Here is a 124,058-nt window from a genome sequence, read left to right on the forward strand (position 1 = left end):
AATGATGTCTAGCTATAAAGTAAAATAATGATGACTAACTAGATAAATAATTACAAGTCTATTGTCTATACCAATAATGTCTAGCAGCTATTGTTGACACTCCTCCTCAAGTTGGTGCATAGATGTCATGAATGCCTAACTTGCTTAGTGAGTTGTGAAATACTGAACTTGTGACTGCTTTGGTGAGCATGTCTGCTAATTGATCTTCAGATTTAACGAATGGAACTTCAATAAGTCTTGCCTCAATTTTTTCTTTAATAAAATGTCTATCCACCTCCACATGTTTGGTTCGATCATGTTGAACCAGATTGTGAGCAATGTCAATTGCAGCCTTGTTGTCACAATGTAGATGCATAGCATGCTTGGGCATAAATCCCAAATCTCTCAGTAAATTCTTCACCCAAAGCAGTTCACATACTCCATGTGCCATGCTCCGATATTCTACTTCAGCACTTGATCTAGCAACAACCTTTTGTTTCTTACTACGCCAAGAGACTAGATTTCCTCCAACAATAACAAAGTATCCTGATGTTGATCATCTGTTAGTTATATCACCAGCCCAATCAACATCAGTGTAGCCTTTAACGTCTAGATGATCATGTTTTGAAAACATTAATCCTTTCCTAGGAGTTGACTTTAAATACCCTAAAATACGGTTTACAGCATCCATGTGTGTTTCACTTGGTGCATGCATAAACTGGCTTACCATACTGACTGCATATGCTATATCTAGTCTAGTATGTGCAAGATATATTAGCTTACCAACAATTCTTTGATATCTCTCTTTGTTGGTAGGTATCTGATCAGGATATTCACCAAGTTTGTGATTCAGCTCAATTGGGGTATTTGCTGGTATACATGCTAGCATCCCAGTTTCCGTCAAAATATCAAGAACATATTTCCGTTGTGATAGAAATATTCCTTGTTGTGAGCGGGCCACCTTAATGCCCAAGAAATACTTTAAAGCACCGAGATCTTTCATCTCAAATTCACTTGCTAAATACTTTTGCAGTGCTACCTTATCTTCTAGATCATTTCCTGTAACCACCATGTCATCCACATATACAATAAGAGCAGTGATTTTACCTTTCTTATTCTTTAAGAAAAGAGTATGATCCGAGTTGCTTTTCTTGTATCTGAAAAATTTCATCGATTTGGTAAATCTCCCAAACCAAGCTCTCAGTGATTGCTTTAAACCATACAACGACTTTTTTAGTTTACAAACGTTGTTGGTCTGATTGGGATCCAACTTGCATCTTGGGGGAAGCTCCATATAAACTTTTTCTTCTAAATCTCCATGCAGGAAAGCATTTTTGACATCGAATTGTTGCAAAGGCCAGTCAAGGTTTGCTGCTAGGGATAAGAGTACACAAATAGTGCTTATCTTAGCTACAGGGGCAAAAGTCTCTCCGTAGTCAATGCCATATGTCTGCGTGTAGCCTTTTGGCATTAATCTTGCTTTGTATCGCTCAATAGTGCCATCTGCATTGAATTTTACTGTGTATATCTACCTGCAACCAACTGATTTCTTCCCTTTGGGTAGATTAGTTAACTCCCAAGTGGAATTTTTCTGGAGTGCCTCCATTTCTTCATTCATTGCACGAGTCCACCTAGGATCTTTCATAGCATCCTCTACACTACAAGGAATAGATACAGTGGATAATTGATTTACAAATGCCTCACATGATGTAGATAGCCTATGGAGGGACACATGGTTAGCAATTGGGTATTTAACCTTGGCTCTAGGATTAGGATCATATAACTGTTTAGGAATCCCTCAAGATTTTCGAGGGGGAAGTTGATAATTAGTGGACTTAATTTGACTTGACTCAGGTACAATCACAATAGAATTAGATTGATCGGTTACCTATTGATTGTGTTAAGGGGCTAATTGATAATGTGGTACTGTCGAAGAAGGCAATCCCAAGCCATCTTGACTTAACGTTGCTGGATGTACTTCTGTATCTGATGTTGAAGTGGATGATTCTGTTTCTGCATGTATTGTTTGATTACAGTCGTCTACCGACTTATCAACATTTATCTCAGTTTCTGAAATTTCTGCAACAATTTTAATGTTGCTAATGTCTTGGGTATCCTCTTCAAACATACTATTCTCCTCCTGAAGGGGATACTCAATGTCTCCCTTTGAAAAATATGTTTCTCTTTCTTGAAACTGGACATCTGCAGTGATGTATAGAGTTTGGGTAGGAGGATGAAAACATTTGTATCCCTTTTTTGTATCAGAATAACCCAAGAATACACACCGGAGGGCACATAAATCAAACTTCCCCCGTTGATGTGGATAAACCTGTACATAAGCCACACACCCAAAGACACGTGGTTCTAAGTTTAGGATAGATGGAATGGTGAGAAGGTGGTTAAATGTTTGGAATGGTGTTTGATATTGGAGAGTACTGGATGGTGTTCGATTTATGAGATCTGTTGCAGAACACAGTGCCTCCCCCGAAAACTTATGATGCATGTTGGCACCATATAAAGATGCACGAACCACTTCTAAGAGATGTCGATTCTTCCTCTCTGCTACACCGTTTTGTTGAGGTGTATAGGCACATGTGGTTTGATGAACAATACCATGCTCTTGCAAATAGTTATGCAGAGCATGATTGACATATTCTCCTCCATTATCAGACTTGAGTGTCTGAATTTTCTTGTCAAACTGAGTTGCAACATATTGATAAAAAAATATTGAACTTGGTAGGAATTTCACTCTTGTGCTTCATTGGAAACACCCAGGTCATTCTAGTACATCCATCTATAAATGTCACAAACCATCTAAATCCAGAAGTTGTAAGAATTCTGGCAGGACCCCAAACGTCAAAATGAACGACCATGAATGGCACAAAACTTTTATTTAATCTTAATGGATAGGAAACACGATGACTTTTGGCCAAAATACAAATTTCACAATGGAAATCAGATTCTTGGAATTGGGGAAAAAGTTTAGGGAATAAAAGTTTAAGATAACCAAATGAGGGATTTCCTAATCGCTTGTGCCATAACCAAATCTTCTTCATTCGGGTTGATTCGTCTTTGCTTACATGATGGACTTGACTCAATCTATTGCTACATTCTTCCGTTAAGTCCAAATAATATAGTTTGCCCCTTTTAGTACCACAGCCAATCACGGCCCTGGTAAGCAGATCCTGGAAAAGACAATATAGTGGCAAAAAAGAAACATAACAATTAAGGAAGTCAATAATTTGAGAAACAGATAAAAGATAGTAATCTAGGGATGGTACAACTAGGACATGATCAAGATTGAGTGAGGAAGTTAGTGAAAGAGAGCCTTCTCCAGTAACCGGAGAGATTGAACCATTGGCACTGGTAATGAATGTCTGGTTGGCTGTTTTTAGTGAGTGAAGAATGTTAGCATCAGATGTCATGTGATCTGTGGCACTTGTATCAATAATCCATGATCTATTACAAGTATTAGCAGATGTAGAATTAGATATACCTGAGGTGTTCAAGGCTTTTGGGACATGGTCAGATGAGCTAACATCTTGAGAAGACTCAGAGGTGGTGAATGATGCTCTGCTGGATTCCTTCTTTTGTTCTTTGTGAATCCATCCTTCTGGATAGCCAATAATCTCATAACCACCTTGAATAGTATGATTTTTCAATCCACATTTGGTGCACTACATAGGTGGTCGATTACGAAATCGATCAACTATTAAGGAGTTTATGTTTTGAAGTCGAGGTCCTTGTGGATATCGAGAATTTATGGTAAATAGCATAGTAGCTTTAGGCATGGTGGCAATTTCTGACATGGTTCCTTGTCGATTGCTTTCACGTTTGACATGAGAGTATGCTCCTTCAAGACTAGGTTTAGGCTCCATCCTCAAAATCTCACCACGAATTTGATCAAACTTGTTGTCTAATCCTGCAAGAAATATATAGACTCGAAGTCACTCAATTTCTTGCTGCCTTGATAAGATATCATCTGGGTCCTTCATGTTAGTAGGACTAAGTTGATCAAGTTCTTGAAAAATCTCGGTGAGATTGCTGTAATAGTTAGCAATAGGAGCTCCATTTTGCTTCATGGTAAATGACCTTTTATGAAGATCATAAATTTTGGCTTCATCAAAGCCATCTGAGTAAGTCTTTTTTATGGCATCTCATACCTGCATGGCTGTGTCGTGACGGATGAACCGCTTCATCAGATTAGGTGTTATAGCATCAAATAACCAACTTTTGACTTGGCAATTTTCAGCTCGCTATTTGTTATACAGTGGGTCTATGATTGCAAGCTGCTTGGTATCACCGGAAAAATGCCCATGTTTTTCTCGACCAGCAATTTTCATCTCTATGACTTGATGCCATAGAGAATAGTTGTTCTCATCAAGTTTAATTCCTGCAGAGAAATTGGAATTATCATTTTGAATGGTGACCACTTGTGTGGTGGAGTTTGATTCACCTGGTGTGAAGGACTGAATTGGTGAGTCTGATACTTCATCATCACTAGCCATTGTATAGGCTTAAGATCAATGAAGTTGAATAAAAATAAAACTAATATGATGATTGAGATATGATATGGCGGAAGCTTTTTTCTATTTTTGAGGTTCAAGAGTCAGTCATGATCGATTGCTCTGATACCATCTAAAAAATTGTAATATTCTTCATTATCATTTGTTTACAAGAGGGAAGTCCTCTCTTATAGAGGGCCAAAACCTACACAACTAGTCCTAACAAGTGGACAAGCCAAATGATGATTACATGAGGAAAACACCGAAGAGGAAAATAAGGAGAAAAGGAAAGCAAAGCAAAGTAATGATGATTAGCTATAAAGTAAATTAATGATGGCTAGCTATACAGTAAAGTAATGATGGCGAGCTAAAGGAATAATTACAAGTCTATTGTCTATACCAATAATGTCTAGCAACTATTGTTGACATTATCAGTATAATGGCCATGGATGATGAGTCTCTTCTAGAAGTTCAGTTTGAGTTGTCCGGGTAATGCAGTCTTGTTATAGGCGAGTTTTGTGGTCTCTTTCTGTACTCTCGTTAGAGATTTTTCGTGTTTTATCAAGTTGCAGCTCATCTATTTGGTGACCTTTGTCGTATTGGTGCATGAATCGTGAGTGTTTGTCATATTTAGCTCATGCTTGCATGAGTCTTGTTTATTGTTTCATTTCGATAATTTTATATCATTTCTTCTCATACAAAAAAGCCAGAGAAATCTCATTTCGTAATCACTAGGGTTAGAAACATTTTTTTCCCCAAATAGCTAAGGTATCAAACATTAAGGAAACCAGTTTTGAAAAGTATTCCTAATCCTTTCAATTTCAAACCACGTACGAAGTAAAGAAAAAAAACCATGCTATTGTGTCTATGCATGTTTTAGAATTGGATTAGTGGATTAATTTTGATAACGACATACAAGTCAGGATGTCCCAATCAACGGTTCTTGCAATTTGGGAAGTCTTACTAAATATGTATACCCTAGTACATATATGGCATGAAAGAATACTTGTGAAACTGAAACGAGTATGCCCTAATTAATTTGGAGTTTGGGTGGATACTTTTGAGAAACAAAAATACGACTTCATTTAATTATCTTAGAGGCTTAGAAGTTTCACCGATAACTTTTTTGTTCTCAAATATACAATAAGAGTTTGATTCTCATCATTTCTCTGAATTTAAACAGTAAATATTTGTACAAATATAATCTCTTTCTATGATGAGTGAAGAAATGTGCATAACTTTCGTATGTATATCATCAGTAATTAACTTTTTTGCGGAAAAAGATGTAAAATTTACAGATATAATATCGTCTGCAGCAAAATCCACAAAGAGTGACTCTCCTTTTATCCTTTAATAACACTTAAAATATGCCACTAAGATTGAGAAATGGGCAAACCAGCGAGAGCATAATGGATCCACGTACAGTTCAGATGCAACTGGAATTTGTATCACCACCAATAACTGAATTACTGCAGATCGATGGAGCTAACACGGTCGACTGAAATAACTTTTACATAGCTACTCCACTCTCTTCATTTCAAAAAATTAGTTTTAATCAAAGGTCCCTACTCCATAGCCGTTGCAATATCTATATATGTATATATGTTTGTGTGTGTGTGTGTGTGTATATATCACCAGCTTGGACACACATGCAGAGAAGAACTCTAGCTCTTTTGTGGCCACCACCATTGACAGCAGAAAAAACTTTCTTCGGGAAAGAATATTGAAAATCTAATCTAAATCTTTTATGCGTATACCAGTTATCTTAATTTCTGACACATGGGTACGGTTAGTTGTCTACCAGCCAATTGTTGATGTAGGCAGGGTGGGATACTAATGTCAGTCATTTACGAGTAATGTTATTCTTCCCATGTTATTATACCATAATTTTTATACCATTTTAAGTAACAGCTTAATTGAACATGCCACATCTTTAGTTTTAGTTTTATTGTTTATTACTATAATTAACACACTTATTCTTTAAAAATTAATAATTAAAACACCCTAATTGGAATTGATTAGGTCTAACGCTTCGTTGTCCACTCCATCTCATCTCTCCCTCTCACCCCAATCTCCTCCCTCCTTACTCTTCAGCCTTCTGCAGTCTCTATTTTGTTGTCAAATTTTATTTGGTTTCTAACTGATCGTATTTGTTTTCCTTTTCATTGTCATAAAATAAGGGTTAGCTTTCGTTTCATTGAACAATGACTTTATATGTATCCTTAAAAATTTGATGGAGGAGTCAAAAGGAACAAGTTTTCTATAAGATTGAAGGTTATGGGGTCACTATTCTTGTTGAAAAATCCTCATATTTATGTTCTTAATTTTTATTTGTTTTGGAAAAGAGGAGGAAGGAGGATGAAGAAGCACAAGACAATTAGAGTAACTTTAAGGAAGGAGGAGGAGATTGGGATGACACAAAGATATTTGAGGACAACTAGACGAGGGATGCAAGAATATGAAAATTGAAGTGTTTTAATTCAATCTAGTATCTATTTCATAACAAAAACTATTAAAATTAATAAAATTTATATGGAAATCCAAATATACTGCAATTAAGTGATGTGGCAAGATTGTAGTATAATAAAAAGTTACGTCAAACTTTTTTAATGCTTCTAAACGATTTGAATCCAACTTTTTTAATGCTTCTAAACTTTTCTAACTGTATACAAGGTACGTCAAAGGAAGAAATAAAAAGTTATGTTCAACTTGAAAGCTGAAGATGGATAACTCATTAAAGAAAAATTATAAGTATAAACTCATTGTGGACTTTAAAATCTCTTTGTGCACTCTTTATAACCGTACACTTTTCTCTTTCTAAATATAAAAATTTGGAGTGCACAATGAGATATTTGGAGTGCCAATAACACCCTAAAAATGATTTTATTTTTTCAATTGGGAATTGTTATTAGCTGTCACATCCTAGCCTGGGTGGGACCACTTCCCAGGCTCGACTCTGCCGTAACACGATATTGTCCGCTTTAGGCCCCGACCACGCCCTCACGGTTTTGTTTCTGGGAACTCACAAGAGAACTTCTCAGTGGGTCATCCATCCTGGGATTGCTCTCGTACGCTACTCGCTTAACTTCGGAGTTCCGATGGAACCCGAATCCAATGAGCTCCCAAAATGCCTCGTGCTAGGTAAAGATGGGAATATACATATAAGGCTTACATAATCCACTCCCCTGGGCGATGTGGGATGTTACAATCCACCCCCCTTAGGGCCTAACGTCCTCGTCGGCACACTTCCGGCCATGGATTGGCTCTGATACCAATTTGTCACATCCCGGCCCAGGTGGGACCACTTCCTGGGCTCGACTCTGCCGTTGCACGATATTGTCCACTTTGGGCCCTGACCACGCCCTCACGGTTTTGTTTTTAGAAACTTACATGAGAACTTCCCAGTGGGTCACCCATCTTGGGATTGCTCTCGCACGCTACTTACTTAACTTCGGAGTTCCGATGGAACCCGAAGCCAGTGAGCTTCCAAAAAGACTCATGCTAGGTAGAGATGAGAATATACATATAAGGCTTACAGGATCCACTTCACTGGGCGATGTGGGATGTTACATTAGCACTTCAAAAATCTCATTCTACACTCCAAACTTTCTATATAAGGAAAACAAAAACACTTTTAAGGAGTGTAGAATGAGATTTTTGAAGTGCCAATAACACTTCCCTTTCAATTTTATTATATAATAATACTATAGATTTAAGTGAAACTTTAAAGCTTGAGTTTTTAAAGCTTTTTTCTCGTTTGGTTGTTTAAGATTGAATTGCTTTTGATTATTTAGTGACGTTATATTTGTAGCTCTTTTTACTTTGTTTAATAACATTTGTAAACTTCTACAGTTAATCCTCAAGTTTGTTTTGATTTAAGTTATTGTTTTCTAGCATCAATACATTGGCCTATTGTGTTTTTTTTTTTTTTTAACAATCTTAAGGATTGGTCTTTTTATAAATTTTGCAACAATATCTCGAAATTTTAGAGACGACCCTAATTATACAGGCAGATTAATTTTGCCACTAAACTTAAACAACTTAAACAGCTCTCTTCGGCCAAATTGTGCTTTCATTAAAATCCTATCCCCCTTTTTGCATTATTAGCCGAAGTTCCTGGTGTGATGACCGATAAACAATACGAGAAAGAAAGCAATGGACTTATTAGGAGAAAGAGAATTACGCATCGAAAAAGTTATGGTAGCACTATTAACTTATACGGAAAGAGATTGAAAAATATACGTTAAAAATGACATTTAATTATAAGGAAAAGTAATGAAAAGAGTTTGAAAACTTTGAGTTTTAATGATAAGGACAAAATAAAGGGTAAAGTGAATAGTACCATAATTGACTTTTTAGCGTAAAAATGTGGTCTTTCGTTAAAGTAAACAGTACCGGATGCTTTTCGTTAAAGTTCTCTTAATTATATTATAACAAGTAATGTACTAATTTATATTCTAAGTACATAAGAATTTGGGACTATTTTGTATTGTCCATGTCTCGATGCAGATATAGGCTAGCTGGTAGGACTTTTGAATCCAATCCCATCCATAGTTCCGTATAGTCAATTTTGCTTCATTTGTCATAGTAGATTGGAATATTACTTTAGGTTGGACGACACTTAGATTAAATTCTTATTGTTCACATTAAATTCTTATTGTTCACATTAAATTCTTATTGTTCACCTTTCATGTAGTGTCAATATTAAGGTTAGAGTGCGTAAATTATCGTAAATTGGTACAACATTAATGTGGAACATACATAACAATATTAAACCAATGTTTTTATATATAATTAAAGAAGGGAAAGCATACAACTACACAAAGATTTGGATTACATTCCAAAACTCAAGAGAGGAGTGTTGCATCAACAATTAACATCAATCTAATATCCTCCCTAGTTGTATGAACATTGAGCAAATAAGAGCTTGTTTAAAAGTATTTTTAATATGATTGAAAATATTTTGGTAAAAATATTTTTAAAATCAATATTTAGTAATAACGTAAGTTAATCTTAAAAAAGTAATAGTTCTTCTTTCAGGAATCGCTTCAAATGTTTTTTAAACCTAAAAATATTTTCTCTAAAGCGTTTTATATCATTTTAAAAGCATTTTCAAACGAATCCAAAAAAAATTTCTCTAAAGCGCATTATATCATTTTAAAAGCACTTTCAAACGAATCCAAAAATATTTTCTCTAAAGAACTTTCAATCATTTTGAAAACACTTTCAAACGAAGTTTAAATCTACAATTAATTAAAACTCATTCACTAAATGGCAACAAGAGAAAAGTTGATTTTGAACCTTGGAATTGTCAATGTCAAATAGGGAATCTAAACGAAATTCATTAATAAGGGGGCTAAGTCGCAAGGGTCAATGACATGACAGCATATACGGACTTCACCACTCTACATCCGTGCCAACCCTAAATTCTAGACACCATTAAATCAAGACTGGTCCACACAACCATGGTCTAAAATATCCATAATATCCCGATATTTCTATCGAAATTTCTATGTTTTTGGACCACCGATATTTCCGATATCATCGATATTTTAGACCTTGCTAAGTCACTCATGTATCTTACCACGCAATGTATAAAGTGTAAAATATTGTACTAATTCATTATATATAAATGATTATGGTGTGTTTAAACTTCTTTCATTAATTACTCATATTTTCTACACTCACAATGTTTGTCAGCTCGCTATATAATCAACTTAAATTAGTTATATTTATCATGCAATGCATTTCCTTCCAATTTTTTGTGATAAACTAATAGATAATTGACTAAATAAACATCCTGCAAAGTTTCAATAAAAATTTCCAAGTTTTTCTTACAATTTCCGTGGTTTTTATTCAATTTTTATCGATATCAATAATATCTCGATATTTCCATCGAAATTTCCGTGTTTTTGGACTACCGATATTTCCGATATTATCGATATTTAATACCTTGCACACAGCTTATCGACGTTTCATTCTCATCCATCAGATACAGATTAGATTTGTCACCTCAAGCCTACCACAATCAACCCCTAAATAGGGGTCAACACTAGATGAATCTAAGAAGATTCAAGTTTCAACTCGAATAACTGGATAAAGCCCAAGAAGACTTGAGGCCATCTCCAACTGAATGAAGACCAGATGACTCATTTTAATCCTATAGTTCTCAAAGAAATTAATATTTTAATAAACAATGCAGGGCCATATTTCTTACTATCTCTAACCGAGGGGCCAGAGGGTTATAGGCCAAATATAGCCATGTGACAAAAAATCATCTCCAACTAAGGGCCAAACATAATTTATTATTTAAATTTAAAAACTACAACAACTTAAATTTATAGGAAAAAAGTACCTACAACAGGATCTTGTTACACATCTTTGGGCCAAAAGAAGCATGGAGTAGGCGTTTAAATTTTATGTTATTAAATGTTTTTAAAAATGTTGTTTAAGTTTCATGTTGTTAAATGTTTTTTATGTTTTATAATTTTTATGTTGTTTAATGTTATTTAATATTGTTTCATGTTGTTTCATGTTACTTAATGTTATTTAATGTTGTTTAATGGTTTAGGAAGTTATAGAAAGAAAGAAAAAAATAGAACTTTTAAAGTTTTTTAATAAAATTTTGTAAAAAAAAAAACTATATTCAAATATAACGACTAACTGACGTCAGCATGTTACCGTTGCATTCAAATCCCAGCCTCGCCCAGGGCTGGTTGGGTTGGGCCAACCGGTTAGCCTTTTTCTCCTTTTTTGGCCCATTGGGGCCCACAAGCCCTTTGGCCTAACCCTCGGTTGGAGATGGTTTTCGTGTCATTTCAAGCTATTTTCGACCCTCTGGCCGGATATGTTGGAGGATGGCCTGAGGTGAGGCAAAGTCTAGCACCGTACGACTAGGAAAGAAAGGTCTCCACGTTTAATGAAAGGAGTGGCTAGGTTTATTTTCTTGGATGAATTGGTTCGGGGAATTTAGATAACTAGCCATATTTTGTACCACAAAATGATTTTTAGCCTACTTTTTATTATTCCTACAAATTTAACCAAAAATGCATGCAAAAGTTCTACATTGCCCCTCCCTTCTCCCTTGTATCTTGACTCTCTTCCCCTTCTCTTCGACTCCCACCAGTTCGCCACAACCCCACCACCACACCGTTTCTTCTCCCAAATCTAGTTAGCCTCTCAAAACTGATGCAAGGTAATATGTGTGTCGGAATGAAAAAATATATAGAAAAACAAAAGGAGTAGCGAGAAGATTGCCCCATTATTGTCTAGTGATAGCAATGTAAGCATATGTTTCCTTTTTAGCATAAATCGACCTTACAACATAGAAGGCTTTCCCAGGCTTATCAAGATGCTGCAAATTCGATTTTAAATAATCGAATACGGGCTTTCGGAAAATAAGGTTTTTGTGATATCCATGAATGTTAAAGAGTAGTCGTAAAGCCGTATAAGGAAGATGGGAGGATGAAAGAGTTTGCAGTCCATAATTCAATACCTGAGACTGGCATCAGTCGTAGTGGGTGCGGCAGTGGTGGTGGATTTGGGAGAAGAGACGGGTTGTGTGGGAGGTAGGAAAGAGGGGGAAGAGACAAAGGAGAAGAGAAGGGGCAATTTAGAACTTTTGTATGGATTTTTGCTTAAATTTGTAAGAAAAATAAAAAGTAGGCTAAAAATCATTTTGTGGTACAAAATATGGCAAGTTATCCAAATTTCCCAATTGGTTTCCAGAGAGTGGGAAAACAATGAAGTAGTGCAAATTGTTATTTAACTCCAAAATAGTTATAATATCCCTCTTTTCTTTTTTTTTTCAGAGTGAATGATGCCTATTTTAGAGTGGTATTAAAATAAGAGAATTGGGTACACATATAATTCGGTAGATCGAAGACATACAAGGAAGAAATTGATGACAACTTTCACAAAAATAATTGAAAGGTATAAGATGGATAACTAATGAAGGAAATTAAGTTATCCATTTGAATCCCCAAAAAAGTACATCATCCTTGCAATGGTGAGGGGGCGGCTTGTAAAGCAACATATTATGTTGCAGCAATGTAGAATAACAATGAAGGTTTTAGAGAGAGAGAATTAGAGAGAGAAGGGAATGAATTCTTGTATATTTTATTAGTAGTATTACAATCCATACAATTTGTTATATAACCTTCTTACTAACAAAGCTTACACATCAAGTTACTACAATCTCAACAACCTTGACTACCTTATAACAAACATACAAATCTATTGACACATGGCAATACATCTAACCATTCATCTTATACTCTTATCATCATCCCTCAAGCTCAGGAGATGGATTACCAAGCTTGAGATTGCAGCAATGAGTGTGAAATAGTGGTGCGACAACCTTTTAGTCAGAATATCAGTAAATTGTTCATTGGAAGACAAATTGCATTTGAATTAGTTGTTTGGCTACCCTCTCACACACAAAATGCACATCAATCTCTATGTGCTTTGTTCTTTGATGCATTACTAGATTACATGTGAGTGCAATAGCTGACAAATTATCACATAACATTGTAAAGGGAATTGGACCTAGAATTTGCAAAAACACAAGTAGCGGTTTTATCCAATCAATTTTAGCAGATATTGATGCAATTGCTCAATACTCAGCTTCAGTAGATGAACGAGATACTGTATTTTGTTTCTTAAAAGACCAAGAAATAGGATTAAACCCCAAGAAAACAACCAATCTAGTTGTAGATCTTCTATCATTGGGATCTCCAACCCAGTCAACATCACTGAATGCATTTAGATCTAATCCTCCTTTGACATACTGAATCCCATAACTCTTTGTACCTTTAAGATATCGAAGTATCATTTTGACAGCCAAATAATGTGACTCCATTAGACAATGCATGAATTAACAAACTTGATGCACATAAAATGCAATGTATGGTCTAGTAAAAGTGAGATATTGTAGAGCTCCCACAATGCTTCTATATAGTTTTGGGTTGTCAAAAGGTCTTCCACCATCTTTAAGTAGCCTGTTACAAGGCAAGCAAGGTGTAGCACAGAGTTTAGCCTGATGCATTTCTATTTTTGTTAACAGATCATTGACATACTTACTTTGAGAAAGAAATAATCTTGTTGCAATTTTTGTAATTTGAATACCAAGGATATAGTGTAGAGTTCCCAAGTCCTTGATATCAAATTCTTGGGCCAATTTAGTAATAATCTCACTAATTGCATCAACTGCACTACCTAGTATGATTATATAATCTATATAGAGCAAGAGAATCACCACATCAGAACCAACATGTTTCACAAATAAAGATGTGTCTGCATAAGTAGACTGAAATTCCAAGGACGGCAAGAAATTGGTAAATCTATCATTTCATGCCCTCAGGACTTGTTTTAAGCCATATAGGGACTCGTAAAGTTTATACACTAAGGTGGAATGCAATGAATCCACAAAACCAGGAGGTTGTGCCATATAAACCTCCCCTTGTAAAATTCCATGTAGAAATGCATTTTGCTTACATCTAGTTGCCTTAGAGACCAACTAAAATGTGCAGCTAGTGCAAGAACTAAGCTCATTGTAGTTGGCTTAACCATAGGACTGAATGTCCTTTCATAATCTATGCCTGCATCTTGATTGAAGCCTTAGCCATAAGCCTATCCTTGTATCTTGAAATTGTTTCATCTGCATGTCTTTTAATCTTAAAACCCCATTTACATCCCACAAGGTTCCTATTTGAAGGTAGGGTGACCAAAGACTAGTGTTCTGAGAGTTCAGTACTTGTATTTCCTCTTCCATAGCTTTAAACCACACTAGAGATTTAAGAGTAGACTTATATGACACTAGTTCAATCTGAGATAAATCAACTTCTGCATTATCATATGACATAACCAGAAAAACATTCTTCTTTGAAATACCACTTTTAGATCTTGTTTGCATAGGATGCAAATTCAGTGGAAGAATAGGGAAACCACTTGCAAGCTTTCTGGTTGGAATTTAGGAACCACAGGGATTGTAGAAGATAGTGACTGAGGTGAAGTGCCAGTAATAAGTTGATTTGAGACTTCAACTTCACCATTTGATGGAGTCTAAGATAAGTCACTGGCACTAGTAAGTCTAATTTTAGGATTGGGATGTAGTGGTGGTGGTATGACAACAATGTTTTCACATGTGAGAGACGCTGGTTGTGAAGGTGTTCTTAATGAGAAATTGGTTGGAACTGCATATTATTTTTGTGACAATGAAGGGTATGGAAACTCACACTCATCAAATATGACATGCCTGGAAATGTAAACCTTCTTTGAACTAACTTTAAAACATATGTATCCCATATTCTTAGATGCATATCCTAGAAACAGACACTTTGTGGTTTTTTGTTACAGTTTTGTACTGTTATAGGGTTTCCACAATGAAAAACATGAACAACCACTACTACAATATTAGCTTTAGGTGTCAGATGATGGTGGCTGATATGAATTTAAACTAACCTAATAAATAGATTAATTCAAACCAAATTTACTCGCAAGTGCACGAATCAGTTGTAGTGGAAATATGTAAATACGAGATCGAATCCACCGAAGTTGATTTAACAATTTAATCCCATAACTATTACTTAACAAATTGAATTAAAGATTGGGTTTGTATTGAAGACTAATTAAAATTAACAATGTAAGAAAACACTAAGGCTTTGATTCCATCACTAATTGTCATACCCTAGTATTCAATTGTCAACTCATGAATTATCAAATTAATGAAAACAACTTCCGTACATATGTTCGTCGTCATGTACACGTGCCAATAATTTCCCAAAGAGATGTGAATTTTACTGTGGTCAGGCTTAAACTCAACTATTCTTACAGTCTCTATATCCATGGTCCTGTATACACAAACATGTGGAAATCCAATTAAGCAAAGTCAGAAACAAATTAACCACTTATCAACTTGGTCACGTCAAACAAATAGCTAATTTTCTAAGAAGCCACACAAACCAATATTCGTCTACGCTCAGATCAAAATATAAGTTCATGATTCTCATTCACAAAGCATCGATAGAATCCAATTCATGGTCAGAAATAAATGCATATGCAAATAATTTCAATATCAAAATCCTAGGCTATGGTCAAGCACAAAGAACCAAATATCAAAATTGCAATTCTACTAGTGAAGGAAAACTAATCATCAATCTGAAATCCACGAATTAAACAATTAAATAACTAGAGTAATCATAATTAGGGCTTCATCTTAGCCTTAGCTAAGAGTTTAGAACCCCATGAACAAAGAATTCATAGTAGTTCTACAAAAAATATGCATAAAATAAAACTAAATAAGAGAAACCAAATTGGTGCTACTCTCCCACTACCTTGTTCCACGCCAGAAGAAGTCGTCCGAGTCCCTCTTTACTGCTCGTATCTTCCTTTTAATATCTTTGCCTCCAGTCCAAGTTTGCTAAAAAATAGGAGTTCCAATCAATTTGAGATTATTTCCTAAGATATCTCCACCGCTTCATGTAATCATCTTGTCCATCTTTCTTTAATTCTTTTCATCCTTCTCGATTAAGTCGAAAAACCATCCCTTGAAAGTATTGGCTCTTGGTCCAAATAAGTAAAAATCACCCCGCCTATTGGTTTTCAACCTAAGAATAAAATAACATTTAATTAGATGGATGAAGCCAATGTATTTAGGAAGACTAAAACATATAGGATGTGTCAAAACCTTGTTAAATTCCACTTTTATCAATAAGCATCATAATCCTTATAAATTACAAAATAAAGTAATTTACTAAAAATAGTCTAAATGAGGCACTAACAAATATAAATAATAAGGTAACAATTGTAATAAATATGTGTCTATCAATGGCGGTTTAATAAGCCATTATGTCGGACAAAAGATATCCGACACAAAATTAAGTTAGTGTCGGATAACAATGAAATCTTGTCGATTATATCTGACATAAATTCCTGGTGGATATTTAGTGTCGGATGCAACCGTCATAAAATTATTATAACCGCCATTATTTTTGAATTTTTAAAAAAAATATTTTTAACAAATTCTAGCGGATCTTCTCAATTCAAAGATCCCCTATATGGATAATACACATTCCAGTTGACCGACTGATTCGAATTGTTTTGTTCCGAAGCAAAGGGTTATAACTAGGGGTGGAAAAATTCTTGAAAATCCCGAACCGAACCGAAAAAATCCCGATCCCAAACCAAAAATTTCCCAAACCGAAATTCTTGAAATTTTCGGGATGCTATCTCAAACCAATCCTGAAATTTCGGTACGGGATTCGGGATTGGCTTCTCTATATTTCGGGAATCCCATACCAAACCGAAAATATATAATATTAATTATTATATATATATATATAATATTATTCTTTTATAATTGATGCTAGTAGTTTCTAATTCATGCTCTGCAACATGGAATGCCCTACAACTTGCATATTTTTCATGTTCTGTTTGATATTTATTTGGATTTTATTATTGCTACTATCATGGTTGATGATTTCAGAAGACTTGATTCTTTTGTCTCTCAACAGATTGCAAAAAGGATTTAATTAATTTGAATTTTGACTCTGATAAAAACAGTCACGCATGCCAGTGTTCAATTAAATGGTAGTGTGAATGAAATGACATTCCTAGTTCATGAATGTGTTCTTGAATTATATATTTTAACAAAAATTCATAATTTCATATTTCAATTTGGGATTCCCGATTTGTCCCGAAATCCCGAAAATATTTCAGGATTCCCGAAAATTTGGTTTGGGATTGGTCTTCAAATTCCCATCCCGAAAAATTTCGGTTTGGGATTCGAGATACTAATTTCGGTATGGTATCCCATGTCGAACCACCCCTAGTTATAACCGACAGAAATTGATTATTTTATTATTTTTACGCCAAAAGTTTTTCAATTTGTTGTTCACTCAGATTTCTTCTTCTTGCTCATCTTCATTTTACTCATTTCTTTCTCTTCATTAAAAGAATTTTTTTTTATGGAGATTGTTTGCATGAATTTTGTTATAAGGCAAAAAAACTTATAAATGACTTGGGCTGAAGTATGTGAAGATTAATGCGTGTCCCAATAATTGCATGATCTATTGGAAAGACACTGCGGAGTTGACCGCATGCTCAGTTTATGGTGAATCAAGATATAAAAATGTCAATGAAGATGATGGCTCTAGAAAAAAAATCGCAGCTAAGGTTATGTGATATTTTCCTTTAAAATCACAGTTGCAGCGATTGTATATGTTGATGCATATGGTTTATGAGACATTCTTCATATTCTTCAGCATGGAAGCATTTCGATAATTTATGTCCGGAGTTTGGGTAAGAAATTTGAAATGTCTGATTAGGGTTGGCCAGTAATGGATTTAATCCTTTTGGAAAAATGAGGCACCATAGCACATGGCCTATGGTGCTTTCAGTTTACAATTTGCCGCCCTAGATGTGTATAAAGCAACCGAATTTGTTGTTGTCTCTGTTAATACCAGGACTGCGCAGTCCCGGTAAAGAGATAGATGTGTACATGCATCCATTGATTGACGAATTGAATGAGTTGTGGAAGGTGGGCACTCCCACTTATGATGCGTATTCCAACCAAAATTTTACAATGAAGGCTGTCGTCTTATGGACTATAAGTGATTTTTGGACTCATGGAATGTTATCAGGATGGAGTACACATGGATATAAAACATGTCCACATTGCATGCATGATAAAGAATTTATTTACTTGCCGGCGAGTCGTAAGATTTACCATTTGGGGCATTGACGCTTTCTTGCTGATGATCATAGGTTTCGAAGGCAAACCACATCTTTTAATGGTCGGCGAGAGCATCATAGTGCACCAAGGCAGTGGACTGGTTTACAATGTCTTGAAGAACTTTCTACTTTGAGATTTACTTTGGGACAACCAAAGAAAGATGCTTCGGTTGGGCAACTCAAAAAATAAACTGAGAGCAGTACAAGTAGTAAGAGTCAGTGGAAGAAGAAATCTATTTTTTTATGAACTACCTTATTGGAGGCATTTGTTGATTAGACACAATCTTGATGTTATGCATACAAGGGTTGGCGTGGAAGAGACTCATTTTCACAAAGTATTATTGTTGCCTACCAAGTTCACTAATTTTGTCAATGACAACCATGACCAAACAAAAGATGAAATATAATAGTTTTATTATTTACTTTACGCTTTTAAAGTATTAATTAGACTATTTTTCAATTTGTGTGGTGACTATTTAAATTATTTTAGTTTGTATGGTAAAATTTAAAATGTTTTATTGGTTATAAAAAAAACACACACACATGTATGTCAGATATAACCGACACGAACAGAAATTTCTCGCGACTTTGATTCAAAAAAATTAATAGCACACAAAATTCAACGAAGGAAAATTTTGTGGCAGTTTTTGGTTAATTTTGTCGGTTATAACCGACACTAACCTGACATACATATTAAAAAGGCTAGAGGTTTTTATTCAAGTTGTCGGTTATAACCGACAACATTTATTACCCTAAGCTAAAATAATTCAACTTCCCATTTTTACTTCAGCCGTTCCTCTTCTCTTTCCCATTTTCACTTCCAACCATTCTTCTTCTCCTTCCCATTTTTACTCATTCCTTTCTTAGCCATTTTTACTCCTCCTTCCTTTCTCAACCATTTCTATGGAGGAACAAAATGAAGGTCATGAATTCCAGGAACAAACTGAAAATTGTACGTTTTAAAGTAATTATATTGTGAGTTTTTTCTTTGTTGTTTTTTAAATACATGACAAATGTTTGTTTTTCATTAATAAGGAGCAACTCAACGTAGAAATCGTGGAGCTGCTATTCCAAAGTGGAAAGAGAGACAACTTTGTTCGTTTGATTCAACAAGAAAATGTGTTAGTGCAAATGCTACTGAATTTTCAGAATTAATAACCTTTAAGGTTAAGGATCCAAGAAATCTTCCATTGAAAAGGGATTGGCGCTTGATTCGGGAAAATGATAAGGAAGTTCTGTGCGAAAGAATTGAAGTGTATATTTTCATTTTTTACTTCTATATTTCAGATTTGTACTAACATGTATGTTTTTATGAATATAGGGGAATATTATTTTTCTTTATGAAGACTATGACAAAATGCCACTAATTCGTAACATGACTCTCCACGTTGCGGATAATTCATACAAGGAATACCAGAATGGTTTAAAAGCGGAGTATTATACCAAAAGACAAGAGCATGAGCGCTCAGAACCTCCCCCTGGAGTGGATGTTGGTCAATGGATCGAGATGGTAACTAATTGGGATGATCCTAAAACAAAGATGAAAAATTAATGATTTGATATTTCGTATTGAAAGATGTTTGTCTTATAAGGTTTTTTTTTTTTTTTTTTTTTACTTTTCAGAAGGTGGCGGAGAAAAACAAATTTAATGGGGAGTTAAAAACTATGAACCATACAATTGGTTCAAAAACTTTTGCTCGGGTGCACAAGGAATATGTATGTGTTGCTAATTTGTAATATATGTAGTGTTTTTCATTTTTTTTTTATTTTCAATCTAGTTAATATGTATTTGTTGTTCTCTTTTAACATATTTAAAGAAGAATAAGCATGGAAAGGAGTCGAATCCCATCCTTTTTTTTTTTTGAGCTACCCATACCTGGAAAGATGACTCTTGGATTGATGAATCGTCACAACAAAGGGGGTAAATGTTGACTCTTAGATTATGACTACTTTATGTGTCTAGTTATGTATTATGGTGGATTCAGAAGACAATATTGTAGGTTAATTTATATTTAATGTCTACTTTATGTGTTATGGCTGATTCGGACGACATTATTGTAAATTAATTTATATTTGAATGCATATTATGCTTGTTATGAGCTTTGTTTATTTTATTCACTCATTAAATAATTTTTATTTTATTTTTATTCGTTCATTAAAAAAACAAACAGAAAGATTTTTTTTTTAATATTAATATTTTTCTGTTGGTTGTGGACGATGGAAAATAGTTGTTTATAATAGATTTTATTTTTTTTTAAATGGTTTATGTCGATTAAAACCAACAGGAACATGATGTCAATCCGACGGTATTTTTAATTTCCTGGCGGTTACGAACGACTTTAATTGATAATACTTGACAGTAGTTAAGTATTTATTGTCGCATATATCCGACACAAGTTCTGTCAATTTTAGAGCCTTAACCGACAGAAAATTCATTTCTTGACGCTGGCAATTCTATTGCTTATTATATCCGCCACTGCATCTATTTTCTGTCGAATTTTGCTTAATATCCGACAGTAATATACGTTTCTTGTCGGTTATCATAGCGACACTAATAAATGGTTTCGTAGTAGTTAACCAAATATCATGAGATATTGTATTTTTGGAATGGAATGAAAACAAAGTCTCAAAGGGTGATCGATTGTTTAAAGTTGGAGATGACATCCTATTTATAAGATATATTGTAGTTTGACAGGCAAAGCCAAAAAAATAGCTGGTAAAGTAGTTGTTTGTAACAATGTGATAGAGGTTTCAACAATGTGTTTATGTTTTCTTTCTACCAACCCATTCTATTCTAGAGTATGAAGATATGATATTTGATTATTGGTTCATTTGCCCAACAAGAAGGATTGAAAGGTTTTACTTATGTACTCACCCCCTCCATCACTTTGTAAAGTTTTAATTGAAACTGCAAAGTGATTAAATATAAACTTATATAATCTAATGAACACATAACACACTTAACTTTTATTATGTAATGGAAATAACCAACAATATTTAGTGCATTCCTCAATGAATGTCACATAGTATCTATATCCATCAATGGAATTACAAGGAGTAAGGCCCCACACATCACTTTGAACTTCTTCAAATGGAATTACAGACTTAGACACAAATGAAAGGTAGGGTAGTTTGCTAAATTTTCCTTGTAAACATGAATGACAGTGAAGGTGATACATCAGAAGGTACTGAAATATGAGATTTCTAAGTATAGTAGAGACAATTGAATTAGAAGGGTAACCTAGTATGCTATGCTAGAAACTTAAATTTACTTGATGTCCAAGAAATACAGCTTTGAATGCTTGATGATGAACAACAATAGGTCTTGAGATTGGAAATGGATACAACCCTTTACTGCACTGCCTCTTATACAAAATCCTCCATGTGACTTTGTCCTAAATCAAGAAATTAAATATTAGCCCGCAATTATTGTCCAAGCATATCTTATGTACTGAAAGTAAGTTCTAAGTAATTTTTGGCACATATAAAACTGAATTAAGCTTCAGAGAATGTATAGGAGTATGAATGATAGATGATCCAATATGTGATATTGGTAAACCTACACCATTTGCAGTTGTATTGTCTCTGTAGATGGGAATATAGTAGCCAAGGATAAATTCTGCAAATTAGCATTTAAGTGATTTGTTGCTCCCAAATCTGTAAGCCAGATTTGTTGAGATGAAGCATTGGATGTTGAAAGAAAAAAAAAAGGATTATTGTAGTTGTTTCTTGAATTTCCATTTCAAAAATTAGAGTTGTAGTTAAATTTACCTTTGCCCTTGTTTTTATTGTAGTTGTTCTGGAAATAAGTGGCATGATCCCCCCCCCACCACACTAGAGAACCCTTGATTGCCAAAATACCCTTGGTTGCTAGAACACCCTTAGTTTTGATTGCCAGAAAAATCTTGTGTTGGAAATGTTGAGTTCTTGGAGCTTGACTCAATGTTCTTGGCAACCATTGCAGAGAAGAATAAAGTGACTGCAGTATTTTCCACCATTGTTTTTTTAGCAAGCAATTGAGATCTCAAGTCTTTGATGGAAATTATACTTTCCCTTCCTCGAATAATTTGATCTTATAGTGTTGTACTTTACTGGCAAGCCATTGAAGGTTAAGATAACAATGTCATCATCTTCAAAGTGAACTCTTGCAGCTGTCAAATAGTCTCGAGCCTCCTTAATTCTCTGTAGATACTAAGATATCGAATTAGTGCCTTTCTTGATATTTTATAGCTCAAATTTCATTTGGAATATTGTAGCTCGAATAACAATGAAAAACTGTTCTTTGAGACAAACCCATAATTCTTGAGCACTTGTGCTTCCAATAGCATATGACACAGCTGATGGAGAAAAGGGTAGTGGTAATGAGTTGCATCAAAACCCTATCATGCATTTCCAAACCTTGAATGCATCAGTTTCAATTCTTGATGAAGAATCGCTAGAGTTGACCTCATAATTTCCTGAACTAGTAGTAGTAAATCTTTAAGGATATGAATTAGAACCATCCAAGAACCTCATGATTCCATGTCTTTCGAGTAATAGTTGCATCTGAAATTTCCAAGTAAGGTAATTAGAATCATCAAGCTTTACTGTAACAGATGTAGAAACTGTAGAGATAAGAGATGTGATGAGTGATTGCAAGATCTACAGTTGATTGGTAGTCACCATTGTAGCCTTTTCTTGAAAAAAATTGACGAGAAGTAAGATCAAACACCTAGAGTGCACGATCGAGAAGAAGAAATCTCAGAAACTTTTAGAGCTTCGAGAACCAATAGTCTTGAATAAGATGATCTTAAGCGGCAGAAGCAAGAAATCCAAGATCGAATCAACCTTAAGCAATAGTTGCTTGTCAGGTGAATGATACCATGCAAAGCAACAAATTATGTTGCAACAGTGTAGAACAAGAATGGAGGTTTAAGAGAGAGAGAGAGAGGAATAAATTCTTGTATATTTCATTAGTAGTATTACAAACCATACAATTTGTTATACAACCTTCTAACTAACAAAGCTTACACATCAAGTCACTACAATCTTAACTACCTTATAGCAAACATACTAATCTTTTGACACATAACAATCATCTAACCATTCATCTTATACTCTTATCAGGGCTCTATGAAAACATCTCCAATAGATATGTCAAAAGACAAAGTTCAAATGTTAATTTGATGGCTTATAAGGTAAGTCAAACTTTCTCCTTCGGCTCCAACCCACATGCATTTTATTAATTTAAGGGTTATAATACAAAATGGTCCCTGAGATTGTCCACCATCCATGATTTTGGTCATTCCGTTAAAAACTCTTTGGGCAATTTTCAAAACTTTGTAACTCAATCGTTTCTTAACCAAATTCGACCCATAATATATCAAAATGAAGATAGGAAAGTGTAGAATAAGATTATACCTATTTGGAAGCCCAATGGTTGCCAGAGATGGCCGGAAAATAGCCTGAAAGGTGACTGGTCCGAGGGAAAACTGGAAAACTCGCCGGAAACTGGGTAAACTTTAAACGTTCATAAATTCTTCAATACTCAACCAAATCGAGTGATTCAAAAACAAAAATCATACTTCTTGACGAGGCGAAGAGAATGGTACCTTTTTCGAAGGCTAACTTGCCGATACCATTCTCTTCATCTCGTCGAGAAGTATGATTTTTGTTTTTGAATCACTTGATTTCGTTGAGTATTGAAGAAGTTTAAAGTTTACCTAGTTTTCGGCGAGTTTTTCAGTTTTCCCACGGACCAGTCACCTTTCAGGCTATTTTCTAGCCATCTCTGGCAACCATTGGGCTTCCAAATGGGTATAATCTTATTCTACACTTTCCTATCTTCATTTTGATATATTTTGGGTTGAATTTGGTTAAGAAACGATTGAGTTACAAAGCTTTGAAAATTGCCCAAAGAGTTTTTAACGGAATAACCAAAATCATAGATGGTGGACAATTTCAGGAACCACTTCTATTGATCATGCAAATTTCAGGGATCATTTTGTATAATAACCCTTAATTTAATGAGGAAAATTTATTATCCAGTCTGTAGTTACTAATGTTCATTGACTGGATATCAGTTTTCATATTTTTATCGAAGTCCCTAACATAATGTTAACAAATTTATACGTCAGTTATCTGAAACATGAAAATTTTGCAACCTGGTTTTGTAGCTGCATAGTTTAATTTCATCATTTGCCTATGTATTGTGCTATCATTGTTTTGGGTTCATTCAATGCGTGCTTCAAAGTCTCTGGATAATTTCAAACGTCTTTTTAAGCTTTAGGTAACGTTAAGAAGCTTTTCCAGTTCCTTATCCTTTTGCAGGGCATATAAGGACCTCTAATACCGTAATATTTGATGATAATAGCCCGAATAAGTTGGAATCGTATCCCATCATCGGGAGGACGTGAGTGACTCCAAACTTATTAACAACAAAGTTTCTCAGGGGATGTTTGACAGCATTGTTCATGAGGTTGTTGAAGAAATTGGAGTACCTTCATCTTCCCTTGTACGTACATCTGTATGCTTATTTCCTAGTTGCCCATGATACATGTTATGTAGCTCTCCTGCTTACAATGAATTGATAATGTACTGTATATATTGCCCACGATACATGTTGATCATTTGGTTATGCTACAGTCCGAGCAAGTTTTTATCAGTATATCTCGCAGGGAGTTGAATGTGAGGCCAGCTGCTTTTTTCTTCATGAAATGCAATCACAGCTCAAGGGAAATTCAAGAACTGTACTCTAGTGCCCAAGACAGCTTTGAGTCAACTCAGCTCTTTACAGTTCCAGTGGTAAGTTCAAAGTTTTATTCGACAGAGATGCATTGACGTTTGGTTTCTGTAAGCTTAGCAGTTATCTGCATTTGAATGTTTTCATTTACTTGTTAGTTATCAATTGCAATCAATGACGGTGAATGGCAATTCTGCGGTAACGTTGCTTACAATCCCTTGCTTTTTGTTAATACATTAGACGACCAATGAATCTCAGCTTTTTGTTTAAGTTTCAAATGCAAATTCTCATGAAACTTCCTTATACCAGATTGATCAGAGAACACGGCATCTAAAATGCCCGGCTGCCACGAAGGCGGATTCGCCTTCTATAAGATGATGGTTGGACCCGTGAAGAATGCTTGGTGAAAGGTCTGCTCAAATTTGTCAGTTGTTACTTGCTAGTGTCTCGGCAGGTTTTAGTAACAATTGTAAGGCTCGGGCTCCCTTTCTTCGTTATTCTTGCAGTTTGGTACAAAAAGGGATAACCTTGCTTGTTATATTCCTCAGATTCACACATAAGCTTGTAAAACGTAATTTAGTCACAATTAATTTGTATTATGTACCAGTAATTTGAAATTTTTTTTTCCTTGGCTATAGTAGTTGATCTGTTCTTTAAGAACGGCTAAATATTCAATGGGAAAAAAATGGTTGCAATCAACGCAAAACATATGACGTAAGCATTTTGTCTATACGTGTTAACAATACTAGACGTTGCATGACTTCATTGCCAACTAGACAAAACTGCAACATTAACTCGTTTAATAACCAATTCGTTTTTAGTTTTCACTTTTTAAAAAACTGAAAACTAAAATCTTATTTGATAAAACTCAAGTCTATTTGTTAAAATAAAAAATAAAAAATAAAAACTCAAGTCTCAATTTTGTAAACTCAAGAAAGTAGTTTTTAGTTTTTGGTTTTCAAGTTTTATGTTTTTTGACAAGTAACAAGATTTCAGTTTTCAAATTTCAAAAAACTGAAAACGAGATGGTTATTAAATAGCTCATAACACTGCCAAAAGTGAAACCTTTTTTTTTTTTTTTTTGCACAAACGATATATCTACACTAAGGGAGAGGGGGTGAGTTTACCTCACAATAAGCTAGCAATAATGTTGTTCAAATTCGTCTTTGGTGAAAATCGAATCCAATATCTCTCACTTACAAGTGAAGAGGAATATTATTAGGCCGTAGTATTAAATGGCAAAAGTGAAACGTATTAAAATAAGTAAGTTGAATGACATGGACTTTTCACCGACATATCCTATTTACCAGGAATGAGGATCCCGGGAATCATCCAATCACATCCATTCATCGTACTCAGCATACTCAGCACTGTGTGCAGTTAAGGAAAAACGATTCAGATTTAGTGTGCTTTCTCTCTTTCCTTTGTTTCTTTTTCTTCGATACTTTTTCTTAGTCTCTTCTTCTTCTTCTTGATACTATTGAAACTCTTCTTGGTACTGTTATCATGGTATCATCGCCGAGGTTCGATCCATGGTGAATCTTTCACTGTATCTGTGGCTTTTCGAGGTGCGTTCTGAAAGTTCTACAGTGATCAAGGAGAGTTCTTTGGCTATGTTCTGCAAGATTCAATGGTGGAAATTTTCAGGCGATCTCAGGTGTATAGTTTCTTATCTTAAAAACTCGTAGATAAACTGTTTGATAGAATGCCTCTGTAAGAAAATTTGCTGTTTATCGATGAAGTTTTAGTTTCTAAATTCGATTGTTGTCAAGAAGGTTGATGTTTATTGCATTTGCTTAATCAAGATTGTGAGTTTGAAATGCTGATGTTATTCATTTCTGTTGTAGTTAGTTGAATTTTGACGATTATAGTGTGTGATTCTTGTGAAAGATTTGAACATTTAGTTTCTTGTTGAAGATTGATATCATGGTTTCGTCTACTGTGAAGATTGAAGGTTTGTTGGGTATGTTAACCATAAAACTTAGTGATAACAATTATACTAAGTGGGTTTTTCAGTTTCAGTCAGTTTTGAAAGGCTACAAATTGTTTGGTCATTTCGATGGATCTGTGAATTGTCCACCCAAATTTACTGTCAGTATTGAAAATGGAGTGAGTAAGGATGTGTCAGAAGATTATCAAGAATAGGAATCACTAGATTTGGCTTTGTTGAGTCTGTTAATTACTACATTGTCTGATAATACGATTGAACATGTTATTGGGTGTAGAACTGCTAAAGATGCTTGGTTGAGTCTTGAGGAAAGATTTGCTTCTGTGTCAAAAACTGGTGTTAATCATTTGAAGACTGAATTACATACCATTCAAAAAGGTGGAGACTTGGTGGATAAGTATATGTTTCGACTTAAATCTATTAGGGATCAATTAAATGCAGCAGGAGAGGCTGTTTCAGATAATGATGTCATTATTGCTACTTTAGATGGACTGCCAAAGGAGTATGCAACTATAAGAACTGTCATTTTGGCTTGGGATACTACTATCTCAATGAAAGAATTCAGAGCTTTATTGCTTGGTGCTGAGAGGGAAAATGAAACAGTGATTAATTCATTGTCTAATAGCATGTCAGCTTTGTATATGAATAGTGCATCATCTAATGTGTCTGGTACGTCACAACTTCACAGTGGTGCTTCGAGTTCTAATTCGTCTAATGTTGAGTCAACTACTGGAGGAAGAATCACTCAGGTTCCTTATAGTTCTGTGCCACCAGGGTTTCCTCCTCAGTTACCTAGAGGTGCTTCTTATTTTCCTGGTCAAACCTTTGATTATGGAACTGGTTTTGTTGGTAGTAATCATCCTGATTCAGGTTCTGGGCAATGGTCTGGTGCATCTCAATATCATGGTGGGCAACAACAACAACAACTAAGGCCATACAATGGTAGTCAATAGAGGAATAATGGAGGATATAGGTCAAATTACAAAGGAAAAGGGTCTAATGGGTACAGACACAACAATACATGGTCTGGAAATACTGAGTCACGAACAATTTTGCATCTTGAGTGTCAAATATGTCAAAGAAGAGGTCACACTGCTCTGAACTGTTTCTTCAGGGGTTCTCAATCACTTACTACTGGTTATTCAATTGAGTGCCAGATTTGTGGAAGGCGTGGCCACACTGCACTTGAGTTTTACCACAAGGGAAATTATGCATATCAACCTTCTAGGCCACCTATTTCTCAGACACCAACATTCATTACTTCTTCTTCCGTGCTGCCAATTCCATTTGGTTCATTATTTTCTCAGCAACAAGGCACTTCTAGTCCATCAGCTCTTTTCATGGCTCATTATTCCTATCAAACTCCAGGGTTTTATCCAAATGTCCTTGATCAGAATCAAACATCATATCAAGGCCATGCCTTGGCTGCTCAGAATATTGTACCTGAGACTTCTACACAGAATTCAACATGGATTCTTGATACTAGAACATCCCATCATATGACATCTGACATTGCTAGTTTGAACAATATAACTCCCTTTGAAGGTGCAAAAACAATAAAAATGAGGAACGGTCAGGGATTATCAATTCGTAATATTGGAAGTACTATGATTAAAACACCCTTCAGTTATCTAAAACTGAATAAAGTGTTACATGTTCCTTCAATAGCAGTTAATCTTTTATATGTGACTCAACTATGCAAAGATAATAAATGCTGGTTTATTTGTGATGACACAGTGTTCTTTGTGCAGGACAATGCAACAAAGCAAATCTTGTACCAAGGAAGGATTAAGCCTAGAGAATTGTTTCAGATCCCTGCCTCAACGTTTTCATCTTCAACAGCGTTTATTGGACAATTGGTGAAGTCTTCAGTGTGGCATAAGAGATTGGGACATCCAACAAATGAAGTATTCCTTGTCATGTTAGCCAAGTCTCAAATATCTCATGCTATAGATGATGTGCATAGGATGTGTACTGGTTGTATTCATGGAAAGATAGCTAAGAAACCTTTTGCTTTTGAATCTGTGAGATGTCTTTTTTCCTTATGAAAGAATTCATATGGATGTTTGGGGGCCATCATCTGTCAAGTCAATTGAAGGCTATAGATTTTATGCTACCTTTGTGGATGATTGTACTAGACATGTGGGAATTTTTCCATTATTCAATAAATCTGAAGTCTTCTTATTTTTTTGTTCAATTCTACAATTTTGTTGAAGTTCAGTTTGGAATAAAGATCAAAAGTATGCAATCTGATGGAGTGGATGAGTTTGTCAATAAAGCTTTTAAGGATTTTGTTGCCTCTAAGGGGATGATTCACAGAATTTCTTACCCTTACACACATCAACAAAATGGTTAGTTGAGAGGAAACATAGACATATAATTGAAACTGATATCACATTGATGAATGTTGTTGGATTATCTCAAGAATTTTGGTATCATGCTTGTGCTCATGCAGTGTATTTGATCAATAGAATGCCAAGTAGAACCTTACAGATGGCATCTCCTTATTACACTCTGTTTAATAAATCACCACAGTTACATGATTTGAAGATATTTGGATCAGCTGTGTATCCATATTTGAGACATTATAATGATTCAAAACTTCAACCTAGGACATCTGTAAGTATATTTCTAGGGTATGCTCTTGGGTATAAAGATGTTATCTGCTACAATTTAGAGTCAAGGAGGTTAATCCTATCCAGGCATGTTTTATATGATGAGTTAATTTTTCCATCCAAGGTTGAGAGACCTAAAATCACAGAAGTGGTCAGACATATGTCAATAGTTTCTAAGTGTCCAATTATAGTCAATATTGATTCTTCCAGAACACATTCACAGATGCCAATTGAAACACAATCTGTAAATATCAATCACATGTCAATGCAAGGATCACAAAATGATTCAGAGAATGATAGTATTCCTACAACAACTGATACCATGCAAGAATCTTCACATGGATCTGAAACTTCAAATTCACATGCTCCTTCTCACAGTCAAGGTCAACTTCAACCTTTGTTACCTGTCCTCAATCCGGCACAGTTACAGGTAGTTCTCTCATTTCCTCCTAATGTGTCTCCAAGTTCTGCTCCAATTCAAGAATCAGTATCACACAACTCACACTCTATGCAAACAGGGATAAAAACAGGAGCTATTGAAAGGAAAAACTATGCTGCTTATCTTGCTTCAGTTCCAGAACTTAAGTCATTACAAATTGATGATACTTGTGATACCATATTTGGTGGATATTCATTTATTGTTGATGTTACTGATGGTGATGAACCAAAAATGTTTCGAGCTGCTTCATCCAATCCTAAATGGCAGCAAGCAATGCAGGAAGAGTTTGATGCACTGAAAACTCAAGGGACTTGGAATCTTGTTCCCAAACCATCCAATCGATCAATCATTGGCAGCAAATGGGTTTATAAGATCAAAAGAAATCCTGATGGAAGTGTAGCACAATATAAGGCACGGTTGGTAGCTCAGGGGTTCACTCAAGAGCAATGTGTTGATTACTCAGAAACGTTTAGTCCAGTGGTTCATCATACCACAGTAAGACTGATATTAGCCTTGGCTACTTGTCACAAATGGGAACTAAGGCAACTGGATATAAAGAATGCCTTTCTACATAGAAAGCTTCAAGAAGAAATCTATATGAAGCAGCCACAGGGGTTTCTTGATCTAAAATATCCCAACCATGTATGCAAGTTAGTTAAATCCTTGTATGGGCTTAAACAAGCTCCAAGAGCCTGGAATGCAAAGTTCACTAGAGTCCTGCCATCTCTTGGGTTTACTGTGTCTCAATCTAATACAAGTCTATTCATTAAACATGATGGTACATATATTATCATCTTACTACTTTATGTAGATGATATTATTCTAACTAGTTCAAATCAGGCAAAGGTGCAATCTGTCATTACTCATCTTGCAGAATTATTTGATTTAAAAGATATGGGAAGACTGACATACTTTCTGGGCCAACATATACAATATAAACCAAATGGCAGCTTGTTCATAAACCAGTCCAAATATGTAAAGGAGCTGCTCAATAGGGCAGGGATGACTTCATGTAACCTACTCCAACACCTTCAAAGCCACATACATAGTTGCTTGTCTCAGAAGGTACACCTATAGAAGATCCAACATTGTACAGGAGTGTAGTAGGAACATTGCAATACTTGACATTCACCAGGCCAGATATATCTCATGCTGTGAATGTAGTGTGTCAATACATGACTCAACCAACTGAAGCATATTTTTTCCTGGTGAAACGAATCCTAAGATATCTGCAAGGTACATTAGCCTGTGGAATTACTTATATACCATCCAAAGACATTAATATCTCAGCATTCTCTGATGCTAATTGGGCTGCAGATGTTAACACAAGGAGGTCGATTTCAGGATATGTAGTGTATGTTGGTGATAATCCTATTTCATGGCAGTCGAAGAAACAAGCATCAGTTTCAAGAAGTTCAACTGAAGCTGAGTATAAGGCCTTAGCTAACTGTACTGCTGATGTATGTTGGATCAGATCAGTACTAAGAAACCTGCATCAGGTTCTGAGTTGTCCTCCAGCTCTACATTGTGATAATCTGTCAACTTTGGCACTTTCCTCCAATCCTGTGTTTCACTCCCGCATAAAACACCTTGACACTGATTATCATTTTGTCGGAGAACGAGTTCAAAATCGAGATATAATAGTGCATTATGTACCAACAGAGTCTCAAGTTACCGATATACTTACAAAGGGATTGCATAGTCCTTTATTCATCAAGCACTATCATAACCTCAGGATAGGAAATCTCGGCTGAGGTTAAAGGGGAGTAATAACAGATGTCAACAGGCTATTGGTTGATATGAAGAGATAAGGATATAGATACAATAGGTATGGTTGTATTGGATAAGTCACAAATGCAAGTCAGTTAGTTAGGATTTCTCTATATGTACCGGTATGTGAGCACTGTGTGCAGTTAAGGAAAAATGGTTCAGATTTAGTGTGTTTTCTCTCTTTCCTTTGTTTCTTCTTCTTCGATACTTTTGCTTAGCCTCTTCTTCTTCTTCTTGATACTATTGAAACTCTTCTTGGTACTGTTATCACGTACATCGTGCGGCCAGTTTTCGTCAGGTACTGTATATATTTAATTTTAAATAAAAAATTTACAAGGATTTATGATCGTACGATATACAATGAACGAATGTGATTAAAGAATTCTCGAGATTCTCACAAAGAAGATTCGGAGAGGATCCTTATTCATTTATTAGAGCATCGCAAACTACAATTATTCATCAAATAAAAATACAATGGGCTAATAATTTATCCATTTAAGATTAGTAGGCCCAGAAGCTTTCCTAGTTGCAATGCTTTGACTGGAAAACTAGTAATTTCAGTTTAGCAGTCAACACCCACACTAGTGTGTATTTAAAAGATGCTGATAAGGAAAGCAATTTGTATTTGGTGAGTCAATGATGGTGAAAGCAAAGCTCCAGTCAATTAAAATTTTAATACAAATATACACCATACATTATATTGCCAGATAAGCATATATTGTTTATATGGTCCACTAGATTCAAACACGTTGTCGTGTGACGCAAAAATACAAGGTGCTATCACTTTATACGTAGAGATGTACAATCACATTGAATTTTTTTTTTTTTTCATAATATCTATCCAAACAACAACAACAATAAAGTTTTATCGCATTAAATGAGGTCGGCTATATGAATCCTAAAACGTCTTTGCGCTATGTTTTGCACCAAGTCTTTTGTTAGCTCCAGATACTCAATGTATTTTCTTAAATTCTCTTTCCAAGTCTTCCTAAGACTTTGTATACACCTTTTCCCCTAAGCCTCTATCTCATAATTGCATTTTCTAACTAGAGCCTCTATAGGTCTTCGGTTCATATGTTCAAACCACCTTAACCGATTTTTTTGCATCTTATCTTCAATTGTCACCGCTCTTACTTTACCTCTTAAACATGTTTTTTCTCGTGTGCCCACATATCTAACGGAACATTCTCATCTCCGCTACACTCATTTTTTACATGTGGTGATGCTTGACGGCCCAATATTAATTATGTGGCATAAAGCATTGTTGGTCTTATTGCCGTCCCATAAAAAAATTCCTTAATCTATAGTGGCATACGACGGTCGCACAACATAACAAATGCACTCTTCCACTACATCCATCCAACTTGTATATTATGATTGAAATTTCCACCCAATTTTCGTTCTTTTCCAAATTAGGTGCAACATAACAAAAATGTTCACTCTTTCATACTTAATGCTCTCTAAATGAGAGAAAATAACAGCAACATTTTTGGGGCATTATATGTAGTGCACAGATTCCCATCTGGGCACCAATTAGGGTTCAAGGCAGGACTGACTGGACCAGCACGTGCAAACTGCACGTGAGGAGAATTGTTCTCGATTGGTGCTGCAGAACATGGATGCTTTATTTACTCCTAATAGCTCCCATGTGAGTTATATGTGTTTAACTATATTTTAATTTTACTAAGTATCTAAGGTGGTCTGTCATTGGATTTAGGAGCACAAACCCTCGAACACTGCTTTTCCCTGTGGTTTGTTTGTGTATACAATTATACATAATCTAACACAAAATTACATGGTATACAAAATATTATTTCTTTCTTCTTTTGCATTTGGTCTTTGTAATTTAAATAAACAATTGCAGGATTCTGTATTTACCAGCAATTATGCAGTTTTCTTTGCTTCCTTCGATGCGAAGTACTTGTATATTTTGAGTTTTTTATTTCTTTAAAAAGACAGGGTTTTATAATTAAGAATGTTTAGGAGATTTTCCAAAAAATAAGACTTTCTATAAACTCTGTCACATTATGTTTTGACATTGCTTCATTTCATTTTTTTTTTATCGCAATGTTATAATTTTTTTAGCAGAGGCAACATTTTAACTATATATAAAGTTTATTTGTCTATATTACTATTGTCGGCAAGAAATTTTGTAGCCACTGACCACATTAAAAATTATTTATTTCCAATTATTTAAGTTCTTTCATAATATTCTTATTCACGTGAGCCTCATTTGTTGAGTATGAAGAATTGATTAATTTAGGTATAAGTTTTTACATATTAAACGTTGAATTAGGATCAAACGATTGATGCGTTGCGTGCAGACTTCTTATGCTCGTCGTTAATAGATCTAACGTTTTGATCTGAATATATATTTATTTATTATTAAGGTTATTATCCTTTTTTTAATAGTTAGATCATATATAAATTATTAAGATGCATTATAAAAATTATTAATTTAATAACACAACATGCTAAATCTCTGAAATAAGTGTGAGAGTATAATTTTTACTTTTTTTAACAAAGTGTGAGAACATAATTTTAACATTTAAATTTTGAAGAGCTTGAATCTCACATAAGAGTGAAGTATAAATTTATAATAAAATACTGCAAATATTGGAAAATAACAATAACCATATAACAGAGTAGTTGTAATGTAGAAACAAATGATCAAAATATGAACCTTATTTGTCTTGAACTGAGTTTGGCTTTTATTACATTTTGTTCATAAGGAAAGATATCAATGAGACTAAAGGAAGTAATTTTTTCTTATTTAAACTCACAGATGTGCACACACACTGTGTGTGTGAATAATTTTATTTTGTTTTTGTTTTTAATTAAGGAGTGTGATCCAAAAAAAAATATCAATTATAAAAAATTTGACGATGATCAGGCAGTTTCATCTAATGTAGCATATTTTTTTATTTAATTTAAAAAAAAATAGTTATGAAAAATGGGACAATAATCGGGTAGTTTCTTCTAACGTGGCATTTTATTTTAAATTTAAATTTTAAATAAGGCATGTTGTGAGGTTGGTGTAAAAAACGGTAAAATTTATGTTGCATGTAATTACTAAATTGCTCATATTTTTTTTTTTTCTATTTCGTTTAGGTGAAGGAGTTAAAATAATATTTTTTTGGAGTTTTAGTTGACAAACACAATTATATCACAAAAGAGTGGTTATTGACTTTTGGAACCTTGCATGTAATACATGGTTAATGAGTCTCCCTCTAAGCCCACCAAACTTAAATTTATCCTACTATTTTGTGTGATTTTTCTATGGGATTAAGACAATGACATTGTTAACAAGGATTAGGGGCTATAATTAATTGACTTTGTGTTACACTTGGGAATGATAAGACCTCAAAGTTCAACCGTCTCCAATTCACTTTCACAAAGTCAAGCATACATCACCCATGACTCTTAAGCACCACTAATGGCAATTAATAAACTTAATCATAGTTTAAGTTAGAACAATACCACATGGCTCATGCTTACTCATGATCACTATGAAAGAAAGTTAGATTCATTTACATGGATGAATATCCTATATATGAGATGTAATTAACAATGCAATGAATAAAATATTTTTTGATGCATGTGATCATTTCAAAGAATTATTTTCATGTCAAATAGTTTGAAAATACAAATTTAGATCATTTTAAATATGCAGACTCTTATCAAATAATTTAAAAATATAAGTTGATATCTTGTTGAACTGTTAATGTTGACTATCACTCAAATGATAATCATTTGACGGTGTTTTCAGAAAGACATCTTCAGCTTCAAGAGACATTCTCTTGTTGTCGAACTATTGATTTGATTTGCTGATCAAATGCACAAGATCCCTAAATCATGGGGAAAAAATGATTAAGAATGTACAAATTTAATCAGAGGGATATTCTCAGCAAAAATAAATACAAAATCAAGTAGAATAATCAGTGAGCTGAAAATTAGGCAATCTTCCTTGTTCTGGTCTCTTTTTTTTAAAAAAACTTCGTTTCATCAGTTTTTTTTTTTTTAGGAATAAAAAGTCGTATAAAAATATTTTAATCTTTCTATCCACTATCGCGTATTTCAACAGCGCAAAAATTTGATACCAAAACTTAGCGTACAAAATACGAGCGTTTCAGCACTGATCACTCCGTGATGATTTGATTTGTTCTGGGCGTAGGTTGGTGTGCTCTTGATAGTTGGGATCTCCCTCGTTATCTGTTAAATCCGGACACAACCCATCTGAGTTCATCAGCACTTGTCGGGCTACACAGTCATCTCCCGTACGCACGTTACGCGGCGCGTGCTTCATATCTCCCGCAGTTGGTATGAGGTGTCCTCCGATACTCGGATGTGGGTCCGAGGGATTTCGACAAATACGCGTGGGTCCATTTTGCACTCGTCGATTTTGTCTTGTATTGGACTGCCGTGGCAACGTGGGCGTTCTCGCCTCCGTCCAAAATAGTCGCGGTCCACCTTCGCAGGCCCCAAATATTTTAGCTGACTTTGGCCCACCTTTGGCAATTAAACGACTCACACAGCGTAAAGTGTGCAAAGTATGCAAAGTATGCAATCATTGTAGGCTTGAATTCACTATACCTCCTTGGACCAAAAAGTATAAAAAGAAAAAAAAAAATCACTTTACCTCCCGAGTCTCCGACCAAAATGAACTTGTAGAAATTAAGCAAGATATGAAAGTAGCAATTTTTTGGTTTATGAACATTGTTTAAAAAATCAGCTTAGGTGATGGAAGACCGATGCGATTTAAGTTGAAACGTGAAAAAAAACGGTTAGGGCTAGGTTAAGCGAGGGCTAAGTGGTTCCATTGTTTTTAATTTTATTAATTAAGTTAAAGATTTTTCTGAATAACATAGTTAATTAGTGAATTTTCAATTTTGGTTTTTTATTTTTCTTGTTTGTTGCTGCATTTGTCAATGATGATGGCAATATGGCTTAAGTTTTAAGTTTTAACTTTCCTAAATTCTCAATATAAGTATATTTTTATTTTTTTAGAGTGTAAGTAGACACTTATTTATATGTTATATATTAAATTTAATTAAATTCGTCTAGGCGTTGGGCCCTAGCCTGTCGTCCGACTAGCGCCTAACGTTTTTTAGAATCTTACTTATGAATAATGAAGATAGATAATTGGTTCAAAAAAATTAAAGGTAAATACTTTGGGACATTTTAAGTTACCAACCAATAAAGAATTAGCAAAAATGTTATTTTGTCAGACAATAGAATGTGTGATTAGATTTTATTTCGTCTCTGAATTTATCGGTTCTTATTAATGAAACAACATACAAACTCCTTATATATGTGTTTGGGCCTAAAAAATATTGTTTTGGGCCGAGCTTAGATCTTTTTCGGCCCAGTATCGGATAGGCCGAGTTTAGATTCGTTCTCGACCCAGAAGTCGTGTACAGGTGTTATTGATATTTAGTCCATGGGCCGCACGGTTAAATTTGGCCGTATCATATGGGAAGTTGGAAAGTATACGAATCCTATTTTGAAAATGAGTTATGACGGGATCAGGATAATGAGATTGAATAAAGTTTGATAACAAGTTACGTTCAAAGTCCTATTAGGAATAGGATTGGCCGAGATAAAAGAGTTCTAATCCGAGAGGGATTGGAATTCAATACAGGTTGGCCGCTATAAATAGATGAGGTTGTGCATCATTCCGACCCCCTTCAATTCAACACACAACTGCCCTGCGCAAATTCTCTTAACAACCTTGAGATTTTTTTCCTTTTCTTTTTCCGCCGACATACCTTCAGTTTGGATAAACAGCACTGTGAAGGCAACCAGTGATATCTTCAGTTGGCTTAAATAAAACTGTCACCGTAGAACCAGCCGATCTCGCACCATCTTCAGTCGGCATAGATAGCACTGCATCAAGGGTGAATGATTATCTATCCAAGTCTCGGTCGAAAAGGATTTCCGAATCCTTATTGGTCGTGGTCATCTCATTAGCCTTCTCGGCGAAGTGAGGTGTTACAGTTTATTAGGCTCGGCACATTGCACGCCAAGTTAGTTTATGATTGGATACTCTCAAGTGGGATTTAGAGTTCGGCATTCCGACGGCCGAACCACGTTTATTGTTAAGACATATATCCGCTTTGAGTATTTGTGCCCTTACACTTTGGTGTCTATTCGGCGTGAGTTTACTCTGACGAATACCATCACTGTCACCGAATCCGACGACGACGATTTGTGAACTTCGTAAGAATAGTAGTCTTGTCTTCAGGTTCGAGAACCCAAAAGGCCGAGACGTGTTCCTTCCTTGGTCGTAATCGCAAGACGCAGAAGTCGGTCGCGCACTCAACACAACATCAGCATATTTTACTCTTCGGCCGAGCTTGGCCGACGAGTTGGCACGCCCCGCATTCAACCGAATGACGTAGTTAGCTTATAGATTACTCAGCCTGCGCGCCACGTAGGCTTGGTAGTTTTTAGGGTCAACAATATGTTAGAATGAGCCCATATATTATAGACCATTATAGACCATCACCTTCTAAATATAATAGAATGCCAAATATGTAAATAAAAAGATAAATGAAAAGAAATGTTTCCTTTGCATATCTACAATTTAGAAATAAGGATAATGTCCAAAAACAATTCCAATAATGTTTTGTTTAGGTAGCCTAAACGTATCTACAAACTAGACGGGGATATATTATATTGTTTTAGAAAATATGTTTTTATAGGCAAGTGATTTGGTCCTAAGTGAGTAGGAGCATTTGTTTATGCCTTGAAGTTTTAAATTTGAGTCTCCGTCACCCATTAATATATATAATAACACTAACATAATAATAGTGTTATAGAATTATTATTGAAGTGCACAGTTAGATTTTTAAAGTATCAATAACAAAAACATTTCAAGTACTTATTTTGTAAACTAAATAATATTGATACTAATGATTGGATTATTATTTAACTATTAATTAATGTACTTATTTTCTATTTATGACACATTATTTGATTTTAAAATATAGTATTCCTAACGTTATCCATTTCATAGTGTTATTTGTAGTATTCCAATGAAGTGTGAATATGATTAATTGATTTTTTTTTTTGGTAAAAAATATGATTAATTGATTATCCTTAACAAAAAACACAACCCAAAATCTAAACAAGGCGATAACAAGCCAATTGGCAAAAATGATTAAAAAAATCTAAATTGTCTAACTGACCGACACTCTTATAGACTCATTATATCACTTTTATAGACTCATCTTACCATTATAAATTCATTATTTTTCTTGAAATTGATTAGAATCATTAGAAAAACAATTTTTTGCATTTCCATATGCCTAACCAATAATCACATACGATAAAGGGGTATGAATGGAAAAAATGTTCAGTGTGTTAAGAACATAGTTCGATACACTAAGTGTTAAAATATACAATTGATTGAATTTATTTTTTTTAATTTCTAACTAATTATATTAATACGCTTAATATACTGATCGTGTTGCTAATATACTAAAAAAATCTCTTGTATGAATGTCGTCCACAATAATCAACTGCCATACTTTATCCTTTTCTTCATGAAAGGTAAAGAATGCATGGGCCGAAAGTTTAAAGATGGATTCAATAGACGCGTACTAAATTGTACTCCATGTGCGAAAATCAAATAAAGATTAATAAAATTAGGAATATAGGGGAATCGTTTTTGTACATTTATCCAAAGGCTATTGTCAACTTTTTTGGTTGGATGTTATCTGTGTGTGGTAATTAGCCACTAGGGTTTTTGGGTTGGTTGATGATTACCTCAAGCTGTGACCCACTAATACTTAAGGTGCTTTTCCATCATCCATTATATTTTGTAACTCAAATCAAACCCCAATTATACGTAGAACAATATTTGACTTCTCAAAAGATAAGTTGGAGTGTTTACTCAAAACTATTCGTTTCAGTGTTTATGATCGAAGGTATTTATATTGTTGCTCCACCTCCTCCAGCTTGGGGTCTCATTAGAGTGATTATTGTGCAATTTTCCTGACTGGCGCGTGATTTGGTCTTTGCGTGTCAGCTGCCATTTTATTCTTGTGTTCTCTATTAAATAAGTTATTTTAGTGCTTTTGGTTAAGAAAAAATTGTCTAAAACCCTTAGTAAGGTCAGAGGATATTTGAATATAGTTTCTTTGGCTTTGAAGTCTCATCTTAGTCATCTGAGTTTGACTGTGGATGATTTCAAGACTTGGATATAACATCCCACATCGCCCAAGAAAGTGGATCATGTAAGTCTTATATGTATATTATCATCTCTACCAAGCACAAGGCCTTTTGGGAGCTCACTGGCTTTGGGTTCCATCAGAACTTCGAAGTTAAGCGAGTTCGCGCGCGAGAACAATCCCAGAATGGGTGACTCACTGGGAAGTTCTCGTATAAGTTCCCAAAAACAAAATCATGATGGCATGGTTGGGGCCAAAAGCGGACAATATCGTGCTATGGTGGAGTCGAGCCCGTGATGTGATGGGGGCTCGGGTCGGGATGTGACAATTTGGTATCGGAGCCAATCCCTGGCCGAAAGTGTGCCGATGAGGACGTCGAGCCCCTAAGGGGATGGATTGTAACATCCCACATCACCTAAAGGAGTGGATCCTGTAAACCTTATATGGATATTCCTATCTCTACATAGCACAAGGCATTTTTGGAGCTCACTGGCTTCAGGTTCCATTGGAACTCTGAAGTTAAGCGAGTTTGAGCGAGAGCAATCCCAGGATGGGTGACCCACTGGGAAGTTCTTGTGTGAGTTCCCAAAAACAAAACCGTGAGGGCGTTGTTGGGGCCCAAAACAGACAATATCGTGCTACGGTGGAATCGAGCCCGGGATGTGATGGGAGCCTGGGCCGGGATGTGACAATTTGGTATCAGAGCCAATCCCTGGCCAGAAGTGTGCCGATGAGGACGTCGAGCCTCTAAGGGGGGTGGATTGTAACATCTCACATCGCTCAGGGGAGTGGACCATGTAAGCCTTATATGTATATTCCAATCTCTACCTAACACGAGGTTTTTTGGGAACTCACTGGTTTCGGGTTTCATCAGAACTCTGAAGTTAAGCGAGCTCACGCGAAAGCAATTCCCAAATGGGTGACCCACTGGAAAGTTCTCGTGTGAGTTCCCAAAAACAAAATCGTGAGGGCGTGGTTGGGGCCTAAAGTAGACAATATTGTGCTACGGTGGAGTTGAGCCCGAGATGTGATGGGGGCCCGAGCCGGGATGTGACATTGGATGCGTTGCTTTACTTATTTTCGGGCGTGTCTCTCCCTCAAATCCACCAGCAATGTGGCAGCTAGTTTGGCCGAGTTGACCTTTTATGCTTTATTAAAGCTTATTTAGATTGAGAACCTTTTGAGTGTTATCTCGAATATCCTCTTTGATAGTTGTATTAGTTATAATAAAATCACTGTCGTTTAGTCTACCAAAAAAAAAAAAACCTAAAACAAGAAACTAACGGAATTAATCCAAGATTTTATTAAAAAATCCTAATTAGTTTTTTGGTTTCTCTCCCTAATCTCAACATAAGAAAAAACTTATTGCTTTCTAGAACTTCAATGGTGGTTGACCTGTCATCAGAATTTAATTTTAAGGAATATAAATTTCAATACACAAGTAAACTCAATCCTGAATGGATATGTATACTACTTAACTAATTGTTTGTAAAAACAAAAATAAAAATTAATAAAAGAAGAATAAGAACATGAAAACCCTGTGCGCCAACCCATTGAAAAGCGCGCGTGGTTCTGTTATTTCCGTTATTTCATATATTTTGCCACTCCATTCTGTTTTTCCCTCCTCCCATTTTATCCCCTCTTCATTTTTATAAAAATAATATTTGTTTTTAATTATAAAAAATACAATTTTTACATATTTTATCCTCGTTAAACACCATATTTGTCATTTTGATCGAATAAAACAACCGAGATCAACGAATGATTTTAAATAGAGACGTATCGAAAATAAAGACGTGTAGAAACCATTTTTATTAAATTTTCTCTAGAACTAAAACCTTTGGGCAATCATTTATTGTTTATTCTGGGTCCGATTAGGATTCACATAAAGTTGCAGCTGTTGCTGCTGTTGCATACATGTGCCCTATTTTTATTTAATTTTTTTTAAATTTCCATTTCTTGGCCTATTTTCCTTCAATTTACATATTCACCTGGATATATATATGCACACACACACGTATGTATGTATGTTATAGCCAATTCCTTTCTTGCTCTTTCTACCTCCGAAAGAAAAGGGCCTCTCAGAAAAAAAGTTTCTACTTCCTTTCATTTGTCTCCTAAATATGTTTTTACAGCGTGGTTGTTGAATCCCAGGGCCCTCTAGAAACTGCTCCTGAATTTTACGGGCTGTTTTTGGTTACATGGAGGAGGAGAACATACAAGCTCCTTTCTGTTTCTTCAGAACCAGGTACATATAGTTTCTTCGGTTTATTTTTCCCTTTTTTTCTTTGGTTTATAATTCAAATTTTCAAATCCTATTGTGTTGAAAAAACTGAATGAGAAATTAGGATATGTTGAGAAAAGTGCAACAACAAAAACCCATAATTTTGTTTTTGTGATTTTGTGTTTTTTTGTTTGTTTGTTGAAGCTGGGATTGATTGGTAGAGCTCTGTTTTTTGTTGTGGAAGCAGGGCAGGGATTTGGGGTGGAGGAGAATTCAGAACCAGAGGTGTGAGATAGAAACCGATTTCAAAGGCCGTGGTTTTGCTGAATTTCAGGGGATTTTGGAAGATTTTTTTGAATTTCTTTTACTTGGTTTGAAGAAACGATGAGTGTTTTGGATGAAAAATGCAAATTTTGATCTTGGTTTTTGCTTGAAAGAAGAGGAAAAACTCTTGAAATCATTGGTTAGAATTAGCTTGTGGAGAAGGAGACAGAGAGAGAGAGAGAGAGAGAGAGAGAGAGAGAGAGAGAGAGAGAGAGAGAGAGAATAGATATAGAGAGAGAAAGAAGGGGGAGATTTTTGTAACTTGCTATAATGGAGGCAGAAGCGGCCCCGGCTGAGCAGCCGCAGGCGGTGGCGCAGCCAACCTTGTCCCGGAAGAAGATGACCAAGCAGTTAACGGGAAAGCGCGATGATACGCCTTTGCATTCCGCGGCGAGGTCAGGAAAGATGGCGGTGGTGATGGATATCCTTGAAAATACAGAAGAGGGTGAGTTGAAGGAGTTATTGGCAAAGCAAAACTCATCTGATGAAACAGCACTATATGTTGCTGCAGAATATGGTTATGTTGATTTGGTCAGGGAGATGATCAAGTACTATGATCTCACCGATGCCGGAATCAAAGCGAGAAACGGGTTTGATGCGTTCCACATTGCTGCCAAACAAGGGGATATGGGTATGTATCCGTTCGGTTTTTTTCATTTTTCGTGTTATGTTGTTTGCGGTGGCAGATTAATGTTTTCGCTTTGTGCCTTTTGCAGATGTGTTGAATGCGCTTATGGATGCTCATGCGGAACTGACTATGACGGTGGATCTATCAAACACCACGGCTTTGCACACAGCTGCGACGCAAGGGCATATCGAGGTGGTGAACTTTCTGTTGGAGGCAGGAAGCAGCCTGGCAACCATTGCTAGAAGTAATGGAAAAACAGCGCTGCATTCTGCAGCGAGAAATGGTCATTTGGAGGTTGTGAAGGCGCTTCTGGACAAGGAGCCTGGTATTGCAACGCGGGTGGATAAGAAGGGGCAGACGGCGCTGCACATGGCGGCTAAGGGGCAGAATCTTGAGGTGGTGGAGCAATTGATCAAGGTAGATCCTTCTTTGATAAACATGGTGGACGGTAAAGACAACACGGCGTTGCATATAGCTACCCGGAAGGGTAGAGCTGAGGTAAACTAACCTGTTCCCTGACCTTCTAACTTTTCATGTTTTCTTAATTGAGTTGAATGCATCATAAGAACTTATATTAATGATTCAACAAAATTCCTTCACATTCTTATGCCTATAGGCTATAGTGCACATTACCTTCGGTTATTTAGGCAGGCTAGATTCTCTCATCTTCCGGATTTTATGCAATGCCATAGCGCGATGGATCGCTAAATCTCAATCTTTTGAGAAAAAAAGCAGTAGTCTTGTATAAGCTTACCTTCAATAAGTTTTGTAATTTGGGCATCTTAGTTGCTTTTGTTCGACAATTTTGGTGCATTTCCGGGTTGTCTCCCCACAATGTTACAAATTCTACCCTTGTTGGGTTTTATAGGTACTTATGATGCTTCTTTTAACTTTTATTGGTTAATCGGATGAATTTATTAGATCCCTTGTACAAAATTACAGAAAGAAATTGTATGTTTCAATCTGACGAGCATAATGTCGGTTTTACGTGCGCAGATTGTTAAGATGCTACTCGAACACAGTGAAACCAACACAAAAGCAGTAAACAAGTCTGCAGAAACTGCCCTTGACACTGCCGAGAAAACTGGGAACCCGGACATTAAAGCTTTTCTCCAAGAGCGCGGTGTCCAGAGTGCTAAAGAAATCAAACCACAAGCTACAAACCCAGCTCGAGAGCTGAAACAAACAGTGAGTGACATAAAACACGAAGTCCACCACCAGCTAGAACACACTCGCCAAACCAGAAGACGAGTCCAAGGCATTGCCAAACGCCTTCACAAAATGCACACGGAAGGCCTCAACAATGCCATAAACTCCAACACTGTGGTTGCTGTCCTCATAGCCACGGTCACCTTTGCAGCTATTTTCCAAATCCCTGGCCAGTACGTTGATGACCCCGAAGACATTCCTGCGGGGCAGTCACTTGGCGAGGCAAACATTGCTCCCAAACTCGCCTTCATAATCTTCTTCATCTTCGACTCCATTGCGCTCTTCATTTCTCTGGCTGTCGTGGTGGTGCAAACTTCAGTTGTGGTGATCGAGAGCAAGGCGAAGAAGCAGATGATGGCAATCATCAACAAGCTAATGTGGTTGGCTTGTGTGCTTGTGTCCGTGGCATTTCTGGCGCTCTCTTTTGTTGTGGTGGGTCGTCAGACATGGCTAGCAATTGGAGTAACAATCATAGGAACTGTAATTATGGCTGCAACTCTGGGAACCATGTGTTTCTGGGTAGTTAGGCATCGGATTGAGGCGAAGAACATGAGGAGCATTCGGAGATCATCGTTGGACAGCAGATCGCGCTCGTGGTCCTTGTCTGCAGTGATGTCTGAATCTGAGCTGCTCAACAATGACTATAAGAAGATGTATGCAATTTGAAACTGCTTCCACACACGCCTGCATCATATTTTGTTTTGCCGCCATTGGGCCTAAAAGGTGTCCATAATTATTATAAAATCAACTTCAAAAATGTATATTGTCTACAAGGAGTTGATCATAGTTTTTAGCCAAAACGTATCCTGAGATCGACATAACTCATCACGTTAATTTCTGAGATTTAAAATCGATACAACTGGTCTTTGATTTTGTCCATTTTTAATCATTTTGATCATTATGTAAAAAACGTATGTTAAATAAGGTCAAAATATCCTCAATTTAATTAATAATGGATCTAAATGAATTGACAAAAATTGAGAGTATTTACGTTTTACTTAATTTAACAGAGATTTTTTACGGAATAACTAAAATAATTGATAATGGACAAACTCAATAACAGTTCTACTTGTTTTAAATACGAGGGATCAAAATAATGAAGAGTTATATTAATCTCATAAATTATTTTGACTAAAAAAATCCTTTTTTTCTACTTTAGGTTTTTTTTTTTGGGTTTTGCGAAACTATATCCCAACAATATGTCCAACTAAAGACCATCATTGACTTTGAGGACAGATTGAGAGAATATTGGCAACCATGAGAGGACAAGAGGACAATCATAGTGAGTCGATACATTTAATGTATCCCTTACATATTTTATCATGTTGAATTTACTATTTGGAGGCAAATTCTCTGCGGTCTCATTTTTCATGCCCTCCTGTTTTGTGTGGTTACACGTCAACATTTTATATTATTTTTTTATAGAGATAATAAGATAAAAATGAATAGTAATATAAAATGTTGACGTGACTTAACCGTGATCACACAAACAGGAGGGCACGGAAAGTGGGAGGGTAGAGAATTTGCCTCCTTACTATTTAGAGATGCGATGCTAAGGGGATTCGATAATTATTGAAAATATGTCGATTTTTCAGCAATCTATGTACTCAAACACTCGGACCTTGCGTTGCTGATTATATTATTGAATACATTTTTATGTAAAAGATTTTATTCATGTTAAGTCTTAACTATAAAGGTTACTGTCACTTTTATGATATGATATTATTAGTAACATGTCGATTGGTTGCGGAGAGAGATCATCTATGGATCTCTTTCTTTAAAGTCACCAAATCAAGTGATCCGGATATTTGAAATTTGATCCAGCGACTTAAAACAGAGAAAATAGTAAAAAAATTAAAAGTTATAATAATTTTTTACCGTTGAATCAAATTTCAATAGTCTAAATCACTTAATTTAATGGCTTTGGAGAAAGAGATCATGAGAGGATCTCTTTCCATTGATTGCATATATAAAGCGATAAGTGTCTAATCTTGTCTTAAAAAACACGTTGATTCACAAACAGTCCATTAAACCAAACTAGTTATATTTATATCGTTTGCACCTCATTTTTCTTATAAAAATATGATCAGTAAATAAAATTTTGTAGTTGATGTCCTTAAAATATCGTTACATGTGGCAATATCGATATACAAATTTATAAAAATATCGATGGATATATCGATATCCATACCGATATCAGTTGTTTTCTATGGAAATAATGAAAATTTGCTTTAAAACGTGAAAATTTAACATAAAACTTAAAGAATATTATATAGCTACCCGGAAGGGTAGAGCTGAGGTAAACTAACCTGTTCCCTGAGCTTACTAACTTTTCATGTTTTCTTAATTGAGTTGAATGCATCATAAGAACTTATACTAATAATTCAACAAAACTCCTTCACATTCTTATGCCTATAGGCTATAGTGCACATTACCTTCGGTTATTTAGGCAGGCTAGATTCTCTCATCTTCCGGATTTTATGCAATGCCATAGCGTGATGGATCGCTAAATCTCAATCTTTTGAGAAAAAAGCAGTAGTCTTGTATAAGCTTACCTTCAATAAGTTTTGTAATTTGCGCATCTTAGTTGCTTTTGTTCGGCAATTTTGGTGCATTTCCGGGTTGTCTCCCCACAATGTTACAAATTCTACCCTTGTTGGGTTTTATAGGTACTTATGATGCTTCTTTTAACTTTTATTGGTTAATCGGATGAATTTATTAGATCCCTTGTACAAAATTACAGAAAGAAATTGTATGTTTCAATCTGACGAGCATAATGTCGGTTTTACGTGTGCAGATTGTTAAGATGCTACTCGAACACAGTGAAACCAACACAAAAGCAGTAAACAAGTCTGCAGAAACTGCCCTTGACACTGCCGAGAAAACTGGGAACCCGGACATTAAAGCTTTTCTCCAAGAGCGCGGTGTCCAGAGTGCTAAAGAAATCAAACCACAAGCTACAAACCCAGCTCGAGAGCTGAAACAAACAGTGAGTGACATAAAGCACGAAGTCCACCACCAGCTAGAACACACTCGCCAAACCAGAAGACGAGTCCAAGGCATTGCCAAACGCCTTCACAAAATGCACACTGAAGGCCTCAACAATGCCATAAACTCCAACACTGTGGTTGCTGTCCTCATAGCCACGGTCACCTTTGCAGCTATTTTCCAAATCCCTGGCCAGTACGTTGATGACCCCGAAGACATTCCTGCGGGGCAGTCACTTGGCGAGGCAAACATTGCTCCCAAACTCGCCTTCATAATCTTCTTCATCTTCGACTCCATTGCGCTCTTCATTTCTCTGGCTGTCGTGGTGGTGCAAACTTCAGTTGTGGTGATCGAGAGCAAGGCGAAGAAGCAGATGATGGCAATCATCAACAAGCTAATGTGGTTGGCTTGTGTGCTTGTGTCCGTGGCATTTCTGGCGCTCTCTTTTGTTGTGGTGGGTCGTCAGACATGGCTAGCAATTGGAGTAACAATCATAGGAACTGTAATTATGGCTGCAACTCTGGGAACCATGTGTTTCTGGGTAGTTAGGCATCGGATTGAGGCGAAGAACATGAGGAGCATTCGGAGATCATCGTTGGACAGCAGATCGCGCTCGTGGTCCTTGTCTGCAGTGATGTCTGAATCTGAGCTGCTCAACAATGACTATAAGAAGATGTATGCAATTTGAAACTGCTTCCACACACGCCTGCATCATATTTTGTTTTGCCGCCATTGGGCCTAAAAGGTGTCCATAATTATTATAAAATCAACTTCAAAAATGTACATTGTCTACAAGGAGTTGATCGTAGTTTTTAGCCAAAACGTATCGTGAGATCGACATAACTCATCACGTTAATTTCTGAGATTTAAAATTGATATAACTGGTCTTTGATTTTGTCCACTTTTAATCATTTTGATCTGTGAAAAATGTATGTTAAATAAGGTCAAAATATCCTCAATTTAATTAACAATGGATCTAAATGAATTGACAAAAATTGAGAGTATTTACGTTTTACTTAATTTAACAGAGATTTTTCACAGAATAACTAAAATAATTGATAATGGACAAACTCAATAATAATTCTACTTGTTTTAAATACGAGGGATCATACTAATAAAGAGTTATATTACTCTCATAAATTATTTTGACTAAAAAAATCCTTTTTTTTTCCTTTAGGTTTTTTTTTTGGGTTTTGCGAAACTATATCCCAACAATATGTCCAACTAAAGACCATCATTGACTTTGAGGACAGATTGAGAGAATATTGGCAACCATGAGAGGACAAGAGGACAATCATAGTGAGTCGATACATTTAATGTATCCCTTACATATTTTATCATGTTGAATTTACTATTTGGAGGTAAATTCTCTGCCGTCTCATTTTTTATGCCCTCCTGTTCTGTGTGGTTACACGTCAATATTTTATATTATTTTTTTATAGAGATAATAAGATAAAAATGAATAGTAATATAAAATGTTGACGTGGCTTAACCGAGATCACACAAACAGGAGGGCACGGGAAGTGGGAGGGTAGAGAATCTGCCTCCTTACTATTTAGAGATGCGATGCTGAGGGGATTCGATAATTATTGAAAATATGTCGATGTTTCAGCAATCTATGTACTCAAACGCTCGGACCTTGCGTTGCTGATTATATTATTGAATACATTTTTATGTAAAAGATTTTATTCATGTTAAGTCTTAACTATAAAGGTTACTGTCACTTTTATGATATGATATTATTAGTAACATGTCGATTGGTTGCGGAAAGAGATCATCTATGGATCTCTTTCTTTAAAGCCACCAAATTAAGTGATCCGGATATTTGAAATTTGATCCAGGGACTTAAAACAGAGAAATTAGTAAAAAATTTAAAAATTATAATAATTTTTTACTGTTGAATCAAATTTCAATAGTCTAAATCACTTAATTTAATAGCTTTGGAGAAAGAGATCATGAGAGGATCTCTTTCCATTGATTGCATATATAAAGCAATAAGTGTCTCATCTTGTCTTAAAAAACACGTTGATTCACAAACAGTCCATTAAACCAAACTAGTTATATTTATATCGTTTTATAGCACTGAAATTAACATGAGAGGTGCACCTCATTTTTCTTATAAAAATATGATCAGTAAATAAAATTTTGTAGTTGATGTCCATAAAATATCGTTACATGTGGCAATATCGATATACAAATTTATAAAAATATCGATGGATATATCGATATCCATACAGATATCGTTGTTTTATATGGAAATAATGAAAATTTGCTTTAAAACGTGAAAATTTAACATAAAACTTAAAGAATATTATATGGCATTTTATCGAAAATATTCAACAAAATCTTTTGATTGTAATCGAAATTTTAGAACATTTTATGCATAGAGTGAAGTTCAAACTTCATATTTTTTTTTTTTATGTTTTTAATATTTTTATAGAAATATTGATCGTGTCGAAAAATTTCATTAGTTGACGGTCAACAAGAGACACAAGTGCAGACACTCAATGAGAATTGAGAATTATTAGGAACCACGTGTGATAAATGCAAATGGTCAATGTCGAGGGGCTGCGGAACTGTCGTTCTCCACAGGGTGGGATATTCAGTTGCAGGATGGTCCCCTAAATTCCTTTTTATTTTATTTTCTATTTCTGGATACCCATAAAACACGAATTATTAGACAATATGGGCCTTTTAATAGGCTTCAAGCCCAACTCACAAAGACGCACACTAGAGTCCGTTGTCCCTGATAAACGGATATTTTCCGAGAAGCCCAATAGAAACCCGTTTTTGCGAGAAACGGATATACGAGAGCATTCGGGTCGAAAGGTCCAACGAACGAGAGCAAAAGCACAAACAAAACCTCTCTCTAAGACTCGGAGACTCCGAAAGTGACGAAAATGGACGACGAATTGCTAGAATTGCAGAGGCAATTCGAGTTCGCGCAGCAAGCGAAATCGAGCATCAGATTATCCGATCGAAACGTCGTCGAATTGGTCCAGAAGCTTCAGGAGCTCCACATCATCGACTTCGAGCTCCTCCACACCGTCACCGGCAAAGAATACATTACTCCCGTAAACCTCTCTCTCTCTCTCTCTCTCTCTCTCTCTCTCTCTCTCTCTGTATATATATATATATATGTGTGTGTGTGTGTGTTTGTTTCTCGAGAAAATAGATGAGAAATTATTTAAAGAAACTCCCTTTTATTTTCAAATTCGGTCATCAAACACGGCATTTCGTTTTAATTTCATCGTAATTCGAATTAATAATGTGTTTTGTAATTAGTTTTTCGTTTTATTTATTGCTATTTATTTAATATGATAATTGCGTTTGTAATTTGAGTAGTGAGTGTGAGTGTGATTTTTGGCTGGAATGGTGTGAATTTGATGAATGATGGTGGTGTGGTAATGATAGGATCAATTGAGGAGCGAAATATCGGCGGAGGTCAGTAAACTAGGGCGTGTTTCGTTGATTGACCTTGCGGACACTACCGGAGTGGATTTGTATCATGTTGAGAAGCAAGCTCAGCATGTTGTTTTGGATGATCCGGGGCTTATGTTGATTCAAGGCGAAATAATATCACAGTCTTATTGGGATTCTGTCGCCGAAGAAGTCAATGACAGGCTTCAAGAGTGTAGCCAAATCGCTCTGGCAGAACTTGCCGTGCAGTTGCATGTCAGTTCGGAAATGGTGGCATCTGTGTTGGAGCCCCGCCTTGGGACTTTGGTAACTACTTTTCCTGGTTTTGATTGATTTTGGAATCAAGGAAAGGAAGATTATGATGTGGGTTGTTTTCTTGATTCAGGTGAAAGGTAGGCTTGAAGGTGGGCAGTTGTATACTCCTGCATATGTTGCACGGGTTACTGCCATGGTTCGTGGTGCTGCCAGAGGTATCGCAGTTCCCACAAACTTATCATTATTGTGGAGTTCGTTACAGCAGCTGTTGCAAGAAATGGATGGAGCCAGTGGAGTGGCTGTAGAAGGTTCATTTTTCCAGTCCCTGTTTAATGGGCTTATAAAGGAAGGCGAAATTCTTGGATCACTTCGTGCAGGAGTTCATTGGACACCTAATGTATGTGTCATGACTCATAATCTCGTTTCATTTGGTTTAGGTGCTTTGATTTCATTGTGTATAATGACTGGAGTAAAAGTTCCATCCTCTGATTAACATCGACTTCAGTAATGTGCTAGCACAAACATGCAGAACCATTAGCTTTGTTATTACAGAATCTCTTCACATAGACTTTATGGTTTTCTATCAAAGAAAAATATTTTCCTTAAAGCTGACTATACCTGTACATTATTTGTAACTTCCGTACAGGTCTTTGCCATTGCTCAAAAGGAATCAATTGATTCTTTCTTTTCACAGGTATGAAACCCTTTTCTCCCACCTATTTCTAAACATGTGGTGTCCGGAAACCTGTAGATGCTTCCTGAACTTCAAATTTAACATTTACTCCTAATTGCATGCTCAGTTGTACATTTTGGTTTCAACCTCTGATTTGGCCTTTTACTTTTCTTTTACTTTTCTCATTTTTGAGACCTCTATCCAATGAGCAGTATTGGTAATGCAACTCAACAAGTGTATTATATGTGGTATTTAGCACTATTTTTTTGTACTTGTAGAGTGTCGAGATTACTAGTAGCTTCTCAGTCCAAGGCTTGGACCTTTCTAAAGAATTTGTGATTTTGTGGTTACATAAATTTATGGGAAACCGAAGTTCAATACATTTTGAGTGGTTTCTAGCATTTCTTTTTGGTACGAAATAGGGAAGAACATTCTTAGATATTGATGATTCCTTCTTCTGACTTTTTCTTCAATATCCTGCAGAATTCTTTCATTAACTATGATGTTCTGCACAAACTTAGAATTCCTCAGCCCATTCAGTTCTTGCAGGTATCTAATTGTTTTCATGTTGATGCTCTGATTTTGGAGCTTATAGGATTTATATGTGAAGTCATTTCTTAGTTTCTCTTGTTTTATATGTAATTAAATTTGTGGTTATGTACTTGAATTTAGTCCAGATATCCAGAAGGCATACCTTTGGTTACTACATTTGTTCACCCCTCAATGATTGAGATGCTTGATGCTGCTACAGAAGATGCTCTCGAACGTGATAGCTGGTAAATTTCTCTACTATTTTTATGAATACTTTACTTTTCTACGATTTAATTTCATCACTTATTGTAAAATTTTATCACTTGACACTGTACCTTTTCCGTTTTACTCTTTGTGCCTCTAATTAGATTGCTTTCATGGGTGAACAGAGTGACCATCTTATTATAAACCCCTATTATAATCATTGTGCTGTTTTTTTTTTGTTTCGAGTTTGGAATTTTTTAGTTGAAGGCCATTTAATCTGTCATTTCACTGAAATTCTTATACTTGAAACAGTACTTAAGTGCATCAAGATGCTTTTCATGGATTAGATAGATATAGAAAGCTGTTTTAACAATGTTCTTAAATGTGTTTCCATCATACTGTTATGTTAAGGTAGGCATTACATTTTATTTCCTGATATGATTGGATGGAGCAATGCAGGATCGATTCTCTTTCTATACTGCCGATGTCCTTTGGGTCTCAGGATGCATCTAAACTTTTGTCCCTTTGCCCTTCGATTCAGCAGGGTCTCAAGGTGGCTTTCTGATATCAAGTCTGCTCTTTTACTCATATGCTTGATCTGTTAACTCTTATGTGCATCATCTTTTGCAGTCTGACAAAGCAATAATCTTCGGGGAGTCATATGTATTTAGCAGCGGCTTTATCAAGGTACTTCCATTGAAGTATATTATAAACTAGTTAAATTTAAGATTCACGTTCCTGATTCATAGGTTTTTTTTATTATCTAAGGTCTAATGACTAAAACTCTTAAATTGATTCCAAATTGAAAAGTAGAACACTGACATTTATTGCATACCCAAAAGCAACAAAAATTACAAACTTGCCATTGAGGGTTTAGGCTAAATAACTACAATTTTACTCACAAGTTTGCACATTTCCACCTGGTGTTTTCTTCGACGTTGAACTGAATTACTTGTGAACCAGCCACCATAAATCTCTTATACCCTGTACTTACAATTTCTTTCCTGGAAAGTGATTATCATTAGATATATAAACATGCTTTGCCAAATAATGAGGAAGAACCTGGTTTTTAAGTTTATTGTAGAAGTAAAGCTGTGGGACTCGTGGACTTTCTGACTTCTAAAGGTCTTCGTTGTGACTTTAAGCAATTCTACACCTCTTTTTAGTTTATGAATTCTGATGCTTTGAGTACACAATCTCATGTCAGGATGTGTATGATCGCCTGGAGAAAGAAATGGAAACCTTTAGTGTTTCAGTTCCTTCCAGTACTGTGGTGTCAGATGATTTGCAGGAGACAAAAGTTGGTCATGACACAAGCAGGTCGACTGAGTCCAATGAAACCGTTAGTGACAGCAGCAGTAATAAACAGGCAGCGGAGAAGGGATCAAAAAAGAAAAAAGGTAGAGGGGCTGGAAGCATGATAACAGGGCCAGCTGAGAGTGAGCTGGACAACCAGGACAATGTTCCTACAAGATCTAAGAAAAACCAAAGGAAAGGCAAGAATATCTCTTCCGGACAGGCCGCAGAGTCAAAAGCAGCTGCTAAGTTGGTAAAAATAAAAGAGGAAAATCTCAATGTCCCTTCAGAAGATTGGGTAATGAATAAGATTACAGCGCTTGTATCTGATTTTGAAGAACAAGGTCTGTTGATTCTGTCTTCAGCTACTTTGTTCATTTTGATCATTGAGACTTAATGCCATGAGTTTCGAACCGAGTTTTGATAGAAGCAGTGTACTACTTTGATAGGTCCTGATGATCCCCAAACAATTCTTGGACCTTTGGCACACTATTTGAGGCCTAAGTTAATCAACTCCTGGAAGGAGAGAAGAAAGGCATTGTTTACAGAAAATGTGGAGAGAATGAGGAACTTACTTGATAACTTGCAAAAGAAACTTGATGAGGTAATAAACTCCAGCAACTATATTTGTTGTTCAATTCCTTAGTTCTTGCACTGGTATTTGGAACCTTTTTAGAGTCTCCGATGTGCTAAACTGCCTTTTATTCCTTTTAGTCTTTCTTAAATATGCAGCTTTATGAAAAGGCTTTAGATTTGTTTGAAGATGACCAATCAACCTCAGTAAGTTTTCCCTCTAGCGATGCGTGTTAAGTGGTTTCAGTTGGTGATAAAATGGACTAAAGAAGGCTCATCGATGATTGACAGGTCATTTTTCACCGGCATCTGTTAAGAACAACAGCTACTACCATTGCCGATATGCTTCTTCAAAATTTGGTAACTTTCTTTCATTGTGATGTTGTCATGTTCATGGTCGCAATATGTACATGTATTCACACACATTAAACTGGTCATCTATGCATGTAGCTGAGCTGTTTCACGGATTTTCAATGATGGATATGTATGATGTAGGACATGCACAACAAACTGAAGAATGGAGTTGAAGTTGCAGAGCCTCAAATTTCAGAATCTATTACCCTCAACACGGGAGAGAGAACTTCCATTGTAGGAAATAATCTACTACCTGATGTTACTTTGACATTTCCCAAGAGCACTCCATTTTCTTTCATAAATGTGGAACTTCTCAAGCACGTTATCCGTTAAAAAGAAATGCTTTATGGTCTTTTGGTTTTTTGCAGGCCAAAAACTTTCCTGGATCGCTTTCAAGCAAGGCTCTTGCTGTAGTTGAAGCATTGGAAGGAAAGGTCAGTTCTTATTTGTTAGAAACCCGTTGATTTTCTGTTTCTGGGAGCTATCTGGATGGGTTAGTCACAAGTCTTGCACTGATTTTTCAGTTTTATGTTGGATAGTTATTTCTATTTTTCTGATAGATAATCCTTTATACAGTGATCATCTTTTTTCTTAATTATGAATTTAGGTTGCATCCTTAGTGGATTCAGTACTTTGTTTCTGATCTCCAAACTCTTCTGGTTCTACGGAGTTTGCATTTATCTTATTAGTTTTTCTGTATGCAAAATTAAGCACTCAACACCGGTTGAGTTTCTACATTGATACTGTTTCCTGTTCTTTGTATGCAATGTTCAAGGAAGAGCTGATTATTTTTATCCCTGAAGGTTACCCATAATAAATGAAGCAGTTAGCTTGGAATGTTTAATTTTTGAAGATTTTGTTTAGTGGCAATTATTATATTTTTTTTTTCTTATCTGCCCGATACATCTTATATACTTTTGATGAAATCAAAGGACTTTGTATGTGTTACACTATTACTCAACTCCATCAACTTACCACAATGACGTCACATGTTGAATGTTCTACATGGCAGCGGGTGGAAACTTTCATGACTGCTCTAAGAGATATTGCAGAAGAGAGGTAGTTGCATGCTTATTTATTTGTCTTTGTGATGGATTCCTTGAAGCACTTACTTTCTCTGAAGCTAATATAAACGTTTTGGTTTAAATTTTCTAGCGGCTTGCTCTTGAGAAAGATTGACAAGAAATTGGAAAGAACGCTTCTGCATTCGTATCAGAAGGTTTTGATCTTGTATAAGGAACTGTCAAATCTATTATTCACAAATAGCTAGGTGTGTAACTTGTCCGTATGGAGATGAAAATTACTTTTTATGGTTTTCTTTCTGTATCATTTTCAGGATTTGGTGTCTCAAGTTTCTGCTGAGACAGATCCAGTTCCTCTTTTGCCAAAAGTTGTTTCCCTGATTTACGTACAGGTTTGTTAATTTTTGTTGCTACCAGAATCAGTATTATATATACACATTCATGCTTCTCGTTTCTTGCCCAGTTTAGTAACATGAATTTTCATATGTAGGTTCACCATAAAGCTCTTCAAGCACCTGGAAGGGCCATCGCTGTCGCTGTTTCACGACTGAAGGTACGTTTTCTCTCCCCACCTTCTCCATCAAGTTGTACATATTTGCAGTATGTCTTAGCCTTAGCCTAGATGATTATCCTAGTGGTATAGTTTGACAAGATATATGTCTCCATTCTTTTCCTTACGTAAGTTCCTCATGTTAGATTCATTAGGTTTCGTATCACAATGTCACTGAACAAGACTTACAAAAATAAGTCGGTTTTTCATTAAATTATAACATTTGATCCAGTTAGCTACTGGGAGAATAAGAAAGAGAATATATTGTGGCTAATTTTGAGTTTAATTTATTTTGGTGAATATATTGTGGCTAATTTTGGGTGTAGCGGAGATGAGGATGCTTCGTTGGATGTGTGGGCACACGAGAAAGGATAAGATTAGGAATGAGGATATCCGGGGTAAAGCAGGAGTAGCCGAAATTGAAGGAAAGATGAGAGAAAATCGGTTACGGTGGTTTGGACATGTGCAAAGAAGGCCTACTGACGCTCCGATTAGAAGATGCGACTATGGGACAGAGGTTCAGGGCCGAAGGGGTAGAGGAAGACCTAGGAAAACTTTGGAAGAGACTCTAAGAAAAGACTTAGAGTACTTGGATCTAACGAAGGACATGACACAGGATCGAGCACAATGGCGTTCTAAGATTCATATAGCCGATCCCACTCAGTGACTTGGATTTTCCAAGTCTCCAACCAAGAAGTTTTCCTCACTCGGGAAATTAAGGGAACACTACCCCAACCTACATGCTCCACTCAGAAAGCTTCAACATACAAGCTTCAACAAAAGAAAATTCAAAGAACTTAGCGAAGAAGGCTTTGGTGTATTTAACACAATACGTTGAAATGAAGGAAAGCTTATTTATTGATATCCCCGATAAGCTACAAATATGTACATATACATGAGTCAAAATAAACACACAAGAGGGAGCCTTCACAAAGGTTGCTTAGGAGAAGTCTCAGCAGTCGGTAGAGCCCCAGAAAGAGAAGGCACCGGAGGGGGATCATTTGGAGCCTCAGTACTGGACAGAACCCTAGAAGGAGGAGGCATCAGAGGTTGATCATTTGGAGCTTCATTACGCGGTACAGCCCCAGAAGACGAAGGCAATAAATGCCTTTGGAACAAACCCACAAATCTCTGATGATCAAGTAAAACCTGACCATCAGTTTCCTTCATCTGGTCAAGCTTCCTCTTCATGTTTGTAGCATAGTCATGTGCGAGCCGGTGCAACTGTTTATTCTCATGCTTGAGCCCTCTAATCTCCTGTTTGAGACTCATCACTTCAGCCGCCAATGATTCAACTTGGCGGGTTCGAGCAAATAGGCGTTGGGCCATATTAGACACAGAACCTGCACACTGAACACTGAGAGCCAGCGAATCCTTAACAGCTAACTCATCAGACCGTTTGGAAAGTAGTCTGTTATCTTTGGGAGTGAGAAGGTTCCTGGCCACCACCGCAGCGGTCATATCATTCTTCATCACGGAATCCCCAACGGTAAGAGGACCAGTTGGGGAGACGAAGGATGGGCGCCATATGTTGTCTGGAGAAGGCGGGGCTGCCTCTTCAACAAGGTTCAAGTCAAAACGACGGTCGGAGGGGCCAGACATTTTCAAAGGTGTTGAAGAGAGAAGAGGTCGGACAAATCAAGATCTTAGAAGTGCAAGAATGAAGCTTCTACTGGTGGAGATTCAAGTGTGCTTTGGAACTTAATGCCAGCCCCTATAAAAATCTGCACTCGACGGAGCTTCAGAAATCAAAGAGGCGCCTGCTCAGAAATCGAAGAGGCGTTTGCTTTCTCAAAAGTTGGGCTGCTTAGAGATCACGAGGGTTGATCTCAGAAATCGAAGAGCCGTTTGCTTTCTCAAAAGTTGGGCTGCTCAAAGACCACGAAGGCCGATCTCAGAAATCGAAGAGGCGCTCGCTTTCTCAAAAGCTGGGCTCCCTAGAGACCACGAGGGCCGATCTCAGAAATCGAAGAGGCACCTACTTTTCCAGCCTTGTCAGCACCTGTCACACGCACACTCAGCTTTGCGGAAATTATGGGCATTCTGTCAAAGACTTCTGGGGAAGTAGAAAACACATGAATCTTACTGTTCAATCACCCACTTCCCACACGCAACAATAGCTCATGGGTACCACAGATAACTTTGCCAAAGTTCTCTGCCAAAGTTGAGCACGTGAAGCTTGCAGCTCCCACTACATCGCTCTGACCAAGAAGGGTAAAAGAATAGCAAAGAAACAGCACTAACAAAGTTTAGACCCATAAATTTTGAAGGTCTAGCTACCATATTATTACCCACAAGGGTAAAGGAACAGTACCACTGCTGGATAATTGGAAAGTCCATGTATGTCAACCTCTGAGCTTCGTGGCAAGGTAGACTAGCAAACATGCCCAACCTTTACTCACATTCGAGAAAACACTCCCAATAAGATTGCTTGCTCCAAAATCGAAGAGGCACCGTCCTCCGAATCTAAAGAGCCAGACTCCCAACATGACTACTTTCTTAAAAATCGAAGAGAGGGTAAAGGAACAGTACCATTGCTGGATAATTGGAAAGTCCCTGTGTGTCAACCTCTGTGCTTCGTGGCAAGGTAGACTAGCAAACATGCCCAACCTTTACTCACATTCGAGAAAACACTCCCAACAAGATTGCTTGCTCCAAAATCGAAGAGGCACCGCCCTCCGAATCTCGAGAGTCACTCTCCCAACATGATTACTTTCTCAAAAATCGAAGAGACACTGCTCCCCGAATCTCGAGAGCCAGACCCCCAGCATGATTGCTTTCTCAAAAATCGGTGAGGCACCGTTCTCCGAATCAATCGAAGAGGCGCTCGCTTTCTCAAAAGCTGGGCTGCTCAGAGACCACGAGGGCCGATCTCAGAAATCAAAGAGGCACCTACTTTTCTAGCCTTGTCAGCACCTGTCACACGCACACTCAGCTTTGCAGAAATTATGGGCATTCTGTCGAAGACTTCTGGTGAAGTAGAAAGCACATGAATCTTACTGTTCAATCACCCACTTCCCACACGCAACAATAACTCATGGGTACCACAGATCACTTTGCCAAAGTTCTCTGCCAAAGTTGAGCACGTGAAGCTTGCAGCTCCCACTACATCGCTCTGACCAAGAAAGGTAAAAGAATAGCAAAGAAACAGCACTAACAAAGTTTAGACACATAAATTTTGAAGGTCTAGCTACCGTATTATTACCCACAAGGGTAAAGGAACAGTACCACTGCTGGATAATTGGAAAGTCCCTGTGTGTCAACCTCTGTGCTTCGTGGCAAGGTAGACTAGCAAACATGCCCAACCTTTACTCACATTCGAGAAAACAGTCCCAACAAGATTGCTTGCTCCAAAATCGAAGAGGCACCGTCCTCCGAATCTCGAGAGCTAGACTCCCAACATGACTACTTTCTCAAAATCGAAGAGAGGGTAAAGGAACAGTACCATTGCTGGATAATTGGAAAGTCCCTATGTGTCAACCTTTGTGCTTCGTGGCAAGGTAGACTAGCAAACATGTCCAACCTTTACTCACATTCGAGACAACACTCCCAACAAGATTGCTTGCTCCAAAATCGAAGAGGCACCGCCCTCCGAATCTCGAGAGCCAGACTCCCAACATGATTACTTCCTCAAAAATCGAAGAGACACTGCTCTCCGAATCTCGAGAGTCAGACCCCCAACATGATTGCTTTCTCAAAAATCGAAGAGGCATCGTTCTCCGAATCTCGAGAGCCAGATACCACAGACCACTTTTTCAAAGTGCTCTGACAGAGTTAAAACATGTGAAACTGGCAGCTCCCACTACCGTGCTATGACCAAGCAGGGTAAAGGAATAGCATTACTACTTGTTGTTAGGGAGACTCCTATATATGTCGACCTCCATCCCCAACGGACAGGCAGACCTGCAAAAATGCTCAACCCTTCATCATATCTGAGAGGGCACTCCCGACCAAGCCTTTCGAAATATTCAGCTTTCTTTCCCCCCGATAATACCTCTGCAAACAAGCTATACTAGAGCAAGAATATCTCATATCATCAGGGTTAAAAGCAAGAGTATCCCATATCATGCTTTTTCCCTGTTTTTTCTTTTGGCCTTGTTTTTACCTGCAAGACAAGGAGAAAGAGAGCAATCAGTCAGCACTTGGAATCAAGCTTCCAGCCAGGAACTGACTGCCTGGAACCCCTTACCTGATTACTTACCTGGCATTGCTCTCGAGTACTCATCTTCAACATCTTATGTTTCCAGGGAAGATTCCGCATCTGCTTGAGGAACAGATAGGGCAAGTGCGAAGGATACAAGGAAGCATGTGGAGACAAGCGTAACAGCACACGTGCCGATACATCCATTACTCTGTCAAAAGCAAAAGTATCCCATATCAGCAGGGTGGAACGTACTCTAGATTTGATGGACTTGTTTTGACCCTCAAATTCTTCAGTCGGCCTTATACTCTGGAGGAAACCAGAAAACCCTCCAGCTCAGTTCAAGAATAAGCCTGTGGAAAGTTACTTCTTCAAAAGCAAAAGTATCTCATATCATCTCTTCTCATTTTTCTTCTCTTTATCCTTCATGCTGCTGCAAGATGGGGAGAAGGTGAACAATCAGTCGGAGCTCTGATTGCTTACCTTGTCTGTCACCTCTTTCAGCAGACCCCCTAGCTCGGCGACTTGGGGGACTCCTACTACATGGTTTGTATCGCGCTTGACCAAGCCTGAAACTACAAGTAAGCTTCAAGTGAAATTGATACATTACCTTGTGCATCTCCACCAGTTAAAGATACCACCCTTGGATGGAGGAAGAGTACTTCCAGAGAAGATGCCACATCTACCTATGAGACAGATAAGGCAAGTCAAGACGACACCACACTCCGATACTTAGAAGTTTCGTGATTACGAGATCATTCTCCCACAATATTTCCTAATGTCATTTGTACTAAATCATTCACTCGTACTCACTAAAGGAGAGCTTGAACCTATGTACTTGTGTAAACCCTTCACAATTAATGAGAACTCTTCTATTCCGTGGACGTAGCCAATCTGGGTGAACCACGTACATCTTGTGTTTGCTTTCCTATCTCTATCCATTTATATACTTATCCACACTAATGACCGGAGCAATCTAGCGAAGATCACAAAAAGCGACCGTTTTCGTTACCTATGATCTATCTTGCAAGAGAACGGAGAATTAGATGGAGATCTCAACCATAGAATACGAGCTGGATGGAAAGAGTGCATCCGGCGTGTTGTGTGACCGTCGTAGGCCACTGAAGCTCAAGGGAAAATTTTATAGGACGGCAATAAGGCCAGCGATGTTGTATGGCAGAGAATGTTGGGTGGTGAAGCATCAACACGTACACAAAATGGGTGTAGCGGAGATGAGGATGCTTCGTGGGATGTGTGGGCACACGAGAAAGGATAAGATTGGGAATGAGGATATCCGAGGTACAGTAGGAGTAGCCGAAATTGTAGGAAAGATGAGAGAAAATCGGCTCTGGTGATTTGGACATGTGCAAAGAAGGCCGACTGACGCTCCGGTTCGAAGATGTGACTACGGGACAGAGGTTCAGGGCCGAAGGGGTAGAGGAAGACCTAGGAAAACTTTGGAAGAGACTCTAAGAAAAGACTTAGAGTACTTGGATCTAACGGAGGACATGACACAAAACCGAGCGCAATGGCGTTCTAGGATTCATATAGCCGACCCCACTTAGTGGGAAAAGGCTTTGTTGTTGTTGTTGTTGTTGTGGTGAATGTGATTTACTAGTTACTACACAAGATCTATTGAGTAGTACGTTCCAATGTTCAAGTCACCATAGAAACTAAACTTTTCAAAGTGAACTTAAGGAACCTAACGCAATGAATTGTACCCTTACTTGAGTTCCTACGATTGATTTCTCATTTGAATAAAAGGGTACAGTGGTACTGGTAAACATAAACAGAATTATCGCCTTGTCCCCTTGTACGTCCCCGATAAAAAGAAAATTTCCTATCTTCTCTCTTAAACAAAAGACAGCACACCTCCCTATTCTATGTCTTGTTTTCCTCAAAAGAACTCATTATCTCATTTCTTATCCGTTTTGGAACGCCCAATCAATGTATAAGGATTAAGGACACTGATATGCTCTGCTAAATGCCTCAGAGTGAACGTTATTGGTACTTTGCTATTACTTAGCTCAAACGGTACTCCCTGTATCTGTGTGCATATTGTTTCTAGTATTATGTCCCTAATAACACCACGATTTTTTCAGGATAAACTAGATGAATCAGCCTTCAAGATCCTGACAGATTATCAAACTGCAACAGTGACCCTGTTAACGTTAATATCTGCTGCCAGTGGAGACGTGAGTAGTTATTTTGCGGTTTTCCTTTGAAGTCTTGATTCTTGTGTTAGTCATTGGACTCATCATGTAATGCAAGCAATCTCTATTTGCATCAGGAAGAAGACTGTACATCGGATAGAATTTTGAGCAAAAGGGAGCTTTTGGAGACCCAAATGCCCGCACTCAAAGGCCTGGTCTTGCGCAACTCACAATCTTGACTCTAACCGTGAAATCAAGTTTCCAAATGTGAAACGAACAAAGAAGCCTGAGTTAAGAGATTCGGGACACGGTGGAGTGCTTCGTTTCATTTACGGTGTTTGCGGAGAGGTCATATCTCCCAACTGATAGGAATAGACATTCAAGAAACTAGAAACGTTATTAGTTCAGTTTGGTCAAATTAGAGATTAGCGTTCATATTTTAATGCTTAAATATCATCAGTACCTCTATATCTTGTAAAAAAAGTATACTAAGGCATAGAATTTAGATCCCTTGTGGGGCGTGTTGAAGTAGTATCGGCAGTCATTTGGAAAAGCCTAATACAAGCAGCGAGATCGAAGTTCGGTTTTACGAAGCCATCCGCGTGGTGTGCAATGTTGAACGTTGGCAAGAGATGGGGGCAGGCCGCGACAGAAAACATACCGGGGAATTTCATTTGGTACGCTGCAGCATTGACGACTGCCGAAAGCGAAGTAGTACTCGAGAGCTTGGTTGGCACACTCAGGAAGGGGATTGAGGAATATGAAGAAAAGCAACCAAACGAGCGGCGAGGAAGTATTTCAAACCATCAATAGTTTGCGAGCCTTTTGGACAATATGATTCTCCTTTGATTTATTCAATTCAAAAACCAAAAATGAACATGGGGCGCTTCAGATGATAAAGGTGTGCGGAACTCGTTACCCTGTATAAAACACCAAGGAGAAGGTAAGAAAATTTCTCACAATCCAAACAACGAATTTTACAGAACGGGTCGCAAGTTCACAACACTTTGGGCCATACAAGCACTTTGATATCAAACTTTTCTAACAATTACTTAACCTCCAAAGCTTAAGAGCTCGTTTGGATGCACTTATAAAATGACTGAAAGCGCTTTTGGTGAAAATGTTTTTGATACCAATCTTTAGTAAAAATTCAAGTGAATCTTAAAAAAGCACTTTAAGTGCTTCCTGCAAGAAGAACATATCTAGTGCTTCTTCCAAAACTCACTTAAAGTGCTTTTGGAACTCAATCAATTTAACCCAAAACGCTTTCAAACATTTTTAAAACACATCCAAACGAGTCCTAATTCTTGGCGGCAGCAACTTCCAACAACAGTCGTCGCTCTAGCAGTTGTATTGGTTGCCACGGTCGCATAATTTGGTTAACAAAAAAGGGAAAGGGTAAGAAGCTGATTAGCTGAACACTGCAATAAGGTGTATAAGACAATGGCTTACATGGCTAAATTGAAAGAACATTGATACGGCAAACTGATTTACGTTCTAATGAATGAAATCCATCAACTGAAACTTTACATTCTAAAATATTAAGAGGTTGTCAATGCTGTGGTAACGTCGGTCTCTTCTCCAACAACTCATAATGCACCACAAAATTATCCTGCGCATAATTAAAACATGGGTTCGACTCAGGGAACTACAATGTGTCAAGTTAGGATACCATGCACGAAATATATTTCAATCAGTTCACCTTTCGGATTGTTTCAAATGTATTGGGATCAAAGCAGTGATAAGATCCTTTCTCGTACGCGTTGGTCTTCACAAGTGGCTCCATGTTCGGTACCCTTATGAACCATAGACGGTGCTCCTTGTGATAAAACCAGCCTCTATTATTACTGCCAACAACAAATGTCATAAAGCGTTTAGTACGCACCATGCAAGACTTGTTTATATATATATATATATACATCAGAACATAAGATAACCTACGTCTTCGAGAAAAAAAGGCACATAGGATTTAACATGATCTAAAAAAATTGTTGAAGGTCAAAAGTAATTCCATCACTACAAGCTCTTTATGCAGACAAACCTATGGATATTATGGGGATTTTAGAAATTTTTATACAAAGGAAATAATAAAAGAAATCAACGCTTACAGTTCATAGGCAGCATATAATTGGGCTTCGTCTTTGGGCATGCTGCAGACACAAAATAATGACTCCGTGAGTTCAATACTTCAAAGACATGGTAATAACTTGAAAGAGGTCCAACAAGAAGCACCTGTAAAAGATATAGAACAACGTTTCCACAGAAAACTTTGAAAAATACCCTTGCTGCAGCCACCAAAATGAGATTAGATCACAGAGAGACAATATACAGGAAGAAGATTGAGTTTGTAAACAGATTTAATAAAAAGAACAGCTCACATGTAGTACAGGCGGTTGTTTAGTATAGTAACATTGAGGAACACCAAACTCTGGATCACCCTTAGCTGGCTCGTCAGACCACGGGGAACCAAAAGTCTTGTGAAGATTTTCTGTTGAATTCAAGTTTAATCCCAGTGTTGTCAAATCAATTCCAAGTGCAAGCGATGTAAGATCAGGATCGCTCATCCTTATGACACTTAACAATCCAAGCAAACCAAATAGGTCTGGAGCGGATTGCGCTGACTGCATTGATTTCATTCCCTGATCCCTAAATGATTGATTTCCAGCTGACATCTGTTGCAGGCGAAACTGGGATTGATTTTGTTGTTGATACTGCTGAATAAGCTGGTCATATGAACCCATACCAGAAACTGAATTGGCAGAATTCAGAGGTCTTAATCCAATGCCAGGAGGTCCTCCACTAGTCTGAATCAAATGTTTTAGATGTTAGATCCCACAATTACTCAAGAATATAAATAAAAAATGCCTATAACTGAAGCTTTTCTCGATCTGAAGATAAAAACCCATCCAACTCTCCAGATGGAATCGACTTATTTGGACCAGCAAATCATTTTGAATCAAATCACATTTTGGAAACAACAAAAACAATTAAATTAAAAATTAAAAAAAAATATAAACAGTTTCAAGTAAACCTTTGAACATAAATGATTATCAGATACAATACCTACAATCATAAGAATATGTTTTCCAATCCACGTTGAATGACAACATAATAAAATCACCATACAATCAATCCCCATAGTGAAATCCCATTATAACATTAACAATAATTTGTGAAACCAAACTACCACACCTGTGAATGATATGTTGAATGTGATGATGGGAATATGTCTGAACCATGCATATGGAGAAAATCCTGATTGTTTACTTGTGAAAACGAGACACCACTACTGCTGACTGATGGAGCATGTTGTTGCTGTTGTTGTGGCCTATGAGAAGAATAAGCACCCCCCAAGTTAAATCCTGAGGACCTTCCCATCTACAAACAATATACAGAGATATAAGGGCTTATAGCAATTTGCAGGAAGTTATAGTCAAAGGGAAAGGAAGAAATAAGACATTTTATGTCAAGCTTAGAACTCACTGAGAAGTGCTGAGATTGCATCATTGACACAGCATTGTCATGGAGTTGTTCTTTCTGGTGCATATCAATCCCATATTCAGCATTACCACCTGCTGAAGATCTAATAATAAGGTCAAAAATGCGCAAGTGGGCAAGCAGCCTCCCCTACAGGAATGTTGTTCAACTATCAAGTAGTATGTATATGTGATGAAAACGACAGAATGCTAAGTCCTTGCGGTTTCCTAAGTGGTGAGGGAGGATGAAATGGTTTAGGAGTATGATAGATCAAGGGTTACATCCCTTCAATTGTAACCCAAAAAAAATGGTAGATGAGCGATATATTGACACCCATGGTTATGTGACACTGCCTAGTTCCTCAGCTCATTGACTGCCCTTCTATCCATCCTTCCACAACTCTCCCTCTGTCAACCACACCAACCTACCAAAGAGAAAAAAAATCCCCAAACCCAATTTTTTTCATTACCATAAGTCTACCTCTGTTGCTGTCTAGCATAAGTCTACTGCACTATTTGTGAAGAGGCCAGCATACTAGCACAATGGCAAGTCATTTAGAATTATGTCCACTATTTAAATAGATTAGAACTAATTTAAATTGTGAAGAGGGAAGTCTGTTTCAAGATAGCATGTGGTCCAATATCCTAGTGGATAGGGTGTTGGGTTTCCATCCGTGTGTCCTGGGTTCAGAACTTCCCCATCCCCTAAATTATTGTAATGGTTTCGAACCCTCGGCCTCATAATAATAATAATAAGTCTGTTTCATGATATAGTAGAGGTAGGAGCAATTGACTAGAAGAACAAATATCACCAAAAATTGACGGGTCAAATAATATTTACATCTGAAAAGCACCTTACGGAAAACATTTCTCAAACCATTACATTTCAAACTCTAAAATAGATCAAAGTCTTAATTAGATTAACATTTAAATTAGGGAGATTTAATGAAAATGCCCTCACTAAACAAAACTTTAACCAAAAGCATTCAAAGAAATTTATTAATCATAAGGACAAAAACCAACAAAAGAGAACCACAAAACAAAACAAAGCCTAAACATACAAACCACCAAACCAAGCCCGGCGGCAACCCACTCATGAGCCACATGCACAGCTGTGACAGAAGACTAAAGGGGAACTTAAGCAGCTTTCAAAGCTGATCTTAGAGGCTTAGAGGAAAGGGAACATTACCATCAACCAACAAGGCTTACACTCCCACTTTTGTCATGAAATAGGATCAGTTTTTTTTATATGACTAATCTCGCACTGATTAAAATTTTGAATTTTTCCATTATTATTAAAAAGTTTAATGTGTTTTTTTTATTAAAAATTAGTTTTGTTCAGCCCTTTTCATTAGTTTCCTATTTAAGTTATGCAACTTCAAAAATGAATATTCTAATCAAATAAAATAAATAAATCGCACCTTTAAATCCTGGTAAAGCTGGAAAGTCCTCATTTTGGATGCTGAACTCTTGGTTCTGTTGAACAATAGGACTAACGCCAAGGCCTTGTTTTCGTAGTGAACCTAAAAATTTTCTGTATATTATATTCCAATTATTGAAAAAGGATACATTCAAAACTGCATCAAATTTCTTTACTAACCCAATTGCCCCTGGGGCCCTCCCGCAGAACTAGGACGACTTGTTAATGAAGGGAAATCATTGATGTCAAAAGGAGAACTGTCATTAGAATTCACATCATTCATTATTCCCATAGAGTTCAAGTTATTCACTTGGACATGGCTTTGAGAAAGTGGACCTCCAGGATTAGGATAAGAATTTCCAAGCATCGAAATTACTTGCGGAGAACCTGAAACCAGAAAATTATGTAAAGGTAGATTTTGTAAGTAAACCTCGATTAAAAATAAAACAATTTCATTTCAGCAACAGACATCCATGCGCAATAACAGCCAATAAAGCTGAGTCTGACAGTTCTTGGAATGATATTTAAACCCAAAAACGAAGGCACTATACCAAACTGTGTTCCAATAGTTCAACAGAATCCACACAAGTATTAAAAAAATTTGATAGTATTTAAATTAATTACCAAATTAATAAGCAAATGAACATCAAATCATGAACCAAAGTCAAATTCATTTCAAACTTCAAATCTTAGTAGAAACTCGGTCATATCAGTTTCATAGATAAGGCTTTCCACGGTAGGGCGGGAAATTCAGCTTGTTTCCAATTTCATAGGAATCAAACTCATACAATAGACCAAAAAATTTGAGATCTGTGAGAGTGATTCTCGAGTTCAATATCTTGAACTCATAAGTTTGATTCCTATACAATGAATGACAAACTTTTTAGAGAAAAAAGAATACCTAATAGTAGAGTAAGATGGATCCCACAACTAATAGATAGAATTCACCTCTATCAAACTCATACCATTGTAGCACTTGCTTTATAGGAATCAACCTCACCTTAACCACTGCAGAAGGCATAACTATAGTTATAAAGCACTTAAAGAACTAATTCCATAAGGTAGCCAATATACCTTGTGGTAGCACACCACTCATCAAGCGATTTTGCCCTTGGACAGTTAAGCTTCCAGATCCACTATTTGCACTTAAATTTAGACGAGAAACAAGACCAGGCACTGACAAACCTCCACCAGAGCTAATACTCCTCCCAATGTTGCCCCCACCAACCATGTTTCCCATGGAACTTGTAATCCGAGGACCAGCATTTCCCAAAATTGGGGACACGCCCAACCCTGAAACAGCATTCCGGTTACCAATTGCAGCAGATGTAGGGAGAATCCCAGGAATAGAACCGCCAATTCCATTTGTGCTACTACTAAATCCAGGGTTTCCTACTACACTTATACCTCCTCTATTAGTGATTCCTGAATGTCCATGGGAGCTTCCATGAGATAACTGCAGAACATTTTTTTTAAGGAAAAGAAAAATGCAATGAGGTAGAGCATGGGATAAGAGGAAAACACAAGACAGAGACAGAGACAGGCAGAGAGAGAGGTTCATCGATTCTTTCAATACTCTCAAAACTACAATTAGCATATTAAATACTTATCCCCTGTACCTGAGACAAAGCAACAGGAAGGTTATTTGATGTGAATCGTCCGCCAGAGAGGCTTCCAGTTGGTTGTTGTACTCCACCGGAAGGAACATTATTTAATGTTGAACTTCTTGATGTTAAAGTACCTGGCATATTGGGAACACTGAAGCTCCCATGAATGTTATGCAATCCCTGAATACTTCCTGCAGAAAGAAACTTGAAATTTCACTAACATTGACATTAACACAAGAAACTCAAGCAATAGTAACCCACCTGAGTGATGAAAAACAGGAGAAGCTGCACCAGATTGACCAGAGAAAGATGACGCAAATCGCCCACTATTGTCTGGAATATTTGAGGCTGATCCGTTTAGAGAAGACTGCAATTAAAAGCAAATTAGGTTTCACGTGATAAATGAACAAACTATTCAACACATATCAAACATAACAACACTAGAGAAATTAAATTCCTCTTAACTCCTATATATCACAACTGCAGCAATAACCGTAAGGATTACAAGATTTGGCACTATCTGTCTAACCATAAAACCAGAAAACTAATCAACATTGTAACATTTCTCATATACTGCAAAATAGTTATAGGTCATCATGCAAAACATAACACCACTAAACAAAAGACATGCATGAAATCGCTAATAATTTAAAGAAACAAAAGCATATAGAATCATGGTTTGACCCTAAATTATTTGCAAATAAAGTGCAAATCCTAAAGAGCACCTCACAACAATGCTAAAATTGAAGGGGAAAAAAGTTGTGTATAATTGCTTGGAAAGATACATGAACAAAAAAATGACACATTTCTCTCAAAAGAAAATCCAGAGTTCAATCATTAAACAATCCAAAACATTACATAATTAGACAGACTTGTTGGGAATAAGATAACATTTTGAGTCAAGAAGACAATCTTAATATCTTGTATAAAAACTTTTTACTGTAAAGAAGTGATGTGGACAAAAGGCTGTACATTAAGTAAACCCGACATTGCATGGGCATCAAAAGGTCATGCTATAATGCATTCCTTGCCTCCTTGCCGAGAAATAACCCTTCCTTGTAAGAACAACTTGATATATCTTCTCTGTTAACAAATAACCTATAGCCTGAAAAGGACAACTTGATATATCTTCTTTGTTAACAAATAGCCTACAGAATGAAATTAACCCAAATACTGCAGCTAAGATAAACGCACAGTTAAATCTATCAAGCAAGCACAATAGATGCATCCATACAACCTGTTCACTCTTTAAATTCAATAACCTGGCATCAATTTTAGTACAAATAAATCTGTCACACATACACAACCAACATACACACACAAAAATAAGAAAGGTTACGGTAACAGTACAATTTGTTTTTCATTTTTTTATAACTCAGGACTCCATATGCGGCTTTGCTGACACAAATAAGAAAGGTTACAGTAACAGTACAAATATTTTTTTTTTCATTTTTTTATAATTCAGGACTCCACATGCAGCTTTGCTGACACAGCTTCTAAACTGGATCCAGTGCCCAACCTACAATCTGTGGGGGAATTGCAAGGTAGGTACCTTAGGGTTTCGAACATGAGACCACAAGATACAAACCCATGTGCCTCGGCCAATCCCACTGACACCGCGTTCATAGTATAACAATTGCAATAAAAAAAACTACCTTAAAAGTCCAACAAACTAGGTTTTCTTAGGCAAGGAATTGACAAAATATAATCAGATTTACAGAAACCCAAAATCTTCTACTTGTTCATTTTGCAAAAACTATTTTACTAATGCCATATATCTTCAGCATAAGGTGCCCAGATTATTATGAACTCTTGACTTCCCATACGCAAACGAAATTATCAATTACTATAACAGCATAAAAAATCAGAGTTGTATACATATAAAAACACAGATGGCATTTTCAATGATCGAATCAAGTTCCATAAATTGAAAAGGTAAACTATACGATATTTTAATGGTGAGCAATCACGAGAAGCATATCGCAGAGTTCTCCAGGAACTTTCTCAGATGCCCACAGACTTCACCATCTGCTTCCCAATTTCAAATGCACTTTAACTCACTAAAAAGAATTACTAATACATCAAACACCATTTCAATATCAAAACACGACTCCGGAACGTATTAGAATGCTTCACCAAAGATTAACTCATAATTCAAGAGCCCAAAACTATCCATTTCCTAAACACTCATATCCAGTAAGTTGGCAGTTAAGTTTTCTTCTCTGAGACAAACGAAACTTTTGAGAAAGAAAAAAAAAGAACGAAAGGAAAGATCCCAAGCCATAAATCATACAAAAACTAACACCTAAAGCTTAAACTTCACTACATTCTGGTTTCTTCATTAACCCAAATTTTCTCGACAACCAAACAAAATGTAACGCAACGGAAACTAGGCTCAGTCATTTCGATGTTAAAATCCTAAAATTAAAACTCTCAAAAACCCTAGGAGAGAGAACGATGTTGCTAGGGCACCAAAACCCAATTTCCACAGTCACAGGGTCAAGAAGAAGAAGGAACTCGAAACGTTTGGAGATCGAACTCGGACCGAGTCGGGATCCAGTCCGACTCGGTGAGAGGTGAGAGTCGCAGAGAGAGAGGAGAGAAATAGTACCTGAGGGAGCAGATCAGCGATAGCGAGGGTTTAGGGTCTGAGTCAAACAGCGAGTTAGACTGCCCTAAAGAGAGAAGAGGAGGACGCCAGAGGCGACTGCAAGTACGAGTGGTGGAGTGGGCCGCACTCTGTGGTCTGCTGATTGGGTGAACTGTTGGATCTGGTAATTTTGGTGGGCCTGGGTGGACGGCAATAAGGGAAAGTAAGGTCATCTCGAACCGAATGAAGGTTTGAGTCCTCCTGTAGCCATATAGTCCTCCAAACAATTAATATTTTAATAAATAGTGCCAGGTCATTTTTCTTATCATCTCCAACCGAGAGGCTAGAGGGCCATAAGCCAAACATAGCCCTGTGACAAAAAATCATATCTAACAGAGGGGGCCAAACATAATTTATTATTTTAATTTAAAAATTACAACAACTTAAACTTAAAAATTACAACAACTTAAATTTAAAGTCTATAATCATCATCAACATCATCTGCCATTGTAGAATTATAGTCGGAGGTAAACAACTTCTGTCAGGCCATAATATCCCTCTTTCTCCTATCAAAATAGGCCTTACTCATTGGAGTGTAATCCGAAGTATTTATTTGCAGATTCCTATCATTCATCTCTTCTTGTATTTGTTTAGCCCGTTCTTCGTGCCTACGATTCCTTTCTTCCGCGGCAATAGCATTTTGTTCCGCCATTAATCGCAAAGAGGTCACCATTTCCAGTTGAAAGGTGTAATTGTCATTTGCCTTGCCCTTTTCCTTCAATTTTTGGGCCTTGTTTCATTCCATAGCCCTAGGTATCGAACCTTCACCAGGAGACAGATTTTGTACCCTTATTTCTTGAATGGTAGGAGATCCATCTTCATCCCCATCTGCAATTTAGGATGCACTTCCGAACACCAGCATAGGACCAACTCTTTGTTGAGGTGGATCTTCAAATAACACCCACCCTTTACAAATTTTCCAACAACCGTGATGATTAAAGGGTTTCGAGTTGTCCTCCATATACAATTCCTCCGTTTGGCGTACCTAGAAGATATAATTACAAAAATGAAAGGAAACTAATTTATGAAATTAAATGTAATTTAATTAAATATTTAAAATAAATTGTGAAAACACTTACATCGTTGTAGTAATTGGCTCCGCTTTCATGTCTGCTTCCAACCTTTAACATTGCTTGATGTCATTTATTCAAACTTGGATGAAGATGTTTCTTCAATCTTGAAGAACAACTCTCGTGGTTTCGGGTATTCGGTGGAGCGGTGCCTTCGTAGAACTCATAGTATTTTTTAGACGTACGAGTCCAAACAGCTTCACTTGTTTGAGAGATCCCGTTCACACTATCTTCTAAGACCTATCTATAAGCCCTGCAAAAAGCTTCATCTTCTTTTCGGGTCCAAACTCTACCTTTCATTGCAGATGTGGCCATTTGAAAATTATTGAAAAAATTGAAGGAAAGATTATTGGAAGAGGTAAGAGAATAGGATGTGAAGAATTGAAATAGAACGAAGTAAGATAGTATGGAATAGTGAAAATTATATGAGAAATGGTGTAGGAATGACTTTTAGGCATTTATAGAAAAAAATGAGAATTTAAAAAAAAAATCAAATCCAACGGTCACCTTTGCTAGTTGACGTCATGTTGATGCCATGTAGCCGTTGAATTCAAAAGTTGGGCCGGCTCGAGGCTAAATGGTTGGCTCATTTGGACCAACCAAATGGTTTGTTTTCCCATTTTTGGCCTAGTAGGGTGCACGAGCCCTTTTGCTTAGCCCTTTATTTGTTACTTTGTGTTATTTTCGTTTTTGTGCTATTTTCGTGTCAAATTAACAGGTCGTGCAAAAAACTGTCAAGCTTACTCTAATCGTTAGATTTGATTTCTACCACGTTCAGACTTCTATCTCAGGCATTCATTTTCCAAGTGGTACGTACTACTAAAGAAAAATTAAAACATTTAAGCTTTATGTACACTTTTTTATGATAACTATTATTGACATTCTGAAATAGTCATCGTGCAATGATCAGAGTTTTAGTTTAGGAAGAGCTTAGAATTATGTTATAACTTTGTAGCACAAGCTCAAAAATTCCAAAATGTAGCTTGTGAGAATTCAATTTATTTGATACTTCTAGTTGATGAAGGCAAACAATATAATAAAGTTTCAAACACAACTATGTATGAGTACAATTTTGACTTATAAGGTCCAAGTGATTATTTACCATAGTGGTGGAAAGAAGTTGAGTCATTATATGACAAGGTGAGTTTGAACCCCGCCAGCGGCTAATCTAACAAAATCTATCGTTTGTCAAAAAAATAAAAAAAAACTATAAACAAAAGGTGACCGGCCGGCAACGAGGAGCCAGCCAACGATGTAGGTGGCACTCCATGTAGTGGTTTGGCCATTAGGCATGTTGGCTCTACCATTCTGCCCTATAAAATGCACAAAAATATGAGTCACAATAGTTAAAAATTACAAGCATATATACTAGTTACTAAAATATTGAGTAAATCCACATGGATTGTCCTTCTGTAACACAAAACTAACATGAGAGAATCTTGAGTCAGGTAGTCGAATTACTTGATTGTTCTGCCTTTTTAATATTTGTAAGTATATCGACACGTTATTGACTATTGACATGTCAATCATATTATTATACTTCGAATACATGTTTATCTAGGTGAAAAGTAAATGATAAAAGGGCAACATCTTATTATAGCAATTCCACTGGACACAAAATTGCCCAGCACCCTGTCCAAAAATCAACCCAGCACCCTATCAATCTGCTCTAGCCCACAATGCAGCATGGCACACAATCCAATCCAGGCAATAGACCATGCCATTTCGGACAGACCCAGAGGTTGGCCTATTTGGCTGGCGCGTGCAGCACACTCGCGACTGGACGTGAGTAGGAGACAAGGGTGCAGGCAGTAGGGCTCGCTTGTCAGCCCACTTGTGTTCACCCGGATTAGAGCTACGTGGCCCTCATCAGTGCCATTGGATTTCCAACGGCTAGTTTTTGTAGACCGTTGGATTTCCAACGGTAAAAAAAAATTTATTTAACTTTTAAAATGGACCGTCCGATCACAGATCAACGGTCCACGTTTTTTCACAAAAAATAAAAATAAAAATAATAAAAAAGGCCCAACGGTCAGAATTATGACTGTTAGCCACGTGGCAACGTCTTGGCTCTTGGATTTGAATATTTTTCAAATTCAACGATCCAGATTAATTAACTATATTAAAATACATAAAAATTATGAAAAAATACAGAAAAATTATTAAAAAATACATAAATTTTTTAAAAAAATATAGAAAATTTTTAAAAAAGTTATTTTTTTTCTTCTATAAATACCTAACCCTCATCTTCCACCTTACACCACATTTCAATATTTTCTACACTTTCTACCAAAGCTTTCATATACTTTTTGTGTGAAAAAAAAAATACCAAAAAGCTCATCCTTAATTTTTTTGTCCATATAAACCATATATCCCTACATCCATCTTCATCGTTTTCAAATCTTGAGTTTTTTTTTTTTTACAATGTCTTCTTCAAGGAGAGTGCATAAACAATTTGTGGAGCAACAGTAAAGATTGTTGGCACAGCAAGAAGAATTGATCAATCTCGAGAAAGGTGGAGGTGAAGATGAGGCTTTCGCAATAGAGGAGGACTCGGATGATGACCATAGAAGGCATATGGCCTCACATTCCTGCTGTGTCATGGAAGCTGTAGGTCAGATAGCCAAACCCAGACGTGCCGCAAACTTCGATAGAAAAAGGGAAAGACGAGGTAAATATCTCTTGGAATATTATTTTATTCCCAACAACGTATTCCCTGATCATGTTTTTAGACGTCGTTTTAGAATGCAACGAAGTTTGTTCAACAAAATCATGAGTGCTATTTGCAACCATGATCCATATTTTGTGCAAAAAGATGATGTTTTTCGTGTTATAGGTCTTCTTTTAGAGCAAAAAATTACGGATGCCTTGCGAATGCTTGCATATGGAGCATCTGCAGATCAGTGGATGAGATCGCGAGGATGGGAAAAACAATTGTTCTGGAGTCTCTAATGCGGTTTTGCTCTACAATTGAAGCCATGTACACCAATGAGTACCTCTGGACACCTACGCTAAGGGACATGTGAAGGCTTCTGAGGAAGGTGAGATGTGAGGCTTCCCTGGCATGATTGGAAGCATCGACTGCATGCATTGGACTTGGAAAAACTGTCCAAGTGCGTGGCAAGGAGCTTATGGCGACAGAAAATGAGCCAAAAGTATCATTTTGGAAGCGGTTGCTTCATTTGATACATGTATTTGGCATGCTTTTTTTGGTGTTCCAGGAGCTTAGAATGACCTAAATATCCTTGCTCAATCTCCAGTGTTCGACGATCTGCTGCAAGGAAAATCACCCAAATGCACATATTGGGTTAATGACATTAAATACGACGGACCATACTACATTGCAGATGGTATTTACCCAAGGTGGGCTATGTTTGTCAAAACAGTGTCACATCCACAAACTGAAAAAGAAAAACACTTCGCAAAATGTCAAAAGGGGTGTAGGAAGGATGTGGAACATTGTTTTGGCATCCTGTAACCTCATTGGACGATTATCAGGGTTGCAACTAGAATGTTTGATGTCGAGGCTCTTCGATCCATCATAATGACGTGTATTATTCTCCACAACATGATTGTGGAAGATGAGTATGATTATGATGTCGTCGATGAATATGAGCCAGATCCGATGAACAACTCAAGAACACGTATTTACTGTGCTCATGACCGGATCGAAGATCCCGTGCAACATGAGCCGTTGGAACGGGATGGACGTTACAATGAATTGATCGTTCAGCGGTACACTTATGTGCAAGAGCTATATTGACACGTAACCCGCCATAATGACTTGATTGAGCACCAATAGGGATTGCAAGAAGGTGAAGATAATTAAAATAAGCTTGTGGTTGAAGAATAAAGTGTATTTGATGAGTTTAATGTAATTTCATTTTAGTGTGTTTTTTTTTTAGTGTGTTTTTTTTAAGTTTATTTGATGAGTATGTAATTTTATTTTAGTGTGTTTTTTTTAAGTTTATTTAAAATTTTATCCGAAATTGGTTAAAAATCTTATCCGAAAATAAAACTATTTTTTTTATTTATTCTTTTAAAAAATATATAAAATATTTTAAATGGGCTGGGTGCTAACGTATTTTTAGACTAGGTGCTAGCGCATTTTTTTAGGGGTGGAGATGCTTTGACCTATTACTGTTCACTAGGTCTATTACTGTTCACTTGAGTGAATAAATGCACTGGGTGCTGGCGCAAAGTCTTTAGGGGTGGAATTGCTATTAGGTGTCTAGATAAGACCCACGGTCACTCTTCGACCTAAGATTTCCCCACTAACAAAAATCGAGACTTACATATGATACGCTACTAATGCGGTGTTGTAAACTAATCATGCATTATTAGTTTAGAATACCATCAACGTACTAATTAAATGTAGATTAGATACGTCATTCGAGGTAGGAGAAATACTTAAGTGTAACGTTGTTTTTCACGTGATTAGTCATGTAACTTTTAACTGGACAGATAGGTCCCTACCTACCTCTTTTAACGGTGATGATACACAGAGATTAGGTTGTATGCGTAATTACCTGCATGGTGTGCTGCAATGACGACAAAAACAATGAAAGCTGGAATTGTAATTCCAAGAATTAATGGTAGCTTGCTGCTGTCACCACGACCCGACGGCCTTCATCCCAAAAAAATAGAAGCTAAAATTGTCAACAACCAAAAAAAGTAAAGAAAAACGAGAAATATGCGAAAAACATAATCCGTTTAAACACTTTTTTTAATCAAAAAATTAAGATTTGAGGAACACTAAACAGACAATAATATGACACTAAATCATAGTTCATATACGGTTTATTGTCCACTAAATTCTTAGTAGAGGACAAAAACTGTGGCTAAATATCTAAAGTGTAATATGCTAGGAGACATTTTCTGGGAAAATCCTACAATTGAGTGTTTAGGTAAGGTGCCAAGAAAATTAGGAACGGCTCCACCCAAGCTGTTGTTGTGCATGTCTCTCCAATTCAAAACATAATTTACTAGTGACATGGATAGGATTTGAAAACTATTTAAATAGGTCCCTTTATATTTAATCATATCTTCTAATTTAAAGTTTTTTTTTTTACCAACTAACTCTTGGTTCAGCGATAGTTTTTTACTTTGGTAATGTTGGAACATTCGAAGCCTGTCTTCCATTGATGATCATATAGTGATATTTAAATAAGTAAATCATATTATGTTATCAGGCTATTAATAAAATCATCATGCAATTGTTTCAACGTTATCAAAATTTATACTAACGTATCTACCAAGTTCTCTAGCTAAGAAAATGTCAAAAATAAAATGCAAAAACTTGTCCCAAACAACACAAAACTGATAAGTGTGTTTTACCTTGGACACCATGGTTGTTAAATGGTGCAACAATTCCAGAGTTCTCTGTGACAGTCAGAAGCATCTCCTTCAACTTTCAAAGATGCAAATTAACTTCATTATGATCTTCTAACAATGGCAACAAAGCAGGATCTACATCATCTTTAGACAACAAATTAACTATCAATTCTGCAGTTGACGCATCTGCAGAAAAACCCCTCTCCACCATTTCATGGATAAGTCTCATCGCCCTTGATGTCTTGTTCTTAATGAAAAAACCCCAGATAATTGTGTTATAGGTGTAACCATTTGGTGAACAGCCTTCTTCTTTCATTTCTGTAAGTAAATTCTCCGCTTCATTTATTAGGCCGGCATTACAAAGTCCACTAATCATTATGGTAAATGTCCTGACATTAAGCTGAAGTCCTTTTGATGACAAACCATTAAAGAGATCCTTTGCGCATTCAACTTTTCCACCTATGCACAAACCTTCAATAAGAATATTGTAAACCACAATATTTGGATCCAATTTCTTGCCTTTCATCTCTCCAAACAATTCAATTGCCTTAGATAGTTGTTGGTTTTTACACAGACCATCTAGTAATATAGCATAAGTTTTAACATTTGGAAGTTGGCCACAAGCTTGCATCTCGGAAAACAGCTTTTGTGCATCGTGTATTCTGCCCTGCTTGCAAAAACTATCTATTAGTGTGCTGTAAGTAACTGTATCCGGAACCAATCTTGAAAAAGCATCACTGCCTCATCTATCATTTTGTGCTTACAATAGTCGTTTATCAGTATGTTGTAACTATGAGTATAAGCCACGAACCCCTTGCTAAGCATTAGATCAAAGACTTCTTTCGCCTTACCCATTTCTCCTCGTAAACAATAACCATCCATAAGTGAATTGTACGTAACCATGTTAGGCTCAATATCTCTTTGAGTCATCATTTCAATCATGTTTTTTGCTTCCCCGACCAAGCCCTCCTTACAAAGGGTGTCTACCAAGACACTGAAGGTGTGCACATTTGGAAAGATACCTTTGCTCACCATTTCATTGAACAATCTCGTAGCTTCTTTCCACTCCCCTAATTTGCACACTCCATGAATCAAAGAGGTATAGGTAATGACATTGGGGGCAATACCCTTACTCGTCATTTCAGAGAAGAGGTTCAATGAATCCACAACAAGAGTATCTTTACATAGACTGTCGATGATCGTGCTGTAAATGACAATGTTAGGCTTGCAACCTCCTTCTTCCATTTTCCTAAGTAGTTTGATAGCTTCAGTGTTGTTACCTTTCATGCAAAGGCCCTTTACTAGTGTGCCGAAAGTAACCATATTGGGCTTACAATTACCACTCTCCATCATTTTATTCAAAATCCCGACAGCATCAGCCTCTCTATTCCGAAGAAGGAATCCGTGGATTAGAGTGGTGAAGGTTGCAACATTCGGTTCAAAACCAAGTTTGAAGAATTTTCCCAAGACAGATAAACCAAACTCCATTTGGTTGAGATGGGAAAAGCAATTAATGATGATGTTTAGAGTATAAACATCAGGACGAATTCCCGACAGCTCCATTTGGTCATTTAGCGACACGACTACCGGATAATGTTTCAACTTGGCGACTTGAGTCAAGACTTGAGTGAAATAGACAACGGAAGGCAGTGGACGCATTTGAAGCATTTCGTCGAACACATGGAGTGCATCCTCAAGATTATTGACTTTTACAAGCCGATGCAATTGGGTGTTTTTAGATTTGGTTGGGTAACAAGGTCGAGAGTGAAATGGAGCCAAGTAATTGTTGAAGAATAGAAAAGGAGTATATTTATGAAGAAGACGAGGCACAAGGGCCATACCTCTCACTCTGCTGCCGATGCCATAACCAACCTTCGAAGAAGAAGAAGCAACCATTGTCGTCGTCCGCATCATCTTCAGCATCTGGGTTAACAAGTAAAAAGATGATGGTTAGGGTTTATGCATTTTTCAACGCAAACAATTTTTTTTTTCTTTTTGACAATTTAGTAATTTAATGTCACCAGCCCTTTTTTAACTGGTAATGTTATGAATACCAAATTTCTAAGGGTTAAGGGTAATTATATTAACACCTACAATCTTATTAAAATACAACCCATAATTTTATTTTTTTGGGGTGTGATATCCACACACCCTTCTAATTTTCGGCAGTCGGATCAGATGAATTGAAGAAGATCAACGAATATAAATTAATAAAGGTGTGTGAGAAGTAATTTGGGGTGTGTGGATAGCACACCCCATTTTTTTAGTTAAATTTCCGTTTTTACCTTGATGAATTAAGTTCTGAAGTTCAAAATAAACCATATCCACCCCCTTATGCCGGCTGCCAACCACCACAGTGTCTGGGCAAAAAATCTCAGCCACTCGCCATGCTCTCTCTCCATATATATATGTGTGTGTGTGTGCGCGCGCGCATTTGTGTGTGTGTGTATGTATGCGTGTGTGTGTGTGTGCATCCAATCACTAGCCACTTGCTGGTAGGTAATAGGGAATTGGGAGATGGGGTGTGTGAATCAAGAGTGTTAGGCAATTTTCGGTCTGTTAGAGAGTCGGTTTTGGCTGTCAACTTCCGCGACGTGTGGGATTTTTGGTTGTGTTGATATCGATGACGGATACCTCTTATATGGATGGTCCATGGATGTCAAGCTAGCTTTTTGCCGTCATTTGTTTATGGGGATGGGCGGTTTCAAAAAAGTGGAGGACAAAGCTAAAATTTTAGAGGCACATTCTAGATGTGGGGTGTTAATAAACAATTTTATAAACTAATGATGCGAAGTTTGATGATTAAATTATTAATTAAATGTTGATTTAATGTGTTTATTTTTTATAATGACACATCATTTAATTTACAAATTTGATATTTCTAGCACCATGAACATGAACATGACGTCTTTCCAAGCTATTTTGACTTTTTGAGGGAATTTTTTAGAATCAATTTTTATCTTAAACCTTTTTTTCAAAACTAATTATTTCAATGTATTGCCAACGTGGCTTTGTCTATGCATCACCGAAAAAGTGGGTCTTAATGTCGTATGCTTCCCCTTCATACTAAATAAAATGTGGTAGAATGTGCAAAGCACATGACTTATATTGAAAGTGGGGAGGTAAATGTGATAAGATGTGCAAGGCACGTAACTTATATTTAGGATCGATTAGTAAAAATCATTAATTTATTATCTCATCTCTATGCAAAATGTTATGAAGATTACATAGTACTACACTTTGTATAGAGGCAAGACTTTTTACTAGTCGAACCTATTTGTATATTAGAAGTGATAAAATGTGGTCTACCTATTATTTAATCGTTTGCCACCGGCATTTAGGTCAAAACTACTAATATGTCAACGAAAAGGAAATGACATCTTTTGCCACAAACAACCTGGTTGTCCTCTCATCCTTTACAATTTGAGAAGTTTGGGAAGCTTGAAAGAAGAGCAGCTCATCACTCATTTCTGTTGGCGGAATCAGTATCAAGTAATTTAATGAAAATAAAATCTAATGCAACAAAATTATATACTACGGAATAAATACGTATATAATAAAAAAAAAAAAATTATGAAACGCAATGAACTAACGGAGTTTGCAATAGAGGCTTGTAGATTTTCAATGTTCTTAAAACAGAATTTTGCCAATACTCAGTGTTTGTAGTTTTAAGGCGTCAACTCCACTCGAATTCAACTATCTATAATCAAAGTTTCAGCATCGAAACTCTGATTATGGCAAACTATTGTGTTTTTCTTTCTCAGGAAGTATGTACGGATTAATATTGCAAAATTGACGTATTAAACTGCATATGCACGTTAGAAATAAATAGGTAGTCTGATTTAAATTCAAACAGACACAACTGTTTGAAATAATATGTAAGTTCAAAACAATCTAATTAATCCTTAATTAAACGTTCCAAATAACGTCATAGTTCTTAGTTTTTACAAGGGCCATCCAGTAAAACATTGTAAGTTTCAACAATCGGAAGTTGGCCACAAGCTTGCATATTGGAGAACAAGTTCTTCGTATCTTGTAGTCTCCCCATCTTGCATAAACCGTCAATGAGAGTGATAAGGAACACTATCTGAACCAGTCATTTCCTAGACATTTCCAAGAAAAGCATCCAGGCCTCATCTTTCCTTCTATGCTTACAACGGCAATTTATGAATGTGTTATAACAATGAGCATCAACTGCATAGCCCTTAGCTGAGCATTAGTTCCAAAACCTTTTTCGCCTCACCCATTTCTCCTTGCAAACAATAACCATCCATAACTGAACTGTACATAACCGTCTTAAGCTGAATATCTCTTTGAGTCATCATGTCGACCATGCTTTTTGCTTCCCGGCCAAGCCCTCCTTAAAACGAGTGTCTACCAAGACATTAAGATCATCTCCAACCATTGGCCTAAAACCTAAAATTTTTAGCCCAGAAAATTTAAGGCATGTTTGGTACTCTACTTGAATCCAACTTTTTAAACTCAAAAACAATTTTCAAGTTTCAGGCCTTAAAAACTTATTTGGTAGGACTATTTTCAAAAACTGAACTCAAGACTAACTCAAAAATATAGTCTATTCTCTAAAAACATAAAAAGTGAGTTTTTAGAGTTTTTAAACTTAAACTCTCTCATTTCTTTTTTCCCCATCCTCCCCTCTCATTCTAAATCTCTCTCTTTTTTCTTCTCTCTCCTTTTTTTTTTACCTTTTTCGTCACTCCTCTAATCCAGAAACAACATTTCTGCTCCAACCCTTATGACCTAACTTTTTTAGCCCGAGATTATTAAAGAATAGATTTAGGCTATTTTTTTTAAATTATGTACACTATTCTTATTTAATTTTATGAACATTTTAACCTAAAAATATTTAGATTCCAATAAATATTGAAAAATCACTAAATTTGGGTGAATTTTGAGTTCAATAATTTTTTTAATTATTTTAGCCGTTGAATTTAAATTTGGGTCGTTAGATATTTTTTGTTACCGTTAGATTTAATTATATTTGATCTTAATTGTTAGATTCAATAAATTCTGGGGGACATCACGTGGGTGGGGTCCTGCTAGTGGTGCCCACACCATTTCCTGTGCTATTTTTGACTTTGTTTTAGGGTTTAGGTCTAATTTTAAACTTGGGTTGGGTTGGATTTTTTTAGGGGAGGGGGGGAATAGAAGGGGAAAGATAGGTTATAGGTCAGGGTTGAAAATGGTCTAAAGGTGTGCAGATTTGGAAGATACATTTGCTCACCATTTCATTAAACAATCTCGTAGCTTCTTTCCACTCCCTAATTTGCATGCTCCATCAATCAAAGAAGTATTGGTAATGACGTTTGGGTCAATACGTTTACGCATCATTTCAGGGAAAAGGTTCATTAATGCATCCTCAACTAGAGCATCTTTATAAGGGTGTAGGATTCTCTTCCCTCCTATTACCATCTCATCCTCTCACACTCTTTTTTTTGTACTATTCTCTATATAAAAATTTCAAAACAAGATGTAAACGTTATGTAATCGTAACCGTTTAAATAGAAAAAGATAAAAGGAGAGAGATTAAAGGGAAAGAAAATCCTACTTTTTTTTAGAAGACTGTTGATATTCGCGCTGTGAATGACTAGATTAGGCTTGCAAGTTGCTTCTTCCATTTTCCAAAGTAGTTAAATAGCTACAATGTTTTTACCTTTCATGCAAAGGCCCTTTAAGACCATCTCCAACCCTGGGCTAAAAGCCAAATTACCCCCCAAATTACCCCCCCAAACACTCTCCAACTCATGCTAAAATTTTAGGCTAAGACCATCTCCAACCCTTGGGCTAAAAGCCAAATTTTTTAGCCCGGAAAATTTAGCTTTTAGCCCAGAAACATCTTTTCTGCTCCAACCCTTCTACTCTAAAATTTTAGCCCGGAATTATTAAAGAATGAAATTAGCCTAAATTTTTTTCTTAAATCAATTTTTTTTAAAAAAATAAATATGTAGATTATTGTAAATTAATTTTATGAACATTTTAATCTAAAAAAATTTAAATTCCGATAAACATTTCGCATTTAGCCCGGGGGGAATTTGGGGGGGAATTTGGCCCAACTTTAGCATTCCCCTTTTAGCCCAATATTTTAGCTTGGGTTGGGGGGTGTTTGGGGGGAATTTTGGGCTAAATATTTGGCATTTAGCCCAGGGTTGGAGTAGGTCTAAATGCCAAATGCTATTTCTGGGCCAAATACCCCCCAACTTTCCCCCCGGGCTAAATGCGAAATGTTTATCGGAATTTAAATTTTTTTAGATTAAAATGTTCATAAAATTAATTTACAATAATCTACATATTTATTTAAAAAAAAATTGATTTAAGAAAAAAATTTAGGCTAATTTCATTCTTTAATAATTCCGGGCTAAAATTTTAGGGTAGAAGGGTTGGAGCAGAAAAGATGTTTCTGGGCTAAAAGCTAAATTTTCCGGGCTAAAAAATTTGGCTTTTAGCCCAAGGGTTGGAGATGGTCTAATAACCAATTATGGCTGCTAGTGCCACTCTCCATCGTTTTGTTGAAAAGTATTGCTGCCTCGGCCTCTCTATGCTCAAGAACAAAGCCATTGATCACAAAGGTCCAGGGAAATGCTAAGGAGTTAAGACTTTTTATGGAATCCCGGTTATCTCTATTTTTGGCATAATTCTCTACTAACATTATAAAATATTATACAAAAAATATGAGGTGACAGAGAGTATAAAGAGTCCCACTTTGAAATAGTCTCCTTAGCATTATTCTCTGCTAACATTATAAAACATTGTGGAAAAAATATGAGATGATAGAAAATATAAAAGTCACACTTCAAAGAGTCTGCTTAGCATTTCTCTTGATGACAAATAGGTTAAATAACCACCGTACAAGTTCCGGGAAAGAAACTTTGAACTCACATCATCTGCTGGCCATTGGCACATACATAGATGTAGATTCTCATGTCTTATTCAATATCCTTTTAATTGGTTTTAATTTGTGTCGTCCTATGGTGCATTGCCGCGTCCCTTGACTAATTGAGACTCCCCCACCACGTTAGTGATGTAGCTTTCGAGTTTTGTTTTGTTCTATGTGTGGGGTTTTCCATTTGCCAACCAAAAGAAGCACCTCCACAGCACAGTCCACTGCTGTAGCTTGCTACCTAACCTTGGCAGTGGCACCCATCATCTTACAATTACTATTAACATTCAAATTATAGGCCTACTTGCCAATTGCCCAACAAGGACTTTCTTCCACTTCTTTCTTGTAATAATCTCCATTTATTTAGATTATCTGCATATTCAGCTTCAACTTCTTTCGGTATATTGAAAAATAAGTGCTGCTAAATTAATAACTAGTTAATTTTAAGAACTGACAAATAATATTGATGAATTGAAAGGAAATATAAAACTATAACCAGTGACGGAGTCAAAATTTGCATGATGGGATCAAACCCAATGTAAAATAGTACTACAAAATATACATAAAGCATTACAAACTTTAAATTTTACTTAATGAATTTTGTCACCCGAGGCGTCATGTGTTATGGGCTCAAAAAAGTATGGTTCCACAATATGTATAGAAAGAAACGCCACTTATGCCAACAAAACATGAGTAACGGTTCCTCTCTGCATCATTTACGAAATAGTACATAAAAGAAAAACATAAAAGGGTTTTAACTCAAAATGAAAAATCTTCCATAGAGGCCCAACCAAAAGTGGCTAGTAAAGAAAACCCTAGAAGTTTAGGTGAATGATGACCTGTCGCGGTTCCCAGGAAACCAATTTTGCACCACAATGCAACCATTGTTCGCCTTAAATCGTAACATATAAAGACCTTCAAAAGCCCCAAATAAGAAATAAAGTTAAACCACAAACATACAACATCAAAATACCAAAGCAAAATTGTAATTTATCACCAATTAACATACCAATCAAAAGTGGCTAGTAAAGAAAACCCCAGAAGTCTAGGTGAAGGATGACCTGTCGCGGTTCCCAGGAAACCAATTTTGCACCACAATACAACCATTGTTCACCTTAAATCGTAACATATACAGACCTTCAAAAGCCTCAAATAAGAAACAAAGTTAAACCACAAACATACAACATCAAAATACCAAAGCAAAACTGTAATTTATCACCAATTAACATACCAACCGAAAGGTCAAACCTCACAGTTATATCCACAGACCAGCAGGAATACAGTTCCAACGCCGACAAAGTAAGATATGACTTCAAAACCAAAAATGGAGGCGGGGAAAGTGAAAACAAGGTTTTGCTTGGATACGGGGACAATGGATGCTTTAGAAACGTACCATTGACTTTGAGCTTGTTCTTAAAATTTTGGTTGCCGTCAATCAAGGGTGCTAGGTATATAACATTAAAGTAAAAATAACAAAATAAAAAAATCTTAGATATCAACTGCCATGACCTTTTAGTTGCAAAATGCTAGAGTGATCAAATGAATTGTCAATGGAAAACCAAACGAGAAAAATTGTAGCAAAGGTAACCTTAACCCAATTGGAGAAATTGTCCATCAACTTTAATCCAATTATATCAATGGTCTTTCCAACATAACTCATTTTGATGGAATTATGATGAAGCTGACGAAAATAACCATAGCTGCACATTTTGATGAGTTAAGAAATCAATGATCATGAAATTTTAGTTGAGAGACTATTAGTCCAATTCGGTTAAAGTTAAGTGACAATTATCATAATTTTCTATATTTTTCTACTTATTACAAAATAGGTGACCAGTTTCCATTTTCTCTTCTTTGGTGGTATGAATATTTTACAAAAGGTTCAACACTTGTACACCATATTTGGTGACCCATAAATATCTTTTATTTGTGTCCCCTTGATAATTGGTAAAAATAAAAACTCATAGGAAAAATTGACAATTGCTTACAGATTGATTGAGTTAAAAGATTTTGGATGGAAAAAATAACAAAATTAGTAAAATATCAGATTAATAATTTTATTATTTACCAAATTATGTTAAGATTTGTCTTCTTAGCACATGTGGAGCTACTTGCAATTCGAATAGGGTTGCAACTGGCAACAAGGGCTGCATGCAATATGTTACAAGTGGAATCCGACTCTTCGGAGGCTGTGGCTACCTACATTATTAAGGAGCTGGTTTCTGAGTTACAAGAATGTAGTATTTTGTATATTTCGTGCAAATGTAATGGAGTGACTAATAACCTCGCTAAGTCAAAATTATATAACGGTGATTTTATAGGTTAGTTTGAGGAACCTCGAATGTTATATGGGATGTATTCTACCAAGATTGGTACTCTAGTTGAGGTCTTCTTCATCAATAAAGCTAGCATTTTCTCTTTAAAAAATAAATTAATAATTTTGAAAATTGATATGATTAATTGAGTAAAAAGACAATGGGCAAAAACCTCTTGCCAAGAATAAACCCTCTTCATTATTTATTTTCTGAACTTCCTATAAATTAATAGAAAAAAAACAATGTAACAAAAAAAAATATAAAAAAAGCCTTCATTATTTATTTTCATTTCGGAGAGATATTTTTCTGTAGAATTACATCTGCACCAAACCCTTTTGTTTCACTTTAGTTTCTACCAAACCAAGGTTAGACCATCTCCAACCAAAAGGTTTAGACGGTCGAAAATAGTCTGAAAACCGTCTCCAACCGAGAGCTAGGCTAGATGGTTCGTGGACCCCATGAAATTTGAAAGGGCCAAAGGGCCAGCCCGCTAGCTAGCCCAATTTCAATTTTTTTTCCTCTTCCATTAGCCCAACCCTTTTTTTTGTTCTTTTTCATTGCCTAGCCCACTTTAGGGTTTAGGGCTTAGTGTTTTTTTTTTATGGTCCCAACCTACTTTTTGTTTTTATGCCTAGCAACCTTTATTTTTATTTTAATTTTTAATTTTTAATTTTTTCTTACACTATTTCTCACATATTTTTCACTATTCCATACTATCTTACCTTATTTTATTTCAATTATTCACATTTCATACTATAACTATTTGGCCCTTGGTTAGAGACGATTTTTTATGACAGGGCTAAAACGAACCATATGGCCCTTTGGTACTTGGTTGGAGATGGAAGCAAATATGGTCATGTACAGTTGATTATAATATTAATATCTTGGAAGGTCAGAGGGCTAAAACGAGCCATCTATCCCTCGTTCGGTTGGTGATGGCCTTAGCTCTTTTGAAATTTGCCGCTTTTTAATTAATTAATTAATTACTTATTTATTTAGGGGTGTGATATTCATACATCCTATTTTATTTCTCACACATCTTTTTAATTTTCGGCCGTCGGATCAGATGAATTGAAGAAAATTAATGAATAAAAATGATTAAAGATATGTGAAATGTAAAATAAGATGTGTGGATAACACACTTCTTTATTTATTAGTTTTAAACTCATCTCTTTGCACATCTGACTCCGTTTCCCATTTTGTTTGGTGCAGTTTCGTGGATAGTTTAATGCCTAAAAGAATCTTTGAACCTGTCGGTATCCATCTAGTTTGTCATCTACTTCAAACCAGCTTGTGTTTTGCAAGATTTGCATACAATCTTAACTGCTCTTCCTCTTATTTGCAATTTTCCATAACTTTAGAGAGAGAAAGTGAGAAAAAAACTGCTACTGAAACCACAAAGAGTGCATCAGATTTGTTTTGGAGCTCAGTTGATCTCAAAGGTGACATCTTTTCACTTCTCCAATCAATTCTGTTTCTGGGTTTTCATTAAATTTCTGTTTCTGATTGATCAGTAGAGTTCCTGTGTAAAACCCAGATTTTTTTGGTCCCAATTGATCTCAAGAAACCCTAATTTCTTGGGTTCCTCAATAAATTTCCCAACTTTTGGATGATGGGTTGTTTTAAATTTGATCTGTTCATTTGGGTTTTATCCCTATTGTGTTTGGGATTGTTGTGTAGTGGATTTGTTCCTGCTGACAATTACCTTATAGACTGTGGATCACTTGCCAATACTACAGTGGGTAACCGTGTTTTTCTAGCTGATAACTTGGCTTCCAAATATCTTTCATCCCCAAAAGACGTTGTTGCCAATGTTTCTTTGAAATCAATCACTTCCTTTGGTGATTCGCCGCTGTATCAGACAGCACGAATCTTCCCCGAATCCTCTAAGTACACCTTTTCCATAAGCCATAGCGGTAGGCATTGGATCCGCCTTTACTTCTATCCGTTTGTTTTCGGTAGTTATGATCTGAGCAAGGCGAAGTTCTCCATTTCCGCCCAAAACTTTGCCCTCCTTACTGATTTCAGTGTTCAAAACACTACTCTTAAAGAATTTTCGGTGAACGTGACTGCAGATAGCCTTGTTATCACCTTCACCCCTTCCAGCAACTCGTTTGCATTCCTAAATGCTATAGAAGTTGTTTCAGTCCCCGACCAACTCATCACTGATGATGTCAGCTCTGGGTCAGAGAAATTCCAGGGTTTGATGAATCAGGCTCTGGAGACAGCTTGGAGGGTGAATATGGGTGGACCAATAGTGTCTTTTGAGAATGATACCCTGTGGCGAACTTGGGTTCCTGACCAAAGTTTTCTAGTAAATGAGAACCTTGCAAAAGATTTTTCGAACATTGCTGCTGTTAAGTATGATGTTGGTTTGGCAACTGAGGACATTGCTCCACAAACTGTCTATGGAACCCTTACTGAGATGAACTCGGCAGATAATCCAAACAGCAATTTCAATGTTACCTGGGAGTTCACGGTGGATCCAGGATTCCAATACCTTGTTCGATTTCACTTTTGCGATGTAGTAAGTAAATCTCTCAATCAGCTGTACTTCAATGTTTATGTTGACTCTTCCAATGTTGCTCCAGATCTTGATCTGAGTACTTTGACAATCAATAAGTTGGCTGTGCCATATTATCTGGACATTGTTACAGCGTCCATTGTCAGAAATAAGCTGCGTATTAGTATTGGCCCTTCTGCTGTAAACAATGCTTATCCCAATGCCATTCTAAATGGGCTCGAGATTATGAAAATGAACAACTCAGCAGGCAGCCTCAGTGGAACAAACTCAGTTTCTCCTTCGAATTCAAGTTCGAAAAGTAACGTTGGAGTAATTGTGGGTGCCAGCGTTGGGTCATTTATTGCAGTGGCGTTGGCTGGGGTTCTCTTTGTTCTGTGCAGAAGAAGGAAGAGACTGGCAGACCAAGGCCATTCAAAGACTTGGAGTCCCTTTTCCATGAATGGAACCAATTCTCACACCATGGGAAGTAAATACTCATATGGGACAACTGCTAGTGCTGCTTCTAACTATAGTTATCGTTTTCCTTTTGGGGTAGTACAGGAGGCTACGAATAACTTTGATGAGAGCTGGGTTATTGGAATCGGTGGTTTTGGGAAGGTATACAAAGGAACCTTGAACGATGGAACTAAAGTGGCTGTCAAGAGGGGAAATCCACGGTCTCAACAGGGACTTGCAGAGTTCAGGACTGAAATTGAGATGCTATCTCAGTTCCGTCACCGCCATCTTGTCTCATTGATTGGGTATTGTGATGACAAGAATGAGATGATTCTGATATATGAATATATGGAGAACGGAACCCTGAAGGGTCATCTCTATGGCTCAGGTCACCCCAGCTTAAGTTGGAAACAAAGGCTTGAAATATGCATTGGATCTGCTAGAGGACTTCACTACCTTCACACTGGTTATGCAAAAGCAGTTATCCATCGTGATGTGAAATCCGCAAACATCTTGCTTGATGAGAACCTCATGGCCAAGGTTGCTGATTTTGGGCTTTCTAAGACGGGGCCTGAAATCGATCAAACCCATGTCAGTACAGCAGTTAAAGGGAGTTTTGGATACCTTGATCCTGAATATTTTAGAAGGCAACAACTGACAGAGAAATCAGATGTGTATTCATTTGGGGTGGTTTTGTTTGAGGTTCTTTGTGCAAGACCTGTTATAGATCCGTCTCTTCCGAGGGAAATGGTGAACTTGGCTGAATGGGCAATGAAATGGCAGAAGAAGGGGCAGTTGGAGCAAATCATAGATTCAACTCTTGCAGGCAAAATCAGACCAGATTCTCTGAGGAAATTTGGAGAAACCGCCGAGAAATGCTTGGCTGACTATGGTGTTGACAGGCCCTCCATGGGAGATGTGTTGTGGAATCTAGAGTATGCCCTTCAACTCCAAGAGACAGAAATTCCAGGCGACGCTGAAGAAAATAGTACCAATATGATTGGGGAGCTATCCCCACAAATCAACAATTACAGTAACGTCGATACAAATGACTCTGCTGTGCAATTTGAAGTCTCGAGTGTGGATGATCTTTCAGGTGTTTCTATGAGTAAAGTGTTCTCACAGCTGGTGAAGTCCGAGGGTAGGTAACTGTTCCGAGATAGTATATGCTATGAGTTTAGCATCTCCTTTGATAGCACTTCTTTTGTGGTGGTTTGCTGATTAAACTTGATGAAGCATTCTGAGTTCTCCTTTTGTACAGAAAGGGTCCGCGGTTTGAGTGTGTTTAAGATTCATAAGGGTTTTATGTAACTTGTTTATTTCTTATTCATATTGCACACCGTATGAAGCAAAAGTTCTGGTGGGAGATGGCTCTGTAGACCTTCCTCCGCACAGCCATCCATCGCGCGTGGTTCATATGATCGGTGATTGTGAGAGGAAGGCTTATGCGTATCCCGCTTCAGACTTTTACCATATGTAAGCCGGTAAAGTTTTCATTTTCGTACTCTTCCTTCTGCGGGTGTTTTAGTTTTTTGTTTAGTGAATTTGTGCATGATGGATTGTTTGCCCTTGTTTGGTTTTTAAACAGAAGAAAATAGTGCAAGAGCAACAGTTTCAGATGGTTCTCTGATGGGATAAGAGAATCAACATAACGGAAAGGGAAATTACGGGAAAGGGAAAATGCAGGAAATTAGAAAAAATTAAAGCAGATTCATCATTTCATTCATAACCTTGCAACAATGCGTACAACACATGTATGGAAGGCATTTTAGCTAAAATTGTCTTTGAGATTGACATAATTTCGCACTTTAGTCTCTGAGAAGTGAAATCATTAGAAATAGTTTTTGAATTTGTTCACCGTCAATCATTTTAGTTCTCATGTGAAAATCTCTGTTAAATAGGAATCAAAATGACAAAAATAGCCTCACTGTAATAAATCATGGGTTAATCATTTGACAAAAATTTAGGGTATTTTTGTTATTTTGTTCTTATGTAACAATGATTTTTTACGGAATGACCAAAATGATCGATAGTGGACAAACTCAAAAACTAATTCTATTGATTTTAAATTTTAAGAATTAAAGTGAGGAGTTATATGAAACTCATGAACTATTTCAGCCCAAAAATTTATATAGGTTAGACTATCTTGGATGCTTTTAGAGGCCCAACAGCCCATGGAAGCCGTAATTGGGCCCAAGAGAAGCCCATGATATCAAGTGATCCTAACATTCTCTCAAACTCCCTACTAATTGGATGTGGTTTATAGAGTTTGACATAGAAACAAAAATAATCAAAACTATAATTTCTTCCCTTTAGTTTCTTATTTTTTCTATATACATCCAAACATTAAGAAAATAATAGACTTTCTATTTTCTCTTTTATTTTTCCATATCTAAAGTGAATATCGTATCGGTTGGACAAAAATAACATTGTTAATAGGAAATAATGAACAAGATTAAACAAGGGTGTGCAAGATGAGAAAAATGGTGTGCTTTTATCATTTTTCTTGTTAGTAAGGCAAGTCTTAAATGATTAAGACCATTCACTTCTACACTCAATCCTCCGAAATGTCACGGGTTCAAGTCGAGGAAAGAGTCTCTTTGCAACTCAAATGTAAGGCTGCATAAGATAGACGTACTCACCCCCCGTGAACCTCGCAAAGCGGGAGCGTTGTTGGCTTGAGTCGCCCTTTTATTCTTTCTATGCACCTCCACTAACATGAGCGTAAACAAAAAAAAAAAAAAAAAAAAAAGCAGGGGGCTGTAATTTTCTTAAGCTGCAATGTATGCATACTATTAAAATGCATTTATGGGATTGAAAGGTGCAACACTTTCAGAATTAACAATAATCATTAGAAGGATCTGTTTCAACTTTACAAGATAGAAATTAACTTCATTACGATCTGTCTATCAATGGCAACAAAGCAGGATCTACTTTATCAGTAGACAACAAATCAATTATCAATTCCGTAGTTGACGCATCTGCAGAAAAACCCTTCCCCACCATTTGTTGAATAAGTCCCATCGCTTCTGATGGCTCATTGTTATTGAAAAAGCCTCGAATGATTATGTTATAGGTCCAACCATTTGGAGAACAACCTTTCTCTTCCATTTCTTTAAGTAATTTTACCGCTTCGTTTGTTAGCCCTCCGTTGCACAATCCACCAATCATTATGTTATACGTCCTGGTATTAGGTTGAACACCTCTTGAAGATAAATTTCGAAAGAGATCCCTCGCAGAGTCAACTTTCCCACCAATGCACAATTCTTCAATAAGAATAGCGTAAATCACAATATCTGGCTCTAAATTCTTACCTTCCATATCTCTTAACAATTGTATTGCCTCGGGAAATTGTTGGTTTTTACACAGGCCACCCAATAAAACAGCATAGGTTTGAACATCTGGAAAATGGCCGCAAGCTTGCATCTGAGAGAACAACTTTTGTGCATCTTGTGTTCTCCCTACATTGCAAAAACCGTCCATGAGAGTGGTGTAAGTAACGACATTCGGAATGACTCTGCTACTAGACATTTCCTCAAAAAGCATCAGTGCCTCATCGATCCTTCTATGCTTACAATAGCCATTTATCAATATGCTGTAACTATAAGCATTAACTGTGTAGCCCTTGCTGAGCATTAGTTTCAAAACCTTTTTCGCCTCACGCATTTCTCCTCGCAAGCAATAACCATCCATAAGAGAATTATAAGTAACTGTGTCAGGCTCAATACCTCTTTGAGTCATCAATTTGACAATGTTTTTTGCTTTCCCGACCAAGCCCTCCTTACAAAGGGTGTCTACCAATACATTGAAGGTTTGCAGATTTGGAAAAATACCTTTGCTCACCATTTCATTCAACAGTCTCGCAGCTTCTTTCCACTCCCCTAATTTGCATACTCCATGAATCAAAGAAGTATAGGTAATGATGTCGGGGTCAATACATTTACTCATCATTTCAGAGAAAAGGTTCAAAGCATCAACAACCATAGTATCCTTGCATAGACTGTCGATGATCGTGTTATAGGAAACAATGTTAGGCTTGCAACCTCCCTCTTCCATTTTCCTAAGTAGTTGAATAGCTGCAATATTGTTACCTTTCATGCACAGACCCTTTACTAGTGTGCCGAAAGTAACCATATTGGGCTTACAATTACCACTCTCCATCATTTTATTCAGAATCCCGACGGCATCAGCCTCTCTATTCTGAAGAAGGAATCCGTTGATTAGAGTGTTGAAGGTCGTGACATCAGGTTCAAAACCAAGTTTGAAGAATTTTCCCAAGACAGATAAACCAAATTCCATTTGGTTGAGATGGGAAAAGCAATTAATGACGATGCTTAGAGTATAAACATCAGGACGAATTCCCGACAGCTCCATTTGGTCATTCAGCGAGATGACTGCCGAATAATGTTTCAACGTGGCGACTTGAGTCAAGACTTGAGTGAAACGGACGACGGAAGGCAGAGGACGCATTTGAAGCATTTCGTCGAACAGATGGAGTGCATCGTCAAGATTAGTGACTTTGACAAGCCGACGCAATTGGGTGTTTTTAGATTTGGTTGGATAAGAAAGTCGAGAGTGAAACGGAGCCAAGTAAACGTTGAAGAACAGAAAAAGAGTAGATTTATGAAGAAAACAAGGCACAGGCAACATACCTCTCAGTCTGCTGGCGATGCCATAACCAACATTCAATGAAGAAGAAACTGTCGTCGCCCGCATCATCTTCAACGTCTGCCGGTTAATCAGTAGGAAGATGACTCATTGGTTGTGCGTATCGGACCCTTTTTCCCGATGAGGTTTGGGCAAATTTTCATAAATGCACATCTTCAACGAAAACAATTTTTGGTTGTTTTTGACAATTTAGTAAAATCAACGACCAAAATTAAGGGTCCGTTTGGTAAGTTGAGTGAAATGGGATCGATTGGATTGACTGGGAAGGAGAACCTGTAACAAATGTATAAGGATAAATTAGATAACTAACTTTATTGTGAAATCCTAATTGATTATGTTCAGTTATGTTTATTTCACAATTTAACACATCAAACAATGTAGTAGACTTAAATATATTTTAATTAATGACAACCTATCTCAACCAACTAATAAACAAGTTTTATGGCTAATATGTGACCTTTTCTTATTATTATTTTTTTCTTATTTTTTGAAGAAGATGATGTGTGACATTTTCTTAACTTTTCGTAAAAGTCACGTTTTAAGGGAAATATAGGATTAATATATCGTTAAGATTTTCCTAACAAAAGTAATGTTTCAATTTGTGATTGAGATTCATGCCACATAGTCAATATCTATGCTCGATATGCAGTTAATATATCATGAGAATCCTCTTTATTATCCTTTCTATGATGATCCTCAAAATTCTCAAATCATGTCCGTTCCGTGTGATCAATTTTCGTCAGGTACTATTCATATTTAATTTAAAATAAAAGTATTTAAAATGATTTCTAACCTCATGATGTACGATAAACGGACACGATTTGAAGATCTCCAGGATCCTCACAAAGAGGATCCATAGAGGATCATCATTCGTTAATATATCAAAGGATCAACGAATGCAAGTCTAAAACTTCAAAGTAGTCAGAAGAGTTTGTTAAACCCATCCAGTATTGTAGGTCAGCAACTTGAGAGGCTCGAGCCATAATAAGCATGGCTACGGGCACGGGCACATGTCGCTCTAATTCAGAAGTCCAAAGCACCATCCGGCCTTTGAAAATATATACAACCAAAAAGCTTGTGGATTATAACTTATGACATTCAAACATGGGCTTTATGTCATTCAAGAGAATTGTCAAAAGGGCGATTTGGAAATCATTTGACGGTGGTTCTGAACTCCAACCTAAATACGATTATTTCTATTCCGGACCAGCATACTAACTCAAGTATGTTCTACTACACTTATACCACAAAATTCAGATTTGGAGTCGTTTATCTACACCATGTTGTAAACTCTGCATTGGATTTCAAACCATCAAGAAAAAGAAAAACATAACAGAAACAACACACCACGTCCAAATTTTTTCATCTAAACAAACATCATTCGCATGAAATCCAGTATCATTTTCGGGATAACGAGGTGATTCTTCATGTGCGGGTTTCAGAACTCTAACAACAAAGAAAATGAAATATTGGATACGGCATAAGCAACCAAAGTGAACTATCCATGCATCAGTTAATTCTGGAAAAACAAAGGTTACTGTTGGAGTGAGATTTCCTACAAGAAGAAATACCTCCACAGATTTGTTGACCGCAATCCTCACGTTCGCCGAATCCTTCTTCGAGATGTCCCAAAATAATCTTCCTCCGCAGCTTGCCTGGGCGGGTACTTGCAAAAGATACTCTGATGCTCAAGTCAGTCGATTAGTTTCTATTCTCTGGATTCTCTCGGGTTCTCTTCACGTACCTTGTTCTTTGGCTCCACTCCATATTTATAGGATTGCATGCCTGGAGAACAAGTACCACGATCTCTCTTCCTTTCCTACTTCCTTAGTGGTCTTCCATAATATGATTGCATGCTTCGGGAACAAGCACCACGTCATATTTTCCTTTCCCACTTCCTCAATGATCTTCCGTAATATGACCGCATGCTTTGGGAACAAGCACCACGTCATATATTCCTTTTCCACTTCCTCAGTGATCCTCCGTAGTGGAGGCGGTTACCTGGACACGTGCGCCTGCCTGTTCCTCGTAGGCTATCCTTACGGTTTACCTTGCATAACACCATCCTTGGGTGACTTGGATTGGCCCATGAGTCGAAACCAGACTTTATCCTCCCATAATGCCCATTTTCCCATTTTTTACGTATATAAAATAAGGCAAAACTAAGTTTTTCGATCACATATAGCCCTGAAACTATGCTTTTTGAACCTAGCTGAACTTTTAGCATTTCTTACTAAGACCAAATTTGTGGAAGTTGCTTTTTCTATGCGTAAATTTACCTTCAGTAAATTTACCAAAGTCATTGTTTCGTGTGCCTAACTCGCGAAAACCAAACAGGCTCTTTCACTTACTTTATGAAAGTCACCTCACATCTTCACATAAAATATGGGCTGACACCTTCCACGAAAGCAGACTAACATTTATGAACGAGGATTTACGAGGACATTACGAAGGTGGACTGACATGACGAACGAGGACTGACATTACGAAAGTGGGCTGACATTACGAAAGTGGACATGACAAAAGAGGACTGACATTATGAAAGTGGACTGACATGACGAAAGAGGATTGACATTACGAAAGTGACGAAAGAGGACTGACATTACGAAAGTGGACTGACATGACGAAAGTGTATTGATATGACGAAAGTGGACTGACATAACGAAATAGGACTGATGAAATTTAACTGTGTAGCCTGTCTGACAGGTTACACATATGCGTATCTATTATATAACTCACTGTCTCATCTTGTCGAACTAATGAAAACAACAACTGTAGTTGCAACGCAGAAGTCTAAAACACGTTCACACACTCGTGTGCATATATATATATAAACACCAATACCGACACTTGCCTTTATACATACATACATACATATATATATATATCTATATATATATATATATATATATATATATATATGCGTACTTTTGAGGACATCATGTCCTTGCCAGACTTTTGCATGCTTTCCTATTTGTATACACCCCCCACACATATATATATATAAGTGTACTTTTGTGGACATCACGTCCTTGTCAGGCTTTTGCATGCTTTTCTGTATGTATATACACCCATATATATATATATATGTAAGTGTACTTTTGTGGACATCACGTCCTGGCCAGACTTTTGCATGCTTTTCTATATGTATACACACCAATTCCGACACTTGCCTTTATATATATACATATATATGTTTGGATTCATAGGCATATATAGGCAGACCTACGTGCAACATACGTGTGCATATCTCTGCATACTGACATGCGGATCTCTGTACGTGCTGTTCATATATTCGTGTACTTCTCTATGCACGCATGTATATATATATATATATGTGTGTGTGTGTGTGTGTGTGTGTGTGTGTGTGTCATTACCTTGTGTTTCTCCATCTCTGCTTTTCTTCACTTCCTTTGCTTAGTTTCTTTTCCAAGCCTGTGATTTCTTGCTTCAGAGTGACCTCTTAGTTTACAGGTTATTTTCATTTCAAACCCCTCTTGCGAGAATATTTCAAACATTCCACTTACATTTATGAGCACAAATTCCTCTTATGTCTTATCTAACCAAATTTTGGCTGATAAGTCTCCCACCCGTTTATCATGTCGAGACGTGCACCTTGGTCTAAATATGGTGGTACTCCACCACCCTTCGAAATTGTCAAGGCTCATGACCTAGGTCATGTTCCAGATGACATACACCTTAGCCCACTTCCTGCAGGAGCCGACATGTATTCGGGCCTCGGTATCCCACTTGCTCCACCCCATGATTCATTTCATCTTATTCTTCACTAATACTCACCCTTGCAACTGAACCCAAACTCTTACTTGATTATGTCGACTTTTCTGGCATTGGGTATGAAGCTAGGTATATCTTTAGGTTTTAGGGATTTTCTCTATCTCTTCGACTTAACTGTTATTAAGGGTGAAACTAGCTTATTTAATTTTAAACCTAGATATCGTAAGAAATTCTTGTCATTGGGCCCTTTGAGAGCCAGAGATTGGAAGAACCGCCCTCTTCTGATTTTGAGGAACTGGAAGGCTTCCAAGCTATCATAGTTATCTATTCCTTCTGCTTTCGGTCCTAAACCTGGTATATAAATATACCTTTATTATTTGTTTTTCATAAATATGCGGACTTTACTTACCGTGAATTTCTTTCGTAGCTTTATCGGATGTCCCGAACAGATCATTTCCAAATACCAAAAATGCTGGCTAAAGAAGTTTGTGATGAGGAAGATATGGAGCTCTAGAGAAGTTACTGACACCCTCACTCAAATCACCTCCCTCTGCAACTCCATCATTTACTTCCCGTACTGTTTGGTCGATCGGTCGTTGCCTTTAGACCCCCTACTTAAATCTATCTTTGCTCTCGATCTTAACCTTCAGTTCAGCGGAGAGTCTTCCTTACTTGTGACCGACTCTCGAACGGAAGGCTCAGAAGAAGAAGACGAAAGAGGAAAAGATGAGGAGTCAAGGCAATCGGACATGGATTCTGACTCGAATTATTCTCCTGCGATGACTTCACCACCTTCTGACATTCCACTGTCCTGCTGCGCTACGTCACCTCCACGTGATCTTCCCGTGCCCAGAATTGCAGGTAGGTCAGATAAACGTCATCTGGCAGATAGGCCCAAAAAGCCTAGGCATGGTTCACCGACTATCTTTGGCACAACCCCAAGATCCATGCTATGGCAACCGGCTCCTCTTACCTTCGGCTCGGCTAGTGGCAATGGTTTCAGCAATTCATCTTAAGCTTGGAGGCCTGTGTTCACAAAAAGAGATGGGAGTCATGTCACCCTTGGCGACGATCTATAGGCAATGCAAGCGCTGCTACTGCTGTGGCAAGGGGCTTGGTTCATCCTAGTGACGCCGGTCGTTTCGAGGCAATGCTCGATGACGATGTCGACTCTTATGAATCTCATTGCCTTATGAAGGTATTCCTTCATTCTCTCATGTTTTCATCATTTCTGTAAGCTTTAACTGTAATGTTGTTTCCAGATGGCTCTTCTTCAAAAGGAAAAATCAGATAGACTGGCTGTCAGGTTGGAATCCTTCAGCCTTACTCAGCAACAGGTCAGAGAGCACCGGGCTAAACTTCACAGATATGAGGAAGAAATCACAAGTTTGCAAGGAGCTCGGGATGCTGCGACGTCTGAAGCACGCTACAGGAAGGAAGAGTTGGCCGAGGTCAAGCGAGCGATGGTTATTGAGTGCGAGATGAATATGAAGCAAATATGTAAGGAGATGGTTTCCAGCTTCAGATTTGGTTGGGTGCAAAGCCAGCAATGTCTGGAACATCGATTTGTAGACGATCCTGACGTGTATGATCGCCATATGGGGATTGAACCGGGTGGATATGAGTGGTACGAAGGGATGGATCTTAAAGATCAGAGACCCCCAGACCAACCTGCTTTTTCTGATCCTATCCCAGGCAGCTGGTTTGTTACTACTTCCGGACCCATCTCGAGTTTAGGCTTTGGAGGCTTTCAATCCGGCCTTTATTTCAGCGCTCAGTAGCTCTCGCAATCGCATGGTCTGTTCTTTTGGGCTAAACCTCCATTTGTGTTGGTGATCCGTTCTCATGGGCTAAAACCTCATCTGTATTTTACTTACTATCTCAGTTGTATTTTTGCGTGATTGTCATTCACAAATTGGGCCTTCACCCTTCCACTGCCTAACTCTTCCTATTCGTTCCTTTTGATTTTCAATTTTAACTAAATGTGATCAATATCCTTTATCTTTAAATTTGAGTTTTCAAATCAAAGAGATTAACTTATCTTAATAAGATACGATCACCTTAGATTTTGAATTTTTGTTTCTATCAAATTCAAATTGCCTCTATATAAAGGGGTGTTTGAGAGCCATTAGGTAGTACCTGGATCTTCATGGCTAACAATCGAAAAGTGAAGCTCCACTTTCGGCTCTACGTTGATGTTCCCAGAAAAAGAGGCTCCCAAAGGGGTTCCAGGGATTCTAGGAATGTAATCGAGCTATGTTCAAACTCATCTTCTCATTCGCCAAGGAGGGCTTCTTATTCTTCTGAAGTCCCTAACACTTTTCGTGAATCCTCGAACCGGTCTCGAACAAGATCGGGTGGAGAACAAGCTCTAGACTTCATTGTCGGCGGAATGATCTCTCTGAGGCTAAATCATACCACTCAGGCTCTTAATCCAGTTACTGACAGAATGGTTTCTCCGGGAGGGAGTTATGCAACTCGGGCTCCTAACTCTATTGCTCGTTTTCCGGACCCTTACGCAGGAGATAAAGCAGGTTATTCTCGCGCACCTTCCCGTCACCGCCTACGCTGTCCCAAGTGCTTCGACTACTCCCTACTACTGAACGAGTGTGAAACTCTGAAGGGATATTTACAACGCGCTGAACACCAGGTGGATCGTCTCATGGGGGAATTAATGGCTGCCGATCATGCCATGTCTGCTGCTCATTTAGATGGCATACATGCTGGTTTTAAGCAGGGCGTCCAATATTTCCGCTCCAAGGCGAAAATGACATTTCCTTCCGTAAACTGAGATAGTCTCTCTACCCCATTAGACTAGGTGTCATTTTTCTTGTAATAAGTTGGGCCCTTAGGTCGAACCACTACTGGGATATCTAATAGTGATGTTGTCCTTGTTTTTCCCTTTTTGCTAGTAGATTTACTTCTCATTCTTGTCTTTTATCATACTATGTGTCTAACATCCAAGAGGTTTTCCTCTTTTAAATAAAACATATTCTCTTTTACGGCAGGAAAACAACATCCCATTGCCTAAATTTTTTACCTTCGTACATGTCATGCCTCATTTTCCTCTGCAAACACGCGACGTGTTAAAGGAGGCAAATCAGATTAAATTCACCCTTTCGTTATCGATCTCAGAAACCATTCAACCTTGAATCAATTTTTACCTATTCAATCTTGGATGGGTCTTTGCCTATTGGCTTTCCTTTCCTGCTCGATCTTAGATTTTCGATCTTGATTGGGTATTTGCCCATTCGATCTTGGGTTTCTTTTCCCACTTGATCTTAGATTCTCGATCTTGATTGGGTATCTACCCATCCGATCTTGGTTTTTCTTTTCCTACTCGATCTTTGATTTCCGATCTTGATTGGGTCTCTGCCCATCCAATCTTGGGTTTTCTTTTCCCATTCGATCTTTGATTTCTGATCTTGGTTGGGTCTCTGCCCATTCGATCTTGGGTTTTATTTTCCCACTTGATCTTATGTTTTCGATCTTGATTGGATCCTCATCCCTTAGTTTATATTCTTCAGCTTTAGACTTTATTTTAAGATTCAAATGAAATGCAACTTTATTTATCAAACAATAGGGAGATGTCAACAGACATCTAGGGATACACCCTTCGATATGCAAGGAAAACAGAAAGGGATTTACCCTTCAACATTACTGGAAACAAAAATTTAAATATGGAAAACATAAAGACGGAAAGTTAAATGTGGTACTTTCTCAAATGAATTGCGTTCCACGGGCGCGGCACATACTGACCTGTTTCAACGTGCCTAAGTTTATAAGCTCTTTTTCCGAAGGCTTCGGTCACCTCATATGGTCCTTCCCATATGCGTCCAAGCTTCTCTGCATTCAAATCTTTTGTGTTTTCCATGACCTTTCTCAATATCCACTTTCCTACCCTGAATCTTTTCGACTTAACCCGTTTGTTGAAGTAAACAACAACTTGGTTCTGGTAGTTCACAAGTCATAGTGCGGTGATCTCTCTTTGTTCCTCGACTAAGTCGAGGTTATGGGCTAGCTGTTGATCGTTCTCGCCATTTTCCACAATTAATGTTCTGATTGTAGGTAGACCGACCTCTGTGGGGATAACCGCTTTAGTACCATAAACGATAGAAAATGGGCTTTCACCCGTTGGCTTCCGTTTTGTGGTGCGATAAGCCCATAGTACATTAGGGAGTTCCTCATGCCACTTTCCTTTACGTTGTTCCAACTTTTTCTTTAAACAATAAAAAATCGTTTGATTCGTCTTCTCTGCTTGGCCATTGCCCTGGGGATAACTCCTGGAAGAGAATTGTAATGTGATCCCTTTCTCGGTGTAATAGCTTCTAAACCTTCGATTGTCGAACTACATTCCATTATCTGTCACAATCACCTTTGGTATGTCAAACCGGCATATAATGTTTGGCCATATGAATCTTACAACGTCATCTTGCGTGACAAAAACATAGGCTTTTGCTTTTGCTTCTACCCATTTCTGGGTGCCCTCGACAACAGGCCTACGATATCCATGCCCCATTTTGCGAATGGCCAGGGTCCTACGATTGGATTGAGTTCTTCGACGGGTTGTCTAACAACCAGGGCATATTTCTGGCACTTGTCGCACTTTCTTACATACGCTCCGCGTCTCGGGCCATGTACGGCCAGAAGTAACCTTGAGTTAATGCTCGATGCGCTAAGCTTCTTCCTCCTGAGTGATTCCTACACATTCCTTCATGTAATTCTCTCAGAACCCATTCAGACTGCCTTGGATTTAAGCATCTGAAGTAAGATCCTGAGAATGACCTCCTATAGAGCGTGTCGTTAAGGATCGCATATCTTACTGATTTCATTGGAGTTTTCTCGCTTCCACAAGATCTTCCGGCTGGATCCCTTTTGTCAGGTAATTTACGATTGGCGTCGTCCAACAGTCATTATCCTCAGCTTAAGCTTGCTCTGGCAACGAGTTTTTAAATCTCGACCTTTGCCCATCGATTTGCATCACGTCTGATTGCACTGCTTCGATACTCGGGGAGTGCAGATATTCTACTTCGGCCATCCGCAGGTTCTCTTGTGCGGCTGACGTCGCATACGCTAACTGATCTGCTTTTTCGTTCATCTCTCTAGGTATTTGCTTCAGCTCGAAATACTTGAATCCATTCACCAGCCCTTTAACCAGTTGCTGATATGCCTGCATCCTCGCATTTTTAGTCGTATACTCTTTAGTTGCTTGGCCGACGATGAGTTGTGAATCACTATGCACGGTAAGACAGCTTATCTTCAATTGTTTTGCAAGTTCAAGGCCTAGTACCAGGGCTTCGTATTCCACGACGTTGTTTGATGCAGGAAAATCCAACCGAACAGAACACTCTAAGTCTATACCTTCTGGAGAAATTAAAATGATCCCTGCCCCAACTCCTACTTGATTGGATGACCCATCTACATAAAGCTCCCATTTGATCTCACTAGGGTCGACTTTTGCAATTTCTTCACATTCACTCTGCAAACTTTCACGAGGATAACACTCTACAAGAAAGTCAGCAATTACCTGTTCTTTGGCTGCGCTTCGAGGCCGATACTTTATGTCAAAGGAACTAAGTTCGATGGCCCACTTCGTAATTCTTCCTGATAAGTCCGGTTTAGATAAGATAGCCCTCATCGGTTGATTAGTTAACACCATAATGATGTGTGCCTCGAAGTACTAACGGAGCTTCTTCTTTGCGGTTTCAGTGGGCGAATACCTCTTCTCTGCATCGATTAAACTTTTGCTCACGTAAAATATGGGTTGTTGGACCGAGCTTTCTTCTCTGAATAACGCAGCGCTTACTGCCCCTTCGCTTACGGCTAGGTACATGTATAACAACTCCTTTTGCTTGGGAATGGTTAACAACAATAGGCTTGTGAGATATTTCTTCAGTTGTTCGCAAGCTTCATTTTGCTCCTGTCCCCACACATCTCCTTTCCGGTTTCGTATGGCTTGAAAAAAAGGTTTGCATCGATCGGATGATCGTGAGATGAAACGACTAAGGGCAACGATTTGCCCAGTTAACACTTGAATATCTCTGGGTGTTACCGGATCTGGCATCTTACACAAGGCTTCGATTTTTGCTGGGTTCGGTTCGATACCTCGTTTGTTCACTATGTGCCCTAAGAATTGCCCAGATGATACACCGAATGCGCATTTTACCGGGTTTAGCCGCATGTGATATCTTCTCAATACGTCAAAAGTGTTACATAGATGATCAATGTGTTGGCACCTTTCTCGGCTTTTGACGACCATATCGTTAATGTAAACTTCCATTGTATTTCCCATTTGATTTTTAAACATCTTGTTCACTAACCTTTGATAAGTCGAGCAGGCATTCTTGAGTCCGAAAGGCATAATGGTGTAACAATACAATCCACGCTCAATGATAAAAACACTTTTCTCTTGACCTTCAACAGCCATAAGAATTTGGTTATAACCAGAATAAGCATCTAAGAAAGACAATAGTGCGTACCCAGCCGTAGCATCCACCGTCTGGCCAGTCTTTTCGGCATACTCTGTTCAGGTTGGTATAATCCACACATACGCGCCATTTTCCTTTTTCTTTCTTGCCCACCACTATGACATTCGAAACCCAAGTTGGGCACCAGACATCGCAAATGAATCCAACTTCGAAGAGCCTATCGACTTCTGCACTGATAATCTAATTTCATTCTGGCGCAAATCTCCTCTGCTTTTGTCGGTGTTGAGGACAACTTGGATCAACATTTAACTGATGACATACCAATTCCGAGTCAATTCCTGGCATGTCCATATGAGACCATGCAAAAACATTAGTGTTGCTCCTTAGAAATTTCAGCAACTCTTCGACTTCCGCATCAGATAGGAGGCAGCCCACCCATATTCATTTCTCAGGATCGGTTGGATCTAAAACCTCTTCCTTCAGTGGTTCTATAGTTGGGGGTTCTTGATCGTTGTTTTCCTGATCTTGTTGTGGTGGGTCCTCCGCTAATTGCCATAATGGTTTATTCTCATGAAGGTCCGTGCTCTGTTGCACTTCCCTGGTTGTCTTGATGTCTGTTGCCATATTGTAGCATTTTCTGGCCTCCAGCTAATCCCCTTTGATGTCGATGGTCGTTTGACCATCCGTCGACAGACACCTTATTGCTTGACATCTGGTTGACGCTTCCCCATCCATTCGATGGATCCAATCCCTTCTCATAATGGCATTATATGCACTCAGTGCATTGATGATGACAAAAGTGACAAAAAGAGTCTTACCTGCTGCCATGACAAGAAGGGTCACATCTCTAATGGGCTGGGCCTTAGTTCTTTCAAACACATAAAGAGGAGTTGGATTTGGCCTTATCTCTTTCTCGTCTAATTTCATTCTTCTAAATGTGCTCCAAAATAGAACGTCTGTGCTGCTTCCCCCCATCTATCATTATCCTTTTCACTCTTGAATTGGCAACACGTAGCGTCACAACTAATGCGTCATTGTGAAGGAATTGAATTCATTCGAGGTCTTTTTGGCTAAAGGAGATGACTCCGAGATTATCTAATGCTTTAGACGCTTCATGGGCTGATGTTATGTTATGTACGCGTCTGGACTTCTCGGCCTCCCGTCTTTGCGACTGATAACGTGTTTCATGTCCCTCAGGGGGTTGGGGTCCACCATGTATGACATTGATATCCAACAACTTCTCATATGCTCCAATGTTTCCTATTACTGCTTGAATTCCTTCATCATTCTTGTGTTCATCTCTTGATTCTACGCGGTATTCCCATTCTTCAGCATAGCTTCCACTTGGTTCCTTAGGCTTCGACAATCATCAGTGGCATGACCAAAGTCGTTGTGATGAGTGCACATCTTGTTCATGTCTCGCTTCTCTAGCGACGTTCGAATTGGGGCCGGTGCACAAAAGATTCCTTTTCCCTTGTTCTCGTGAAATTTTTTGCCCAGGCTCACCGGCAGCTTAGTGTTTGGGCGATCAAGTATATATCTTTCATTAAACCCATCATTCGAATCACGTGAGAATCTTCTTTCTTGCCTTGGTTGAGCCGTGGGTTTCAAGGTAAGCGCGGTAGTGTTCGATGGAGATGCAACAATAGTCGCGGTGGCCCGCTTTGATTGGATAAGTTCATCTTCCTCTAGTCTAATGATTCCATCAGCTCGGGCCATCACCTCCCTCATATCCAGTAGTGGTGTCTTGATTAACGACTTACGCATCTTCGTTCTAGGCAACACCCCTTCTCGGAATGCCAAAGTGGCAGTGTGAAAGTCACATTCTTCTAGGGTAGACATCTCTTCCGTGAACCTAGTCATGTAGCTCTTGAGGCTCTCGCCTACATTTTGTTTGGTGCAGAACAAGATCATAACATCTTTTATTGGCCTCCGATTACAGACATATTGAGATATGAACGCTTAACAAAGATCTGTGAAACTTCCGATAAACCTCGATTTCAGTTGTCTGAACCACGTTAAAGATGATCCCGAAAGACTTGAAAGGAACAACTTGCATAGGAGGGCCTCATCGTCTTCTTCAAGCGCCATATGCTGTTGAAAATGGTAAATGTGTTCGACAGGATCAGTCGTGCCTTCAAATAGCCTAAACTTTGGTTGGATGAACTTGTCAGGTTTTTTAGCTTTTAGGATGTCCTCTATGAACAGCGATTTGCGAATTCCTCTGGTCATTTCTAAGGCAAGCTCCGCTGGGGTTTGTGGCTTGTATCCCTTCACAATCTTCTCAATTTGTTCTTGCAAATCAACATCTTTTACCTTTTTCGATCCTTTTCCCCTGTAGCCCCCTTCGTCCTGATTTTTCATCACTTCCACACGGTTACTGGATGGCGCGCTACTAGAGTTACCTTCCTTATCTTCCTCTTCTGCACGTTGTCTCTTGGTGCCTGTTACATCTTCTACAGCATTTCTCGCTTCAGCCTTCTTCAATGCTCATTTGCTGTCTTTTTTGTTTCACGCAATTCCCTCGTTAACCTTCTAAATTGTTCCATGGCAAGACTGGGTTCACTATTTTAGGATTGAGACCTAGCATGTACCGATCGAGTCCCTGCGTCTTCAGAAGGATTTGGAACTTCTTGTGTGGATCCAGTCATGTTTGTAGTTTGATTTTGTTTTGTATTTCCACAGACGGCTCCAACTGTTGGAGTAAGATTTCCTATAAGAAGAAATACCTCCACAGATTTGTTGACCGCAATCCTCACGTTCGTTGAATCCTTTTTCGAGATGTCCCAAAATAATCTTCCTCTGCAGCTCAAGTCAGTCGATTGGTTTCTATTCTTTGGATTCTCTCGGGTTCTCTTCACGTACCTTGTTCTTTGGCTCCACTCCATATTTATAGGATTGCATGCCTGGAGAACAAGTACCACGATCTCTCTTCCTTTCCCACTTCCTTAGTGGTCCTCCGTAATATGACTGCATGCTTCGGGAACAAGTACCACTTCATATTTTCCTTTCCCACTTCCTCAATGATCATCCGTAATATGACTGCATGCTTCAGGAACAAGCACCACGTCATATTTTCCTTTCCTACTTCCTCAGTGATCCTCCGTAGTGGAGGCGGTTACCTGGACACGTGCGCCTGCCTGTTTCTCGTGGGCTCTCCTTACGGTTTACCTTGCATAACACCATCCCTGGGTGACTTGGATTGGCCCATGAGTCGAAACCGGATTTTATCTTCCCACAGTTCCTATGGTAATTAGCGAAAATTCAATATGCAATTCAGCAAAACCCCACAAAATTTATCACTCAATTGTTCAGTTGCACTACCAAAACAAGCAAACCCAATTTCAATGTTCACTCAATTGTTCAGTTGACCCATGTTTTGATTGAAAAGGACAACGGAAGGCAGCTGATGCGTTTGAAGCATTTCGTCGAATTCGCTGAAGGCATCCACAAGGTTTGTGACTTTCACAAGCTGATGCAATTGGGTGTTTGTAGAACTGGAGGATGTCGTATGTACTAAAAATACAAAAACTCCATTGTGCTGGGAAGCAATAATGAAAGAAACATCCATTCATATAAGCTTTCTAGACCAGACATCATCTCGGCCGACATTGCTTGCTTTATTTCATCCCCTGCAAAGCAGTTGTTAACTTGTTATTGAGAAAATAAGCTACTTATACTTGAAGGAAGTGCTCGTTTTCGCCATTTTGACGAATATCATAATCCATGGCTGGCGAATGCTGCGAGTATCCAAAACTCAAATCGATCCGCAAGTTCTCCATTTTCATCCGCAAACGATATGATCTTCCATATCATGGACGTCGTCATCATATATCACACTAAAATCTTTATAATTTTCTGAGTTCCTATTTCCACGAGAACTTAGAAATGGGTACTCCTGCAAAATATCATATTGACATCAACGGTACACATGTTACGTGTCTCCTGAGCCCAATGCTATTCATGTTTCACTTCGTGCAAAGGGATCATAACATACTTTTTAACAATATTATTAAAATCACACAAAACATGTACCTTCACATCAGCGTCCAAGACAATACATCGTCTACTGGCAACATTGTTTGCTGAATTTCATCCCCTGCAAAACAGTTGGTATCGAGAAAACTAGCAACACCCTTAAATTCTTCCATCAAGATGAGAAATTAATTATTCAGAACATGTTTGAATGTAAAAACCAGTCTTATTCTCGCTATGCACCTAAGGGCAAGCCTTGGCACAACGGAAAGGGTTGCTCTTTTGTGACCGAAAAGGTTACGAGCATGAGTCGTGTAAACAACCTATTTGCAAAACAAAAGTCTGCGTACAATAGACATTTTCACCCCTGGGCAAAGCAGGGAGCCTTATTAGCTTGAGGTCACCCTTTAATTCTTGATATGCACCTCCACTAACATGAGTGTAATAAAAATAAAATTAAAAAAAGAAGAAGCAGGGGGTCTGTAATTTTCTTAAGCTACAATGTATGCATAGTATTATAATGCATTTATGGGATTGAAAGGTGCAACACTTTCAAATTAACAATAATCATTACAAGGATCCGTTTTAACTTTGCAAGATAGAAATTAACTTCATTACGATCTTTCTATCAATGGCAACAAAGCAGGATCTACTTTATCTTTAGACAACAAATCAATTATCAATTCCGTAGTTGACGCATCTGCAGAAAAACCCTTCCCCACCATTTGTTGAATAAGTCCCATCGCTTCTGATGGCTCATTGTTATTGAAAAAGCCTCGAATGATTATGTTATAGGTCCAACCATTTGGAGAACAACCTTTCTCTTTCATTTCGTTAAGTAATTTTACAGCTTCGTTTGTTAGCCCTCCGTTGCACAATCCACCAATCATTATGTTATACGTCCTGGTATTAGGTTGAACACCTCTTGAAGATAAATTTCGAAAGAGATCCCTTGCAGAGTCAACTTTCCCACCAATGCACAATCCTTCAATAAGAATAGCGTAAATCACAATATCTGGCTCTAACTTCTTACCTTCCATTTCTCTTAACAATTGTATTGCCTCGGGAAATTGTTTGTTTTTACACAGGCCATCCAATAAAACAGCATAGGTTTGAACATTTGGAAGCTGCCCACTAGCTTGCATCTGAGAGAACAACTTTTGTGCATCTTGTACTCTCCCTACTTTGCAAAAACCGTCCATGAGAATGGTATAAGTAATGACATTCAGAGCGACTCTGCAACTAGATATTTCCTCAAAAAGCAACACCGCCTCATCTATCCTTCTGTGCTTACAATATCTGTTTATCAGTATGTTGTAACTATAAGCATTAACTGTGTAGCCCTTTCTGAGCATTAGTTCCAAAACCTTTTTCGCCTCACGCATTTCTCCTCGCAAGCAATAACCATCCATAAGAGAATTATAAGTAACAGCGTCAGGCTCAATATCTCTTTGCGTCATCATTTCGACCATGCTTTTTGCTTTCCCGACCAAGCCCTCCTTACAAAGGGTGTCTACCAAGACAGTGAAGGTTCGCAGATTTGGAAAAATACCTTTGCTCACCATTTCATTAAACAATCTCGCAGCTTCTTTCCACTCCCCTAATTTGCATACTCCATGAATCAAAGAATTATAGGTAATTATGTCGGGGTCAATACATTTACTCATCATTTCAGAGAAAAGGTTCATCGCATCAACCACCATAGTATCCTTACAAAGACTGTCGATGATCGTGCTGTAAATGACAATGTTAGGCTTGCAACCTCCTTCTTCCATTTTCCTAAGTAGTTGAATAGCTTCAGTGTTGTTACCTTTCATGCAAAGGCCCTTTACTAGTGTGCCAAAAGTAACCACATTGGGATTACAATTACCACTCTCCATCAGTTTATTCAGAATCCCGACAGCATCAGCCTCTCTATTCTGAAGAAGGTATCCGTTGATTAGAGTGGTGAAGGTCGCCACATTCGGTTCAAAACCAAGTTTGAGGAATTTTCCCAAGAAAGATAAACCAAATTCCATTTGGTTGAGATGGGAAAAGCAATTAATGATGATGCTTAGAGTATAAACATCAGGACGAATTCCCGACAGCTCCATTTGGTCATTCAGCGAGATGACTGCCGAATAATGTTTCAACTTGGCGACTTGAGTCAAGACTTGATTGAATCGGCCGACGGAAGGCAGAGGACGCATTTGAAGCATTTCGTCGAACACATGGAGTGCATCGTCAAGATTAGTTACTTTGACAAGCTGGCGCAATTGGGTGTTGGTATATTTGGTTGGATAAGAAGGTCGACAGTGAAACGGAGCCAAGTAAACGTTGAAGAATAGAAAAAGAGAAGATTTATGAAGAAAACAAGGCACAGGCGACATACCTCTCAGTCTGCTGTCGATGCCATAACCAACATTCAATGAAGAAGAAATTGTCGTCGCCCGCATCATCTTCAACATCTGCCGGTTAATCAGTAGGAAGATGACGAATTGGTTGTGCGTATCGGACCCTTTTTCCCGATGAGGTTTGGGGTTGGTTTGGGCAAATTTTCATAAATAAATGATGGTATGCATTTTCAACGAAAACAAGTTTTGGTTCTTTTTGACAATTTAGTCAAGTCAACAACCAGACTTTAGGGTCTGTTTGGTAGGTTGACTGAAATTGGCCTTAAAAATTGATTGAGTTGGCAAAGATTGGTAAGATAATCTTATAGGTTAGATAATCCATTTTATTGTGGATTTCTAACCCATAATGTCCAGTCATGTTCATCTTACAATTTTACACAACAAATCATGTAGTAGACTTAAGTCCATTTTAATTAGTCATAACTTATTCCAACCATCCAACAAACAAGTTTTATTGCTAATGTGTGACCATTTCTTAACTTTCCTTAAAAGTCACGTTTTTAGGGAAATATAGGATCTATATGGAAAGAATCATCTTCGGATCCCTTTCACCAAATCTTTCTCATCAAACAATTTGGACCCTTGAAATTTAATTCAACGACTAAAGTTTTTATAACTTTTAAAGTGGGCACTTGTTTTTAGCCGTTGAATCAAATTTTTAAAGCTCAGTTTAATTGATGAAGGATGATATGGTGGAAGGGATCCGGAGAGGATCCCTTTCCAATCAATATATCGTTAAGATTTTCCTAACAGAAAGTAATGCTTCAATTTGTGATTGAGATGCATGCCACTTAGTCAATATCTACGCTTGATATGCAGTTACTATATAGTCGTTAAAGGATCAACGAATGCAAGATTAAAACTTCAAAGTAGTTAGAGGAGTCTCTGTTAAGCCCATCCAGTATTGTAAGGTCAACAACTTGAGAGGCTCGAGCCATAATAAGTGCGGTTACAATTGGTGGGCTACAGGCATGGGCACATGGCGCTGTGACTTAGAAGTCCAATGCATCATCCGGCCTCTAGAAAAATCATGCAACCAGAAAGCTTGTGGGTTATAACATTCAAATTTGGGTTTTGCGCCATTCAAGAGAATTGTCAAAAGGGCGATCTGGAAATCATCTGAGGATGGCTCTGAACTCTGACCTGAGTACGACTATTTCTATTCCGGACCAGCATACTAACCCAAGTATGTTATACTACACTTATGCCACAAAATTCAGATTTGGAGTGATTTATCTGCACCATGTTGTAAACTCTGCATTGGATTTCAAACCATCAAGAAAAAAGAAAAACATAACAGAAACAACACACCACGTCCGAATTTTTTCATCTAAGCAAACATCAGTCGGATGAAATCCAGCAGCATTTTCAGGGATAACGAGGCGATTCTTCATGTGCGGGTTCCATAAATTCTTGATCTCGTTGTAAAGTCTTCTGGCCAATAGAGAGGATACAATATCCCGCTGAAAAGTTAGTTTTGGATATAAGAAAGTTAAAATTAAAGAGAGTAAAAGACTTGTTGCAGGAATAGAGTGACAGAATGACCACACAACTCAGTTATCTGGCAAACCCATTCAATCTATGAGTAACAAAACTATTATTTCCAACAACGTCTTCTTTTAATTGGCATCTCTGGGCTTCCTCACATTGGCAGCCCAATATTCAAATATTAACCCAAACAACACCCATTTTCAAAAAATAAAAATCAAAGTCAAAGCATACATTTTTTTCTTTGATGTTCTCTCCTTCCATCAAGTTTGTCGTATTTCCTTTCAAATTCTTCATGATTTAATAGAAATATAAATCAAAATCAAAAGAACATATGAGAATTTGAGAAACTTCTTGTTCATTTATGCTAGGTGCCGTCAATTTGTGTAAGAGACCAAACATCTCTTCTCTGTTAGGTACTAAGAGTGCAGTACCATTTGGAGGGGGCGTGTACTCATTAGTTTAAGTTCTCTCATTCTCCTTCATATTTGGTATGTTTACTTATAATAATGGGAATTTTAACGAAAAGCTCCCAGTACTGTTCACTTTAACGAAAAACCACATTTTTACACTAAAAAGTCAATCCTAGTACTATTCACTTTACCCTTTATTTTGTTCTTATCATTAAAACTCAAAGTTTTCAATCTATTTTAATTAGTTTTCCTTATAATATATGGATGCAGAGCTATGTGGCCTTAAATGATTTTGAAGGAGTAAAAAGAGTCCTAGAGAAAATGGAAACACAAGACGTAGAAAAATGCAGTTGGTCAACATATAGTAAGCTGGCTGCCATCTATGTAAACGTGGAGCCTTTTGACAAGACAGAGCAAGCCCTCAAAAAGTCGGAAGAAATGATGAAACCCTAAAGCAACGCGAGTCATACCATTTTTTTATTAGCATCCATGCCTGCACTTCTAATCTAGGTGAGGTCAAAGGGTGTGGAAAATATTCAAATAATCTTTCCCCGCTACAAACAATATATGTTATCTTGTAATGCTTCAGGTCCTCTGTAGGCTAAACCATATTTGAGGGATTGAAAGAAGTGTTTGAGGAATGGGAGTCCATCTGCTTAAGACTTACATAGCTATAAGAAAATTATATCCTGAGATGCGCCAACGATGGCACATCAAATTTTTTCTTTGAGTTGATAAAATAAAAACTCATAAATCAATTGAACTTTGCACATCACACCAACATGGTTTGTGGGGAGTGAGATTGAAACACTTGCTTTTAGTCTAAGTTTATTTTTAATCTTTGTTTTAAGTAAAGTCAGTTATTATTGTGAATAAAGTAATAATTGTCTCACCCGAGGTTTTGCCTAGTAACCGGGCCAATCCTGCCTAATCAGCAGTGATTCCCGCGTCAAACAATCAAATTGACTCAAAAAGAAACTAGAACTTGATTTGGACGAATTTGAAAGTGTTTATGACTCCAAATCAATATCCATTTGTCAAAAAGAATTTATTCTCTATGAGAGCATCTTAGGATTTTAGCAAGAATAGAACGCAAGAGAAAGATTGTGTGATAGTAGTGGTTTGATTATTTGGAGTGGGTTTATTGATACATTTTAGTTTTATTGTTAATTTTAGGCTTTTTAACCAAAATGGTTCATGAGATTTGCATAATACATCACTTTGGTCCTTAAGATTGAAAATCAATAGAAATGGTCCTTGTGATTGTCCACCATCCATTATTATGGTCATTCCGTTAAAAACTCTATTAAGTGTCCTGGAGCTCTTGGCTGGAAGTGTGGGCAATTTCAAAGCTTCATAACTCAATCGATTCTTAACCAAATTTGGCCCATAATATATCAAAATGAAGATAGGAAAGTGTAGAATAAGATTATACTCATTTGGAATCCCAATGGTTGCCGGAGATGGGCGGAAAATAACCTGAAAGATGATTGGTCTGGGGGAAAACTAGAAAACTCACCGGAAACTTGGTAAACTTTAAACGTTCATAACTTCTTCAATACTCAACGAAATTGAGTGATTCAAAAATGAAAATCATACTTCTCAACGAGACAAAGAGAATGGTACCTTTCTTGATGGCTAATTTTTTGTGGTTTGGCTGAAAAACAGCTCGAAAGTGGCTAACTTGAGACCAAGATAGCCACTTTCAAGTTGTTTTTCGGCCAAACCAAGGCGATTTAGCATCTAGAAAGGTACCATTCTCTTTGTCTCATTGATAAGTATGATTTTCATTTTTGAATCACTCGATTTTGTTGAGTATTGAAGAAGTTATGAACGTTTAAAGTTTACTTAGTTTCCAGCGAGTTTTCCAGTTTTCCCGTGGACCAATCACCTTTCAAGCTATTTTCTGGCCATCTCCGACAACAATTAGGCTTCCAAATAGGTATAATCTTGTTCTACACTTTCATATCTTCATTTTGATATATTATGGGTCGAATTTGGTTAAGAAACAATTGAGTTACGAAGCTTTGAAAATTGTCCAAACTTTCGGCCAAGAGCTCCTGAACACTTAACGGAAGGACCAAAATAATGGATGGTGGACAATCTCATGGACCATTTCTATTGATTTTCAATCTTAGGGACGAAAGTGATGTGTTATGCAAATCTCAGGGACCATTTTGGCTAAAAAGCCTTAATTTTTTCTTGTACTTTATGATAATTATGCAATAAGATAAAAAAGACACTTCACATTTAAAATTTAAGTTAGATGTAGAAAGATGTTATATGAGTTCAAATAAAATTTCCCTTAAGTCTACATTTAAGTGGATTTTTGAAAAAAGTTATAAAAAGTGACATTTATGAAATTAAGTGTTAAATTTTAGTTATTATTGATAAAAATTCTATGGGCACACGACGCTCTGACTCAAAACTCCAATACACCATCCAACCTCCAAAAAGATTATACAACTAGAAAGCTTATGGATTATAACTTATAACATTCAAACCTAGGCTTTGCGCCATTCAAGAGAATTGTCAAAAGGGGATCTGGAAATCATATGAGGGTAGCTCTGAACTCCGACTTGAGTACGACTATTTCTATTCTAGACCAACATACTAACCCAAGTATGTTCCACAACACTTATGCCACAAAATTCAGATTTTGAGGGGTTTATCTACACCATGTAAACTCTGCATTGGATTTCAACCATCAAGAAAAGAGAAAAACATAACAGAAACAACACCCCACGTCCGAATTTTTTGATCTAAACAAACATCAGTCGGATGAAATCCAGCAGCATTTTCGGGATAACGAGGTGATTCTTCTTGTGCGGGTTCCATAAATTATTGATCTCGTTGTCAAGTCTTCCGGACAATAGAAGGGATACAATATCCCACCCCAAAAGTTAGTTTTGGATATAAGAAAGTGAAAAAGAAAATGAAAAAGAAAAAGAAGAAAAGAAAAGAAAAAAGGATGTGGAAGCCTAAATGATGTTAAGCTCGGCCGGCTTATCCTCAGAAAAACATAGACAATGGATTGTTTCAGTGACATATCTAATCAAACTGAATAGGATTTAAAGAGGTTTCACGGTTATTCACATCAATTCAGTAGGCAGGAACAACACGAAAGCATGATAGGCGTATTTCAAATGAGGGATACGTGTACCATCAAGTCAAAGTCGTATCCGTTCACCATGATATGTATCCGACCAGTATCCGAGAGTACCTGACAAGTATCATATCCGACAAAGTATCGGATACGGCCGTGCATCAGTTAATTCTGGAAAAACAAAGGCTACTATGGTAATTAGTGAAAATTCTATACGCAATTCAGCAAAACCCCACAAAATTTATCACTCAATTGTTCAGTTTACCCATGTTTTGATTGAAAAGGACAACGGAAGGCAGCTGATGCTTTTGAAGCATTGCGTCGAATTCGCTGAAGGCATCCACAATATTTGTGACTTTCACAAGCTGATGCAATTGGGTGTTTGTAGATCTGGAGGATGTCGTACGTACTAAAACTACAAAAACTCCATTCCTGGGAAGCAATAATGAAAGAAACCTCCATTCATATAAGCTTTCTAGACCAGACATCATCTCGGCCGACATTGCTTGCTTTATTTCATCCCCTGCAAAGCAGTTGTTAACTTGTTATTGAGAAAATAAGTAACATACTTATCCTTGAAGGAAGTGCTCGTTTTCGCCATTTTGACGAATATCATAATCCATGGCTGGCGAATGCTGCGAGTAACCAAAACTCAAATCGATCCGCAAGTTCTCCATTTTCATCCGCAAACGATATGATCTTCCATATCATGGACGTCGTCATCCTATATCACACTAAAATCTTTATAATTTTCTGAGTCCTATTTCCACGAGAACTTAGAAATGGGTGCTCCTGCAAAATATCATATTGACATCAAGGGTACACATGTTAAGTGTCTCCTGAGCCCAATGCTATTCATGTTTCACTTCGTGCAAAGGGATCATAACATACTTTTTAACAATATTATTAAACTCACACAAAACATGTACCTTCACATCAGCGTCCAAGACAAGACATCGTCTCCTGGCAACATTGTTTGCTGAATTTCATCCCCTGCAAAACAGTTGGTATCGAGAAAACTAGCAACACCCTTAAAGTCTTCCATCAAGATGAGAAATTAATTATTCAGAAAATGTTTGAATGTAAAAACCAGTCTTATTCTCGCCATGCACCTAAGGGCAAGCCCTGGCGCAACGGAAAGGGTTGCTCTTTTGTGACCGAAAAGGTTACGAGCTTGAGTCGTGTAAACAGCTTCTTTGCAAAACAAAAATTTGCGTATGATAGACATTGTCACCCTTGGGCAAAGCAGGGAGCCTTGTTAGCTTGAGGTCACCCTTTAATTCTTGATATGCACCTCCACTAACATGAGCGTAATAAAAAAAAAAAGAAAAAAAGCAGGGTGTCTGTAATTTTCTTAAGCTACAATGTATGCATAGTATTATAATGCATTTCTGGGATTGAAAGGTGCAACACTTTCAAAATTAACAATAATCATTAGAAGGATCTGTTTCAACTTTACAAGATAGAAATTAACTTCATTACGATCTGTCTATCAATGGCAACAAAGCAGGATCTACTTTATCTTTAGACAACAAATCAATTATCAATTCCGTAGTTGACGCATCTTCAGAAAAACCCTTCCCCACCATTTGTTGAATAAGTCCCATCGCTTCCGATGGCTCATTGTTATTGAAAAGGCCTCGGATGATTATGTTATAGGTACAACCATCTGGATAACAACCTTTCTCTTCCATTTCTTTAAGTAATTTTATCGCTTCGTTTGTTAGCCCTCCGTTGCAAAATCCACCAATCATTATGTTATATGTCTTGGTATTAGGTTGAAGACCTCTTGATGATAAACTGCGAAAGAGATCCCTTGCAGATTCAACTTTCCCACCAATGCACAATCCTCCAATTAGAATAGCGTAAATCACAATATTTGGCTCTAACTTCTTACTCTCCATATCTCTTAACAATTGTGTTGCCTCAGGAAATTGTTGGTTTTTACACAGGCCACCCAATAAAACAGCATAGGTTTGAACATCTGGAAAATGGCCGCAAGCATGCATCTGAGAGAACAACTTTTGTGCATCTTGTGTTCTCCCTACTTTGCAAAAACCGTCCATGAGAGTGGTGTAAATAACGACATTTGGAATGACTCTGCTACTAGAAATTTCCTCAAAAAGTAACACCGCCTCATCTATCCTTTTATGCTTACAATAGCCATTTATCAATATGTTGTAACTATAAGCATCAACAATAGATCCCTTGCTAAGCATTAGTTCCAAAACCTTTTTTGCCTCATCCATTTCCCCTCGCAAGCAATAACCATCCATGAGCGAATTATAAGTAACTGTGTCAGGCTCAATACCTCTTTGAGTCATCAATTCGACAATGCTTTTTGCTTCCCCAACCAAGCCCTCTTTACAACGGGTGTCTACCAAGATATTGAAGGTGTGCAGAGTTGGAAATATACCTTTGCTCACCATTTCATTAAACAATCTCATAGCTTCTTTCGACCCCCATAATTTGCATACTCCATGAATCAAAGAAGTATATGTAATGACATCGGGGTCAATACCTTTACTCATCATTTCAGAGAAGAGGTTCATCGCATCAACAAGCATAGTGTCCTTACAAAGACTGTCGATGATTGTGTTGTAGACAACTATGTCAGGCTTGCAACCTGCTTCTTCCATCTTCTTAAGCAATTGTATAGATCCAGTGTTGTTACCTTTCATGCAAAGGCCCTTTATTAGTGTGCCGAAAGTAACCACATTGGGCTTACAAGTACCACTCTCCATCATTTTATTCAGAATCCCAACAGCATCGGCCTCTCTATTCTGAAGAAGGAATCCGTGGATTAGAGTGGTGAAGGTCGCAACATTCGGTTCAAAACCAAGTTTGAAGAATTTTCCCAAGACAGACAAACCAAACCCCATTTGGTTCAACTGAGAAAAGCAATTAATGATAATGTTTAGAGTGTAAGCATCAGGACCAATTCCCAACAGGCCCATTTGGTCATTCAGCGAGATGACTGCCGAATAATGTTTCAACTTGGCGACTTGAGTCAAGACTTGAGTGAAACGGACGACGGAAGGCAGAGGACGCATTTGAAGCATTTCGTCGAGCATAAGGAGTGCATCCTCAAGATTAGTTACTTTAATAAGCTGACGCAATTGGGTGTTTGTAGATTTGGTTGGATAAGAAGGTCGAGAGTGAAACGGAGCCAAGTAAACGTTGAAGAATAGAAAAAGAGAAGATTTATGAACAAAACAAGGCACAGGCGACATACCTCTCAGTCTGCTGGCGATGCCATAACCAACATTCAATGAAGAAGAAATTGTCGTCGCCCGCATCATCTTCAACATCTGCCGGTTAATCAGTAGGAATATGACGAGTTGGTTGTGCGTATCGGACCCTTTTTCCCGATGAGGTTTGCGGTTGGTTTGGGCAAATTTTCATAAATAAATGATGGTACGCATTTTCAACGAAAACAATTTTTGGATCTTTTTGACAATTTAGTCAAATCAACAACCAGACTTTGGGGTCCGTTTGGTAGGTTGACCGAAACTGGCCGTACAAATCGATTGAATTGGCAGGTAAGATAAAATTTGTAACTCATGTACAAGAATAAGTTAAATAATCTATTTTATTGTGGATTTTTAACTTATCATGTTCGGTTATGTTTATCTTACAATTTGACACAACAAACCATGTAGTAAACTTAAATCCATTTTAATTAGTCACAATTTATCCCAATCAACCAATAAACAAGTTTTATTGCTAATGTGTGACCATTTCTTAACTTTCCTTAAAAGTCATGTTTTTAGGGAAATATAGGATCAATATGGTAAGAATCCTTTCCGAATCTCTTCCACCAAATCATTCCCATCAAACAATTTGGACCTTTGAATTTTGATTTAACGACTGAAATTATTATAATTTTTAAAGTAGACTCTTGTTTTTAGTTGTTGGATTAAATTTCAAGAACTCAGATGATTTGATATGAAAGATTTGGTGGAAGGGATCCGAAGAGATTCCCTTTCCAATCAATATATCGTTAAGATTTTCCTAACAAAATGTAATGCTTCAATTTGTGATCGAGATGCATGTCACTTGGTCAATACCTACTCTATATGCAGTTAATATACAGTCATTAAAGGACCGACGAATGCAAGTCTAAAACTTCAAAGTAGTTAGAGGAGTCTCTGTTAAGCCCATCTAATATTGTAAGGTCAACAACTTGAGAGGCTTGAGCCATAATAAGCATGGACTCCAGTATTTATCATTAATAGTCAAAATTTAATATTTAATTTCATAAATGTCATTTTTTTAATAAAAAAAAAGAATTCAAATATAGGAGAAAACTCATGTAAATAGATTTAAATACCCTCAAAATTCAAAACCCATTTACACATAAAAGGGGAGGTAAATGGAATTCTGATGGGAGTTGTAAGGAAGCAAACTCAACCCTCCAAAATTTGAGCTCTTCTTACTCCGAGAAGAATAGAATTGCACCTCATCTCCCGTCCCTTGTCCTTATGGCTCCCTTCACATTTAGTTTCATCCACCCTTGCTCGCCAAGTAGAGGAAGGGTTTCTCAAAGTTGTAGTTGCTGTTTGCTGATATCTCATACTACTGCAGATTCTTCTTTCTGTGGAAGGTAACCTGCTTGGCTTTAACCTGCCTGTTCTTCACATCAACCTTGTTGCCACAGAGAACAATAGGGATGTTCTCGCACACACTGAAATACTAACCTGAGGAACCAAGTATACCAAACCATCACCAACTAATGTAAAAAGAAAAGAAATAAAACATTAGACTTGACACAAAAATAATTTAGCTAACTCACCAGCAGAGATCACGGTGCCATGTAGGGACATTCTTGTATGTCGACGAGAAATTTTTAATTGACGGAAACACGGGTAGTACACTACGTGTTTTTATGTAAATAGTAGAAAATTATATTTTTTAAGTTATTAACTTTTTGACACACATATCCCATTATTTATGTAATGACATGTAATGTACCATCCTGTGTGACAGTTTTACTGGAAAAAAAACTCTCTATGTCGACCTAGCGGTATCGTCAAACATGATGATTGCACATTGCCCATGAATGCTGCATATTTCAATGAAGAATTTTAGGTGTTCATTAGGAGGCATCCACCATGATTGTTTAGTTTTACTCACTCCACTGGTTCTTCGTTGGCCTCCTGGAAATCATGCATCCAACTGAAGGTGTTGTGAATTAAAGCCATAGGATCTGCACAAAACTTTTCCCATACCGAGCTGTCTCTTGCCTTCCAGAGGAGGGCATTTAAGCTTTTGGTTGCTTGAATACCAAAGGAGGGTATGTAAGTTTATTTAAGTGGATTTTTTTTGTTATTTTTGAAAGAAGTTATAAAAAGTGACATTTATGAAATTAGGTGTTAAATTTTAGTTATTATTGATAAAAGCTCCACGGGCACATGATGCTTTGACTCAAAAGTCCAATACACCATCCGACATCCAGAAAGATTATACAACCAGAAAGCTTGTGGATTATAACTTATAACATTCAAACCTGGGCTTTGCTCCATTCAAGAGAATAACAAAAAATTCAGTCGCACCAAGTCGGAGTTCAGAGCTACCCTCATATGATTTCCAGACCCTTAACAATTCTCATATGATTTCTAGGCGCCAATTCAGAGCTACCCACATATGATTTCAAGAGAAAGCTTGTGGATTACCCCATAAAATTTATCACTCAATTGTTCAGTCGCACCACCAAAACAAGCGAACCCAATTTCAATGTTCACTCAATTGTTCAGTTGACCCATGTTTTGATTAAAAAGGACAACGGAAGGCAGCTGATGCGTTTGAAGCATTTCGTCGAATTCGCTGAAGGCATCCACAATATTTGTGACTTTCACAAGCTGATGCAATTGGGTGTTTGTAGATCTGGAGGATGTCGTACGTACTAAAACTACAAAAACTCCTTTGTACTGGGAAGCAATAATGAAAGAAACATCCATTCATATAAGCTTTCTAGACCATACATCATCTCGGCCGACATTGCTTGCTTTAGAGGGGTCTACTCAATTGAGATTTTAAGAGATTTTAATTCTTTTAATGAATCTAGGGGTATTCAATTAAGATTTTAAGTGATTCTCTGAAATTCTAGGTGTATTCAATTAGAATTTTAAAATGGTTTATTAAAATCCTTAGAAATCCAGGTGTATTCAATTAAGATTTTAAAGAAGTTTATAACATTCCAGGTGTATTCAATTAGAAATTGATTTTAAAGAATTTGAGAAAGTTAAGGAATTAGAGGGAATTAGAGAGATTTCGTAGTGTATTTTAAGTATCCACAAATCTCACATCTTCCCATGAGATTTCGTGGGAATTGAATCAAAATTTTAAATAAAATCTCTACAAATCAATTAAACTCCATAAAAATCCATGGATTTATAAATCCATTAAAATCTCTCACATTCTCAATTGAATACACCCCCCTTATTTCATCCCCTGCAAAACAGTTGTTATTGCTGTTCTAAAAATCTCCGTCTAGGCCCGCCTAGGTTTTAGGCGGCTGGCCACCGTCCCCGATAAATGTTTAGGCGTTTGAAAATTAACAATAGGCGCATAGACCTGCTGGCGCCCGCCTAGGCATCTGCCTAGCCCTTCAAGACTTCCTAAACACCCGTCTAAGTCGTGACTTACTTTGATAAAAAATAGATAACTTCAATTTTGCATTTTATTTTATAGTTTCAATACTTCATTATGTTTCAATACTTCATAATATATATGTCATTATATTTTATAGTTTATGACAAAATTATATATATTCAAGTATAAACAGACATTTATTTATACGAAATATAATAGATTTATTTAAATCCGTCTAGTCCACCTAGGCTCCGCCTAACCGCCTAGGCGTTAGGCCCTAGCTTGCCGCCCGATTAGCACCTAGCGTTTTTTAGAACCTTCGTTGTTATTGAGAAAATAAGCAACATACTTATACTTGAAGTAAGTGCTCGTTTTCGCCATTTTGACGAATATCATAATCCATGCCTGGCGAATGCTGCAAGTAACCAAAACTCAAATTGATCCGCAAGTTCTCCATTTTCATCCTCAAACAATATCACCTTCCATATCATGGACATCGTCATCATATATCACACTAAAAATCTTTATAATTTTCTGAGTCCCTATTTCCACGAGAACTTAAAAATGGATGCTCCTGCAAAATGGAGTAGGATTCTCTACCCTCATATTCTCATCCCCTTCCATCCCCTTCTCTCACACATTGTTTTTTGTCTAAATATCTCTTTAAAAAAATCAATATAAAATGTTGACATGGCTTAACCGTGACAGTTCAAATAATAGGGAGACGGAAGGGTAGAGAGATTAGGAGGGTAGAGAATCCTACTCCCTACATCATATTGACATCAACGGTACACATGTTAAGTGTCTCCTGAGCCCAATGCTATTCATGTTTCACTTCGTGCAAAGGGATCATAACATACTTTTCAACAATATTATTAAACTCACACAAAACATGTACCGTCAAATCAGTGTCCAAGACAAGACATCGTCTCCTGGCAACATTGTTTGCTGAATTTCATCCCCTGCAAAACAGTTGGTATCGAGGAAACTAGCAACACCCTTAAAGTCTTCCATCAAGGTGAGAAGTTAATTATTTAGAACACGTTTGAATGTAAAAACCAGTCGTATTCTCGCTTTGCACCTAAGGGCAAGTCTTGGCGCAATA

General features: G+C 37.3%; 9 protein-coding genes, 1 long non-coding RNA gene, 1 other non-coding gene and 1 pseudogene across 22 annotated transcripts; 7 read left to right on the plus strand and 5 right to left on the minus strand.

Annotated features, from left to right (window-relative positions):
- Nucleotides 1–17,861: 17,861 nt before the first annotated feature.
- On the plus strand, nt 17,862–20,311 carry LOC126616944 (uncharacterized). The gene is made up of 5 exons (XM_050285054.1): nt 17,862–17,962; nt 19,267–19,447; nt 19,537–19,725; nt 19,839–19,931; nt 20,033–20,311. Exons 1-5 carry the CDS (start codon nt 17,862–17,864, stop codon nt 20,078–20,080), a joined length of 612 nt encoding a protein of 203 aa, XP_050141011.1. The 3' UTR covers nt 20,081–20,311.
- A 21,432-nt stretch (nt 20,312–41,743) lies between these two features.
- LOC126615538 (ankyrin repeat-containing protein At5g02620-like) lies at nt 41,744–45,146 on the plus strand. Of its 2 annotated transcripts, none has more exons than XM_050283363.1 (4): nt 41,744–42,130; nt 42,311–43,061; nt 43,147–43,556; nt 44,055–45,146. In XM_050283363.1, exons 2-4 carry the CDS (start codon nt 42,701–42,703, stop codon nt 44,931–44,933), a joined length of 1,650 nt encoding a protein of 549 aa, XP_050139320.1. In that variant the 5' UTR covers nt 41,744–42,130; nt 42,311–42,700; the 3' UTR covers nt 44,934–45,146. The 2 variants fall into 2 exon arrangements, with proteins under 2 accessions (XP_050139320.1, XP_050139319.1); XM_050283362.1 differs by having other exon boundaries at nt 42,354–43,061.
- Nucleotides 45,147–45,524: 378 nt separating this feature from the next.
- LOC126616945 (ankyrin repeat-containing protein At5g02620-like) lies at nt 45,525–48,034 on the plus strand. Its single transcript, XM_050285056.1, has 3 exons — nt 45,525–45,549; nt 46,532–46,566; nt 47,065–48,034. The coding sequence occupies exons 1-3, from the start codon at nt 45,525–45,527 to the stop codon at nt 47,941–47,943; spliced, it is 939 nt and encodes a 312-aa protein (XP_050141013.1). The 3' UTR covers nt 47,944–48,034.
- A 2,046-nt stretch (nt 48,035–50,080) lies between these two features.
- Nucleotides 50,081–63,327, plus strand: LOC126617250 (E3 UFM1-protein ligase 1 homolog). Its single transcript, XM_050285268.1, has 20 exons — nt 50,081–50,329; nt 50,670–50,981; nt 51,061–51,327; nt 51,577–51,624; nt 52,087–52,152; nt 52,276–52,379; nt 52,798–52,891; nt 52,969–53,025; nt 53,546–53,978; nt 54,084–54,238; nt 54,349–54,414; nt 54,499–54,567; nt 54,703–54,795; nt 54,930–54,995; nt 55,574–55,620; nt 55,717–55,780; nt 55,898–55,975; nt 56,074–56,136; nt 62,377–62,469; nt 62,565–63,327. Exons 1-20 carry the CDS (start codon nt 50,156–50,158, stop codon nt 62,664–62,666), a joined length of 2,451 nt encoding a protein of 816 aa, XP_050141225.1. The 5' UTR covers nt 50,081–50,155; the 3' UTR covers nt 62,667–63,327.
- LOC126617258 (uncharacterized) lies at nt 56,431–61,413 on the plus strand. The gene is made up of 2 exons (XR_007621308.1): nt 56,431–58,403; nt 59,318–61,413. It is a non-coding gene; the product is annotated as an uncharacterized LOC126617258 (long non-coding RNA).
- Nucleotides 63,328–63,837: 510 nt separating the features above from the next.
- LOC126617251 (probable NOT transcription complex subunit VIP2) lies at nt 63,838–71,697 on the minus strand. 9 transcript variants are annotated; one of them, XM_050285275.1, is made up of 15 exons: nt 71,542–71,697; nt 69,903–70,035; nt 69,192–69,297; nt 68,943–69,121; nt 68,731–68,779; nt 68,398–68,616; nt 67,504–67,710; nt 67,325–67,426; nt 65,911–66,002; nt 65,620–65,805; nt 64,806–65,231; nt 64,660–64,712; nt 64,536–64,577; nt 64,130–64,274; nt 63,838–64,039 (listed from the first exon to the last, which is right to left on the minus strand). In XM_050285275.1, the coding sequence occupies exons 2-15, from the start codon at nt 69,918–69,920 to the stop codon at nt 63,980–63,982; spliced, it is 1,884 nt and encodes a 627-aa protein (XP_050141232.1). In that variant the 5' UTR covers nt 69,921–70,035; nt 71,542–71,697; the 3' UTR covers nt 63,838–63,979. The 9 variants fall into 9 exon arrangements, with proteins under 9 accessions (XP_050141232.1, XP_050141233.1, XP_050141231.1 ...); XM_050285276.1 differs by having other exon boundaries at nt 65,911–65,999; nt 71,542–71,696; XM_050285274.1 differs by having other exon boundaries at nt 65,911–65,999; nt 67,325–67,408; nt 68,398–68,779.
- LOC126617540 (small nucleolar RNA snoR35) lies at nt 69,192–69,269 on the plus strand. Its single transcript, XR_007621413.1, has one exon. It is a non-coding gene; the product is annotated as a small nucleolar RNA snoR35 (small nucleolar RNA).
- A 6,109-nt stretch (nt 71,698–77,806) lies between the features above and the next one.
- On the minus strand, nt 77,807–80,024 carry LOC126617252 (putative pentatricopeptide repeat-containing protein At1g12700, mitochondrial; annotated as a pseudogene).
- An 8,357-nt stretch (nt 80,025–88,381) lies between these two features.
- On the plus strand, nt 88,382–91,723 carry LOC126617248 (receptor-like protein kinase HERK 1). The gene has a single exon (XM_050285267.1). It carries the CDS (start codon nt 88,804–88,806, stop codon nt 91,300–91,302), a length of 2,499 nt encoding a protein of 832 aa, XP_050141224.1. The 5' UTR covers nt 88,382–88,803; the 3' UTR covers nt 91,303–91,723.
- A 1,260-nt stretch (nt 91,724–92,983) lies between these two features.
- Nucleotides 92,984–95,094, minus strand: LOC126617255 (putative pentatricopeptide repeat-containing protein At1g12700, mitochondrial). Its single transcript, XM_050285282.1, has 2 exons — nt 94,806–95,094; nt 92,984–94,670 (listed from the first exon to the last, which is right to left on the minus strand). The coding sequence occupies exons 1-2, from the start codon at nt 94,870–94,872 to the stop codon at nt 93,049–93,051; spliced, it is 1,689 nt and encodes a 562-aa protein (XP_050141239.1). The 5' UTR covers nt 94,873–95,094; the 3' UTR covers nt 92,984–93,048.
- A 14,344-nt stretch (nt 95,095–109,438) lies between these two features.
- Nucleotides 109,439–119,788, minus strand: LOC126617254 (putative pentatricopeptide repeat-containing protein At1g12700, mitochondrial). Of its 3 annotated transcripts, none has more exons than XM_050285279.1 (2): nt 119,736–119,788; nt 109,439–111,471 (listed from the first exon to the last, which is right to left on the minus strand). In XM_050285279.1, the coding sequence occupies exon 2, from the start codon at nt 111,404–111,406 to the stop codon at nt 109,574–109,576; it is 1,833 nt and encodes a 610-aa protein (XP_050141236.1). In that variant the 5' UTR covers nt 111,407–111,471; nt 119,736–119,788; the 3' UTR covers nt 109,439–109,573. The 3 variants fall into 3 exon arrangements, with proteins under 3 accessions (XP_050141236.1, XP_050141238.1, XP_050141237.1); XM_050285281.1 differs by lacking the exon at nt 119,736–119,788 and adding an exon at nt 119,595–119,726 and having other exon boundaries at nt 109,439–111,205; XM_050285280.1 differs by lacking the exon at nt 119,736–119,788 and having other exon boundaries at nt 109,439–111,205; nt 111,331–111,567.
- On the minus strand, nt 117,773–119,670 carry LOC126617253 (pentatricopeptide repeat-containing protein At1g63330-like). The gene has a single exon (XM_050285278.1). It carries the CDS (start codon nt 119,668–119,670, stop codon nt 117,838–117,840), a length of 1,833 nt encoding a protein of 610 aa, XP_050141235.1. The 3' UTR covers nt 117,773–117,837.
- Nucleotides 119,789–124,058: the final 4,270 nt, after the last annotated feature.

Source organism: Malus sylvestris, chromosome 3 (assembly GCF_916048215.2).
Source record: "Malus sylvestris chromosome 3, drMalSylv7.2, whole genome shotgun sequence".
Taxonomy (NCBI): Eukaryota; Viridiplantae; Streptophyta; class Magnoliopsida; order Rosales; family Rosaceae; genus Malus; species Malus sylvestris.

Excerpts from the sequence above, each read along its gene's own strand:
- LOC126617254 (XM_050285279.1), bottom strand. The coding sequence starts at position 111,406 with ATGTTGAAGATGATGCGGGCGACGACAATTTCTTCTTCATTGAATGTT.
- LOC126616945 (XM_050285056.1), top strand. The coding sequence starts at position 45,525 with ATGAGAGGACAAGAGGACAATCATA. Across the intron at positions 45,550-46,531 it reads AGGACAAGAGGACAATCATA|AATATTATATAGCTACCCGG; the intron begins GTGAGTCGATAC and ends TAAAACTTAAAG. Across the intron at positions 46,567-47,064 it reads CCCGGAAGGGTAGAGCTGAG|ATTGTTAAGATGCTACTCGA; the intron begins GTAAACTAACCT and ends TTACGTGTGCAG.
- LOC126616944 (XM_050285054.1), top strand. The coding sequence starts at position 17,862 with ATGGCCTATGGTGCTTTCAGTTTACAATTTGCCGCCCTAGATGTGTAT. Across the intron at positions 19,448-19,536 it reads TTCGGGAAAATGATAAGGAA|GGGAATATTATTTTTCTTTA; the intron begins GTTCTGTGCGAA and ends TTATGAATATAG. Across the intron at positions 19,932-20,032 it reads CTCGGGTGCACAAGGAATAT|AAGAATAAGCATGGAAAGGA; the intron begins GTATGTGTTGCT and ends ACATATTTAAAG.
- LOC126617253 (XM_050285278.1), bottom strand. The coding sequence starts at position 119,670 with ATGTTGAAGATGATGCGGGCGACGACAATTTCTTCTTCATTGAATGTT.
- LOC126615538 (XM_050283363.1), top strand. The coding sequence starts at position 42,701 with ATGGAGGCAGAAGCGGCCCCGGCTGAGCAGCCGCAGGCGGTGGCGCAG. Across the intron at positions 43,062-43,146 it reads TGCCAAACAAGGGGATATGG|ATGTGTTGAATGCGCTTATG; the intron begins GTATGTATCCGT and ends TGCCTTTTGCAG. Across the intron at positions 43,557-44,054 it reads CCCGGAAGGGTAGAGCTGAG|ATTGTTAAGATGCTACTCGA; the intron begins GTAAACTAACCT and ends TTACGTGCGCAG.
- LOC126617251 (XM_050285269.1), bottom strand. Across the intron at positions 67,427-67,503 it reads AGGGCCCCAGGGGCAATTGG|GTTCACTACGAAAACAAGGC; the intron begins GTTAGTAAAGAA and ends GAAAATTTTTAG. Across the intron at positions 64,040-64,129 it reads CATTTGAAACAATCCGAAAG|GATAATTTTGTGGTGCATTA; the intron begins GTGAACTGATTG and ends AATTATGCGCAG.
- LOC126617248 (XM_050285267.1), top strand. The coding sequence starts at position 88,804 with ATGATGGGTTGTTTTAAATTTGATCTGTTCATTTGGGTTTTATCCCTA.
- LOC126617255 (XM_050285282.1), bottom strand. The coding sequence starts at position 94,872 with ATGATGCGGGCGACGACAGTTTCTTCTTCATTGAATGTTGGTTATGGC. Across the intron at positions 94,671-94,805 it reads CATCGCCAGCAGACTGAGAG|TCACTAATCTTGACGATGCA; the intron begins GTATGTTGCCTG and ends GGCTTGTCAAAG.
- LOC126617250 (XM_050285268.1), top strand. The coding sequence starts at position 50,156 with ATGGACGACGAATTGCTAGAATTGCAGAGGCAATTCGAGTTCGCGCAG. Across the intron at positions 51,328-51,576 it reads GAGTTCATTGGACACCTAAT|GTCTTTGCCATTGCTCAAAA; the intron begins GTATGTGTCATG and ends ACTTCCGTACAG. Across the intron at positions 55,621-55,716 it reads AGAGATATTGCAGAAGAGAG|CGGCTTGCTCTTGAGAAAGA; the intron begins GTAGTTGCATGC and ends TAAATTTTCTAG.